General features: G+C 38.2%; 2 protein-coding genes across 10 annotated transcripts in view; one reads left to right on the top strand and one right to left on the bottom strand.

Moving 5' to 3' along the window:
• LOC101021065 (selection and upkeep of intraepithelial T-cells protein 1) overlaps positions 1–37774 on the top strand; it is a 90446-nt gene extending 52672 nt beyond the window's left edge. For 5 of the 6 annotated variants that reach the window (XM_021941374.2, XM_021941372.2, XM_021941367.2 and 2 more), the window contains 6 exons: positions 1228–1575; positions 3183–3464; positions 6418–6528; positions 8660–8767; positions 32465–32587; positions 35848–37774. In XM_021941374.2, coding sequence (XP_021797066.1) covers positions 1228–1575; positions 3183–3464; positions 6418–6528; positions 8660–8767; positions 32465–32587; positions 35848–35864 — 989 coding nt within the window. In that variant the 3' untranslated portion in view covers positions 35865–37774. The remainder of the gene's footprint in view (positions 1–1227; positions 1576–3182; positions 3465–6417; positions 6529–8659; positions 8768–32464; positions 32588–35847) is intronic. The other variant, XM_021941380.2, reaches the window with a different exon arrangement.
• A 31445-nt stretch (positions 37775–69219) lies between these two features.
• Positions 69220–132532, bottom strand: LOC101020381 (putative selection and upkeep of intraepithelial T-cells protein 1 homolog). Of its 4 annotated transcripts, XM_031668414.1 has the most exons (10): positions 126837–132532; positions 125816–125869; positions 125581–125647; positions 109303–109383; positions 107345–107692; positions 102320–102601; positions 98888–98992; positions 95865–95963; positions 84028–84150; positions 69220–69672 (listed from the first exon to the last, which is right to left on the bottom strand). In XM_031668414.1, exons 4-10 carry the CDS (start codon positions 109376–109378, stop codon positions 69635–69637), a joined length of 1071 nt encoding a protein of 356 aa, XP_031524274.1. In that variant the 5' UTR covers positions 109379–109383; positions 125581–125647; positions 125816–125869; positions 126837–132532; the 3' UTR covers positions 69220–69634. The 4 variants fall into 4 exon arrangements, with proteins under 4 accessions (XP_031524274.1, XP_031524273.1, XP_031524284.1 ...); XM_031668413.1 differs by having other exon boundaries at positions 125816–132532; XM_031668431.1 differs by lacking the exon at positions 69220–69672 and adding an exon at positions 78584–81143 and having other exon boundaries at positions 125581–132532.
• Between the last annotated feature and the right edge of the window lie 11647 nt (positions 132533–144179).

Here is a 144179-nt window from a genome sequence, read left to right as displayed (position 1 = left end):
CTCAGCCTACGTCCAGGAATAAACAAGAACAACTTGGGGGTTAGAAGAAAGATGGAGGCAGTTATGTTAGATGTCTTTCACTGACTCAGGCATAATTCTGCAAAAACAGTTTCACTTTCCTCAATGAGTGGGGCAAGGGACCAAAATGGAGAGTCTGAAATGTCCCCTCTTCCCACACCTTATTGTAGTCAGGGACTAAATATCAACTTTGAGAGTTTCTGAGCCTCAAAGAACATCCGTTACAGCCAAGTGGCATCACAAGCAGAAAACAACAAATGAAACATCCTAACCTGTGGACATTTGCAGGGGCAGGTGGTGATAGTTTAAAACATCTTGCTGGTAAAATCCAAGAAAATAGAGAGATGCAATGTGTTAAGCACAGTACTTCCATAATAAGAGATTGCGAAGAATAAGAGAGGTCAAATTAAACATAGAATGTGTGAGAATTTTCCAGAATTTAAGAAAGACAAGAATCATCCAATTCAAGAAGCAGTATGAAAGAGCCAGAAAAAGACAAATGCATCCATACATGGATTCATTATAGTTAAAATGGAGTAAATTTTAAGAACTGCCTGAAAGTATGTTTAGAGTAAATGAAATAATAGAATGAAGAGGAGCAATTATTATATTGGTGGTAGTAATTTTTTTTTATTTTAAAAGAAATGAAAACCATACAGCAACAATGGATACCATTTTCCATATTTTTTTTTTCTTTTTTTTTTGGAGACAGAGTCTCACTCTGTCACCCAGGCTGGAGTGCCATGGCGAGATCTCGGCTCACTGCAACTTCTGCCTCCTGAGTTCAAGCGATTCTCCTGCCTCAGCCTCCTGAGTAGCTGGGATTAAAGGCCTGTGCCACCAAGCCTGGCTAATTTTTGTATTTTTTAGTAGAGATGGGTTTCACCATGTTGGTCATGCTGGTCTTGAACTCCTGACCTCTTGATCCGCCTGCCTCGGCCTCCCAAAGTGCTGGGATTACAGGCATGAGCCACTGCCTCTGGCCAATATTCCTTAAAGGAAATAATTTCATGAATTTCCATTCAAACAAAGTGCAAAGTAAAGGTGTTTTCAAGGAAAAGGGAAAACAAAAGAATTTACTCTCAGTAAGATGTGTGTGTGTGGGGGTGTGTGTGTGGGTGTGTCTATATGTGTGTGTGATATAATAATTCAAATGAAAATTTTGTCTCAGTCCATGTCTCACCCTTTGGTTGCTGTCTGCCTTCCCAGAGCAATTCACAGTGAATAGCTTAGAGAGGCCAGTCTTGGCTGCACTGGGTGGGAATGTTGAGCTCAGTTGCCAGCTGTCTCCACCACAAAGCGCAGAACACATGGAGATACGCTGGTTCCGGAGTCACTACACACGACCTGTTTACCTGTATAAGGAGGGTAAAGACCTGTATGGAGAAACTATCTCCAAGTATGTGGAGCGGACAAAGCTCCTGAAAGAAGCCATTGGAGAAGGTAAAGTGACCCTCAGGATCCTTAATGTCAGTGCTGATGATGACGGGCAGTACCACTGCTTCTTCAAAGATGGAGATGTCTATGAAGAGGCCATTGCAGAAGTGAAGGTCACAGGTAAGGATGGATCCCTGTGAGTTTTCTATGCATCCAAGATTCTCAACCTGTATGAGGCTGAGTATTAGGAAAATTCTCACTATTTCTATTTTTCTCTTATATGGTCTGGTTAACAAGGTCAAATTCATGAGTTTAGTGTTTGAATTAGAAGGAGTGGAGGATCAAGAATGAGAATTATGCCTGTGCAGACATCAAAACTATCAGTAAATACTGTCTGCTTTTTTACGTCTACATATATTGTTAGATTGCTAAAAAATTAACAGAATCCTTTTAAAATTCGTTATAATCCTTCTAGCTATTTCTGGCAACACTTTAGTAAAACCCGACTTTTGAAAGTACCTGAATCTTTACAATAGACTCCTTAATGGTAATTCTTATTCTGATTTCTCCCTGAATCAATTCACTGATTACCTAGTTACAGATTCACTTTTCTAAATGTGTTTCAAAAAGGCTTCACCCACTATCTTCAAAGTTCTACAATATATATACTATATAGATGTTATTTGCAAATACAAAGCATTTAAGCAAATCACCTCACACTTGAAGTATTCTGAATGACAGAGAAATGGAGAGGAGATGGAGGACTTGAAGCAAACCAAGGGCTTCACAAATGTAAGGACACATGTGGAGGGATACAGGGCAGTCACATTTAACATCTTTACTGGATATTATGTGACACTCAATTCTATAGTCTACAGTTGAGCTATCCAATATGATATATATTAGCCACATGTGGCCATTTACATTCATATGAAAATTAAATAAAATTAAGCATTCAGTTTTTCAGTCTCAATGGCCACATTTCAGGTGTTTAGTCATCTCATGTGGCAAGCAGCTACTGTATTAGAGGGCACACATATTTCCATCATTGCAGAAAATTTTATTAGACAGAGCTACTCTAGAGTCACAGTTTAAATCTCTGTTCATTCTTTCTTTGCCCACATATTAGGCAAGACTTATGTCCCAGGTAAATCCTGAAAATTTCTTTTTTCTTATCTATTTTCTCTAAAGCCTTATCTATTTTCTCTAAAGTGGTATGTATCATATTTTGAAAACACTAATGTATTACGTATTTTTAAGTAAAACATATTGCATGTAAAAATATCTATTGTATGTAAAATACGTGAAAGTTAAAGTTTTAATTAAAGTTGCAAATATGCATTTATAATGTTGTTTATTATTTGTAATTTGTTATGGTGGCTCAGAAGTGGCTAATGGTGAAGATAAAAGAAAAAACATTAAGCCATAAATCCTATGAGGACTGAGATCTTGATTTTTTTGTATATCATAATCCAAGGATCTAGTCGAGTTGTGTGAATTTAGTTAATAGCCCACATTTTGAGTGAAAGAATAAATGAAAAAACAGGCATTTTCTCACCTCACTTACTTTGGACTATGTTGTTAATAGGTTTATCACAACACTTCAGTATGGCTTATCCCTGTTCCTTTTTGAATGGCTTGTCATGACAATCAGCCCCATAGAGTTTAGCTATCAATATCTAAGGACACACGGATGAAAGGGGGCAGGAAGTCTTTTCCCCTATGTTCTCTGTTTTCTTCTCTTCCCCTAAATATATATAGTTTCTCCCTTTTTGTTTTCCAACCAGCTACAAGTTTAGAAATACAAATTCTTATTCATCCTCCGAATACCAAAGGTCTTTTAGTGGAGTGTAATTCAGAAGGTTGGTTCCCACAGCCTCAAATGGAATGGAGAGACAGCAGAGGAAAGATCATTCCACCTTCATCAAAATCCCATTCACAGGATGGAAACAAATTGTTCAACATGAAGATGAGCCTTCTCCTTAGAGATAGCTCCCATGGCAACATCACTTGCTACCTTCGAAATCCTGTAACTGGTCAAGAGGAAAGGACAAGCATTGTCTTATCAGGTGCGATCTGAGTGTTTGTTCTTCAAATGATGGCCATTGCCATAAAATGTGTAAGTTAAAGAGGAAAAAATCATATGCATACTTTCTTCCCTTGGTTTCCAAGACATTACTTTCTCTTGGTTTTATTAATTGTCTTCTTGCTTGTTTTCTTTCTTATTCTTTTTGTTATAGTCTTTTTCTTTTCACTCTGTCTTCTTGCTATTCAGGTTCCCAGGACATAGTTTTTGTTTTGTTTTTTAACTTCTATTTTAAGTTTAGGGGTACATGTTGAGGTTTGTTATATAGGTACACTTATGCCATGGAGGTTTGTCATACAGATTATTTTGTCACCCAAGTATTAAGCCTAGTGCCCATTAATTATTTTTCTTGTTCTCTCGCTCTTCCGACCCTCCACTCTCCAACAGGCCCCAGTGTGTGTTGTTCCCCTCTACGTGTCCCTGTGTTCTTATCATTTAGCTCCCACTCATAAGTGAGAACAAGTAATATTTGGTTTTCTGTTTCCAAGATTTAGTTTTTTGAGCCTTTCCTCTGATGTGAGTTCATTCTGTCTCAAGACTTTGAATACCATCAATGTGACTGTGGCTCCTCCAATAGTATCTCCTGCCCAGACCTCTCTCCAAACCCTGTTTTCATCTTCGAACTCAACATCTCAACATAGAAGTCTAATAAATATCCTGAACCAAACACATCATAAAATTAACTCCTGATTACCTGCCAATTTGCTTAATTAATGTCTTTCCAGTCACACTTTTTGTTTTTTTGAGACAGAGTCTCGCTCTGTCACCCAGGCTGGAGTGCAATGGCACGATCTCGGCTCACTGCAACCTCAACTTCCTGGGTTCAAGCGATTCTCCTGCCTCAGCATCCTGACTAGCTGGGATTACAGGTGTGTGCCACCACGCCTGGCTCATTTTTGTATTTTTATTAGAGATGGGGTTTCACCATTTTGATCAGGCTGGTCTCCAACTCCTGACCTCGTGATCAGCCCCCCTCAGCCTCCCAAAGTGCAGGGATTACAGGTATGAGCCACCATGCCTGACCAGACCAATCACACCTTATATTTTCAGTTTCTCAGAACAAAATTATTGAATTCATCCTTGACACTAATTTTTCTCTCATATTCTGCATCACATCTAATAAGAAATATTGTTAGCTCTACCTTTAAAATATACCCAGCATATCATCACTTCTCACCAACTTACTACTGCTATCCAAGTCTGAGACACCATCACCCATGGTCTGAACTTTGGTAATAGCATCCTAAATGTCCTCTTATTTCTACTCTTGTCTACTATGGTACATCCTCATCATATAAATAGGAACCCTCTGTTCAAGACCCTGCAATTTCTCCCCTTCGTTTTTCACAGTAAAATGCCCTTCAATGTCCTGCATTATCTCTGCACCCATTACCTATCTGACCTCATATCCTAACACCCTCCTTTGTCCATTCTACTCTAGTCACATAGACCTCCTTTCTGTTCCCAAACCTGCCAGACATGCTCCTGCCTTGGAGGCTTAGCTCTAGTTGGTCCCTCTTCCTAGAATGCTTTAACTTCCCTTCTGTCCTTCCAGTCTCTGCTCAACTCAACTTCCCTAATAAAGAGTAATTTGACAAACCAGCTTGAAAAAAAATGCCACCTGCCCCCAAATTACTTGATTCTTTCTCTCCTTACCTTACTTAATTTTTCTTTTTTCCATATTATTTTCACCATTTAGCCCAGCATACAACTAATTTATTATGTTTATTGTCACTTATCTGTCTCCCTCTAAAACCTGAAAATAGAAATCTTTGTTGGTTTTATACACTGATACACTCCAAGTGCTTCAAATATTGCACAGCACATAGCAGGAATGCAATAAATAATTGATACTTAAATGACTGAAATACAGTGTCTTGTAAACTGTCAAGTAAATATGAATGTGCTAGTGTTTGTGTATGTCTATGAAATTAATGTGAGAGCCATATGCTGAGAGGGATATTATCACTTACAGGAATGACTCCCCTAACAATTTTAGCAATTTACTACATTCAAACATTTTTGCATTTATTTTCTCATTTGATTTTCCAGAAAAAAAGCTTCATATTATGGTTGTGTCAGAAACAGCAATACAAACAGTTACAGGGGATAAAGGAGGACTAAACTACATACCTTCCTTCCCCCCAGTTCATAGCAGGATATATATGAATAAAACAAAGAAAGGAAAAGTAAGGGCCAGGGGAGGTCCTGCTGATTTATTTACAACTTTAGTGAAAAATGTTTTTTAAAAGTATATGCACTTAAAAAATGATGATTTAAAATAATTATAATGAGCACAAACTTTGAACATGAGTTACAGTCCTGGGAATAGAGACATCTCAGGGAGATTTTATCTCTATTCGCTAAATGTCAGAAAGCACGGAAGAGGCCAGGCGCCATGACTCGTGCCTGTAATCCCAGCACTTTGAAAGGTCTAGCGGGTAGAATACCTTGAGCTCAGGAGTTTGAAACCAGCCTAGGCAATGTAGCAAGACTTTGTCTCTACGAGAAATTAAAAAGTAAAAAAATTAGTTGGGCATGATTGCATGTGCCTGTAGTCTCAGATACTCAGGAGGCTGATGTGAGAGGATCATTTGAGCCAGGGAGGTTGAGGATGCAATGAGCAGTGATTGCAACACTGCGATCCAGCTTTGGCGATATAGTGAGATTCTGTCACAAACAAACAAAAAACATGGACAGCAGCCTTCACTCACCTTTGCTCCATCTTCAAACTAACTCACATTCAGCTCTGCCCTACTCCAGATCCTATCCCATTTTTCACGTGTTCAATTATAATTCCCAAATTGGACTTTGTTTATATTCAAAGGTGATAGGTATTAAATAGAAACATGCTTTGGATGAGTCATCATTTCTAGTTTGGTGGGTTTAATCATCATTTCTAGTTTGGTGGTAAGATTTGTGACTCCCTATTTCAGATAAACTATTTTCATGGGATTCTGTCTGGATACTGATTCTGGTTGCAATCTTGGCTGTTCTGCTATTCTTCATTATGATGCCCAGTGTTGAGCTACAGCAAAGAGAGCAACGTAAGTTGGCTTAAAGGATGAGAGATGCTAATGGGGGTGGGGAAGCTAAAGCTGCATGACCCATAATTCTCAGGTCTGTCTGTCTCAGGAAGTTCTGAACTCTGGGGTGTATGTTATAAATATGCTCTCCACCCATTCCTTGATCCTATGTACTGTTCTCTTTTGCTGCTGGAGCTGTTGACAATGCTGTTGTCTGAAAGTGTGACATTTTTGTATCTCAACCAAGTTGAAACCCATTTTCCTTATGGTGACAGATTTTCAAATGGCCTAGGAAAGCTTTTTAGCATTTAACACGTAACAAAATTTACACACATTTCTCACTTGAATTCTTAAGGAGGCCAATGACCCTTCAGGGCATAAAATAAAGTTTTAACTGCACAGCATCAGGAAAATATACCACATAGGGAGAGTTACACTAGCTGCAACACCAGGTGGTTTACTTTTCCTGAAACAAGATGTTTTCATTCATTGTCAACTACAGTGTTGGGGGCAGGGATTGGGGGAACTTGCACGATAAGCAAGAAAATTTAAGAGACAAAAAAATAACTGTTCATGATTTGGGGTTATGCTCAATTTAAGAAGCTTCAGACTCACAGATCTCTTCTGGCAGAGCTCTGTGTTTGGAGAGTAGTCTCCTGTGGTCTCCTCCTGCTTTTCACCAGGTCCCCAGTCCTCCTCCCACCATGGGTAGTTCTGCTGTCAGTGAAGGATTTGGGTCTTGGTCCTGCTGCACGTCTCTCCACTTCTTGGATTTTCCCTTTACATTTCCAGCTGCTCTTCTGGCCTGAACTCTGTTATCTGACCCTCAGAACTGCCATTTTCCACGACTGTGGTTGGGGAAGACACCACTCCACCAGAAAGCCACCAGTCCCCAACATTCACCCCTGCTAGCTGCTGTTCTGCAAAATAAACTGTATTGTAGCTTCTATCGGCTTATTTACACTATCCAAGGTTTAAGAGATTTGTGTTTTCTAATGTTCCTACTTCAATACATCTTTTAATGCTTGTCCTTATTTAATACTGACCTGCTTCTGTGTATCTTACAGTTTGTTGAACATTCTAAGGTCACATGTGTAACAACTGACATTTCCCAGATAGCTCTTCAGAGATTAGTAGTCAGGAGCATCTCTAAATTGACCTTTGCCAAACGGAGTGTGCCCAGTTATTCAACTGTTTCTCATGGGCATAATTTGAGTTTCTGAAAATCTCTTCAACTTTATTTAAAAGGTGTTGGTGAATCAGTTGGAATAAATCATTTTTAAGGATGCAGAATTAGTTTTATAATAGCAATTATTACATCATCATTAGAGGCTAACATTTGTTGTATTTTTACTACTGAAAAACTCCACACCAACAGATACACAGAAATTAGTGCATTTAACTTCCATAATACACTTTGAATTAAATTTTATTATGCCTCCAATTTCTACATTATGAAAATAAACACACCAAAGTTAACTATTGCACCTAAAATCACACAGCTTGTAATTGTAGGAAACAAGATCGATTATAAGCCACATGGACACTTGTATTCCATATTTTAACCACTAAGTTCCAGTGTGCCTGTAACACTCCAGTGGTGGAATGGCATCACCTGTGGTAGTAAGCACCACATCATAGACTATTTTATGGACAGACTAGATAGCCAAGTGATGTTGCTGTTACATGTGCTAAAGAAGATTTTTAATATTATTTTGTTGAAAACACTTTTACTCATGAGATTCATATATCCAAAGCTCATATGATCTTTTAGGCAGTTCACAGGTCTCCAGAACTATTGGACTCCCAGCCTCTTTCAAGCCCAGGTAAAATGATAACAATCGGAGCGTAACTCTATCTAGTGCTCTAATGAAGCCCATTGATTGACGTTCTAGATGGAGAGAAAGAAGGATTTGTGTTCCTCCAGACCTGTTTAGCCTCAACCCAAACCCGTCCCATCCTAGAAACAGCCATTCTTCTTGTCTCTGTCACCCACAGCTCTCTGATCTTTAGACCTAAGCCTTATCCCAAATCTAAATGAATTCAGGGGGGTGGCATCAAAACATACCTCTTGATTTCTTGACACATTGTGCCCCAATATAAAGTGCCTCCACACCAATAACTAATAATTACAATATCTCTTCTTCTTCAGGTAGGTGCTGTGACTGGAATTCTCCCTGCCTGATAGGCATTGGGATAGTCTTCTCTTCAATGTGTGTAATCATTGGACTCACTATCACTTTGCATCACAGAAACAGAGGTACGTGGATTAAAAGGATGGGAACTTGCTGAAAGTGTCTCCTTTTCTAAATGCCCATTCTCTGGCAAGATATTTAGCCAAAGAGCAATGATACTTGTTTGAACTACTGGAACACTACGTACTTGGACCTCATGTCCTGGGATTTGGAATCCAGCCCCCTAAAGTTTGTGAGCTTAATGCTACAAACTTCTGATACTTCTGCCCCTAGGAAAAGAAAATATTTCTTTTAGTTGATAGCTTTATTTTTGTCAAATATCGGACATCACAGGATCAAATAAATTATGCTGATTTTTACCATACTTTTAGTCCAGAAGGGATAATAATTCAGTATATCGTAAACGTTTTAGGTCATAGGTATTTTTTTCAGATATCCAATGTAAATCAAAAGACACTCTTCTCAAAATTATTCACATGTTGACACACAGTTTGCTAAATTTCATGGTCTGCATCGACACCTGAAACTGATTCTTTTCCTTTTTGGTAAAATGGAAACGGTAGTTTTGAAAATGTTGTGATAGCTGAACTCAACATCGTTGACATGTGCCCTCAGCTTTATCTTTGAAGTCCCTATGGAAATGACATATGCAAGGCAATAATCAGTCAGTCATTCTTCATAAGCTGGAGCTATAGCCAAAAATCACAAGTTATAAAGTAGGGCTGGACTCTTCAGAGGATTTTTTTCAATAATTTTCTCCTGTGAAATGAAGACACAAATGACCTTAAACCAAATTAAAGTTAAAGTGTTTTTTGTATTTTACTCCAAAAATGTCCATACCTCAGTCAGTGAATAATAACTGTAGACTAAATAGCACATCCACTTTTACCAGAAGAAAAGGAGCAAAGTGATTTGATGTTAGTTAATATATATTACATGCTTATTACGTGTGCTAAGAATTTTATACAGATTAGTATATTCAATCTTTAGTGAAAGAGATGTTACAGGTGACAAATTCTGGTACAGAAGGAAGCTAAATATCTTATCCAAGATGACTTAGCTAAATAATGGCAGAGCCAGGATCCCAACTCAGGCACTTACATGCCTTCACCGTGTGTTTCAAAAATATTAGTATACTGTTTTAAGGGAAAACAGAAAGGAAAAAATATTGTAAATGCATCATGAAATTGAGAGGTAATGTATTCTAGATTCAAGTCATTGTCAATATATGTTTTAAAGATATTTTCTTCCACTCTGTGGGATACATTCTCCCACAAAGTATTTTCAAAAACAGAAAACTTTATTATTTATTTTGGTAAAATCTACATAACATAAAATGTACTGTTTTAACCATTTTTAAGTGTACAGTTTGGACGCATTGAGTACATTCACGTTGTGCACCCGTCACCACAATTCATCTGAGCTTTTTCATCTTCCCAAACTGAAATTCTGTACACATCAAACAATAATTCCCTATTTGCCCCTCTGTCAAAGCCCTGGTAACCCACATTCTACTTTTGGTCTCTATGATTTTCAGTACTCAAAGTTCCTCATGTAAGTGGAATTATAGAAATATTTGTCTTTTTATAACAGACTTGTTTCACTTAGCATAATGTCCTCAATGCTCATCCATACTATAGCACATTGAAGAATTCCATTCCTTTTTAGGCTAATATTCCATTTTATGAATATAGCATATTTTGCTTCTCCTTTCTTCCATCAATTGGCATTTGTGTTGCTTCCATATCTTAGCTATTGTGTATAATCCTACTATAAATAGGAGTGTACAAATATCTCCTCAAGCCCTTCCTTTTAATTCCTTTTGGGTATATACCCAAAGTGGAACAGATGGATCATATGGTAATCCTATTTTTATTTTTTTGAGGAACCACTATATGGTTTTCCCCAGTGACTGTACCCTTTTACATTCCTACTAAAAGTGCATGAGGGTTTTAATTTCGTTACATATTTGCCAGCACTTGCATGTATGTGTATATATATTATATTGTATAGAGATAATCTATTTATGATATATATATACACACATACATTATCCAAATAATTCCATTTGTATATATACTATACATATATACACACACACACGTACACACACACATTATATTGTATATGTACATTGTGTATATATAAACATACACTACATTGTTATTAATCCTACTCTGCAGTTGAGCACTAGAACTTACACCTTTTGTTTAATGGTATGCATGCCCATTAAGCTATCTCTCTTAATTCCCCCTCAAATCCCCTCATCCCAGCTTCTAGTATCTATCATTCTTCTTTCTATGTTTATGAGTAAGCTTTTTCAGCTCCCACGTATGAGGGAGAACATGCAATATTTGTCTTTCTCTGCCTGAGTTATTTCACTTAACATAATAACCTCCCGTTCCATATAACTTTCTGCAAATGACATGATTTTCTTCTTAATTGGCAAATACTATTCCATTGTATGTATGTACCACATTTTCTTTATCCATTCATCCACTGATGAACACTTAGGTTGATTGTATATCTTTGCTATTGTGAATTGTGATGCAATAAATATACAAGTGTAGGTATTCCTGTGATAAACTGATTTCTATGCTTTTGTATAGATACCAAGTAGCGAGGTTGATGAATTTATTTTTAGGTTTTTGAAAAATCTCCATACTGTTTTCTACAATGGTTCTACTACTTTACATTCCCACCAACAGAGTATGAGTTCTGTTTTCTCCACATCCTTATCATCAACTGTTATTTATTTTATTTTACTTTTTAATAGTAGTCATTTTAAATTGTGTAAGATGATATCTTATTGTGGTTTTTATTTGCATTTTCTTGATGATTAGTGATGTTGAGCATTACTGATGAATGACAAATAAATGGAAAGACATCTCATTCTCATGGACTAGAAGAATTAATCTTGTTAAAATGACCATACTGCCCAAAGCAATGTATGAATTCGGTGCAATTCCTATCAAAATACCATTAACGTTTTTCACAAAAATGAAAGAAATAAATCTAAAATTTGCATGAAACTAAAAAAGAGCCAGCATAGCTCAAGCAATTGTGAGCAAAACAAACAAAACTGGAGGTATCACACTGCCTGACTTGAAAATATATTACAAGAGTATAATAATCAAAACAGCATGGTATTGGAATAAAAATATGCACTGACCAATAGAACAGAATAGAAAACTCAGAAGTGAGTCTACTTATGTACAGACAACTGATTTTTGACAAAAGCACTAAGAATATACACTGGCAAAAGGACACTCTCTTAAAAACCAAATAGCAATATGCAGAAGAATGAAACTGGACCATTATCTCTTAACATGTACACAAATCAACTGAAGATGAAATTAAAGACATAAATGTAAGACCTTAAATTATAAAAATTCTGAAAGAAAACACAGGGGAAACACTTGACAACAATAGTCTAAGCAAATATTTTATGACTTTGACCTCAAAAGCACAGACAACTAAAATAGAAATAGGCAAATGGGAATATATTAAACTAAAAATCTCCCATACCACAAAATAAATAATCACCAGAAGAAAGAAAGAACCCGTTAAGTGGGAGAAAATATTTGCCAACTATTCATCCAACAAGAGACTAATCTAGGATATACAAGAAACTGAACCAACACATCAATTTTATTATTATTTCACTAAATAATTATTATTATTATTTCACTAAAATGTGGGAAAAGTCATGGCTAGACAATTCTATAAATGAAACAATTTATAAATGAAAACATGTGGTATTTGATTTTCTGTTCCTCCGTTAGTTTACTAAGGATAATGGCCTCAAGCTCAATTCATGTTCCTGCAAAGGTCATAATCTCATTCATTTTTATGGCTGCACAGTATTCCATGATGTATATGTATGACATTCTTTATCCAATCTGTCATTGATGAACATTTAGGTTAATTCCATGTTTTTCCTATTGTGAATGTGCAGAGACACGTTCCTCTGCATGTGTCTTTATGGTAGAGTGATTTATATTCCTCTGGGTATACACCCAGTAATGGGATTTCTGAGTCTAACAGTAGTTCTTTTTTTTAGCTCTTTGAGGAATCACCATACTGCTTTCCACAATGCTTGAACTAATTTACATTCCTGTCACTCCCACCAACAGTGTGTAAATGTTCCCTTTTCTCCACAACCTTGCCAGCATCTATTATTTTTTGGCTTTTTTATTATAGCCATTCTCTGGCTGGTGTGAGATGATATCTCATTGTGATTTTGACTTGCATTTCTCTAAAAACTTAGTGATATCGAGCCTTTTTTTCATATGCTTGTTAGCTACATGTATGCTTCTTTTGAGAAGTAATGTCCTTTCCCACTTTTTAATCGAGCTGTTTGTTTTTCTCTTGTAAATTTGTTTAAGTTCCTTACAGATACTGGATAGTAGACCTTTGTCAGATGCATGGCTTGCAAATATTTTCTTTCATTCTGTAAGCTGTCTTTTCACTCTGTTGATAGTTTCTTTTGCTGTGCGGGAGCTCCTAAGTTTAATTAAATCCTACTTGTCAGTTATTGCTTTTGTTGCAATTGCTTTTGGTGTCTTTGTCATGAAATCTTTGCCTTCTCCAGTGTCCAGGATGGTAGTGCCTAGGTTGTCTTCTGTGGTTTTTATAATTTTTAGTTTTACATTTAAGTCTTTAATCTATCTTAAGTTGATGTTTGTATATGATATAAAGAAGGGGTCCAGCTTCAATCTTCTGCATATGGCTAGCCAGTTATTCTAGCACCATTTATTGAATAGGATTCTTTTCCTCATTGCTTGTTTTTATCAGTTTTGTTGAAGATCGGATGATCATAGATGTGTAGCATTATTTCTGGGCTATATTTCTGTTCTATTGGTCTATGTACCTGTTTTTATAGCAGTACTATGTTGTTTTGATTACTGTAGCCTTATAGTATAGTTTGATGTCAGGTAATGTAATGCCTCCAGTTTTGTTCTTGCTACTTAGGATTACCTGTGCCAATTGGGCTTTTTTCTGTTCCATATGGATTTAAAAATATTTTTTTTCTTGCTCTGTGAAGAATAATGATGGTGTTTTGATGGAAATTGCATTGAATCTATAAATTGCATTGGGCAGTATAGCTATTTTAATGTTATTGATTCTTCCTATCCATGAGCATGGGATTTTAAAAATTTGTGTCTTCTCTGATTTCTCTGAGCAGTTTTTTTTGTTTGTTTGTTTGTTTTTTTTGTATTTCTCATTGTAGAAATCTTTCACCCCCCTGGTTAGCTGTATTTCTAAGTACTTTATTCTTTTTGTGGCAATTGTGAATGGGATTGCTTTTCTGATTTGGCTCTTGGTTTGGCTGTTGTTGGTGTAGAGGAATGCTAGTGATTCTTGTACATTGATTTCATATCCTGTAACTTTGTTGAAGTTGTTTTTCAGCTGAAAAAGCTTTTGGGCCAAGATTGTGGGGTTTTCTAGATATAGAATCATGTCATCTGCAAACTTCCTCTCTTTCTATATGGATGTGCTTTAGTTATTTCTCTTGCCTGATTGCTCTGGCTGGGACTTCCAATACCATGCTGAACAGAAATAGTGAGAGAAAGCATCCTTACTTGTGCCAGTTTTCAAAGGGAATGTTTCTAGCTTTTGCTTATTCAGTATAATGTTGGCTGTGGGTTTGTCATAGATGGCTCTTATTATTTTGAGGTATACTTCTTCAATACCTAGTTTATTGAGAGTTTTTAAAATGATGTGTTGAATTTTACTGAAAGCCTTTTCTATATCTGTTGAGATAATCATGTGGTTTTTGTCTTTAGTTCTGTTTATGTGATAAATCACATTTATTGATTTGTGTATGTTGAAACAATATTACATTCCAGGAGAAAAGCCTACTTGATCATGGTGGATAAGCTTTTTGATGTGCTGCTGTATCTGATTTGAAGTATTTTCTTGAGGATTTTTGACTCAATGTTAAGGAAGGATATTGGCCTGATCTGTTTTGTTGTTGTTGTGTCTCTGTCACATTTTAGAATCAAGATGATGCTGTCATTATAAAATGAGTTGGGGAGAGATCCCTCCTCCTCAAGTTTTGGAATTGTTTCTGTAGGAATGCTGCCAAGTCGTTTTTGTACAGATGGTAGAATTTGTTTGTGAATCCATCAGGCCCTGAGCTGTTTTGGTTGGTAGGCTATTTATTACTGATTCAATTCTGGAGTTTGTTATTGGTCTGTTCAGGGAATCAGTTTCTTTCTGGCTAAGTCTTGGGTGGGTGTATATGTCCAGAAATTTATTCATCTCTTCTAGGTTTTCTAGTTTGTAAAGGTGTTCATAGTAATTTCTGATGGTTGTTTTTATTTCTGTGGGGTCGGTAGTAACATTCCCTTAATCATTTTTAATTGTATTTATTTGGATCTTCTCTATTTTCTTTATTACTCTAGATGGTTGTGGCCTACTTTGTTACTTTTAAAAAAAACCTTCTAATTTATTGATATTTAGAATGTTTTTTGGGTTTCAATTTGCTTCAGTTCAGCTCTGATTTTTGTGATTTCTCATCTTCTGCTGGCTTTGGGATTGATTTGCTCTCGCTTCTCTAATCCTTTCAGTTGTAAAGTTAAGTCATCAATTTTATATCCTTCTAACTTTTTGATGTGGGCATTTAGTGCTACGAATTTCCCTCTGAACACTGCCTTAGCTGTGTCCCAGAGATTCTGGTATGTTATATCTCTTTTCTCATTCTTTCTGCTTGATTTCTTAATTTCATTATTTAACCAAAAGTTATTCAGGAGCATTTTATTTAATTTCTATGTAATTGCATCATTTTGAGCAATTTTCATTATCCTGACTTCTATTTCTATTGTGTTGTAGTCTGAGACTGTTTTTGGTATAATTTTTTTTTCTACATTTGTTGAGGACTGTTTTATGTCCAATTATTGGTGAGTTTTAGAGCATGTGCCATTTGGTGATGAGAAAAATATATATTCTGCTGTTTTTGAAGGGAGAATTTTGTAAAGGTCCATCAGATCCATTTGGTTCAATGTTGAGTTTAGGTCCTGAATATCCCTGTTAATTTTCTGCCTTGATGATCTAATACTTCAGTGAACTATTGGAGTCTCCCACTATTATTGTGTGGCAGCCTATGTCTTTTTTTTAAGTCTGTTAGAACTTTTAAGTCTATTAGAATTCTATTTCTGCCATCCCAGCCAGTTCAGCCTGGTGGAGGACTCTTGATGGAGACCTGGTGTGGTCATTTGGAGGGCATAAAACACTCTGGACATTTGAGTTACTGGAGTTCTTGTGTTGGTTCTTTCTCACTCTGTGTGTGGGTGTTCCTTTGACTGCAATGTAGATTGAGTAGAGTCAACAGACTTCTTTTCTGGATGTTTTCCCTTGACCAGGGCTTTATGCAGGGTTTTTATTTGAAGCTGACTTATTACCCCTTGTTTCAGAGCAGGAGAATGTTAGTCAAGTATTTTTGATGTTGAAACTTTAGGGTGTGATCCAACAGGTGGCACTTGGGTTTACTGGTCAGCTGGTAGACTCTTTCTTGGCTGTGTGGCTCCCCCATGTTTATTCACAGTTGTAGCCATGTTTTCTGTCAATGCTCTGAAAATACGGTTTCCTCTCATCACTGATGGCTGGCTGTAGATCATAACTTGCAACTCCTGGACTGCCCACTGCAACTCTGGGGGTGATCTCAGTGTGTATGTTCCTTCCCCAACTTGGAGGCAGCAGAGGAAGGATTCTTAGTGGTTGCAGCCAAGAGTTGTTTGCTTGTCTCCTGGGGGCTCCACCACAGAGAAATCCAGGTTAGCAAGTGTTCAGTGCAATCAGCCCAGGATGGAGGGTCTGTGCTGTGAACCCAAGCCAGGGGTTCCCTGTCTGGTGACAAGCAGTGGGGAGTGTGTGGAACCCATGAGAGACTGACTGGCCTCTCCTTGGGTCGACTGCTGCTTGTTGGTAGTGTGGATAAGCACTTAAGTTCTTTGATCCTTTGTTAGTGTAATGGTAGCAAGGGCAGTTTCTCTGCAGCAGCAATGGCAGAGACACTTCCAGTTGCCCTTGGAGGCTCTGTCTAGGGAGTTGTCAAGTTGTTACTGGCTTAATATCTCGGTGGCGAGTGGCTGGCGGTTCAGGCCTGGAGGACCTGCCCAGTGCGCAGATATGGGAGCAGGCACTCATGTAACATTCTGGCCACTTTTTCATAGGGCTACTGCAGTATGCTTGTGGCCCATTCCAGTGTCTTGTAACCTCAGATTTTCCAGTGCCTGGAGGTATCACCAGTAAAGGCTGGTGACCTCTCCCTCTTGCTGGGAGCTCCTTCTTAGGGAGGTGCAATGCCACTACCAGTCGCTGGTTGGAATTCCAAGCCAGTGGGTCTTATCTTGTGAGGTGCCATGGAAATGGGGCCTGCAGTCTTCATTTCTGAGTCCCCTGGATTCAGCCTCTTTCCTAGGGTTGTGTTCAGGGATCTAACCTCCCACTTTACTGGAGCTACAACTACTTGTGTGGGAATGTCCATATATCTAAGGTTCCAGGGTTTCCACACATGCCTGCGTGGTTGCTCTGCCAAAATTCCATATGATGCTGTCTGTCAGACAGAAAGCCTTGGTGGAGTGGATTCACCAGATCTCCTGAACTGAGGGTTGCAGAGACACATGGGAGAAGCATGGTTTCCCAGGGTCACACACTCACAGCTTCTCTAGGCAGGGGAGGTTCCCATGGCTCTGTGTTGCTCCTGGGTGGGCTGTTTTCCTGTCTTGTTTTTCTTCATTCTTTGTGGGTCATGTTGTTTCCTTGATTAGTCCCAGTGTGTGTGCCTGGATGTTTCAGTTAAAGGTGTTGTATTTAACGATTCCTTCATTCCTCTCCATGAGAACCATGCACACTAGCTACTTCTAGTCAGCCATCTTGGCCACTCATTTGGATGATTCACAAAAGAAGACACACTAATATGTTTTTTCATTGTAATTTTGGCTATTGAGGGTCTCTTAAAATTTCATCTGAATTTTAGAATGGGTTTGTTTATTTTGGCGAAAAAGTTCCATTGCATTTTGATAGGGATTGCGTTAAATCTGTAGATCAAAGAAATAGAGAAAATAAAAGGGGTACAGAGCTCTGGCCTTTTAAATTGCCTGAATGTCACCTCAGGTAGAACAGGTCTGCTCAGGTCTTGCAACAGCAGAGGAGATGCAACAACAATGGTTCCCCTTTCTGTATCTGCACCTTTTTGATCAGAAGCAGCAATGAGTGGTCAGACAACACATAGCCAATATTTAGAGGAAAAAGTTATTTTTGTCCCGCATGGCTGTTGCAATCTTTGGGCAGGCTGCTCCAGGAGCACATGCACAACTGTCTGCTATGGGGCTAGGGGTAGGGAATGTGTGGTTGCTACTGTGCTAAAAGCTGAAATTGACTGCAGTTAACTACAGTTTAGGATCCAACCCTTCCCCCCAGTAGTTGCAAACTTTCAATAGACTCCAGAGATTCAAAAGTTACATCAGACAGATTCTGCTGGTGTAATTGTTATTTACATGAGAAGGCAGATTGTCAGTTCCTTCTACTCTATCATCTTTCCAGAATGCCCTATATTGCCTATTAAAATGTTCTTTACACTACATTCAGAATAAGCCTCTGTGTGTCTATAGGATCTTGACAATTTGTTCAAAATACTTCAATGAACTTCTATTTATCACTTCTTAAGCTGGTTTTCAAATCCCTAAATGGTCTGATCCTGATTATTTCTTACTTATACATTGGATAAATAGTTCTGGCCATAAATTTTTTGAAAATAAAAACCTTAGACAAATTAAACAGAGTTTAATTGAGTAAAGAATATTTAATCAGACAGCCTTCTAAACCGTAATAGGTTCAGAGATATTCCAGTGCTGCTGTTACTGGTGGATGGTATTGACTGTGGTCATTCAGGTTCTTGACGTGTTGAACAAGGAATTGGACAAAACATAGAAACAAAGCAATGAAAGAACAATGTCATGCATGCACAGATTTACTGAAGCAAAAGTACACGCCATGGAATGGAGTGGGAGCAGACTTGAGCAAGAGGCTCAAGAGCCCCACTTGCAATGTTCCTTGGTTTTTTGTTTTTGTTTTTGTTTTTGTTTTTTTTTTTTGAGACAGAGTCTGGCTCTGTTGCCCAGGCTAGAGTGCAGTGGCATGAACTTTGCTCACTGCAAGCTTCGCTTCCCGGGTTCACGCTATTCTCCTGCCTCAGCCTCCTGAGTAGCTGGGACTACAGGCGCCCACCACCTCGCCTGGCTAATTTTTTCTATTTTTTAGTAGAGACGGGGTTTCACCGTGTGAGCCAGGATGGGTTTGATCTCCTGACCTCATGATCCACTCACCTCAGCCTCCCAAAGTTCTGGGATTACAGGCGTGAGCCACTGCACCTGGCTGGGTCTTTATTAAGCTAGAAGAATTTGGTAACACCTCTAGGTACCTTTTAGAGGCTTCTATTGATTACACCTTATGCAAATGAAGGATTGGTCTATAGCCAATCAGAGGCTGAAATGGGGGCTTAGCCCATGGTCAGTAAAAGGCTGAAATTTTTCTTCTGATTTAATTCAAGGAAGTCAGCCATGGGTTTGCCTTAGGCTCCCTGTCTCCAGACCCTATTCTATCACATTTCCCCCTAAGAGATGTGAGCTCCGTACATCTTTATGGGAGGCAGAGTTAACCCCACATCAAGTGGGGGTTATTTTCTGCCTCCCTTGTTGCTTCATAAAGTGGTTTTGCTATGAGCCCCAGATTTTGAACCTATATCATAGTCTTTATATATCAAAGAGAAAGTTCTAAAACCAATTCAAACTACTGATTCAATTGACTCACCATGGAAGCAAACAATGCTCAAACATTTCCCCTCTCATCCACCTCTCCAAAAAAAAATCTACAATGTACTGTTTCTGTTTAGATCTTATAAAAATAAGTCTTGGGCAACCCCCTTTGGGTCCCCTCCCTTTGTGTGGGAGCTCTGTTTTCACTCTATTAAATCTTGCAACTGCACTCTTCTGGTCCGTGTCTGTTACAGCTCGAGCTGAGCTTTCACTCGCCATCCACCACTGCTGTTTGCTGGCATCGCAGACCCGCTGCTGACTTCCATTCCTCCAGATCTGGCAAGGTGTCCGCTGTGCTCCTGATCCAGCAAGGCGCCCATTGCCACTCCCCATCAGGCTAAAGGCTTGCCGTTGTTCCTGCATGGCTAAGTGTCCAGGTTCATCCTAATGGAGCTGAACAGTAGTCACTGGGTTCCATGGTTCTCTTCCATGACCCACGGCTTCTAATAGAGCTATAACATTCACTGCATGGCCCAAGATTCCATTCCTTGGAATCCGTGAGGCCAAGAACCCTAGGTCAGAGAACACGAGGCTTGCCACCACCTGAAAGTGGCCCGCCACCATCTTGGAAGTGGCCTGCCACCATCTTGGGAGCTCTTGGAGCAAGGACCCCCCGGTAACATTTTTGGCAACCATGAAGGGGTCTCCAAAGTGGTCAGTAATATTGGACCACTTTCACTTGCTATTCTGTCCTATCCTTCCTTAGAATTGGAGGAAAATACCAGGCACCTGTCAGCCAGTTAAAAATGATTAGCATGGCCGCCGAACTTAAGACTCAAGTGTGAGGTTATCTGGGGAAGGGCTTTCTAACAACCCCCAACCCTTCTGGGTTGGGGAAGTTGGTCTGCCTGGAGCCAGTTCCCACTTTCAATTTTCTTGGGGAAGCCGAGGGCCAACTAGAAGCAACAAGCTGTCCCCCTGAACTCTCAGCATTAGCTGGTTGAGATCATGGCGCAGCCAGGAGTCTCTACTCAACAGTCGCCTATGCGTGCTCCCCTACCTTTCCTTCTGACCCATACCTCCTGGGTCCTGACCACGACCTTCTTAAAAGTGTAGCCACAAAATTCTCCTTACCTCTGAATCTACTTCCTCTGATCCCTGCCTCCTAGGTACTAATGGTTCAGATTTTCATTTCCTCTAGCAAGTTGTATCTCCAAAGGGATCTAAGGAAACTCTATGCTGCATCCTTAGGCATCTAGGCTATAAACCCAGGGAGTCTTACCTCTGGTGTGCCTCCCGATTTAGGTATACAGCTCTCGACATGGGCAGTTATATGGGACCAGTTCCCCACCATCCTTGCCAGGGCCTCATTTGTAATGGCTAAGAGAAGGGGAGAGAGAGAGAGGGAGAGAAAGGGGAGAGAGAGAGAGAGAGACAGAGGTGAGAGAGAGAGAGATGGAGGAGAGAGAGACACAGATGGAGGAGAGAGAGAGAGGACAGAAAGAGAGAGGAGAGGGAGGAGAGAGAGAGAGACGGACGAGAGAGAGAAAGAGGGAGTCAAAGAGAAAAAGAAAGTGAAAGATAGAAATAGTAAAAAAACAAAACAAAACAAACAAACAAAAAAACCATTGTGTCCTATTCATTTAAAAGCCAGGGTAAATTTAAAACCTATAATTGATAATTGAAGATCTTCTCCGTGACCCTATAACACTCCAATACTACCTTGTCGGTGTAAACAAGGGCGTAGCCCGAAAACATTGAGACCACTGACAACCCATAGCTTTCCTATCAAAAATCCTTAACCCAGTAACCCGTGGATGCATTCAATCTGTAGCGGAAACTGCTTTGCTAACAAAAGAAAGTAGAAAAGCAACTTTTAGAGGAAACCTCATTGTGAGCACACCTCATCAGTTCAGAATTATTGTAAGTCAAAAAAACAAAAAGATAGCTTACTAACTCAAAAATCTTAAAGTATGGGGCTATTGTTAGAAAAAGGTAATTAACACTAATCACTGATAATTCCCTAGGGGATTTAAATCTTAGTTACCATACAAAGGTCCGACCAGACCTAGAAGGAACTCCCTTCAAGACAGGACAATAGATGGTTCCTTCCAGGTGATTGAGGACAAAACCACAAGGGGTATTCAGTAATTGATAGAGAGACTCTTGTGGAAGCAGAGTTAGAAAAATTGCCTAATAATTGATCTCCTCAAATGTGAAAGCTGTTTGCACTCAGCTAAGCCTTAAAGTACTTACAGAATCAAAAAAGACTATCTCAATCTTGACTGAAAATGTTACCTATACCCTCTCTGAAATGAATTTGCATAAGAACTGTGGTTTATGGGAATGCATCTTGATGGAGCAGCTGGGTTGTTATGAAATACTCAGGAACCCAGCCCAGCTCTAGGACTCACCCCTGAGCATAAATGCAATGTCAGATGTGCTGGTAAAAGACCACTAGAATCCAGCAGCCCAGACCTCTTTCTTTGTGGTCAAGAAGGGCGAGAAAACAGTGAGCATAACTAATCCAATAAGCAGAGGTCCATGGGTGGTTACACACCCTGGAAAGGAATAAGCATTAGGATCATAGAGGACGCCCTGTGACTAATGCTCATCAGAAAATAACTGGGGGTGCTGGCATCCCTACATTCCTTTTTCAGATGGGAAACGTTCCCCCCAAGGCAAAAATGCCCCTAAGATGTATTCTGGAGAATTGGGACCAATTTGACCCTCAGACACTAAGAAAGAAACGACTTATATTCTTCTGCAGTACCACCTGGCCACAATATCTTCTTCAAGGGTCTCCCCCTTGAAGAGGGAGTTTTGAAAATTACTGGACCAAATTATTATTTACTGGACCAGGCCTTTTCAAAACTGTCAAGCAGATAGTCAGGGGCTGTGAAGTGTGCCAAAGAAATAATGCCCTGTGCTGCAGGCCATACATTTCAGTCCCTGTATCTTTAATCTTGTTAAGTCTGGCTCTTCCAAAATCGAAGGAGTAAAAGTACAAATGGTTCTTCAAATGGAGCCCCAGATGCAGTTCATGACTAAGATCTACTGCGGACCTTGGACCAGACTGCTAGCCCACGCTCTGATGTTAATGACATCAAAGGTACCCCTCCTGAGGAAATGTCAACTGCACAACCCCTACTACACCCCAGTTCAGCAGGAAACAGAGCGGTCATTGGTCAGCCTCCCCAACAGCACTTGGGTTTTCCTGTTGAGGGGGGGGTCCGAGAGACAGGACTAGCTGAATTTCCTAGGTCAACTAAAAATCCCTAAGCTTAGCTGGCAAGGTGACCGCATCCACCTTTAAACACGGGGCTTGCAACTTAGCTCACACCTGACCAATCAGATCACTCATTAAAGTGCTAATTTGGCAAAAACAGGAGGTAAAGAAATAACCAATCATCTATCACCTGAGAGCGCAGTGGGAGGGACAATGATCAGCATATTAACCCAGGCATTCAAGCCAGCAACAGCAACCCCTTTGGGTCCCCTCCCTTTGTATGGGAGCTCTGTTTTCACTCTATTAAATCTTACAATTGCCAAAAAAAAAAAAGTCTTTAATATTTTAGCCCTCTAGATCATCAGAGGCAAGCCAAACCAACCAAATTCCAAATGGCTGGTGGGCTCCATCAATTCTTGCACACCCAACAAAGGTAGCCTAGGAATTCCAGGTAAATAGAACAAATAATGACTTGCTAGAAATGTACAGGAAATGAAATAACTATTCAGAGAACCAAATAAAAGCCTTCCATCAGAAACTAATATAAATATATAAAATATATATATATGCATACACAAGGAAAACTCAAAAGAGAACAAACAGCAAGCAAATGAAAATTAGGAGCAAAAATAAATAAACAGGAAACCAATCTTCAACCTTTTTCCTACTCTTTCTACTCTGGAGGCTACAGTGTTACTCAGAGCCCCCAAAAATCACATGAGTATTTTATTCCTGATATATAGTTCAGTATTATTAACTGATATTATCATACATCCTGTGCAATCAAGAAATTTACTCTAGGCACATGACCAGTAAGTACTCCAGTGCCATCACTATCCATGCAAAACAGCAAACATAGTGTGAAGCAATGCAAGCACGTACATTAAATCTGGCTTCATGATTAACTATATTAAAAAAGACTTGTCAAACTGTCAATGCATTTCTTTACAATATTTCTTATTTTACTTTACTCAAGACTCAGAGCTTTAACTATGAAAATGTTAATTAGTCATATTTCTCCAATTCTCTGTCAGATTTTAAAGAATATTTTGTTATCTAAAATGTTTCAACTTTTTAGTTTCTTGGTATGTGCATGAAGATAAACACACGGAGAAACAGAAGAAAACTATATATGACTTACACAGATCATCCACAACGTGACTGAGCTTTCCATTAAGCCCCAGATTTCTTCTCCTCCTTCTCCCACTCTACCTTCTCCTCTCCCTTTTACCCCTTCCTCCTCCTTCTTCTCTTCCTCTTTTCTTTTTCTTCTTCCCAGTCATTTTACTCCAGAACAAAGAAAATCCACCATGCAAGATCCTTTCTCATACAAAATTATTATCTTTATAACTTTCCTTACCAAAAATACATCTTCATATACATAAGTTCCTTCACATCTCTCTCCCCTCCTTACTGGCTCCTTACTACTTTGTTTCCTAACTTTTAAAGCCCATAATTTGAATTAATTTTTAGATAACTTCTGAGCTACACAATTTTTTTTCACTAATAACATATATTGGCACATTTTATATACAGAATTATTTGTTAACTATAATTTTTATCCTTAGTAACATTAAATTTTAGTGAAACCCTAAAAAGTAGGAAATCCTGAACTATCAGATATGAGCATTTTTATAGACGAGAACAATTCCACAATGTTTAAAAACATTTCCCCATGTCAAAACCCTATTGAAATTAGAAATAACCCAGATATCCAATGAGCATAAAACATAATTTTATGATTTCAATTTACACAAAAGTTCACCAAAAACATTTATCCCATTTACACGTAATCTTTTTTTTTTTCATTTTTAACAGTTTGTCTAGATTACTTCTGAAAACTGACCTATTAGACACCATCATTTAAGGGTAATTATTTTCTTGTTAACCACTTTTTAATATAGTCAGTGAACGTCACATGCTCACCTAAATAAAAGCCCCAAAGTTAAATATATAGGTGTTTTTGCTGATAACTCAAAAAATTTAGCTAACAACATTAAACTATTCTCATTTGTCAAAGAAGGCACACAAATCAAGACCTTTTTGTTTTGACTGAGTTAATACTTTTTAACCTTCTATGCCAAACACTGAGAACTCAAAATATCTAGCAAAAAAATATAAAACCAAAGCAAAAATGTATGTTTACAATTCTAGAGACATTTCTATTTTTATTTTACTGGTAATTTTAAAACCAGCTTGTTTAGTAAAGATTTACTTCAGTTGTATGAACTTGAAAATTGCTTGGAATTATTTACTTAGTTTATGAGTGCTCTTCTACTTAAAAGTCAATTTGGTAGCCACAACATGTAACAATAAGTGTACATACAAATAAGCAAATCTACACATATGTACACACACAAATGAAGATCCAATAGCTTTTACCTTGGAACTTTAGCCATAAGATAGCAATACAAGCTCACCCGTTGTACATGGTTACACTTTGTTTGCCCCAATAGGTAATCCAACAAAGGCTGTGAACCAAAATTTTAGATAAAGCAGTTTCTATGAAAATTTTATTTTTAAAGTGCAAACCTCCCCAGACTCCAAAGAACACTGAGGACCAACAGCAGCAAAAGAGAACATCACAGTCACATAGGGTGTAACTCTATGTACAGCCCAACCCTGCTTAGAACAGCAGCACAAAAGTCTAGATACATGCAACTCCATCTCACCCCATGACAGGCCCTGGTGTGTGATGTTCCCTGCCCTGTGTCCAAGTGTTCTCATTGTTCAATTCCCACCTATGGGTGAGAACATGCAGTGTTTGGTTTTCTGTCCTTGTGATAGTTGCTGAGAATGATGGTTTCCAGCTTCATCCATGTCCATGCAAAGGACATGAAGTCAACATTTTTTATGGCCGCATAGTATTCCATGGTGTATATGTGCTACATTTTCTCAATCCAGTCTATCATTGATGGACATGTGGGTTGGTTCCAAGTCTTTGCTATTGTTAATAATGCCACAATAAATATATGTGTGAATGTGTCTTTATAGTAGCATGATTTATAATTCTTTGGGTATATACCCAGTAATGGGATCGCTGAGTCAAATGGTATTTCTAGTTCTAGATCCTTGAGGAACTGCCACACTGTCTTCCACAATGATTGAACTAATTTACACTCCCACCAACAGTGTAAAAGTATTCCTATTTCTCCACATCCTCTCCAGCATCTGTTGTTTCCTGAAATTTTGATGATCACCATTCTAACTGGCAAGAGATGGTGTCTCATTGTGGTTTTGATTTGCATTTCTCTGATGATCAGTGATGATGAGCATGTATTCATGTGTCTGTTGACTGCATAAATGTCTACTTTTGAGAAGTGTCTGTTCATAGCCTTTGCCCACTTTTTGATGGGATTGTTTGTTTTTTTGGCTGTAAATTTGTTTAAGTTCTGTGTAGATTCTGTATATTAGCCCTTTGTCAGATGAGTAGATTGCAAAAATTTTCTCCCATTCTGTAGGTTGCCTGTTCACTCTGATGGTAGTTTCTTTTGCTGTGCAGAAGCTCTTTAATTAGGTTCCATCTGTCTATCTTGGCTTTTGTTGCCATTGCTTTTGGTGTTTTAGTCATGAAGTCTTGCCCATGCCTCTGCCCTGAATGGTATTGCCTAGGTTTTCTTCTAGAGTTTTTATTGTTTTAGGTCTAACATTTAAGTCTTTAATCCATCTTGAATTAATTTTTGTATAAGGTGTAAGGAAGGGATCCAGTTTTAGGTTTCTACATATGGCTAGCCAGTTTTCTCAGCACCATTTATTAAATAGGAAATCTTTCCCCATTGCTTGTTTTCATCAGGTTTGTCAAAGATCAGATGGTTGTAGGTGTGTGGTGTTATTTCTGAGACCCCTGTTCTGTTCAATTGGCCTATATCTCTGTTTTGGTACCAGTACCATGCTGTTTTGGTTACTGTAGCCTTGTAGTATAGTTTGAAGTCAGGTAGCGTGATGCCTCCAGTTTTGTTCTTGGTGCTTAGGATTGTCTTGGCAATGTGGGCTCTTTTTTGGTTCCATATGAATTTTAAAGTATCTTTTTCCAATTCTCTGAAGAAAGTCATTGGTCACTTGATGGGATGGCATTGAATCTATAAGTTACCTTGGGCAGTATGGCCATTTTCATGACATTGATTCTTCCTATCCATGAGCATGGAATGTTCTTCCATTTGTTTGTATCCTCTTTTATTTCACTGAGCAGTGGTTTGCAGTTCTCCTTGAGGAGGTCCCTCAGATCCCTCATAAGATGGATTCCTAGGTATTTTATTCTCTTTGTAGAAATTGTGAATGTGAGTTCACTCATTTGAACTCTGCCTGTCTGTTATTGGTATATAGGATTGCTTGTTATTTTTGCACATTGATTTTGTATCCTGAGACTTTGCTGAAGTTGCTTATCAGCTTAAGGAGATTTTGGGCTGAGGCAATGGGTTTTCTAAATATATGATCATGTCGTCTGCAAACAGGGAAAATTTGACTTTCTCTTTTCCTAATTGAATGTCCTTTATTTCTTTCTCTTGCCTGATTGCCCTGGCCAGAACTTCCAACACTATGTTGAATAGGAGTGGTGAGAGAGGGCATCCTTGTCTTGTGCCAGTTTTCAAAGGGAATGCTTCCAGTTTTTGCCCATTCAGTATGATATTGGCTGTGGGTTTGTCATAAATAGCTCCTATTATTTTGAGTTATGTTCCATCAATACCTAGTTTATAGCATGAAGAGTTTTTAGCATGAAGGGCTGTTGAATTTTGTTGAAGGCCTTTTCAGAATCTATTGAGATAATCATGTGGTATTTGTCACTGGTTCTGTTTATGTGATGGATTACATTTATTGATTTGCGTATGTTGAACCAGCCTTGCATCCCAGGGATGAAGCCAACTTGATCGTGATGAATAAGCTTTTTGATGTGCTGCTGGATTCGGTTTACCAGTGTTTTATTGAGGATTTTTGCATTGATGTTCATCAGGTATATTGGTCTAAAATTCTCTTTTTGTGTGTTTCTGCCAGACTTTGATATCAGGATGATGCTGACTTCATCGAATGAGTTAGGGAGGATTCCCTCTTTTTCTACTGATTGGAATAGTTTCAGAAGGAATGATACCAGCTCCTCTTTGTACCTCTGGTGTAATTTGGCTGTGAATCCTTCTGGTCCTGGACTTTTTTTAATTGGTAGGCTATTAATTATTGCTGCAATTTCAGAGCCTGTTATAAGTCTGTTCAGAGATTCAACTCCTTCCTGATTCATTCCTGGGATGGTGTATATGTCCATGAATTTATCCATTTCTTCTAGATTTTGTTGTTTATTTGAGTAGAAGTGTTTGTAATATTCTCTGATGGTAGTTTGTATTTCTATGGGATCAGTGGTGATATCTCCTTTATCATTTTTTATTGCATCTATTTTATTCTTCTCTCTTTTCTTCTTTATTAGTCTTGCTAGTGGTCTATCTATTTTGTTGATCTTTTCAAAATATCAGCTCCTGGCTTCATTGATTTTTTGGAGGGTTTTTTATGGCTCTATCTCCTTTAGTTCTGCTCAAATCTTAGTTATTTCTTGCCTTCTGCTTGCTTTTGAATTTGTTTGCTCTTGCTTCTCTAGTTCTTTAAATTTTGATGTTAGAGTGTCAATTTTAGACCTTTCCTGCTTTGTCTTGTGCGCACTTAATGCTATAAAATTTCCTTTCCACATTGCTTTAAATGTGTCTCTGAGACTGGTATGTTGTGTCTTGGTTTTCATTGGTTTCAAAGAACATCTTTATTTCTGCCTTCTTTTTGTTATTTACCTAGTAGTCATTCAGGAGCGTGTTGTTCAGTTTCCATGTAGTTTTGTGGTTTTGAGTGAGTTTCTGAATCCTGAGTTCTAATTTGATTGCACTGTTGTCTGATAGACAGTTTGCAGTGATTTCTGTTTTTCTGGGGTTTTTTGTTTTTGTTTTTGTTTTTTTTTCACATTTGCTTAGGAGTGCTTTACTTCCAATTATATGGTCAATATTAGAATAAGTGCAATGTAATGCTGAGAAGAATGCATATTCTGTTGATTTGGGGTGGAAAGTTCTGTAGATGTCTAGTAGATCTGCTTGATGCAAAGCTGAGTTCAACACCTGGATATTCTTGTTAACCTCCTGTTTCATAGATCTGTCTAATATTGACAGTGGGGTGTTAAAGCCTCCCATTATTTTTGTTTGGGAGTCTAAGTCTCTTTGTAGTTCTCTAAGGACTTACTTTATGAATCCGGATGTTCCTGTGTGGGGAGCATATATATTTAGGATAGTTAGCTCTTCCTGTTGAATTGATCCCTTTACCACTATGTAATTGCCTTCTTTGTCTCTTTTGATCTTTGATGGTTTAAAGTCTGTTTTATCAGAGACTAGGATTGCAACTCCTGCTTTTTTTGCTTTCTGTTTGCTTGGTAGATCTTTCCTCCATCCCTTTATTTTGATTCTATGTGTGTCTCTGGACATGAGATGGGTTTCCTGAATACAGCACACTGATGGGTCTTGACTCTTTGTCCAATTTGCCAGTCTGTGTCTTTTAACTGGGGCATTTTAGCCCATTTATATTTAAGGTTAATATTTTCATGAGTGAATTTGATCCCATCATTATGATGATGTTAATTGGTTATTTTGCCCATTAGTTGATGTAGTCTCTTCCTAGCATGGATGGTCTTTACAATTTGGCATGTTTTTGCAGTGGCTAGTACCAGTTGTTCCTTTCCATATTTAGTGCTTTCTTTAGTAGCTTTTGCAAGGCAGGCCTGGTGGTGACAAAATCTCTTAGTATGTACTTGTCTTTATAGGATTTTATTTCTCCTTCACTTATGAAGTTTAGTTTGGCTGGATATCAGATTCTGGGTTGAAAATTCTTTTCTTTAAGAATGTTGAATATTGGCCCCCAATCTCCTCTGGCTTGTAGCGTTTCTGTCGACAGATTCACTGTTAGTCTGATGGGCTTCCCTTTGTGGGTAAACTGATCTTTCTGGCTGCCTTAACATTTTTTCCTTCATTTCAACTTTGGCAAATCTGACAATTATTTGTCTTGGAGTTGTTCTTCTCGAGGAGTATCTTTGTGGTGGTCTCTGTGTTTCCTGAATTTGAATGTTGGCCTGCCTTGCTAGGTTGGGGAAGTTCTCCTGGATAATACCCTGAAGAGTGTTTTCCAACTTGGTTCCATTTTCCCCACTTTTAGGTGCACCTATCCAACATTGATTTGGTCTTTTCACATAATCCCATATTTCTCGGAGGTTTGTTTCTTTCTTTTTATTCTTTTTTTCCTCTAAACTTGTCTTTTTGCTTTATTTCATTAATTTGATCTTCAATCACTGATATCCTTTCTTCCTCTTGATTTTATCAACTATTGAAGCTTGTGAATGCATCACGAAGTTCTCGTGTCATGGTTTCAGTTCCATCAGGTTATTTAACATCTTCTTTACACTGTTTATTCTTGTTAGGCTTTCATCTAACATTTTTCAAGGTTTTTAGCTTCCTTGCAATGGGTTAGAACATGCTCCTTTAGCTCGAAGAAGTTTGTTATTACCAACCTTCTGAAGTCTACTTTTGTCAACTCGTCAAACTCATTCTCTGTCCAGCTTTGTTCTGTTGCTGGTGAGGAGCTGCAATCCTTTGAAAGAGAAGAGGCACTCTGGTTTTTAGAATTTTCTGCTTTTCTGCTCTGGTTTCTCCCCATCTTTGTGGTTTTATCTACCTTTGGTCTTTGATGATGGTGACCTACATATGGGGTTTTGGTGTGGATGTCCTTTTTGTTGATACTGATGCTATTCCTTTCTGTTTGTTAGTTTTCCTTCTAACAGTTAGGTTTCTCCTGCACTTATGAAACTTAGTTTGGCTGGATATGAAATTCTGGGTTTAAAATTCTTTTCTTTAAGAATGTTGAATATTGGCCCCCACTCTCTTCTGGCTTGGAGAGTTTCTGCCGAGAGATCTGCTGTGAGTCTGATGGGCTTCCCTTTGTGGGTAACCCGACCTTTCTCTCTGGCTGCCCTTAAGATTTTTTCCTTCATTTCAACTTTGGTGAATCTGGCAATTATGTGTCTTGGAGTTGCTCTTCTCGAGGAGTATCTTTGTGGCGTTCTCTGTATTTCCTGGATTTGAATGTTGGCCTGCCCTACTAGGTTGGGGAAGTTCTCCTGGATGATATCCTGAAGAGTGTTTTCCAACTTGGTTCCATTTTCCCCCTCACTTTCAGGCACCCCAATCAGACATAGATTTGGTCTTTTTACATAATCCCATACTTCTTGCAGGCTTTGTTCATTTCTTTTTCTTCTTTTTTCTTTTGGTTTCTCTTCTCGCTTCATTTCATTCATTTGATCCTCAATCGCTGATACTCTTTCTTCCAGTTGATCGAGTCGGTTACTGAAGCTTGTGCATTTGTCACGTATTTCTCGTGTCATGCTTTTCATCTCTTTCATTTCGTTTATGACCTTCTCTGCATTAATTAGTCTAGCCGTCAATTCTTCCACTTTTTTTTCAAGATTTTTAGTTTCTTTGCGCTGGGTACGTAATTCCTCCTTTAGCTCTGAGAAATTTGATGGACTGAAGCCTTCTTCTCTCATCTCGTCAAAGTCATTCTCCATCCAGCTTTGATCCGTTGCTGGCAATGAGCTGCGCTCCTTTGCCGGGGGAGATGCACTCTTATTTTTTGAATTTCCAGCTTTTCTGCCCTGCTTTTTCCCCATCTTTGTGGTTTTATCTGCCTCTGGTCTTTGATGATGGTGATGTACTGATGGGGTTTTGGTGTAGGTGTCCTTCCTGTTTGATAGTTTTCCTTCTAACAGTCAGGACCCTCAGCTGTAGGTCTGTTGGAGATTGCTTGAGGTCCACTCCAGACCCTGTTTGCCTGGGTATCAGCAGCAGAGGCTGCAGAAGATAGAATATTTCTGAACAGCGAGTGTACCTGTCTGATTCTTGCTTTGGAAGCTTCCTCTCAGGGGTATACTCCACCCTGTGAGGTGTGGGGTGTCAGACTGCCCCTAGTGGGGGATGTCTCCCAGTTAGGCTACTCAGGGGTCAGGGACCCACTTGAGCAGGCAGTCTGTCCCTTCTCAGATCTCAACCTCCGTGTTGGGAGATCCACTGCTCTCTTCAAAGCTGTCAGACAGAGTCGTTTGCGTCTGCAGAGGCTTCTGCTGCGTTTATTTTTTACTGTGCCCTGTCCCCAGAGGTGGAGTCTACAGAGACAGGCAGGTTTCCTTGAGCTGCTGTGAGCTCCACCCAGTTCGAGCTTCCCAGCAGCTTTGTTTACCTACTTAAGCCTCAGCAATGGCGGGCGCCCCTCCCCCAGCCTCGCTGCTGCCTTGCCGGTAGATCACAGACTGCTGTGCTAGCAATGAGGGAGGCTCCGTGGGTGTGGGACCCTCCCGGCCAGGTGTGGGATATGATCTCCTGGTGTGCCTGTTTGCTTAAAGCGCAGTATTGGGGTGGGAGTTACCCAATTTTCCAGGTGTTGTGTGTCTCAGTTCCCCTGGCTAGGAAAAGGGATTCCCTTCCCCCTTGCGCTTCCCAGGTGAGGCGATGCCTCGCCCTGCTTCAGCTCTCGCTGGTCGGGCTGCAGCAGCTGACCAGCACCGATCGTCCGGCACTCCCCAGTGAGATGAACCCAGTACCTCAGTTGAAAATGCCGAAATCACCGGTCTTCTGTGTCGCTTGCACTGGGAGTTGGAGACTGGAGCTGTTCCTATTCGGCCATCTTGCTCCCCCCGAGAGTAAACTTATTATAAATCTCTGAACAAGCCCTCCTCTCTCTGCTGCAACAATCCTAAATGTTCCATCTCTCCCTAGTTCCTGTTTCAGATCGAAAATTCCAGTTGGTTTCTATGTATTTGGAAGATATGACTGTGATGGTGTGGGTACTGATGGTCTTCATCACCATGCTTATTTCCTTGGTTTACTTCAGACTGAGAGGTAAATGTGAAAGGAAGGGTGGTAACTCAGAGGGAATCATTCCTTTGATGGATCTCCATATGTCCAGAAGAGTGACCATTCTTATTCTTGTGCCTTAGTAACTGGAAGAAAAAACAAAGACCTGTGTGTTATACAAGAATTTCCTGATTGTAGCCTTTTCAAGGTTCCTGGGGTTCTACCAGTGCCCATGTTGTTGTCTCAAATGGCAATAACTTTCTCAACATTGTTTGAATAATTGGACAACTCTCCCAGATAAATATGGAAGGTTTAGCTATATTTCATCCAGAAGGCATTCACCAAACTTTCTGTATATTGAGCTCTTTGAAAAATTTGCAGGATTTCCTCTCTTCTTATCTCAAGGACCAACTTGAAAATTAATACCATACTCTTTTTTTTAGAAACGTGTAAGTGTCCACAGGGCTGAAACCATTAACATTTCTGAACCTATGTTGATAAGAGTACATATATCTTTGTTATATGTTATGGGACATATATCCCATAACTCATGCCCAAAGACAGAAGTCCTGGATTTACTGTGCAAATATAATTTCCTTATGAAAATGGAAGGGAATGTAGAACTAGTAAGCTAGGAAGGAAAATGTTAATATTTCCTTCTTTTGCTCTACCCAAAATCTACAGTCCCAAAATGTTCCATTAAAAATGTGTGCAAGGTTACACAAAGGTATATCCTGTTTACTTGTAGGCTTCAGGCTTTTCCCTCAAACATGATGCAAGTCTAGTGAGTAATTATAAACAATATAGAGAAATTATTTTTGCTTAACCAAAAAAATCCATAACCTGGAACTAAGTGGAATAGTCTACTTTGTTTTCATCTTTACATCCAGTGACTGTTGGCATTCTTTAGACCTTCTGTTGAGAGCTACCAGGTGTACATTTGATTAGTTAGGAGAAGTCAAATTGAAAGAAACTCTATTCACTTACTGTAGTTGTGTATAAGAAAGAGGCCAAAAAGGAATGTAGTGCTTCCTCCTCCTGTTCCATTTTTCCCCATAGAACAGCACTGGGTGAGGGTCAGAGGATATCAGCAGAGGTGGGGAAAATTGTCTCTTTACAAAGGTCTCCTGTCATTTTATGAACTAGGGGAAAGGTTGTAGGATACAGGGAAGTGCTAGAGATGCAATAGTACTGAGTCAGAGAAAAGAGATTTTTAGTAAATAATTGCCCCAGAAAAGAAGGCATTAGCAGAGTGAATGAAAAGCATCTCAGCTGAGGCCCCCAAGGAGGAGGCCTCCAAAAGGAGGTTCCTGGGCTGAGAGAGCAGATATGCATATAAGCACAGTTGCCTTAGGGTGAGGTTGAGCCCTGGAATGCAACTTTCTCCAGAAACTGCAAGTCACTTGCCTTCTTGAAGAACAGCTTTCTTCTGTGAGGCCTGTTAAGTAAAGCCTTTGTAATTTCCAATTACTTCACAGCAATATCCTATGTGTGATCCTGTATGTCCAAACGTTAGCTTGCCAACATACCACCTGCTGAAATGAAACAAATACAAGGGACAGGTGTGTGCTTGTTACCATACAGATTTATACTTCTCATGCCTAGTTTCTGCCACCATGAAAAACAACCCAGTTATTATCTTGCCTTGATAGGCATGAGTTAATGATGGAGAAAAGTAGTATGGAACCTGTAGCCAATATTCTGCAGCTCATCTCACATTTACCTATTGACCCAATGGAATTCAATGCAGGATTATAGTCATGGAGAAGTTTTACTGTCTCACACTGGAGGAGGCCAGAAGAGCTAAGACAAAATTAAAAAGTCCTGTTTTCATGTATATGGTGATACAAGGCTTCTTCTGATGCTACTTCTCTATATTTCATCGAGATCAATGAATGAGTTGCTTTATCCAAACATTTTATCAATTTGTCATTTTTTTCCTTTAGAATTACATGGGAAAAAGTCCAGACAACATATTCATTGATTTAAACTAGAAATTACACAATGCAATGGACTATAAAGGCTAAATCATTCTATTTATCACCATGAATAGGGCTCTACTAATGTGCCTCCCATTGCTAATATTATAGAGTTATATAGCAACAATCTCATGATAGCCTAGCCAAAATAGAAAATAGTTGAAATTGACTACTTGTTGAAATGCTGAAAATCAGCCATTTAATTTTTAAATTAAAAAAATCGACCCTATGCAGTGGCTCATACCTGTAATCCCAGCACTTTGGGAGGCTAAGGTGGGTGGATCACGAGGTCAAGAGATTGAGATGATCCTTGCTAACACGGGGAAACCGCATCTCTACTAAAAAATAAAAATAAAAATAAAAATTACCCAGGCTTGGTGGTGGGTGCCTGTAGTCCCAGCTACTTGGGAGGCTGAGGCAGGAGAATGGTGTGAACTTGGGAGGCAGTGCTTGCAGTGAGCCGAGACAGTGTCACTGCACTCCAGCCTGGGCGACAGAGCAAGACTCCATCTCAAAAAAAAAAAAAACACCTTCCATAATACCAATTTATCTTACAAAGACAAATAATTTCCTTAAATAGGTGTATGTTCCCTATTTTTCTAAATGTTTTCTTCAGTTTTGTCATTTGTATTGAGATCCTGGAATGAATTCCACTGCTCCTTAGTAGGTGAATTCCATCTACCCTTTTACCTTTGTTCCCTATGAAAGACTTTAGCTCTTTTCATATATTTAAAAGTTGTTTACAATTCCATGTGTCTCATGTGAGACAATTTTTCTAGTTTCAGAAGGTCAAAAGGATGCATAAGAATATTTAGAACAATTTAAAATGCAAACACAAACCACTGCAACTTCTGATGATGTCTTGAGATATGAACACCAATATTATTGTGCAATAGATATTCCAAGCAAACAAACACATAAAATACTAGTGATTTACTTTTATTTGAGTTATTAGGGTACAGGATGAGAAAGGAAGAAAAAGAAAGAAGAGAGAATCTACTTGATTACTGTTTCACCAGGGTATCCATTTATTGTCTTTGCAAAGTGTAAATGTAAAGTATATGTAAAGTAAATCAAGCTCCTTTTGATAATAGAATGCCTTTATTCCTTGCAAACTCTCTGCAAATATTTTTCTCTCATTGATTTAAGCTATTAATAGATAAGTCAAATTAATAAATTTATAAATAAACATTTCTCATGATTTTTCCAAAAATGTCTTTGGCACCTCAGATGAAACCAATATGTTCTGAAATACATTTTCATCTCAACTTTTGCCTGTATTAAGATGTGAATTTACAATGACTTGAGGAAATTTTTTCTTAACAGGCTTTTTCCAAATATAAGGGATTCAGCAGCAACAAACTTCTCATCTGGAACTTTGGATAGAGAGACTACAGTGGCACAATATTCTAAGAACTCAGAAGAAAATAATTGTAAACTCACAATTTTATGAATGGCCATAATTGCTATGTGGAGGAAAAATTAAATGTATTTGAATATTTAAATTTGTATTACATTTATAGTTTTTGTACAAATGATGGTAACTAAAAAAAGATAATAATTTAATCAGAAGATAACAAGCTAAGGAAGTAAGTGGATTAAAACCAATAATTTACATGATAAAATGGAAATAACTCTCTGGAAGTAAAAATCAATCTATGTCAGTAATTAAATGTCACTTTATCAATAATTAAACATGGGATATATAATAATGTTTTGTGATACTAAATGTCTTGAAATGGAGTCATTTGTCTTGGCTTACAGTGAAAGTGCTGACGCTCTGAGTAATAAGCACATGTATGGAGGAGTGAGGTGATAACACCTCCTGTGACCAGGCACTCCAGGCACCTGACAGAAAAGTGCAACCAAAAGGCAGCTGAAGATGATGACTATGGACAGAGGCCCTCTTCAGAGGGCCATAAAAACCACAAAGAAACTGAAGATGATCATGATGCCTGCAGAGGCTTTGCCACTGACAACTGTGAGGAGAATTCTGGCTCTGAAGCCTCTTCTCTATGACAGCAGCCACTGGAAGCCCTGCTATGGTGTTCACAGGGAAAACAGATCTGCCAACGGGTCAGTCAGCATGCTGGTCTCCAGAAGGACTCCCTGCTCTTTGTACTCCTTTTCTCTTATCTCTGCCTGTGTGTGTTGGGTATATTTCTATGATTTTGTGTGTGTGAAAGCCATGCAATAAAGCAACAAACCTTGAATTTCAAGCATTTAATTGGCTATTGAGTCATTATGAAACCACCAACACTCTTGCTTCCCCATTTTGAAGTTAGCACAACTAGGCTAATTAGAACCTGACACCAGAACATCGCAGTAAAAAGAAAATGACTGTCAATCAATGATGCTTATAAAAGACTAAACTAAAGCATAATGACAGAGAAATTTGAAAATACAGGAATGCAAGGACAAAAACTATGCAAATTCTACCAGAAGGAATATGAAAATATATAAATATTAAGAAAACATAATTAAAAAGGAACATTAGGCATAAAAAATTTGGCCCCAAAATAAATATACAAACCATACACATAGTTTCCTAAAAATTAAGATATTGTACATATATATCAATACTGCACTCTTAATCTATAAAGGAAGCATTTAAAGAAATGCAAGTAAGGTGTACAATTTTATAAACATTGAGTAAGATTTTAATATGCCTCTTTGGGGAATTGGCAGATTGAACAATAGTTCCTACTGTTTAGGTTCTCAGTGATGATGACCTAATTTAATGTTAGTCTAGCATTATCACAGATCCTGGTAGGAAAGCAATTTTATTTACAATATAAAGACAAAATAAAGTTATATGTGTAAAAATATTATTGAAAATCACATTTCAGGGTATATTAAATGCAAATCAATGAGATGACTTCATTTTACTACTGTTACTAATTAACATTTAATACCATCAAGTTTTGATGACTTGGAGGAAATGAGAGCTCATACATTGCTGATATAAAAATAAATTACCGGCTCCCCGGAGCAAGATGGCCGAATAGGAATAGCTCCAGCCTTCAGCTCCCAGCGCAAGCAACACAGAAGATGGGTGATTTCTGCATTTTCAACTGAGGTACTGGATTCATCTCACTGGGGAGTGCCGGACAATCAGTGCTGGTCAGCTGATGCAGCTCGACCAGTGAGAGCTCAAGCAGGGTGAAGCATTGCCTCACCTGGGAAGCACAAGGGGGGAGGGAATCCCTTTTCCTAGGCAAGGGAAACTGAGACACACAACACCTGGAAAATCAGGTAACTCCCACCCTAATACTGTGCTTTACCAAGGGTCTTAGCAAACGGCACACCAGGAGATTATATCCCACACCTGGCCGGGAGGGTCCCACGCCCACGGAGCCTCCCTCATTGCTAGCACAGCAGTCTGAAATCTAACTGCAATGCAGCAGCGAGGCTGGGGGAGGGGCGCCCACCATTGCTGAGGCTTAAGTAGGTAAACAAAGCCTCTGGGAAGCTCGAACTGGGTGGAGCCCACCACAGCTCAAGGAGGCCTGCCTGTCTCTGTAGACTCCACCTCTGGGGACAGGGCATAGCTAAACAAAAAGCAGCAGAAACCTCTGCAGATGTAAATGGCCCTGTCTGACAGCTTTGAAGAGAGCAGTGGCTCTCCCAGCACGGAAGTTGAGATCTGAGAACGGACAGACTGCATGCTCAAGTGGGTCCCTGACCCTTGAGTAATCTGAGAGACATCCGCCACTAGGTGCAGACTGACACCTCACACCCCGCACTGCTGGGCACACCTCTGAGATGAAGTTTCCAGATCAAGAATCAGACAGCAACACTCGCTGATCAGCAATATTCTATCTTCTGCAGCCTCTGCGGCTGATACCCAGGCAAACAGGGTCTGGAGTGGACCTCAAGCAATCTCCAACAGGCCTACAGCTGAGGGTTCTGACCTATAGACGGAAAACTAACAAGTAGAAAGGACACCCACACCAAAACTCTATCAGTATGTCACCATCATCAAAGACCAAAGGCAGATAAAACCACAAAGATGGGGAAAAAGCAGGGCAGAAAAGCTGGAAATTCAAACCACAGTGTGACGATTCCTCAAGGATCTAGAACTAGAAATACCATTTGACCCAGCCATCCCATTACTGGGTATATACCCAAAGGATTAAAAACCATGCTGCTATAAAGACACATGCACATGTATGTTTATTGCAGCATTATTCACAATAGCAAAGACTTGGAATAACCCAAATGTCCGTCAGTGACAGACTGGATTAAGAAAATGTGGCACATATACACCATGGAATACTATGCAGCCATAAAAAAGGATGAGTTTGTGTCCTTTGTAGGGACATGGATGCAGCTGGAAACCATCATTCTCAGCAAACTATCGCAAGAACAGAAAACCAAACACTGCATGTTCTCACTCATAGGTGGGAATTGAACAATGAGATCACTTGGACACAGGAAGGGGAACATCACATACCAGGGCCTATTGTGGGGTCGGTGGAGGGGGGAGGGATAGCATTAGGAGATATACCTAATGTAAATGATGAGTTAATGGGTACAGCACACAAACATGGCACATGTATACATATGTAACAAACCTGCATGTTGTGAACATGTACCCTAGAACTTAAAGTATAATAATAATTTTAAAAAATTAAAAAAAAAAAAACAAACCTGACAAGGAAATTTGGTTATTTCTGTGGTCTACAATATCTTAAAATAGTAACCATAGTTACGATTGATAGCATATACACAGACATATTAGAATTTTAGAAATTCCATAAAATTTTGGAACACATATTAATATCATTCACTAAAATATAACAAGAAGAAGATTAAACATCTTTTTTTTTATTTTGACAATGCTTCCAATGTAATTAAATCTGTCAAATAATTCTGTTTACCTCTTTTTTGGATGCTTCAGTGGGGCCTCTCTAGCATCTCAAAGTTAAAGGTCAGAAAAGAATTTTGAAGCTGAAATTTGATTTTAAAGTAGCCTATTCAATATGTTAAAGGTTTACAAAACTTTACATTCCCATGCTTTGTTATAACATTTTACCAAAAACATATTTCACTCTCCTCACACATCTTTCATGTAAAACTATCTTTCAGTAGTCTCAATTACTTGTCATAATGTTAACTCTTAGAAATTTTAAATTTTGGTTGAAAACCTGATATGTTATTTTAATTATGTACTAGGTGCAGATAATATTTGACTTTTTCCAGTATAGCTACAGGTTTGGCATACTCCACATGTCTTCAGGCCTTACCTAGCTGTAAAGCAGACAAGTTGAACAATTTTCAAGAGCCAAAGAAGCAGTTTATGACCTTAAAGTATTTAGCAAACCTAATATCTGACCTGCCTAATTTAGACAAAATGTCTTTATTTTACCAATTATCTTCAAAGCTGTTTTTATTTCCCAGAGATTACTAAAGTCATGTGAACTAAAAGGCATGACAGTTTTTATTATTTCAAAACATTTGTTTGAAGCACTTATTTTTCTTTAAGCCAATTAATTAGAACTCTTTTATATAAACATCACACAAACAACACATAATTACAGACATACAGAAGACAATTCAGTAGTTGTGAGATTTTTTCATTTGCCAGTTTCTTATTTGGACCACTGGCCTCAGCATGGAGCCCTTCAAGAAACAGGACTAGAAAAACATAACAGGGCCTAATAAGCAGGCACAGCTGGAAGACAAAAACAGATCCCCAAAATTAAGGGTCCTGCTTTTATACCAGATCCTGGATCCCCAAAAGAGGGAATCGGCCCATCTCACATGACAGTCTTATCTCTCAGTGGGGAGTGGAGGCAGTTCCATACTTCTAGGTGGCCAACAGCATGCTTCTCTAATCCAAATGTGCAAAGAGCTGAGTATCTTCCCCCACCGATAACTGCCATTAGCTGTCCCCAAAAGTGTATTTCCTACATAGTTATTTCACACCAAAGCTCTCTGATAGTGAGAAGTAATTTCTGATACCCCCAAAACACATTATTCAAAACTTTATAGAAGAAATAAACATAGATTTTTAACATTCATTAAACAGATTTGCACAGAGAGAGACAGTCCAGCAGTTTAACTGGTAAGAAATTCTTACCCCTTTGCCAGCATGCAGGGTCTGAGTTTTCTCTCCCTGAAAGAAGAGAAGAGAGAAAACCCAGAAAGTCTGACTGGTAGAAAATGTTTACCCTTTTGCTGGCATGTTAGGTTTCTGAGTTCTCTCTCCCGAAATAAAAAAAAGAGAGAGGAGAACCCAGAAATTCTGACTGGTAAAAAATTATTACCCTTTGCCATCATGTCGAGTTTCTGGATTCTCTCTCCCTGAAAGAAGGGTTCTCCCTGAAACTGGACATGCTGGCAAAAGGGTAAGAATTGCTTACAAGTCAGACTTTCTGGTCTCTCTCTTTGTGCAAACCAGTTGAATGAGTGGTAAAATTTACTGTTTATCTCCTCTCTAAAGTTTTGATTAATGTGAAAAATAATTCTGAGACTAGTATTAAGCTGTAGTAAATCTTGTGTGCCTTGTGTGTCTTTCTGTAAGGTTTTGTCATAAAGAGTACCTTAGGATAGAATATGGGCTTAGGACCCCATAAATTTGCTGCTCACGATGGTCCAGCAAGCTGGTCAGTAACAAACTTTGCTTTGGTTTCCTGAAACAAACAAACAAACAAACAAAAACAGCTAGATGAGGTTTCCATCTTATTTTATGTCTCTGCGAGTTTGACCTTGTAACCACATGGTGGTACTTTCTCTTAGTCTCTACCATCCAGAACAAAAATTTTGAGGTTCATGTTATAGTTAACTCTAAAAATTATCTTGAGTATTTAAAAGCCTTTGCAAGCTTAAAATTAACTAATATTAGATATGAGCATTTATAGATAAGAACAATTCCACAATTTTTAGAAACATATTTCCCCATATCACAACCCTTTCTTAATTGGAAATTACTCAGATATTCAATGAACATCAAAAATAGTTTTAATATTTTAATTTACACAAAAAGTTTACCTGAAAATTTTATCCCATTTAACATACTCAATTCTTTTATTTTTAACAATTTATCTAGACTACTTCTGTAAGCTGAGATATTAGACACCATCATTTAAAGTTAGTTATTTCTTTGTTAACCATATTTTTAATAGCCAGTGAACATCAGGTGCTCACCTAAACCTAAGTAAGAGCCTCAATGTTAAATACATAGGTATTGTTGCCAATAACTCAGATTTAGCTAACATTAAATTACTCTCATTTATCCAAAAAAAAAAAAAGGCATGCAAACCAACATCATTTTGTTTTGGCTGGGTTTATAGTTTTATAACCTTCTATGCCAAGCCCTGACATCTCAAAATATCTAATAGAGACAAATATAAAGTCCAGACAAAAATGTATGCTGGTAATTCTGAAATCATTTCTATTTTTATTTTACCAATAATTTTAAAATCAGCTTGTTTAGGAAAGTTATACTTAAATCATGTGAACTTGAAAATTGCTTAGATTTATTTACTAATTTATGAGCACTCTTTTACTTATAAGCTAATTTGGTAGACACAACATAAAGCAATAAATGTACATACAAATAAACACATCTAGACACATATACACACACACAAAGATCCAATAGATTTTACCTTGTAACCCTAGCCATGAGATAGCAATACAAGCTCACCGGTTTTACTATGTTTACTCCAATAGGTAATCCAATGAAGTCTGTGAACCAAAATTTTGGGTAAAGCAGTTTCCATGGCAGTTTGATTTTTCAAGGTCAAACCTTCCCTGACTCACCAGTTTTACTTTGTTTACTCCAATAGGTAATCCAATGAAGTCTGTAAACCAAAATTTTGGGTAAAGCAGTTTCCATGGCAGTTTGATTTTTAAAGGTCAAACCTTCCCTGATTCCAAAGAAGAGTAGAGCCCAACAGCACCAAAGGGGAACATCACATGCTAGCCAGGCCTGACTCTGCTAAGAACAGCAACAGAAAAGCCTGGATGCCTGCAAATCCATTCCACTTTCCCATTCAACAGAAAACACCAGATTCCAACCAATATTGGGGCCAAGCAGTATTGGAACTGCAAGAGAAAATTCTAAGGAGGGCTTAATACCGGGCCTTAGAACCTCTGCCATGGGTGGCCCCTTTGAAGAGGTTGAGGTCTGGAGTTGGATCCCCCAGTGTGTTCTCTTTTGGGATCCAGTCTTAGAGTGTCAGACATCTCTGACCTTAGTTGGGCATCAGTGCTGCTTTGTATGTTTTCCCTCCAGAGGCAATGGCCTACTGTGAGCTTTCCTTTCATCCCTGGATGAAGGCCTTGAGGTCAGGTGAATATGGCAGATGAGGCAAAACTTTATAGCTCAATTCATTCAACATTTGAAGAGTTGGTTGTGCAATGTGCAGTTGGGCACTGTCATAGAGAAGAACTGGGCCCTTTCTGTTGACCGATGCTGGCTGCAGGTGTTGCAATTTTTGGTACAACTCATCAATTTGCTGAGTTACTTCTCCGATGTAATAGTTTCACCAGGATTCAGAAAGCGGTAGTGGATCGAACTGGCAGCAGACCACCAAATACTGCCCATAGCCTTCTTTTGGTGCAAGTTTGGCTTTGAGACATGCTTTGGAGCTGTTCTCAGTTCAACCACTGAGCTGGTCATCGCCGGTTATTACATAAAATCCACTTTTCATCGCATGTCACAATCTGATTGAGAAATGGTTTGTTGTTGTTGCATATAATAAAATAACCCAACACTTCAAAATGACAATTTTTTTTATTTTCACTCAGCTCATAAGGCACCCACTTATCGAACTTTTTCACCTTTCCAATTTGCTTCAAATACTGAATGATCATAGAATGGTCAAATGCCGAATGACAGTAGAATTGTTGACATTGAGTTCTTCAGCAACTTCTCATGTAGTTGCAAGAGGATCAGCTTCCATGATTGCTCTCAATTGGTCGTTGTCAGTTTCCACTGGCTGACCACTATGCTCCTCATCTTCAAGGCTCTCACTTCCTTTGCAAAACTTCTTGAACCACCACTGCACTCCACATTCATTAGCAGTTCCTGGAACAAATGAATTGTTGATAATGTGAGTTGTCTCTGCTGCTTTACAACCCATTTTGAACTCGAATAAGAAAACTGCTTGAATTTGCTTTTTTTCTAACATCTTTTCCATAGTCTTAAATAAATATAAAACAAACAGCAAGTATTAAGTCATTAGCAAAACAAATCATAAAGTGAGAAATGCACATTAAAACAATGTATAATATAATTACATTCATTTAAGAATGTATCCCAATATCAAATGACAAATTTCAACAATGCAAAAACTGAAATTACATTTGCACCAATCTCAGTTCTTTTTTTTCCATTTTCAATTTTCCCAACAATAAAACAACCTTCATTGTTTTTTGGGTTTTTTGGTTTATTTTTTGAGTCAAGGTCTTTCTCTGTCATCCAGGCTGGAGAGCATGGCATAATCATGGCTGACTCCAGCCTCAACATCCTGGGCACCAATGATCCTCCCAAGTAATTAGGACCACAGGCGTATGCCACCACATCCTGCTAAATATTTGTTTTTAGAGACAAGGGTTTCACTATGGTACACCGGCTGGTCCCAAAAGTCTGAATGTGTGATGAAACATAGATTCACACATTTTTGAGGGGGTGGGATTCCTGAGAGACTAGTTTCTGCCTTACCTGTTTTGAACCACTAACAGAACCTGACATATTCTAGATGCCTGGGGCCACATAGAAAAACAACAACAACAAAAGTGTTGGGAAACGTGCTAGTCTCCAGAGGTCACACAGTACAGCAGAAAGAAACCATGGGGAGTAGAAGATTGTGGGTTTTTAAAAACAGAACTTGGAAAATGCACCTAATTGGGAATTTACACACACTAGTTACAAAATAATCTGTCTACCTAGGCTGATTGATGAAAGTCTTCCCCTGTATGAAGACAGTATGTAAATACTAGGAGAGATGAATATTTTTTCAAATGTGCAAATACCAACACAAAATGTCAGTGAACAGAAGAAATGGGAAAATATGGTCCAAACAAAGATTAAAATAAACCTTTAGGAACTAACGTTATAGAAATGGAGGTATATGGATTATGTGACAAATAATTCAAAATAGAGTGACATTGGCAAGATGACTGACTAGAGGTGCCTATCACCCCCCGGCACATGCACAAAGACCAAAACAATAAATAAACAACCACATTTTGACTAGAGTATCTGAAGGAGAACACTAGAATACAGTAGGGATTGGTAAAAGTTGTGTAGAACACGGACGTTTGGGGCTGCTGCATAGAAGAGGGAACAATATATCCAACCTTTGCCATTCTATCTCTCAGGTGGGATGAGAAACAAGAGAGACTCTTATTGGGGGAAAAGATAAGTAGGAGGCCCACAAGAAACCCCATGGAAGCTGCAGGCACCTATAGTCATTGCTACTGGAGAACACTTTAGTCCTCAGAGGCCTTGGGCCTAGTCTAATAAGCTTCCAAGAGTTCTTTGGCTGCATTACTCCAGAGAAAGCACCCACATTGTGCCTCCTCCCCCATGGGATCCCAGCTGCTGCTATATGACTCCATCTTGCAATGAAAGCCACTGCTAGAGTGTGTACTTTCCTGTGGACCAGTAGCCACTGCATCGCCCAATTGCTGAGCTCTGCTGTGACTATACTACACTCATATAGTTTCATCCCATCTCCCACCAAGCAGCTACAGTTCTTTACCCGTGGGAATAAACTGACTAGGAAGCACTCTCTTTCCCATCCCAACAACTGCAGTGCCACAACACTGGCTACTCAGACATTAGGCCCAGTAGACCAGCAATGACCACAGCATCTCAGCCCATATAGTGTCCTGCCTCCCAAGGAACAGACAGTGCTGCCTAGCCAGGAGGTCATGCCCAACCCAAGAACACAGCCCCTGTGCACCTGCCTCCAGCAGGGTGGCTGTGCCTGACTTGGAAGAGTAGCCGGCACACACCCTTGGCATATGGAACAACCTGGTGCTCCTAGCTCCAGTGGGGAGGCCATGCCTGACCCAGCAGAAAAGCTACACTAAAACCTACAGTCTTGGTCACTAAGGCACTCACAGACATTGCTGACATTTACTGCAAATTAACGTACTACAGAGGGATTACACTACTGTGTCCACCCAGAACCAAAGCCAATGACCCTACTCAATTAACATATCTGTGTTCTGTAATATATTTGTTTACCCAGAAAATTTATCCTTCGGAACTGAAGAAGAAATAAAGTCATCTTTGCCAGACAAGCAAAAGCTGAAAGACTTCAGCACCACTGGATCAGCCTTGCAAGAAATGCTTAAAAAAGTGCTTCAGTCAGAACCATAAAGATGTTAATTACTGCAATACAACCAGATTATCAGCATAGAACTCCCTGGTAGAGCTAAACTCATAATTAAGTTCAGAATATTCCATTACAGTAATGGTGGTATATAATCTTTCAAATCATTAGTATGAAGGTTGAAAGTCAAAATATCCAATAATAGCTATTTCAGTTTTCATCTATTCTTGTGTAAATTTCAGGCTACTTCATTCCCTGAAAACTCTACAGGTATTAATAAAAGTTATAATTTTGTTTATTACCCAGCTTTTTTGTGTTCTTGCTTTTGGAGTGACACTTCAAACTTTCTGGAAGAAACAAGAAGCCCTTAACATTGTATTGAGATGAATGGTAATTTTAAGTTTTGGTGATGTTCTATTCATCATTTTTTCCTTTTATTTATTATTTATTTTTTAGAGACAGGCACTCACTATGTTGCCTAAGCTGGTTTCAAACTCCTGGCTGGGCTCAAGCAATCCTCCACCTTGGTCTCCCAAAGTGCTGGGATTATAAGCATGAACCACTGCATCTGGCTTCTTCATAATTATATCCTTATGTAATTGATCTATAAAATTTTTGAAGATTATGTAAACTTTCCTCCTTTAATTAAAGCAAGATTTCCCATCTCTGACTTCGCAAGAGTAAAAAGAAATGTTCTAATTGCCTTATGCAAGTGAAGATAATAACAGCCTGTCACTTATCATTTGCAAGATTCAGACAGCCAAGTATAAAGGAGTCCCTGGAGAACCCCCAACCAGCCGGAGAACTGGCAGTAGTGTACACTGGGGTGGAGCCTCAGGAAGTTATCCCCATTTGCAGGTGGGAGGAGCCTGGCCTCTCCTGTTCCAGGATGGTAACCTGAGATTTAATCTGTGAGGCAGGAAGCCTACTAGGAGGGCTCTCACTTTGCTGGGAGTCCCTGATTCCCTTTTCTTCCTTTTCACACAATAAACCCTGCTTTTCTCACCCTTCAAAGTGTCTGCAAGACTAATCTTTCATGGTCATATGACAAGAACCTGGCTTTTAGCTGAACCAAGAAGAAAGTCCTACTACAAGATGCAGCATGTTCTTTTACAACACAATAGTTGGCAGTACCACATTCATAAGTAGAGATTAAGAACAGTCACAGAATATCAGCGTGAATAAGATGTTCTATTAGGATTCAGAATTCGTTTCCAATAAGCCAATTGAGAAAACTTCATTCCTTGCCTCCCAGATTCTTGTCACTAAGGGAGGAAACTACCCCTCATATTGTCTTATGCCCAATTTCTGCCTCCAAAGAAAGAAGAAGTAAAAACTAAAAGGCAGAAATGAAATCCACAGGCAGACAGCCCAGCACCACACCCTGGGCCTGGTAGTTAACAATCAACCCCTGACCTAATCACTTATGTTATCTATAGATTGCTGCCATTGCATGGAAAAACACTGTGAAAATCCCTGTCCTGTTCTGTTCCATTGTAATTACCAGTGCATGCAGCTCCCAGTCATGTACCTTCTGCTTGCTCAATTGATCATGACCTTCTCATGTGGAACCCCTTAGAGTTGTAAGCCCTTAAGAGGGATGGGAATTGCTCACTCGGGAAGCTCAGTTTTTGAGACTGAGTCTTGCTGATGCTCCCGGCTGAATAAAGCCCTTCTTTCTTTAACTTGGTGTCTGAGAGGTTTTGTTTGCAGCTCATGCTACTACATTGCTTGGTTCCCTGACCAGGGAGTGAAGTGATTAATGGGCGGTTGAGGTAGCCCCTTAGGTGGCTTAGGCCTGCCCTGTGGAGCAGGAGACTCTGGCCAGCTTGAGTGGCATGGATCCTGAGAGTGCTCCAGGGTAGGCAATTGTTCGGGTGGAATGCCTTGCCAGAGCAGCACATGGCAGGCCCCTGTGGAGGATCAGCACAATGGCTGAACCCCAGGAAGGAACTGGCACTTGGAGTCTGGACGTCTGAAACTTGTTAAGACTGGTCTTTGGAACTTGACCACTCCATTTCAGTGGAAGCATGGCCTGATCATCCATGACGTGCCTGTACTGGCCCTTTGGTCTTTGTTTTTGACTTGACTTGGATTGCTTGATAAGTTGGTTTTGGTTTTGACCTGGCTTGGATTTCTTGATACTATGATTTTGGCTTTGATTCTGGTTTGGTATAAACTGTAAAACACTGTGTGTGTGCCCTTTTTACCTGTTCTTTGTTTTGTGGTGCACATGTGGTGTGAGTGTGGTGTTTTGTCTTGAAGAAGCATGGGCCAGACACAAAGTAAGCCCACCCTACTAGGAACTATGTTGAAAAATTTCAAGAAAGGATTTAAGGGAGATTACAGTGTTACTATGACATCAGGAAAACTTAGAACTTTGTGTGAAATAGGCTGGCCAGCATTAGAGGTGGGTTGGCCATCAGAAGGAAGCCTGGACGGGTCCCTTGTTTCAAAGGTATGGCACAAGGTAACCTGTAAGCCAGGGCACCCAGACCAGTTCCCGTACATAGACACTTGGTTACAGCTGGTTTTAGACCCCTCCCCCCACAGTGGTTGAGAGAACAGCAGCATAAGTGGCTGGCAGAGGCAAGGAAAGACCAGCAGAGATGGAAAGAGGAAAGAGACAGAGAGGAAAAGAGGCAAAGAGAGAGAGGAAGAGACAGAGAGACAAAGAGGAAGTTGAGGAGAAAAAGAGAGAGAAAGAGAGGAAGAGACAGAAACAAAAAGAAAGTCAAAAAGAAAGACAGAAAGTCAAAGAAAGAAAGAAAGAAACAGAGAAATATACATGTAGTTAATAAAAAACAGTGTACCCTATTCCTTTAAAAGCCAGGGTAAATCCCAGCACTTTGGGAGGCCGAGACGGGCGGATCACGAGGTCAGGAGATCGAGACCATCCTGGCTGACACAGTGAAACCCCGTCTCTACTAAAAAATACAAAAAACTAGCCGGGCGAGGTGGCGGGTGCCTGTAGTCCCAGCTACTCGGGAGGCTGAGGCAGGAGAATGGCGTGAACCCGGGAGGCGGAGCTTGCAGTGAGCTGAGATCTGGCCACTGCACTCCAGCCTGGGCGGCAGAGCGAGACTCTATCCCAAAAAAAAAAAAAAAAAAAGTAGGGTAAATTTAAAACCTATAATTGATCATCGAAGGTATTCTCCATAACCCTATAACACCACTTTGTTGTCAGTGTAAACAAGGGCATATCCCGAAAGAACTGAAGCCACTGATAACCAGTAGCCTTCCTATCAAAAAATCCTTAACCTAGTAACCCATGGATGGCCCAGATGTATTCAACCTGTAGTGGCAACTGCTTTGCTAACATAAGAAAATAAAAAAATAACTTTTAGAGGAAATCTCATTGTTAGCACACTTCACCAGTTCAGAATTATCCTAAGGGAAAAAAAAGAAAAAAAAAAGGATGATTTAACATTAACCACTGAAAATTCTCTTAACCCAGAACTTTTCCTAACAGGGCATCTAAATCTTAATTACCATACAAAGGTCCGACCAGACCTAGGAGGAACTCCCTTCAGGACAGGATGATCGATGGTTCCTCCCCGGTAATTGAAGGAAAAAAAAAAGCCATCTATAGCAATTCTAAGTTAATTTGGACAAAACAAGGTCTTATTAATAGCAAAGGATAATTAAAATCCTAAACTCACAAGGTTTTAAACAAAAGTAAAGTCTGCTAAAAGTTAACAGTGTAACATGTATTATAGTAATTTCTAATCTTGTGACCTTAGACAGTCTAGGCCACAGACATAAAGGAAGTTCGCTTTGGAAAAGAATGGCTATCATCTTCAAAAAAAGGGGGGGGGAAACGGCGGGGGGGCCGAATTTATGTAAAAAGAGTGTTATATGGTAAATTCTTGTCCTGAAATAAATTAACTGGTTGTTTAAATAAAGAAATGTTTGTAATAACTCAGAAAGTTGAGGCATGTCGAAGAATTGTCTGCAAAGGTCGTGAAAGAGAAAAATGTTATAAAAAAAAGAATTTATGCAAGAAATGTATAATTTAAAAGCAACTAGGCTTCCTGAATGTAAAACTACTGAAAAAAAACAGTTTATGCTCAAGGTGTATAAGGAAAGTAAAATATACCTTTGGTAAAAGGATTATAAGAAGGCATAAGAATATAAATTTTTACCTACATTACAGGTTAAAAAAATTATTGTTTTGAAGGTTTAAGCAAGTTTTAAAACATTAATTGTAAAGAAAATTCTGTGTGTAAACATGTTAGTTAAAGTTAAAGGGGTATCATCCAATTTTTCTGTGAACTGGACATTAAAGTAAAAATGCAATGGGTTTATCTTAAAGCACTAACCTGCTCTTGAACAAAGATTATAAAAGGTTAAAAAGAGTCTACAAAAATCTTACCTTATGGTCGGACATTAAAAATTGAATAAATATGTACACTAAGTTTTATTAAAACTAAGTTTAACATTAATAACACACTAATATAAAGGTGAAATTTAGCTTATCTCATATAAAAATCATACAGGAAGCATTGTCAAATATAAAATGGTGTTTGGCTTCTTTGGTCCAAAAACTAATAAAAATAGATGCTAAAGGAAATCTCTCAGTAGAAAGGCACCAAGGACTGTAAAGTCCACTGCTGATGTCCCCACATTTAAAACAAAAGGTCAATTTGTTAGAAATTATATACTTGGTTTATCTTCCACTTTCCTTTCCCTCAAAACTCAAAGTCTTTTAGCACATGTACCACCCCTAGACTTTCCAGTAAACCAGCACCAGTCTGAAGATCATGTTCTCATCAAAGGGTGGAAAGAAAGGAAACTCAAGCCAGCCTAGGAAGGACCCTACCTTGTGCTGCTAACCACCGAGACTGCTGTTCGTACAGGAAAAAAAGGATGGACTCATCACAACCAAGTCAAGAAAGCACCACCCCCTCCAGAGTCGTAGGCCATAGTCCCAGGGGAAAACCCTATAAAACTAAAGCTAAGAAAAATTTAACTCTTTCATCTATTATAAACTCTTCTTCTTTCCTTGCTCTATTGCTGATCATTCAGTTATTAACATAACCAAGTCAATTTTGCTTCAAACTATTGCATTTAATGCTTGCCTTGTTATACCCTGTGGGGCCTTGCCAAGTCAAAGACGGCTCTCTACTTCAGAAAAGTACGTCTGTCCCTCCTGACTCTCCTCAGACTGGGCATTAGTAAATTAGGACCATTTAATCTGGGGACATTTCAATAAAGACTCCAGTGTCAACCAGGAGTCTTGCTCCCCAATGTAGAGCTTTTATGCCTTAGTTGGTCCAACATTCTGTGGACCACTAAAGAGCAAGGATGGACTGCCCCAACCAGTTTTTGTAATTTCCTAAAATCATACATTCATTTCACTAGAGGATCATAGAAGTTAAAGACTTAAAACAAACTTTGGTAATTAAGACAGGATACCAAGATGCAAATGCCTGGTTGGAATGGATCAAATATTCCACTGCACGTTAAACAAAAGCAATTGTTATGCTTGTGCACATGGCAGGCCAGAGGCCCAAATTGTCCCCTTTCCACTAACGTGGTCCTGCAGTCAACCAGGTATGGGCTGCATGGTAGCTCTTTTCCAGGATTCTACAGCCTGGAGTGATAAGTCATGCCAAGCTCTCTCTGCTATATCCCAAAGTCTGGCACCCTGCGGGTCCATCTCCCAACACTAAGTTCACTTTGCGTCTCTCACAACAGGGAGGAAACTTAGTATTCCTTGGAAACCTGAAGGGATGCAGTGAGCTTAAGAATCTTTAGGAGCTTATCAATCAATCAGCCCTTGTTCATCCCCAAGTGGATGTGTGGTGGTATTGCCGTAGACCTTTACTGGGCACTCTGCCAAATAACTGGAGTGGCACTTGTACTTTTGTCCAATTGGCTATCCCTTTCCCTCTTGCATTTCATCAACAAAAGGGAGGAAAAATAAGACATCAAAAAGCAAAAGAAGCCCCTTATGGGTCTTTTAACTCTTGCATCTATTGAGACACAACTGGAGTCCCACGGGGAATACCAGATCAATTTAAAGCTTGAAATCAAATGGCTGCAGGATTTGACTCAATATTTTGGTGGGTGACAGTTAATAAAAATGTAAATTGGACAAACTACATCTATTACAACCAACAGTAATGAGCTTTTCATGAGTTAAAAGAAAATCTCATGTCAGCCTCAGCCCTGGGGCTACCTGACCTGACAAAACTCTTTATGCTCTATGTGTCAGAAAGAGAAAAAATGGCAATTGGAGTTTTAACCCAGACTGTGGTGCCCTGGCCAAAGCCAGTGGCCTATCACTCAAAACAACTAGACAGGGTTTCCAAAGCCTGGCCCCCATGTCTAAGGGCCCTGGCAGCAATGGCCCTGTTAGCACAAGAAGCAGATAAAATAACCCTTGGGCAAAACCTGAATATAAAGGCCTCCTATGCTGTGGTAACTTTGATGACTACCAAAGGACATCATTGGCTAACAAATGCTAGATTAACCAAGTACCAAAGCTTACTATATGAAAATCCCCACATAACCATTGAAGTTTGCAACATGCTAAACCCCGCCACCTTGCTCCTGGTATCAGAGAGCCCAGTTGAACATAACTGTGTAGAGGTATCAGACTCAGTTTATTCTAGTGGGCCCAACCTCTGAGACCGTCCTTGAACATCAGTAGACTGTGAGCTGTACATGGGCAGGAGCAGCTTCGCCAACCCTTGCAAAGTGACTCTGAAGAAGATGACAAGCCCTGCTCCAGTCACACCTGGACTGGTCCACACATGGCTGAAACTTGAGAAAACTGATTGCGGGACCCATTTTTCTTAAAATTTGGACGTGTACAATAAGGACTTCAACTGATCTTCCTCAGACTGAGGACTGTTCCCAGTGTATACATCAAGTCACTGAGGTAGGACAAAAAGTTGCTACAATCCTATTATTTTATGGTCATTATAAGTGTACCAGGACTCTAAAAAGAACTTGTTTGTATAATGCTATTCTACACAAGTTATGTAGCCCAGGAAATGACCAACTTGATGTGTCTTATGACCCATCTGAGCCCCCCATGACCACAGTTCTTGAAATAAGATTAAGGACTGAGGACTGGCAAGGGCTCATAAATGATATGAGTAAAGTGTTAGCCAAAACAAAAGAAAAAGGAGTGCCCAAACAAGTCACCTTGAAGTTTGATGCCTGTGCTGTCATTAATAGTAATGTTAGGAATAGGATGTGGTTCTCTTATTTAGGAAAGAGGCTATATGACAGAAAATATGTACATTTGTCATGAACTAGGACTGTGTGGAAATGAATGTAGATACTGGTCTTGTGACATTTAGGCTACTTGGATAAAAAATGAAAAGGATCTTGTCCACCTTCAGAAAGGGAAAAGTGGCCCTTCCTGTACCAGTGGTCAATGTAACCCCTTAGAACTAGCAATAACCAACCCCCTTGATCCTCACTGGAAAAATGGGGAGGGTGTAACCATAGGAATTGATGGGGCTGGACTGGATCCTTGAGTAAATATCGTGGTTTGAGGAGTTTGTAAATGCTCTCCTGAGCCAGTGTTTCAAATCGTCTATGATGAACTGAATGTGCCAGTACCAGAAATTCCAGGAAAAACAATAAATGTGTTTTTTCAATTAGCCAAGCATGTAGCACAGTCTCTCAATGTCACTTCATGTTATGTATGTGGAGGAACTGTAATGGGAAATCAATGGCCATGGGAAGCACAAGAATTAGTACGTACATACCCAGTTCCTAATGAATTCCCGGCTCAAAAGAATCACCTTGATAACTTCTGGGTCCTAAAAGCCTCAGTCATTAGACAATACTGTATAGCAAGAGTGGGGAAGGACTTCACCCTTCTTGTGGGAAGACTCAGCTGCCTTGGGCAAAAACTATATTAGTACTACAAAAACAGCTACCTAGTGGAGTTCAAACCACACTAAGAAAATTCAATTTAGTAAATTCCCAAAGTTGCAAACCATGTGGACCCACCTGGAGTACCACCAGGACTAGACAGCCCCCACTAGATTATACTGGATATGTGGACATAGAGCTTACACCAGATTACCCAACCAGTGGGCAGATAGTTGTGTTATCGGCACTATTAAACCATCTTTCTTCCTACTGCCCATAAAGACAGACGAACTCCTGGGCTTCCCTGTCTATGCTTCCCACAAAAAGAGAAGCATAGCCATAGGAAATTGGAAAGATGATGAATGGCTCCCTTAGAGAATCATACAATGTTATGAGCCTGGTACTTGGGCACAAGACAGCTCATGGGGATACCAGACCCCTATTTACATGCTCAACCGAATCATACGGTTACAAACTGTGTTAGAAATAATCACTAATAAGACTGGCAAAGCCTTGACTATTCTGGACTAGCAAGAAACTCAGATGAGAAACGCTATCTATCAAAATGGATTGGCTCTCGACTACTTGCTAGCAGCTGAAGGCGGGGTCTGTAAGACATTCAACCTTACTAATTGCTGTCTACATATATTTGATCAAGGGCAAGTAGTTGAAGACATAGAGATATGACAAAACTGGCGCATGTCCCCGTGCAAGTGTGGCATGGATTTGATCCTGGGGCCATGTTTGGAAAATGGTTCCCAGTACTAGGAGTATTTAAAACTCTTATTATAGGAGTCATAATAGTAATGGGAACTTGCTTACTGCTCCCTTGTTTGATACCTGTACTTCTTCAAATGATAAAAAGCTTCATCGCTACCTTAGTTCACCAAAATGCTTCAGCACAAGTGTACTATATGAATCACTATCAGTCTGTCTTGCAAGAAGACATGGGTAGTAAAAATGAAAGTGAGAACTCCCACCAGTGAGTGAAGTTCTCAACATTGGGGAATAAGGGATATCACTCCTCATATTCTCTTATGCCCAATTTCTGCCTCCAAAGAAAGAAGAAGTAAAAACTAAAAGGCAGAAATGAAATCCACAGGCAGACAGCCCAGTGAAACACCCTGGGCCTGGTAGTTAAAGATCGACCCCAACCTAATCGGTTATGTTAGCTATAGATTACAGACATTGCACGGAAAAGCACTATGAAAATCCTTGTCCTGTTCTGTTCTGTTCTAATTACCAGTGCGTGCAGCTCCCAGTCACGTACCCGCTGCTTGCTCAATTGATCACGACCCTCTCATGTGGACCCTCTTAGAGTTGTAAGCCCTTAAGAGGGACAGGAATTGCTCACGTGGGGAGCTCAGTTTTTGAGACGTGAGTCTTGCTGATGCTGTCGGCTGAATAAAACCCTTCCTTCTTCAACTCGGTGTCTGAGGGGTTTTTGTCTTCAGCTCGTCCTGCTGCATCACAATCCCTGAAAACCATTATGTATAGAGGGATACTTTTCAACCTGGGTTGCATAATGCAATCATCTGGGAAAACTTTTTTAAAAATCTAGTGGCATTCTCTCCTTCAAAGTAGTTCTGAAATATTCCACAGATTAGTTTGGTTGTTTTTTGTTTCCTTGCTTTGTTTTGCTTTTGGTTTATTTTTTCAGACAGAGTTCTTTCTCTGTCATCCAGGCTGGAGCACACTGGCACGATCATGACTCACTGCAGCCTCAATCTCCTGGGCTCAAGCAATCCTCCCACCTCAGCCTCCCAAGTAATTAGGACCACAGGTGCATGCCACCACTTTCTGCTATTATTATTATTATTATTATTATTTATTATTCTTTTTTTTTGTAGAGACAAGAGTCTTACTATATTGCCCAGGCTGGTCTCAAACTCCTGGGCTCAAGTGATCCTCCTGCCTTGGCCTCAGTAAGTTTTGGGATTACAGGCTTGAGCCACTACACCTAGTCCTGATGACTTTCAAATATGTAGGCTGGGTGGAGAATGTGATATAGAGGCATTCAAAAAGTACAGAGTGGATGTGTTGAGGAGATAGAAAAAGAGTTATAGGTAATAACAATTTCAGAGTAAAAGTAATCATACTGTGTTAAAAACATTTTAATTGGGGTTACCTACACTCCAATAATTTATCTGGATTAATTCCTCTTGAGCTACAGAGACACTTCTAGTTCTGTTTTGGGATATCTTACTGAAATATGTTTTAATCACAGTAAACATGACTCTGACAGTGGATATTCTTTGTAATCTCTCTCCAGAGTCTCTTCACTTGTCTTGGCACCCATTTTGCTTGGCTGTATGTATTGGACACTAAGTTAGATTCACTCACAAGCTCCTAAGCCCAATTAGGGCTTCACTGGAAATAATTGAAGAAAAGAAGGATACTAGACTCAGGAACTCAGATGAGTAGTTAGATTTAGGGATTTTGACTGCACTGAAACTTCATTCTGTTGACATGGTCAGATCTCAAGTGTGTCATTTTGGGGGCGTTTTCTCAAGATTTCTCAGTATTCATTCTCATATTTGGGAGACCAGGTCCTCCTACGAAGTTCTCAGACTGACTTCTAGAGGCTTCACCTAAGGATACAATCCCCAACATCATTTCTGCTTTGCATATAAAGGATAATTATAGACAAAGGAATCTGTTAAAGGAAGTTTAATGACATTCTTTCCATAACATAAGCAATTAGAAGAAATGGCAGAGATTTATCATAGACTCCAGAGACTCGTCTAAGAGCATATCAGGGTGTATAGACCAGGGATCAGTTCTCTAAGCGCTTTTTAATATTATAGAATAATTCACTTCTCTACCTAAGTTACTTGGTTAACCTGCCTGTTTTCTTAAAGGGAATGGCAGCAAAAAGCTTAAAAGCAAGAGGTCAGCTTCTTTGTTCTAAGTGCATCAAAGAAAGAAAGAAGGAAGCTGAGATACTGTGTTGTACACCCTGAGGGTTGTGACTTCAGTGTGTAGCGTGTATTGGGACAACCAAAGGGAAGAGGGGGTCAAAGATAATACATAAGCTTCAGACATATCAAACAAAGTACCTCTTAAATATAACCTACACAGGATTCCATAGGTACCTTCAAATCAGCCTCAACAAACAAACAAACAAACAAAAAACAAACTTACACATTTATAGTCACCACATTATTTTGCCCTTATTTATTTATTTACTTTGAGACATAGTCTTGCCCTGTCGCCCAGGCTAGAGTGCAGTGGCATGATCTCGGCTCACTGCAACCTCTGTCTCCCAGGTTCAAGCGATTCTACTGCTTCAGATTCCTGAGAAGCTGGGATTACAGGTGCGTGCTACCACGCCCAGCTAATTTTTGTATTTTTGGTAGAGACGGGGTTTCACCATGTTGGTCAGGCTGGTCTAGAACTCCTGACCTCATGATCCGCCCACCTCGGCCTCCCAAAGTTCTGGGATTACAGGTGTGAGCCACTGTGCCTGGCCTATTTCCCTCACTTTTAAAAAGTTGCTCTTCTCTGAAGCCGTAGCTCAAATAATATTCTCTCCCTTTGCCTGGTCAGTCAAATGCCGAAATCTGGGAGACATCCTGCAACTCTTCATTTCCTTCTACTCCATCATTCTATCAGTTCTACTTCCTAAATAGATGCCAAATCAGTTGTACATCATCTGCTTTGCTACTATTTTAGTTTAAGCTCTCATTGTACTCTTTGCAGGTTATACAGACACACACACAAACATATGAGAATATTTCATATATATGGGAATTGTTCAGCTATTGTGGAAAGCAGTGTGGTGACCTCTCAAAGAGTTTAAAGCAAAATTACCATTCAACCCAGCAATACCATTATTAGGTATACACACCCAAAGGAGCATAAATCATTCTACCATAAAGAAACATGTACGTGGATGTTCATCGCAACACTATTCACAATAGCAAATACATGGAATCAACCTAAATGCCCATTAATGGTTGACTAGATAAAGAAAATGTAGTACATATACACCATGGAATGCTACGCAGCCATAAAGAACAAGATCATGCCCTTTGCAACAACATGGATGGAGCTGGAGGCCTTTATCCTAAGTGAACTAATACAGGAACAGAAAAACAAATACTGCATGTTCTCACTTATGAGTGGGAGCTAAACAATGAGAACACATGAGAGAGAAGGGACCAACAATGGAGCCTACTTGAGGGTAGTCGTTGGGAGGAGGGAGAGGACTGAAAACTTTCTGTTGAGTACTATGCTTATTAGCTGGGTGACAAAATAATCTATAAACCAAACCCCCATGATATGTTTATAAGTTTAAGTTTATGTTATAAGTTTACCCTTATAACAAACCTGCACATGTACTGTTGAACCTAAAAGTTAAAACAATTCAAAAAATAAAAATAACAATATAACAAAAATAATATAAATAAAATTAATAAAGTATAGCAACTATTTACATAACATTTTACATTTTTTGGGTACTATGAGTAATTTAGAGATGATTTATCATGTACGGGAAGATGTGCAAAGGTTCTACGCAAATATTATGCTACTTTATAGAAGGGATTTGAGTGTCCTCAAATTTTGACAACCTTATGGATCCTGGAACAATTCACCTGAGCATACTAAGGGATGACTGTACATATATAGGTGGATTATCATTTGTACATATACATGTATTGTATATATATACACACAGGAATATGCACATAAACCTAAGCATGTGAACATATAATTCTATAAACATAGATCCATAAACATGTGTAATCATTTGTAAATATATGAGACATGTTCATGGTTATATATGTACTTAAGTATATTGCTATATGTTATATATATTTATGCATTTATATTACATTACCTATATTATCTATAAATAGATACTTTCATATGTGAGACTTAAGTAATAATATATACACTTAAGTATATGTCATATATAGTTCTTAAAATTATACTCTTCATAATTTAATCTTTGTTTCTTTCTTCAACTCACCTCTTACCCTTCCTTTCCATCCTAACTCCCATTCCAGCTACAATAAACTTCTTGAAAGTTTCTGAGTTCCCCATCTTCTTTCCTGTGTCTTTCAAGGTGTTGCTTCCTCAACTTGGAAAGACTACTTGAATCCTTTTCTTAACTGGGCTAACGGGTAATTTTATTTCATGACCCCTCTCAGCCATTATCAGCTCCTTAAAGCCTTCCTTGAATGCTTCATTTAGTGTCTTTTATTTATTTCCACAGCTCCCATTCTTTCCTCTCCAGGTACAGGTATAACATTCAAAATAAATTTATTATAGCTCTTTTGTTCAGTGCCAATTACATGAAATATATACATCAGATTATGTCTTGCTTTACTTCAGTGTGGCATGTCATGTCAGTAGGTGCAAACTGCCAGGTGTAATCTGAAGTCGACAAAGAGTTCTGCCCACAGGTTGAAGCAGCCAGTCCCCTGGGAATTTCCCTTGGACTGGAACATAAGAATCAGGCTGGCATAATCAAATGCCCACAGTTTGATGGCAGAGGAAGGGTGTTTGGTAGGTAGTTTGCTTGATCCCCATCTGACTCTGGCATATCTTGCCCTGGCTACAGGAAAACTGCTGAAGCATGGTTGAAATTCATGGTTGACTCGACTGGAACTCATTCTATAGGGACAACAGAGAGTGGACTCTGGATCACCTGACTCAAGTAACTGAGGAGATTTAGTAAGATTTAGGGACACAGTTCTCTCTTCATTGATGGTCTTCATTTCTATTCATCCCTCTCCTTTGTGCCTTCTGGGAGGAGCCCCATTCTACATTTCCAGGGACTTGACGGACCTGTATTTGGAGACTAATGAGATTTGAGATTTCCAAAGAATGAGATGCATTGAGAACTCTTAGTCACCTTCATGGAAAAACCTTCTCAATGTTTCTTTGTGGATTAGTGGAAACTCACTCTGTACCATTATGTTCTAGCAAATGTTGGGCTCATAGGGCTTATTCCTCAGTCACATAGTAGTAAGACTAGTCCCCATTGCATAGTATTCTTTGTGACCAGAATATCTCTTATCTAATGTAGCTAGCTGAGATTAACAAAATTAAAGAGAAAGAGAAATACCTCATTACAAGAGAGTTAAGATGAGTTTAAAAGTCATAAATCTATGAAACTGTTGGCTTTCGAAAGATGACATAAAGACTCATGGCAAGTATTTTAGTCAGCTATCCTCAAATGATAAAGTAGTTATCTCAGAAACACTTTGATTTTGTTTCAAATACAAACACAGTAGAAAAGGGGTGGATTGGACGCTCCGTAATTTCAGAAAAATTGGTGTGATCATACCGGGTTAAAGACACGCTTATCTTCTTTTGTGATCTGATTCACTTTTCTGACAAGCTGAATATGTCAGGAATTCAACTGACACATTAACTTTCATAATCCTTTGATAGCATATTTGCCTTTTTGTTTAACATTTGAAAATTTTTGTGGTAAAATACACAGAACATAAAAGTTACAGTTTTTAACATTTTGAATATACTATTCTGTAGCATTCACATTGCTGTGCAGCCATTACTACCATTCATCTCCAAACTTTTTCATCATCCCGCTCTGAAATTCTGTGCCTCTCAAACACTAACTTATCATTATTTGAATAGCTTCTAAAACCCACATATGGAATGAGAAACATGTACTCAATCAGATCAAGAGTCTCATTTGAGAGACTAAAATCTGTGAGTTCTCTATAGCAATATTTCAAGACTGCATTTTCTATAACAACCTCACTCCTACCAACATCCATATTGGGCTTTCATTCCAATTTTGCTACAAATTACCTTGGAGTAATTTGTGTACAGGCAAAGAAGATATCCAGCACAGTCCACCACCTTTGCCTCTTAGCAAGAGTCTTGCCCACACTCTAGTCTTGTCCTTCAGTGAAAAGTTTGCATTCTTACCAAATGGGAGCCCCAGTCCTGTAAGCTACCATATCCTGATGGTTAATATTAATTTTGTCATATTTTACACCTGAAACCTAGACTGTCACCACCAGTGTTATTCATGTTATCTCTGGTAAAATGAATAAAAAGCCATAGTTAATAAACATAAAGCATAGCTGTTATCAACGCAATTGGTCACAAAACACTAAATGGGCTAATTGTAGCTGCCTTTTTCTACCACTCATACTGTGTTCTGCATGTCTTCAATCAGCAACTCAGTTAGATGAGGTTCTTAACCTGATGGAGTTCTTTAAATTTTTATTTCTGTGGACCTCAGCCTTTGACTGTCCTGACTGATTGGATTGCTTCAGTTGTCTATAAGCCAGGACTATTGGTCAAGGTACTATTTGACTTCTGGATCGATCTCCCCAGCTCTCCAGTTGCCCATATTTCTGGCTCTTGGTTCAGTGATGTGAGAAGTTCAAAATGGCTAGAGGGCAGTCTCAGCTTCTAACTCATCAGATTATTAACTGTGTTCCATGGTGGAAACATTTCACTGTGAGATCCTGGAACCTCCAACCACACTGAGGTTGAAGATATAAGAAGGGAAGCAAAATTTTTCAAGTAAGTAATAAAGCCACATAGTGAGAGTATTACCTCCCAGGTGACATTTTCCAGCCCTGTGCATTCTACCACAGGAGAAATGGCACAATTTTTTAACCATTAATTTAAGGCATATTCGACATGTCATAGGGCTAGTGTCCTACCTAAGCATATATGAGTCTATCAAGTCAGGTGTATCTGGGTCACAAGCGTGTAGTAAGACTAGAGATTTTCCTGATCTTGAGCCCATTGCTGTGCTTCCTTTGCTGTAAAATGATTCTCTTGGTGAGAGGCAATGTCATATGGGATACCATGGGGTGAAAAGGGCATTGAGTATGTACATGGTTGGTTGTACATTAAAAAGCACTGCTGGCAGATCCAATGATAGAGTAAGTATCAATCCCTTCAAGAATAATTAACATCTCTTTTATTATGGACTTGACCATCTAACCTGCTAGTTCTCTGAAAATTAAAAGCTGAATACTCAGCAGAGGTGATAGCCAAATCATCCCAATTGCAAGAAAATCTACACTTTTGATCCCATGTGTGGCTTCTCCATGTGTGTCCGTATGTTCTTGCCCAATATCTTCAAGTCCCAGACTGTCCTCCAATTCCTTTTTTTTTTTTTGAGACGGAGTCTCGCTCTGTCACCCAGGCTGGAGTACAGTGGCCGGATCTCAGCTCACTGCAAGCTCTGTCTCCCAGGTTTATGCCATTCTCCTGCCTCAGCCTCCCGAGTAGCTGGGACTACAGGCGCCCGTAACTTAGCTTAAGAAACTTTGTGAGGGGCAGCATTTAGCTGTTGCTCCAACTCTGCCATCTTTAAAACCAGACACTGGACTCAGTCCTCTGCTGCATGTCTTATGGCTAGGGAGAAGATGAAGGACTCCTCTAAAGCTGCAGTGGAGACCTCTGGGTTCTCCAAACATGTTCTCAATTGTATATTCATAGCTTTTAATTTCCCCTTTTCTTTAAGTCCATCTTTAGGGAAGTCTGAAGAAAGTAGAGGACTCCACGGTCTTTACAATTACTACTTTTGCTGTAACAATCAAGTCACTTTCTTTTCTTCTCTGTGCCTTCCTCCTTACTTGCAGTTAGTTAATCCTGTACCACAAATATTGACAAATTGAGTACATTTGGCACCATGGTATGCTACACATTGCCCTTGCTCATTTCCCTCCAGCAAAAAGGTTAGCTGTGCCCTTCTCAAATACATGAGGCTATCATGCATTCATGAATATCAGAATCATATTTTAAGGCTTTCTTTCTAGGACACACTTTCAATACTGATTCCTGTATCAGCCATGGCTCTAGTAAAGAAACAGACGTCATGCTTAAATTTTTAAAACATTCTAATAAAAGATTGTTTACAAATGTGTGAGCAAGGTGTAGGGAAACCCTGAGGAGTAGTGCATATCCTGAAGCTAAAATAAAATCCTGAGGAGAGCGCATATCCTGGCTGTCACCACCCACAAATCTATAGGAGCAGCGGCAGGAAGTAGTAACTAAAACCTGAAGAAGGTGAGGCTTTTTTGTTTTAATGGAAATTATGACTTTTGGGTGGGCATACAGCTCACCATAGCAATCCGGCAAGAGGGAGCTAAGAAAATAAATACTCCCACCTTGCTTTCTTTCATTCCTGCAATCTCCTGCTTAATATTCATGCTTGCAAATTTTACCAGAAGCCAGAGGGAGGGGTACTGATTACTGTAATCCTTAGAGCACAGCTTTCTGGTAAACAGATTGGGGCAGAGAATAATCGAGATTAGATCTGGTGGAGTAAGCATGAGCTATATAGCACATATCTAGACACACGGCAGGATATCATAACATATTCTGAGATTAGGAAATATAGTTCCTATACTTGATGACTTAAAAATCTAATGGTGCAGTCACGTACCTCAACAATTACAAATGAGTTTGTGTGTACAAAATTCAATATGATAAAGAAAAACAATTGCATAGAAACCTAAAATTTGACCCATCCAAAGCTCAAACACATTTCTTCCCAAGATTCTTGTCATGACTAATGACACACCCAGTTACACATACCAGAAACCCAGGAGTCATGTGAAAATACATCTCCACCATATCTTACATTCTTTCGTGGTGGCGGTTGCACAATTGTTGTATCTCATAGCATGATCTTGCATTCCTTCTCTAACATCACCCATGTGAGCTGGAATATTTATGGCAGCTTGCCAGCGGCATTTCTGTCTCTGTCCTCTGTCTAGCTTACAGAATGACACTTCAAATGTGTACATCTGGATAGAGTTGGCCATGATTTTACATTTTTTATTAATTGCCAAAGATAACATTTATTGAGAATTTGTTATGATTTACTTTTTTATCTAAACATTTTATATTAATTTAATACTATGGCATATATACTCTTACTAACTGCTTTTCTGATAGTTAACAGAGGCAGAGTGGTTACATAGATAATCAAGGTCACACAACTCTTAAGTAGTAGAGCAATGATTGAGTCTGGTTTCAAAGCCTTGGCTTTTTATCACTCTTAAGCACTAAACTACAATATACTAAAACTGTTGAGAAAATTAATACTTTATAGTTCTTAAGTTATTTATAGTAAACTTCTTATTATAGTACTTATTGGGCACCATTATGACCACTTTACATATAACATCTTCATCAACTCCAATAATAAACAGAATGAGGAAGAAATTAGTATCCCTTATTTACAGCTGAAAAAATAGTCACAGAGTTTTAGTAACATGCCTCAGTTCATACAACTAAATAGTAAAGACAAAATTTAAACTTAGCAGGATCTTGCTTTTAACCACTATGCATACTGCCTCCGATCATAGAGGAAAAACACTAAATTCATTACCCTAGCACATGAAGCCCTTCTCTGCCTCACTCCTTAATCTTACTAGACACACACATTCCTCAATTCTCCTTGTCCAGTAAGGTTTCTGCATATTGAATCTGGTGTATGTTTTTATTCCCTTTACACTGTATGAAATGACCACCTCATCCTTCAAAATGTAGACACCATCTCACTAGTAAAGCCTCATTTTGTGGACTTTCTCCCTGCCATGATACTGCAAAGTGCATTGCTCTCCAGGGTTACAAGACCTGCCCACGTGCATAGTGTGGCATTTTCACATTATTGTTACCATCCGAGTGTCTGTCCACTTCTCTATAACCCTGATATCTATCAAATCTCTTTTTTGAAGAATAAATAGATAATGATCACACTTGTCTGCTAAATTAAAAGCCAAAGCATTATAGAACCGATGAAAAATCTTCATGTTAGAGTGAAATATACAATTCTATTTCTCCCTTTGTTCTAAATGGCCAAATAGAGCCATACATCTATCTCTAATTGTGAGTTCTTCAGAAGAAGAAAATTCAGTGGAATTGCAATAACTAAAGAAAAGAAAGGCATAGTCTCTTGTAAAGTGCCCACTTGATCCATCCCACCAAAATAATAAAGTTAAATCTGTCTTCAAACTTTTCTTTGAACCTAAATGTAACTAAAAGTGGCAGGTGTGTAGGCTCCTAAGGCTTTGGAGAACAGGGCCTATTCCCTAGACCTGCTGCCACTTTCTCTGAAGAAGCAGGTCATCTGATGAAGTTTACAATACCAGAAGACAAATGACGTCTAGCTTGTGAGGAAGAAATCCTTCAATGGGAAAGAAGCCTCTGGCTGGACGTGGTAATTTTTATCATATTTTATTATGACATTCATTATATGAATATTCTTACAAGTAGGGTTGCCAGATTTAGAAAATAAAAATTATATGATGCTAAATAGTGTACAAGAAATATTGACACTAAAATATTATGCATTGCTTATCTGAAATTCAGCTGGAGGTTCTACATTTTATCTGGCATCTCTCTCTGACAGTTACTCACTGCAGAGAGATGTGGAGATACATGATATCTGTGACATATTACTTCTGTTCTCACTGTTTCTGAACTTGCCTCTTTTCTTATCACAGGTGTAATGGAAACTGCAGGACTATCTTCTTTCAGATATTTAATTGTTACGAATCTCCTTCAGCTGATAGCACCAAGTTCAGGTATGACTCTTACCCATATGGGCCTTTGCAATTTCAAGTGTGCCAGAAAAAGCAAGGATCAAACAAAAGGGACCAGCTCTTTTGAGCATAGTTCCTTAGGTTTAATTCATAGTTATGTAATGAGGACATGTACTGTAGGACTCATCTTACGGTTATGCATAAAGAAAGAGTAATATTCTCTCTGGCCATGAAAATAAATATTTCTAATATGCCTTCTTTTTCAGAGTTAATATTTCTGGTGTTAAACAGACATTTTATTTCTGGTTAACTTTTGAATTAGAAATGGATTTGAAATGTATGTAATAACTTTAACAGTGTCAATTGGGTTTATTATCATTGTGTTTCTCATTGGAACTATTGCTGCATCTTGTTATGCTAATACATTTTATAATATTAAAGTACCATTTTGTTCTACGTGATTGGGCTAGAAGCAAATTTTTACGTGATTTTAAATTCTACTTACTAATATGAAGAATTCTTACATAAATTTCAAAGTTGTATTTTTTGTGCTCTATTTGACAGGTCTGCATGTTAATGTATACCAACTTTGTCAAATAATTTAGGAAGCTTACTCTTTTTCTATTCTCTTCAAAAATGTATATAACTGAAAATCTGTTATGATTTTATTTTTAAAAGTTGTTTTAAATGAACTAGTCTGTAATCTACTTAAGAGACAATTCTGTATGTTTTTTTGAGAAACTTGAAGTAACAGAAACGTATTCACTATAATTATACTTCAGAATACAGTTACTAATATTTCATACCCGCTCTACCCCAAATCCCAAATATACAACTTTGGCAACAATTTGTGTCACCTGCTTTTTAAAGGTTACCTGATTATTGATGTAGTGTAATTTCCAATATTTTAAGTCAATTCTATTCATTTATCTTTGTCCATAAAACAGACTCCCTCATCAGGATAATAGTTTTGAATAGTTGTCTATTATTAACTGTTCCCTTATATTTCATTATCTTTTGTGTTATTTACCCCATTTCTTTTTAACATTGTTTGTAGGTATTTTTTACATTTTATTTTAATTTGGAAACCAGGGCTGTCATCTAGAGGTCTTTATTAAATGGATGGTATCAATTTCTAGTTTATTTCTGTTCCAAAATTTCTGAATTAATGTCCTCCTCTGAGTTTCTAATGTGATACTCCAATCCCACATTTTTGAGAAGTACTTTTTTTCTTCAACTTTTAAGCTCAGGGGTACGTGTGTAGTATGTACAGGTTTGTTACATAGATTAAACATATGCCAGCCGGGTGCGGTGACTCACGCCTGTTATCCCAGCACTTTGGGAGGCCACGGTGGGCAGATCAGGAGGTCGAGAGATTGAGACCATCCTGGCCAACATGGTGAAACCCATCTCTACTAAAAATACAAAAATTAGCTGGATGTGGCGGCCGTGCCTGTAGTCCCAGCTATTTGGGAGGCCGAGGCAGGAGAATCGCTTTAACCCAGGAGGCGGAGGTTGCAGTAAGCCAAGATCGCACCACTGCACTCCAGCCTGGTGAGAGTGCAAGACTCCATCTCAAAAACAAACAACAACAACAACAACAACAACAAAATGTGCCATTGTGGTTTGCTACACAGATCATCCCACCACCTAGAAGTTAAGCCCAGCATCCATTAGCTATTGTTCCTGATGTTCGCCCTCCTCCCATCCCCCACCCTCTGACAGGCCCCATTGTGTGTTGTTCCCCTCCACGTGTTCTCATCATTCAGCTCTCACTTATACATGAGAACATGTGGTGGTTCGTTTTGTGTTCCTGCATTAGTCTCCTGAGGATAATTGCTTCCAACTTTATCCATATCCCTGCAAAGGATATGCAAACTTCTTCCTTTTTATGGCTGCATAGTATTTCATGGTAACACATTATCTTTATCTAGCCTGTCATTGATTAACATTTGGGTTGATTCCATGCTTTTCCTATTGTGAACAGTGCTGCAATGAATATACACATGGATGCATCTTCATAATATAATTATTTATAGTCTTTTGGGTTTATACCAAGTAATGAGATTGCTGGGTTAAATGGTATTTTTGGCTCTGGGTCTTCGAGGAATTACCACACTATCTTCCACAATGGCTGAATTAATTTACACTCCCACAAACAGTGTAAGGCTCCCCAGAAGGCTTAAATAGCAGGACTTTCCAGCACAAGTTGCTGCAATTCTGGCAAAGTGGGAGGTTAGATCACTTTATATACCCCTAGGAAAGGGACTGAATCCAGGGGCTGAGCAGCAATGATCTGCGGGTTCAGCTTCCATCACACCTCACAGGGTAAGACTCATTGGCTTGGAACTCCAGCCAGCTACTAGTAGCAATGTTACATCTCCCTGAGGTAGAATTCCCAATATCATTAAAATGGCAATACTGCCGAAAGTAATTTACAGATTCAGTGCTATTCCTATTAAACTACCATTGACATTCTTCACAGAACTAGCAAAAACAATTTTAAAATTCATATGACTCAAAAAAGAGCCTGAATAGCCAAGGCAACTCTAAGCAAAAAGAACAATGCTAGAGGCATCATGCTGCCCAATATCAAAATATACTATAGCACTACAATAACCAAAAAAGCATGGTACTGGTACAAAAACAGAGAACTCAGAAATGAGGCCATCTAATCTTCAACAAAGCTGAAAAAAACAAACAATGGATTTCCTCTTCAATAAATGGTGCTGCGATAACTGGGTAGCCATTTACAGAAGACTGAAACTGGGACTCTTTTTTTACACCACATACAAAAATTACTCAAGATGGATTAAAGACTTAAATGTAAAATCCAAAACTGAAAATCCTGGAAGACAATCCAAGCAATACCAATCTGGACACAGGAATAGACAAAGGTTATATGATAAAGAGGCAAAGGACAATTTCAACAAAAGCAAAAATTGGGATATAATTAAACTAAAGAGCTTCTGCACAGTAAAGGAAACTGTCAACAGAGTGAAGAGATAACCTACAAAATGGGAGAAAATTTTTGCAAACTATGCATCTGACAAAGGTCTAATATCCATTATCTATATGGGACTTAAACAAGTTTAAAAGAAAAAAAATTATTACACAGTGGGCAAAGGACTCTAACAGATGCTTTGCAAAAAAAGACATACATGTGGCCAACAATCATATGAAAAATGCTCAACATCACTTATCATTAGAGAAATTCAAACCACAATGAGATATCATCTTACATTAGTCAGAATACAATTATTAAAAAGTCAAAAAATAACAGGTGCTGGCAAAGTTGCAAAGAAAAAGAAACACTTATATACTGTTGGCGGGAGTGTAAATTATTTCAACCATTGTGGAAAGCAGTGTAGTAATTTCTCAAAGAGCTAAAATAAGAACTACCATTTGATCCAGCATTTCCATTACTGGATATATACCCAGAGGAATATAAATTATTCTACCAAGAAGACACATGTATGCAAATGTTCACTGCAGCACCATTCACAATAGCAAAGAGATATAATCAACCTAAATGCTCATCAATGACAGATGGGATAATAAAAATGTGGTATGCATACACCATGGAATACTATGCAGTCATTAAAAAATCATGTCTTTTGTAGGTACATTGATGGAGCTGAAGTCTATTATCTTTAGCAAACAAATGCAGGAGCTAAATTATGAAAACTCATGAAACACATACTGGGGCTTACTTAAGGATGGAGGGTGGAAGGAGGGAGAGGAACAGAACAATAAGTCTTGGGTACTAGGCTTAGTACCTGGGTGATGAAATAGTCTGTCCAACAAACCCCCATGACATGAGTTTGCCTATGTAGCAAACCTGCACATGTACCCCTGAATGTAAAATAAAAGTTGAAAAAAAACATACATAGGAATAAAATTATGTAAGGAGATGAAAAATCTGTACACTGAAAACTATAACACATTGATGAAACAAGTTATAGAAGACACAAATAAATGGAAGGATATCACATGTTCATGAATTGGAAGATTTAATGTTGTGAAAATATCCATACTACCCAAAGTGATTTACAGATTTAGTTAAATCCTTATCAAAATTCCAATGGTGTTTTTTACAAAAATAAAAAAAAAAACCTAAAATTTGTATGGAACCACAAAAGACACTGAACAGCTAAAGCAAGCTTGAGCAAGAAGTACAAAGCTGGTATCATTAAACTTTCTGATTTCAAACTATGTTACAAAGCTATAGTAATCAAAACAGCATCATGCTGTCATAAAAGCAGACATGCAGACCAATAGAACAAAATACAAAGTCCCAAAATAAATCCATACATATATTGTGAAATAAGTTTTGATACAGACATCAAGAACACACAATAGAGGAAAGATAGACTCTTCAGTAAATGGTCCTGGGAAAACTGAATATCCATATATGAAAAATGAAGTTGGACACTTCTCTTCTTACATCATCCACAAAAGTCAATTCAAAGTGGATTAAACACTTAAAGGTAAGACCTGAAACTGTGGCATTCCTAAAAGAAAACATAAAGAAAAAGCTTCTTGACAGTGGTCTTAACAATGATTTTTTTTTGGATTTGGCACCAAAAGTACAGGTAACAATAACAAACAAGTAGGTCTACATCAAAGTAAAAATCTGCACAGCAAAAGAAACAATCAATAAAATAACAATCAATCAACCTATAAAATGGGATTAAATATTTGTAAAACATATTGCTTAAGTGCTTTTGAATATTTTTCTTACCTTAATACATTATTTATTATTCTCAAAATATATGTATAACAGCTATTATATCAGTCTTATATATTATATACATAAAATCAATATGTTAATTAGTTTATGGACTATAATTGTTTCAAGCTTATAAAATAAATGAATAATTTGTATACCTTTATAATCTTATAAAAATCCTTTTCAATTACTCTTTTTAATTTAATGAAACATTCTTATAATAAAATTAGTCCTATATGAAAGCGAAGCATTTCCAGAGATAATACACCAATAAGTGAACATTTCTGTGACTTCCAAAAACCATGGGAATCTGCTGAACTCAGCACTTTAGTCTCCACAATTTATTTAACTTTGTCATTCAGAGAATTTCATTAGTGTGTTCTTAGTTCTGATTCAATCATGCAGATCTCACATAGGAACTTTTCAAATTACCAAGAAGTTAAAAGAGAAGCAAGATTGCTTAAAAACAAGCCATATTTGCGATAACTCTATTCCTTAGAATCACCATATGTCCCTCCTAGTTTATTCTCTCTTATATTTTAAACCCAAAGGATTAACTCTCAAAATTCCAATTCAAATCTAACCTTCTCTGGAAATCTTTCCCCAAGGTGTTAGTTTCACACCAAACTTATTCTTCCCTGAAGTTTTGATTAAATTCTAATATCTTATTATATTAAAGTCTCATGTAGACATTTATACATTGCCTTGGATTAACTTTGCACTGAGTTAGAAAAGTACATTATGCCTAAATATATTGCTTTTCTCTATGTTTTATACTAGACTATATATATAGTGATCACAAAATTACAAATTAAGACACAAGTATTAAGACAGCACTACATAATTACCATAATGGTTAAATTGAAAACATTGACTTCCATTACAATAATATAATAATCTTTTTTATATCAATGGTAATTATGATTTCTATATAATTTCAAATATTAACAAAATATACAGCTGCTATTTTCCAGGTGTTTGTTTTTCCATTCTTTTAAACAAAAACTGCTTTTAATCATTATGTTTTTTATATATTCTTAAGTTTTGTGGGTACATAGTAGATGTATATATTTATGGGTTACATGAAATGTTTTTATACAGGCATACTATCAATAATAATCACATTTGGGTAAATGAGGTATCCATTGCCCCAAATATTTATAATTTCTTTGTGTTACAATAAAATTATACCTAATTATACTCCTTTGATTACTTTTAAATGTGCAATAAATTATTGTTGACCAGCTACCCAGCTGTGCTATCAAATACTAGATCTTATTCATCCTGACTATATTTTCATAACCATTAGCCATCCTCATGTTATCTCCCCTTCCTGGCTAATCTCCCTAGACTCCAGTAATTGCCATTCTACTCTCTATCGCCATGAGTTCAATTGTTTTGCTATTTTTAGCTCCTACAGATAAGTGAGAACATTGGAAATTTGTCTTTCTGTGCCTGGCTTATTTCACTTAACATAATGACCTCCAATTCTACCAGCGTTGTTTCAAATGACAGAATCTCTTTGTTTTTATGGCTGAATAGTGCTCCCTTGTGTATATGTGCCACATTTTCATTATCCATTTCTCTGTTGATGGTCACTTAGGTTGCTTCCAAGTTTATCTACTATTGTGAACAGCACTGCAATAGAAATGAGAGTCCAGATATGTTTTCCATATAATGATATCTTTTCTTTGAGGTATATACCTAGCAGTGGAATTCCTGGATCATACAGTAGTAATTCTATTTTCACTTAATTGAGGAACCTCCACACTGTTCTCCATAGTGATTGTACTCATTTACATTTCCACCAACAGTGTATGAGAATTTCTTTTTCTCCACATCCTTGCCAATGGTCTTTTGGATAAAGGCCATTTTAACTGGAGTGAGATTACATCTCATTGTAGTTTTCATTTGCATTTCTGTGATGAGCTGATGCTGAGCTTTTTGCCATTTGGATGTCTTTTTATATACCTTTTTGCCATTTGGATGTCTTCTTTTGAGAAATAGATATTTAGATTTTTTTTCATTTTTTAATCAGATTATTAGATTTTTTCTTATTGAGTTGTTAGAATTTTGCAGAGTTTCTCCAATGTTTCTTGTAGTAATTTCATAGTTTGAAGTAAGTCTTCAGACCATTTTATTTTATTTTTGTATATTTTGAGAGATAGGAGTCTAATTTCATTCTTCTCCATATGGATATCCAGTTTTCTCAGCACCATTTATTAAGGATACTGTCCTTTCCCCAATGTATCATCTTGGCAACTTCAACAAAAATGAGTTTGCTGTAGATGTATGGATTTCTTTCTGGGTTCTCTATTCTGTTTTCTCTGTCTATGTGTCTGTCTCTATGCCAGTATCATGCTGTTTTGGTTACTATAGCTTTGTAGTATAATTTGAAGTCAGGTAATGTGATGCCTCCAGTTTTTTACCTCTTTGCTCAGGATGGCTTTGGTTATTCTGGGTGTTTTGTAGTTTCATATAAATTTTGGGATTGCTTCTTCTACTTCTGTGAAAAAAATGTCATTGGTATTTTGATAGAAATTATATTCAATCTGCAGATTGTATTGGGTAGTATGGACATTATAACAATATTCACTCTTCCAAACCATAAACATGAAATATCTTTCCATTTTTTGGTGTCCTCTTCTATTTCTTGCATCAGTGTTTTATAGTGTTTATTGTAGAGATCTTTCACTTTTATGGCTAAGGCTTCTTTTTAGTTTTTAAATTTTAAATATTGTGGGTACATAGTAGGTATATATAGTTATGAATTACATAAGACATATTGATACAGGCATAAAATGTGTAATATTCATGTCAGGGTATATAGTATATCCATTACTTTAAGCATTTATTCTTTATGTTTTAAACAAATCAATTATGCTATGCTAGTTATTTTTAAATATACAATTAAGTTTTGTGGGTTTTTAAATTTGTTTTTACTAAGGTTAACCAGATGTGCTAGTAAATACCAGGTCTTATTTATTCTTTCTAACTATTACTTTGCACTCATTAACCATCCCTCCTTCTCCACTCCACCTGCAACTACTATTTCCAGCCTTTAGTAACCATCTTTCTACTTTCTATCTCACTGATTTCAATTTTTTAAATATTTTTAGCTCCCACAGATAAGTGAGAACACGTTGAGAGAGGAGGTAGAAAGAAACTAGCTAGGCAGACAAGGCAAAGAGTCCTTGGCAGAACTTCTCTTCTAAAAAAGAGCAGTCTGGAAGATCAGGCTGCAAACATAGATAAGGAAGCTGGAATCTTGTTCAGGGGGATGCCTGCAGTTGCACCAGTAGAAAGGATTACCTGGGGCCAAGCATGTGAAACATGAGGGCACCACCTCCCCTTTTCTAGCACATGCACAGTAGGAAAGAGAGAAGCTACATGAAGTAGCTCAGGCCAAGGACCTGCCGGGGTAATAAAAGGTCAGGACAGGGGCTGCCAGATATTCACACTCTATGCAGATGGCACACCTAATCCTAAATGGTTTTTCTTGTCCTATATAGCTAAGATACCCCCTCCCACTAGCTCATTTATAAAAACCCTTGCATTTCACTGTGGAATGGCAACCCTTTAAGGGACCCCTCTCTGCAGCAAGAGGCTGTTATCTTTCTTTCACCTATTAAATTTCTGCTCTAACCTCACCTTTCATGTGTCCACATCCTTGATTTATTCAGTCAGGAGACCAAAAACTTCGGATGCCACCCCAGGCAACGAGGCCATTAAATGTGAAGTTGTCTTTCTGCACCTGGTTTATTTCACTTAGCATAATAACCTCCAATACCATCTATGTTGTTGCAAATGACAGAATCTCTTTCTTTTTATAGCTAAATAGTATTCTTTTTTGTGTATGTGTCACATTTTCATTATCCATTTGTCTGTTGATGGCCATGTAAGTTGCTTCCAAATCTTAGCTATTGTGAACAGTGCTGAAATAAACCTGGCAGTGCATATTTCTTCAATATACTGATTTCCTTTCTTTTGGGTATATACCTAGCAGGAGAATTGCTGGATCCTATGGTAGCTCTATTTTTTATACATACACTTTAAGTTCTGGGGTACATGTGCAGAACTTGCAGCTTTGTTACATAGGTATACACATGCCATGGTGACTTGCTGCACCCATCAACCCATCACTTACATTAGGTATTTCTCCTAATGCTATCACTCCCCTAACCCCCCACCTCCCAACAGGCCCCAGTATGTGATGTTCCCCTCCCTGTGTCCATGTGTTCTCATTGTTCAATTCCCACTTATGAGCAAGAACATGCAGTGTTTGGTTTTCTGTTCCTGTGTTAGTTTGCTGAGAATGATGTTTTCCAGCTTCATCCATGTCCCTGCAAAGGACACAAATGCATCCTTGTTAATGGCTGCCTAGTATTCCTTGGTGTATATGTGCCGCATTCTCTTTATCCAATCTATCACTGATGGACATTTGGGTTAGTTACAAGTTTTTGCTATTGTGAATAGTGCCGCAGGAAACATACACATGCATGTGTCTTTAGAGTAGAATGATTTATAATCCTTTGGGTATATACCCAGTAATGGGATGGCTGGGTCAAATTGTATTTCTAGTTCTAGATCCTTGAGGAATCGCCACACTGTCTTCCACAATGGTTGAACTAATTTATACTCCCACCAACAGTGTAAAAGCGTTCCTATTTCTCCACATCCTCTCCAGCATCTGTTGTTTCCTGACTTTTTAATGATCATCATTTCAACTGGTGTGAGATGGTATCTCATTGTGGTTTTAATTTGCATTACTCTGATGACCAGTGATGATGAGCTTTTTTTCATATGTTTGTGGCTGTATAAGTGTCTTCTTTTGAGAAGTGTCTGTTCATATCCTTTGGCAACTTTTTGAGGAGGTTGTTTGTTTTCTTGTAAATTTGTTTAAGTTCCTTGTAAATTCTGGATATTAGCCCTTTGTCAGATGGATAGACTGCAAAAATTTTCCCCCATTCTGTAGGTTGCCTGTTCACTCTGATGATATTTTCTTTTGCTGTACAGAAGCTCTTTAGTTTAATTAGATACCATTTGTCAATTTTGGCTTTTGTTGCCATTGCTGTTGGTGTTTTAGACATGAAGTCTTTGCCCATGCCTATGTCTTGAATGGTATTGCCTAGGTTTTCTTCTAGGGTTTTGTGGTTTTAGGTCTTAGGTTTAAGTCTGTAATCCATCTTGAGTTAGTTTTTGCATAAGGTGTATTCAGTTTTCTGCATATGGCTAGCCAGTTTTCTCAACACCATTTATTAAATAGGGAATCCTTTCCCCATTTCTTGTTTTTGTCAGGTTTGTCAAAGATCAGATGGTTTTATATGTGTGAGGTTAATTCTGAAGCCTCCATTCTGTTGCATTGGTCTATATATCTGTTTTGATACCAGCACCATGCTGTTTTGGTTACTGTGGCCTTGTAGTATAGTTTGAAGTCAGGTAATGTGATGCCTCCAGCTTTGTTCTTTTTGCTTATGATTGTCTTGGCAATGAGGGCTCTTTTTTGGTTCCATATGAATTTTAAAGTAGTTTTTTCCAATTCTGTGAAGAAAGTCATTGGTAGCTTGATGGGTATCGCATCGAATCTATAAATTACTTTGCGCAGTATGGCCATTTTCACAATATTGGCTCTTCCTATCCTTGAGCATGGAATGTTTTTCCATTTGTTTGTGTCCTCTCTTATTTCATTGAGCAGTGGTTTGTAGTTCTCCTTGAAGAGGTCCTTCACATCCCTTGTAAGTTGGATTTCTAGGTATTTTATTCTTTCTGTAGCAATTGTGAATAGGAGTTCACTCATGATTTGGCTATTTGTCTATTATTGGTGTATAGGAATGCTTATGATTTTTGCAGATTGATTTTGTATCCTGAGACTTTGCTGAAGTTGCTTATCAATTTAGGAGATTTTAGGCTGAGATGATGGGGTTTTCCAAATATACAATCATGTCATCTGCAAACAGAGACAATTTGACTTCCTACTTTTAACATTTTGAAGAACCTTCAAACTGTTCTCCATAGTGGTTGTACTAATTTACATTCCCACCAACGGTGTATGAGGTTTTCCAATTTTCCACATCCTCTCCAGCATCTGGAGTGACATGATATTTCATTGTAGTTCTGATTTGCTTTTCTCTGATGGTCAATTATGTTGATCATCTTTTCACATACCTATTTACCATTCTTATATCTTCTTTTGGAAATGTCTATTGAGGTCTTTTTCCAGTTTTTTTAAATCAGATTATTAAAATTCTTTTTATAGAGTTGTCTTTTAATATATATATTCTGGTTATTAATCCCTTGTCAAATGAATAGTTTGCAGATATTTTCTCCCATTCTGGGGGTTGTGTCTTCACTATTTTGATTGTTTCCCTTGCTGTGCAGAAGCTTTTTAACTTGATGTAATCCCATTTGTTCACTTTTGCTTTGGTTGCTTATACCTGTGGGGTATTACTCAAGAAGTTTTTGCTCACTCCAATGTAATGGAGAGATTCCTTGATGTTTTAATTTAGTAATTTTATAGGTTGAGGTCTTAGATGTAAGTCTTTAATCCATTTTAATTGGATTTTTGTATATTGAGAGAAATAGGGATCTAGTTTCATTCTTCTGCATATGTATATCCAGTATTCTTGGCACCATTTATTGAACAAGCTTGTCTTTTCTCCAGTGTGTGTTCTGCACACCTTTGTCAAAAATGAGCTCACTGTAGATGCATGGTTATTTAACTGGGTTCTCTATTCTGTTCCATTAGTTTATGGACCTGTGTTTATACTAGTACCATGTCATTTTGGTTACTATAGTTCTGTAGCACAATTTGAAATAAGGTATTGTGATTCCTCCAGTTTTGTTCTTTTTGCTTAGGATAGCTTTGGCTATTCTGGGTCTTTGTGGTTCCATATAAATATTAGCATTGTTTTTACTATTTCTGTGAAGAATGTCATTGGTTTTTACATTTGTCCCCTGGGTTCAAGTGATTCTCCTGCCTCAGCCTCCTGAGTAGCTGAGATTACAGATACCTGCCACCATGCCCAGCTGATTTTTGTATTTTTAGTAGAGATAGGGTTTCACTGTATTGGCCAAGCTGGTCTCAAACTCCTAACCGCAAGTGATCCACCCACCTTGGCCTCCCAAAGTGCTGGGAGTACAGGCATGAGCCACCACATCTGGCCTTTGTTATTGGTGTTTAAATAACAATTGCATTAAATATGTAGATTGCTTTGGATAGCATAAACACTTTAACAATATTCATTATTCCAAACCATGAACATGAAATACCTTTCCTTTTTATTTTTTAACAGTGTCCTTTCCAATTACTTGAATCAACAATTTATGCTTTTCATCAGAGAGATCTTTCACTTCTTTGGTTAATTTATTTCTAGCTATTTTATTTTATGTGTAGCTATTGTTAATGGGATTACTTTCTTGATTTTGTTTTCAGATTGTTCACTGTTTGGCATATAGCAATGCTATTGATTTGTATATATTGATTTTGTATCCTGCAACTTTACTGAATTTATTGGTTCTAATAGGTTTGTGGTAGAGTCTTTAGGTTTTTCCAAACATTAGATTGTATCATCTGCAAACTAGGATAATTTGGCTTCGTCCTTTCCTGTTTGGATGCCCTTTGTCTTCTTCCTGTGTTTGATTGTTCTAGATAGAATTTCCAGTACTATCTTAAATAACAGTGGTGACAGTGGGCATCCTGGTTGTGTTCCGGATCTTAGAGAAAAGGCTTTCAGTTATTCCCCATTCAGTATGATACTAGCTATGGGTCTGTTGTATATGGCTTTTATTACGTTGATGTATGTTCTTTCTATATTTAGTTTTTTTATCAAATGCTTTTTCCCTTTATTCTATTGATATGATGTATTACATTGATTGATTTATGTATGTTAAATGATTCTTTCATCCCTGAATATATCTCACTTGGTCATGATGAATAACCATTTTAATGTGTTGTTGAATTTGATTTGCTAATATTTTGTTAAGTATTTTTTCATCAATATTCATCAGAGACATTGACCTGTAATTCTTTTTTATTTGTCATTGTCTGGTTTTGGTATCAGCATAATACTGGTCTTGAGTTTAGAAGTTTTTCGGAATACTTTGAGTATAATTAGTATTAGTTCTTTAAATGTTTGGTAGAATTCAGCAGTCTTCAAGTTAACTAATTTTTTCTTCTGCTTGATCAATTCTGCTATTAATAGACTCTGATTCTTTAGTATGACAACTGCATTTTTCAGCTTCAGAATTTCTGCTCCATTTTTTAAAATTATTTTAATCTCCTTGTTACATTTATCTGATAGAATTCTGAATTTTTTTTTCTGTGTTACGTTAAATTTCTTTGAGTTTCTTCCAAACAGCTATTTTGAGTTCTCTGTCTGAAAAGTCACATATCTCTGTTTCTCCATGAAGGAAAAGTCATGTTCTTCTGTGATATGGTTTAGCTCTGTTTCCCCCACCCAAATATCACCTTGAGTTTTAACAATCCTCACATATCATGAGAGGAACCCAGTGGGATATAATTGAATCCTAGGGGTGGGTTTTTCCTGTGCTGTTCTCATAATAGTAAATCTTACAAGATCTGATTGTTTTATAAAGGGGAATTTCCCTACACAAGCTCTCTTGTATGCCATCAAGATGTGTCTTGCTTCCCCTTTGCCTTCCACCATGATTGTGAGGCCTCCCCAGCCATGTGAAACTGAGTCAATTAAACCTCTTTCCTTTATAAATTACCCAGTCTTGGGTATGTCTTTATTAACAGTATGGGAAAAACTAATACTTTGTGGATTGTCTTGATGCTTGTAGATGTTTGTCAGTGTCTGGGCATTGGAAAGGTAGGTATCTTCTGTAATCTTCACAGTCTGGGCTTGTGTGTACCAGCTCTTTTTGAGAAAGCTTTCCATGTATTCAGAGGAATTTGGATAATGTTATCTAAGTCTTTGTTCACTGTAGCATATCTATTTTAAGGTGTACACAAGCCCATTAATGCTGTGGCTCTTGCAAACTCGTAGATGTGCCACCTTGGTGGTCTTTGGTAAGATCTGGGAGAATTTCCTGAATTAGCAAGCAAAGATTCTTGTTCTCTCCCCTTACTTTCCCCCAAACAGTCTATCTCCTTGTTGAGCTGCCTGTTGCTGAGGGAGGAGTGACACAAGCACCACTGTGGCTACCACTACTGGGGCTATGCTGCATCAGGCCTGAATCCAGCACAGTACTGGCTGTCACCCAAGGCCTGCAGTGACCACTGGCTGGCTACTGGCTATGTTTACCGAAGGTCCAAGTACTCTATAATCAGCAATTGGCAAATTCATCCATGCTTGCATTCTTCCCTTCGGGGCAGCAAGTTTCCCTTATTCCCATGTGGGTCCAGAGATGCTATCTGGGAGCCGGGGCCTGGAGTCAGAAACCTTAGGAATCGACCTGGTGCTCTATGCTGTTGCAGCTGAGCTGGCACTTATGCCACAAGACAAAATCCTTCCCACTTTTCCCTCACCTTTTCTCAAGCAGAGGAGTCTCTCCCCATGGCGACCACCACCCCAGGTCTGTGGCAAGTACTGTCTGGCTACTGTCAGTGCTCACTCAAGACCCAAGGGCTTTTCAGTCAGCTTGTGTCAATTGCTGCAAGTCTTGAGTGTCTCCCTTAAGGGGAGTGGGCCCCCCTTTGGCCCAGGGCAGGTGCAGAAACGCCATCCAAAAGCCAAGTCCTGGAATTGGAGACCCCCAAAGCCCAGCTAGTACCCAAGCTGCAAGACAAAGTCCCCTCAACTCTTTCCTTTTCTCAAACAAAAGGGGTCTCTCCCTGTAGCCACCACAGTTGGGAATGTTCTGGGTCACACCTGAAGCCAGTATGGCTCTAAGTCTTTACCAAGGCCTGTGACAAGTACTCTCTGGCTGCCACTACAAATTACTCAGGGACCAAAGGCTCTTTAGTTAGCAGGTGGTGAATCCTCCTAGGATGGGGTTCTTCCCTTTAAGGTAGGAAGTGCCCTTCCAGCCCAGAGTGTTTATAAAGATCGTTCAAGGGATACAGGATGAAAGGGGGACCTCAGAACCCTGCCTGATGCCCTGTTCTACTGTGACTAAGCTGGTATCTAAGTTGTAACACAAAGTTCTCTTTACTCCTCCACCTCCTCTCCTTAAGTAGAAGGAAAGAGTGTCTCCTGGAATTATCAGCTTCACTGCTTGTCTTTGGAGGAGAAGTCACACATGCACTCCCTTGGCCATCCGGCTGGTGTCTCACTAAGTCACTTATACCCCAAGTCCACTGGCTCCAAGCCCTGCACAGCACGAGGACTTTTCCAGGAACTGCAGCCCTTGTAACTGAGATAGCCTTTCAAGGGCTCTTAAGCCCATGGTATTAGGACTTGCCAGAACTCAGGTTCCAGCTACTGAGATGGATAATTTGCCTCTGGCTGGGACTGGTCTAAATGTTCCCTCCATTGGTTCTGGGCACCAGCTGAATTCTGCCCTGTGTTGCTTTCCACTCTGTCAGGAAAGCACTGAGTTCCAATACAAAATAGCACAGTCACTGTGCTCTCCCTCCTTTAAGCACAGAGATTCTCTCTCAATGCCACATGACCTTTGCTAGGCAATGGGGGAAGGATGTGTAGGCAGTTCAAGACTGTCTTTTCTACACTCTTCAGTGCCTCTTTCCTGAATATGATGTTAAAACCAGTTACTCTGATCAGTCACTTGATTTTTGGTTCTTATGAAAGTACTTTTCTGAGTAGATAGTTCTTCAATTTGGTGTTCCTGCAGGGGATACAATTGCTGAAGGCTTCTATTCAACCACCTTGCTCTCTCATTAAGTTTTAAGCATATGTCCTGAAAACCAAACATATTTTATTTTGTTATTTTATCCCATTTTAGTCTCAATTTAAAAACCAGAGATTTTAGTCATTTACATTTCTGATTTTCATATATTTACTTTATTTCAAGGAAATATTTAGATTTTATGACACATTTGTTTATTGCTATTACTTTTCTACATATTAGATATTTCTTTAGATTGAGATCCTAATTTTGATGCAATTACATTTGAATTAGGTAATTCTCATGTAAACTTGCAATGAAGATATATTGAGAATCTTTAAATTTCTATTTTCTTCCTATACATTGGTAATTATTTGACTTCACTCAAAAGTACAGACTTTTGGTCCAAATGCTTTTTCTTCAATGTTTTACATCACTGGTTCTACTGTCTTCAAGCCTCCTCTGTTTCAGATGAGAACCCTGATGTTCATAGTTGTACAAAATCTGTTAAGGAAGCAATCAGTGTTATTGATGGCATATTGATTTTAAATCTATTTAATTAAGATGGAGAAGGAGTGCACACAGAGGCCACAGCTATACTCACTGGCGTCTGCAACACAACAAAAATCAAGATCAAAATCTACATTTTCCAGACAGAACACAGTTGGATTAAGAAAATAATTTCTTTAATTGTAATGCAAGTAGCAAGAAGTTTAGATGTGGTCTCCATTTTTTCTCATTGTATAGCCCCCAGATCCCTAAAGAGATTACATTCATTTATTAGTCCCAGAAAGTACAAAGTAAAATGACTGCATAACTAATTCAGGTTTTGGAGCCATGACAAGAAGGGTGTAAAATAAAACTGCGTTGGTGTGAGCACAGACTTGCTGTTCCCTCAACTTTTTCTTGTAGTTGGCTGACATGTAGCTCTTACATGGGAATTGCTCACAGTTTGAATGGTGGGCTGCCCCTTCCTGCACACGTACCTTCTTTACCATGTCACAGCTTTAGTTGAAGGAAGAGTTCAGTGGAGATGTCAAGGAGAACCTTTTCTGTGGATCTACAGTAAACGTTCAACAATCAATTGATCAACAGCAAGGTGTGACTGAACTGGGGTCTTTTTCTGGTGCCACTGATTTTATTATTATCATTATTATACTTTAAGTTCTAGGGTACATGTGCACAACGTGCAGGTTTGTTACATATGTATACTTGTGCCATGTTGGCGTGCTGCACCCATCAACTCGTCAGCACCCATCAACTCGTCATTTACATCAGGTATAACTCCCAATGCCATCCCTCCCCCCACCCTTCCCATAATAGGCCCTGGTGTGTGATGTTCTCCTACCAGAGTCCAAGTGATCTCATTGTTCAATTCCCACCTATGAGTGAGAACATGCAGTGTTTGGTTTTCTGTTCTTGTGACAGTTTGCTGAGAATGATGGTTTCCAGCTGCATCCATGTCCCTACAAAGGACACAAACTCATCCTTTTTTATGGCTGCATAGTATTCCATGGTGTATATGTGCCACATTTTCTTAATCCAGTCTGTCACTGATGGACATTTGGGTTGATTCCAAGTCTTTGCTATTGTGAATAGTGCCGCAATAAACATACGTGTGCATGTGTCTTTATAGCAGCATGATTTATAATCCTTTGGGTATATACCCAGTAATGGGATGGCTGGGTCATATGGTACATCTAGTTCTAGATCCTTGAGGAATCGCCATACTCTTTTCCACAATGGTTGAACCAGTTTACCATCCCATCAACAGTGTAAAAGTGTTCCTATTTCTCCACATCCTCTCCAGCACCTGTTGTTTCCTGACTTTTTAATGATTGCCATTCTAACTGGTGTGAGATGGTATCTCATCGTGGTTTTGATTTGCATTTCTCTGATGGCCAGTGATGACGAGCATTTTTTCATGTATCTATTGGCTGTATGCATGTCTTCTTTTGAGAAATGTCTGTTAATATCTTTTGCCCACTTTTTGATGGGGTTGTTTTTTTCTCATAAATTTGTTTGAGTTCTTTGTAGGTTCTGGATATTAGCCCTTTGTCAGATGAGTAGATTGCAAAAATTTTCTCCCATTCTGTAGGTTGCCTATTCACTCTGATGGTAGTTTCTTTTGCTGTGCAGAAGCTGTTTAGTTTAATTAGATCCCATTTGTCAATTTTGGCTTTTGTTGCCATTGCTTTTGGTGTTTTAGACATGAAATCCTTGCCCATGCCAATGTCCTGAATGGTATTACCTAGGTTTTCTTCTAGGATTTTTATGGTTTTAGGTCTAACATTTAAGTCTCTAATCCATTTTGAATTTATTTTTGTATAAGGAGTAAGCAAAGGATCCAGTTTCAGCTTTCTACTTATGGCTAGCCAATTTTCCCAACACCATTTATTGAATAGGGAATCCTTTCCCCATTTCTTGTTTTTGTCAAGTTTGTCAAAGATCAGATAGCTGTAGATGTGTGGTATTATTTCTGAGGGCTCTGTTCTGTTCCATTGGTCTATATATCTGTTTTGGTACCAGTACCATGCTGTTTTGGTTACTGTAGCCTTGTAGTATAGTTTGAAGTCAGGTAGCGTGATGCCTCCAGCTTTGTTCTTGGTGCTTAGGATTGTCTTGGCAATGCGGGCTCTTTTTTGGTTCCATATGAACTTTAAAGCAGTTTTTTCCAATTCTGTGAAGAAACTCATTGGTAGCTTGATGGGGATGGCATTGAATCTATCAATTACCTTGGGCAGTATGGCCATTTTCACGATATTGATTCTTCCTATCCATGAGCATGATATGTTCTTCCATTTATTTGTGTCCTCTTATTTCACTGAGCAGTGGTTTGTAGTTCTCCTTGAAGAGGTCCTTTACATCCCTTATAAGTTGGATTCCTAAGTATTTTATTCTCTTTGAAGCAATTGTGAATGGAAGTTCATTCATGATTTGGCTCTCTGTTTGTCTGTTACTGGTGTATAAGAATGCTTGTGATTTTTGCACATTAATTTTGTATCCTGAGACTTTGCTGAAGTTTCTTACCAGCTTAAGGAGATTTTGGGCTGAGATGATGGGGTTTTCTAAACACACAATCATGTCATCTGGTGCCACTGATTCTTAAAAGTAGTTGGTGAAAGCCTATTCTCACACATGTTCTTTATAAGTAAAGGGAGATTTGCAGTATAGTGAAATGAGCAATTAGCAAGGCATAGGTAAGTCATAAAATGCTCCTGTCAGTTTGCTGAAATAAGGGAAAACGTGAATAACCCAAGCCACCAGTTTTTCAGAGTTATTTGAGCCTTTAACAGATATTTCAGAGTGAAAGCTAATCCTTCAAGAGATTCAGATAAAAGTACAGGATATACTTCCTTGGAGCTCTCACCCTTGCTGCTTCACTTACCTTTCAGAGTATAAAGTAGAACAAAAATGAGTAGGGTGAAGAACAACATTAGAATACCCAAGATTATGCATAAATCTTCTGTCCAAATACTATACAATAAGAACAGGTCATCTGAAACAGAGACTGAAAAAAGAGAAAGAAAAAATGCAAACAATTCATTATAAAGAAATAAAGACTTGAAAATATTCACAAATTAAGAATCCAGACATATAGAAGCCCACTTAATAAAGGAAAGAGGAGGTTGCGTAGGTTCATTTACTTGTTTTTTTCTGGGCCTATCTGAGGTTTTATGATGTCATAGAATATGTAGGTTGGTCGAGCCTGTGTGTGCAATTTGGATTGAACCATGAATACAATCTGTGAGAAGTCATCTCTACTCATTAATACACAGGAAACTGAAAATACGCTTTCATTTATTTTTACACTTTTGTTGAAGAAATGTAGAGGCAAAGTTTCTGAAAATGTCATAAGGACTCTGAGCAGTTGGATAAAACAAATTATTTTTAATTGCAGCTCAGTGGCAGAAGAGGAAATTTTAATATACAAAGTACACAGGATCATCATAATATTGGAGGAGGTCAAAGTCAATCAATTTAAGGAACAAATGGACAAAAGATGATAAAGAAGGTGCCATGATTACTAAACTCAAATCTTTAAAGGTTGTCATAGGGCTCAAACTCTAGAAGGACCAATAATAAAGTTACAGATGATACTTTTGATTTCATTAATGCAGAACATTGTGATGTTCACTGTTGAATCCCCAGTGTTTAGAAATGTGTTTGGTATATAGTAATCTCTTATTAAACATCTGTTAAGTGATTTAGAGCTACAAAGACAACATCCAGAGGAAATCAGAAAACAGTTACAAAACAATTTTAGATATTTCAAAGATGAAACAGGGTCCAAAAAATACCACCTGTACATATTATATTTAAAAATTGGATGAGACAAGCTAAGAAATATCTGCAGAACAAAAATTCTGGGTTTTTTTGTTTTTTTTTAAAATTTATTTATTATTATAATACTGTAAGTTGTAGGGTACATGTGCATAACGTGCAGGTTTGTTACATATGTATACTTGTGCCTTGTTGGTGTGCTGCACCCATCAACTCGTCATTTACATCAGGTATAACTCCCAATGCAATCCCTCCCCCCTCCCCCCTCCCCATGATAGGCCCCGGTGTGTGATGTTCCCCTTCCTGAGTCCAAGTGATCTCATTAGAACAAAAATTCTTAAAGGTAACTTTAGAAGAGGTACTTTGAAAAAGTAGTAAATAAAATTGATGATATCGAAACATAATGTCTGAACTTAAGAATTCAGAGCGGGTACCACAAAAATCACTCATATTTAGGAATTGATTACTAAACTTGATAATAAACTGGAAGGCATAAACATGGAGAGAAAAAGTCAAAAATAAAGAAGAGAAGTTAAGAGACATAGAGAATGGAGTAGAAAGTTCTGATTGACAGAATCTAAAGTTAAAAAGAAGACAAATTAAATAAAGGAGAAAAGGAAATACAGTTATGTGCCATATAATGACGTTTTGGTTAACAGTGAACCATATATATCACAGTGGTCTCATAAGATTATAATGGAGCTGAAAATTTTCTTTCATCTAGTAATGTCATCCTGAGGAATTAATTAATGAGCTGTTGGAACTGTAACAAGAATGCATAGCTGAGGAACAAGCAAGAGACAAGGAAACGGCAGGAGAAGAAAAAGAAGAACTTCTCAGGAAATCCAGAGTGAATGGTTTAGCAGAAGCTTTTGCAGACATCAACAAGCTCCTTAAAATATTTGAAAATATGAACCCCAATACTGAAAGAATTGCATTAATGAACAGGAATGTCTGTGGTACATTATCTGCTTACAAGCAAATCTACGATGAAAAAAAGAAAAAAATCAAGCAAACCACAATGGATGCTTCTGCAGAGACACCTCCTTTAAGAAGAGCCTCCAGCAGGTCCTTCAGGAATTATCACAGAAGAGAAAACATCCTTATCATAGGAGGTGACAGGTCCATATGTGCTATTGCCCTTGAAGATCTTCCAGGGGGACAAAATATGGAAGTAGAAAATGGTGATAGTGATGATCCTGACCCTGTGTAGGCCTAGGTTAAGGTATGTATTTGTATCTTAGTTTTTAACAAAAAAATGTTTTTAATTGTTTTATTTGAAAAAACTTCTAGAATAATGACATAAAGAAAGAAAACATTTTTGTACAACTGTACAATATATTTGTGTTTTAAGCTGTTATTACAAAACAGTCAAAAAGTTAAGAAATTTTTAAGTTTACAAGTAAATAAGTCACAATAAGCTAAGGTTAATTTATTACCAAATAAAGTAAATTTAGTGTAGGCTAAGTGTACAGTGTTTATAAAGCCTACAAGAGTGTACAGAAATGTCCTAAGCCTTCTCATTCACTCACTACTCATTCAGTTACTCACCCAAAGCAACTTCCAGTCCTGCAAGCTCTATTCATAATAAGTGCCCTGTACAGATGTACCATATTTTATCCTTTATACCATATATTCACTGTCCCTTTTCTATGTTTAGATATGTTTAGATACATAAATACTTACCATTGTGTTACAATTGCTTATAGCATTCAGTACAGTAGCATGCTGGTCTGGTTTTTAGCCTAGGATAATAGGCTATACCTTATAGCTTAGATGTGTAGTATGCAATACCATTTAGGTTTGTGTAAATATGCTACATGGTATTCACATAATGATGCAATTGCCTACATAAATATTTCTCAGAATGTATCCCATTGTTAAGCAACACATGGCTGTATTTAAAACATTGGTGGCTGAGATTTTTTGAGACCTCACAAAAAACACTAATGTAGAAAATCAGGGAGCCCAATTAATCCTTATTATTAAAAAATAAAAAGAATTCCACAAAGGCATGTACATGTGCATGTGCGCGTACACACACACACACACACACATAATAAAAACTCTTTTGAGCAGCCAGAGAAAAAGAAAGTTCACATTCAGAAGCGCCAATTAGACTAAAAGCAGACTTCTCAATAGAATAGAAACAGTGGAAGTCACAATAGTGAAATAATATGTTAAATGCACTGGAAAAAATCTTCAAAGTAAAATTCTGTAGCCATTGAAATAAATGTGAGACAAACACTATCAGATAGTGTGATAGTATTTGTTAAGTCTGACATGCAAGAAAAAATAAAAGTCAAAAAAGTTGTGAACTATAGATAAGTATAAATAAGCAATGCTATATAAAACAATAATTAAAATAATGTTCTATGAGGTTTAAATAACATAGAATTAAAATCTTCAGCGATCATAGTATATGTCCTGATGGAACTACGTGTTACTAAACTATTGCAACTATTCCAAGATCTTTTTATCTTCTGAGAGTGTTTAAGATATTGATATGGTTAGGCTTTTTGTTCTCACCCAAATCTTATCTTGAATCATAATCCCCATGTGTAGAAGAGAGGGAAGTGATTGGATTATGGGGATGCTTTCCCCCATGCTGTTCTCATGATAGTGAGTGAATTCTCACGAGTTTTAGAAATGGTAGTTTTTCCTGCTCTCTCACGTGCGCTCTCTCACCTGCTGTCATTTAAGACATGCCTGCTTCCCCTTCTGCCATGATTGGAAGTTTCCTGAGGTCTCCCCAGCCATGCAGAACTACCAGTCGATTGAACCTCCTTTGCTTATAAATTACTCAGACTCTAGTAGTATCTTTATAGCAGTGTGAGAACAGACTAATTCAGGTATTAATTAAATTTAGACTTGATAGTAAGTATACACGCTGAAATTTCTAAATGAGCCACTTAAATAGTGGGAAAAAAGACACTGTATAAATTATATGTCATTATAAGTAAAAACAGATGGAATAATTAAAATTACAAACAGAAAATGAAATGTTTAAAACACAATACAATGAAAATGAAGAAAACTAGAAATATGTATATAAAACAGGAAGGTCAGATAAGCACAAAATGATGTTAGAAATTTGAAACATCAATAAGCTAAAAGTATAAATGATCCATTTAATTGGCAATAATTCTAAAATAGAAAAGATTAAAAATTAAAATCTAATTATATCCTTTTCCAAGAGATGCACAAAATCATAAATATGCAGAAAAATTTAAATATAAAATATTTTAAGCTAAATAAAAAGAAAAATATGTACAATACAAATATAAATCAAAAGATCGTAGCCATTAACTTGGTGAAAATTGGTAAAATTTGAATATATTTTGAAGATAAAGGAAACTGTTGATAGTGAGGTGCAAGAAAACAAAAAGTAGCCATACTACTACTGGGAAAATAGATGGTAAGACAAGAAAGCATTACTAGATACACATAATAATTAATGTTTTCTTTTGCCAGTAAAGCTTAGCCACTTCAGTGGTATATCAACTTAATATCATGACTTCAAACTGTAAAGGAATAATTGACAAAACTAGAGAATTTATATTTAAGTAATTATTACCATTTTATTACTTAATTTCTCTATTTTTCCTGTTTGTCATACCTGTTTACTCTTTCCTGCATTTTAGAGGAACTTTTTTAAAATCACATTTGAATTTATTTATCTTTTTTGGTTTTGACTCTATCAATTTGTATCATTTTGATTACACTAGGAATTAAATTATACATGCTTAACTTTTCACAATCTACTGAGAAACACCATTTTATCACTACAATAGACCTCTTTATCATTTCTACTTATGTTGTAGTTGTTTTATATATTACAACTATATATACATAAATTAAAAATCCACTCAATGTTTTTTTTTTTTTTGCTTTTCATCATCAAACATATTAAAGAACTCAAGAGAAAAGGAATATTGTAATAGATTTACTTCAATAGTTACAATTTGTCTTCCTTAACTCCTAATGACCACGTTTCCTTCTGCTGTTATCTCCCTTCTGAAGAACTGCAGTGCTTTGAAGCAGTTCTGCTGGTAAAGAATTATCCAAGATTTTCTTTCTCCTTAAAATGTTTTTACTAACTTTCATTATTTAAGTATATTTTCACTGGACATAAAATTATGGTTTGGCAGTTCTTTACTTTCAGCATAGAAAAAGTCACTTCCTTCTGACACCATGGATGGATTTGGGTTAGAATTCCACAGTTGTTTGTATTATTGTTTTCCCTCATAAGTAACGTGTCCATTTTCTCTGGATGTTTTTAATAATTTTTTTATGGCTTTACCTTTGGAATCATTTGATTGTTATGGTATGGCCATGGATTTCCCTAGATTTCTATTTGGGGGTTCATTGTACTTTTTGAATGTGTAGGTTATGTCTTCTGCCAAATTTGTGAAGTTTTCGATTTCTTCAAATATCTTTACTGTGCTTCACTTTTTATGTTTTGTACTGGAACTCCCAGGACACAAGTTTCACTCTTTTGCTATTGCCCTACAGGTCCCTGAAACTCTGTTTTTTTTTTTTAATTCTTTTTTCTCATTGGTCTTCACGTTGAATAAGTTCTATGCATCTATCTCTCAAGTGCATTGAATATTTTCTCTGTCATCTCAATTCTGCTATTGAGCCTATATTGTGATAATTAAAAAAAAAATACTATTGCAACTTTTAGCTCTAGGATTTCTAGGTGGTTCCTCTGTATATTTTCTATTTCTTTTGCTGAAGCTTCATTTCCCATTTGTTTCAGAGTGTTTGCCATTACTTCTTGGATATTTTTATAGTAGCAGTTTTAAATTCTTTGATAATTTTAACATCTATGTAATCTCAGTGTTGCTCCCTATTGTTCTTACCCATGCATGCTGAGATTTTCCTGATTCTTCACATGCTGAGTAATTTTGGATTGTCTTCTGGATATTTTGAATATGATGTTATAAATCTCAGATTCTTGTTAAATCTTATGCGGCATGTTAATATTTTTGTTTTCATGGACACCTGACCCAGTTGGGTTTGGGTTATAAGTCCTATGAACACTGACCTTTCATATATTTTTCAATTCCTCTTTGAAAGCAATTATTTAAAAATTATTGCTAAATTATTTTTAAAAGTATTTTTCATATTTGTCTTGTGTGTGTGCTATAGGCAATGATATTTCCCTTAGCTTAGTCCTCAATATCTTCTATGTGCTGGGATTTTTTTGATCAGATACATACATTTAAAGTTCTGGGATGAACCCTGGAGTTCATAAACAACTTTATGGAATCAATTTCCAAAGGTTCTTTCCTCTCTGCTCTCTCTCTTGTAATTTCTAGTTCCCTAGGGCTTGTCTATTTGGTATTTCAGGCCAGAAATCTTGGGTTTTTATATACCTCCACTATGCTGTACACTTCCTGCAACTATACCTGTGTCCATGACTGAGCAGCACTAGGACATGCAGAGACAAAGTCAGGGTTTCTCTACCCTCTTTTTGCCATAGATCTTCTGAGAAAAGTGGAAAGTCTATTTCTAGGAGTCACAAACACTTCTAGTTTCATGCTACCACTACCACCACAAACCAGAGATTCCTTTCTCATTTCTGAAATCTTAACTAGAAGATTTTTCCTGGAGCTTTTGCTGTTTGCATTGATGACACCTTCTGGGATTCATGGTGCTTTGAGTCCAGGCTTAGTGTATTAGTCTGTTTTCATGCTGCTGATAAAGATATATCTGAGCTGGCAAGAAAAAGAAGTTTAACGGGACTAACAGTTCCACATGGCTGGGGAGGCCTCAGAATCATGGCGGAATGTGAAAGGCACTTCTTACATGGGGGCATCAAGAGAAAATGAAGTAGAAGCAAAAGCAGAAACCCCGGATAAAACATCAGCTCTAGTGAGACTTATTCACTATCACGAGAATAGCATGGGAAAGGCCAGCCCCCATGATTCAATTACCTCCCCCTGGATTCCTTCCACAACGTGTGGCAATTCTGGGAGATAAAATCCAAGTTGAGATTTGGGTGGGGACACCGATAAACCATATCATTCCTCCCCGGCCTCTCCAAATCTCATGTCTTCACACTTCTAAAGCAATCATGCCTTGTCAACAGTCCTCCAAAGCTTTAACTCATTTCAGCATTAACCCAGAAGTCCACAGTCCAAAGTCTCATTTCAGGCATGGCAAGTCCTTTCTGCCTATGAGCCTGTTAAATCAAAAGCAAGCTAGTTACTTCCTAGATACAATGAGAGTACAGGTATTTGGTAAATATGGCCATTCCAAATGGGAGAAATTGACCAGACCAAAGAAGTACAGAGCCCATGCAGGGCAGTCAAAATTTAAAGCTCTGAATTTACCTCCTTTGACTTCATATCTCACATCCAGGTCATGGTGATGCAAACAGTGGGTTCCCATGGTCTTGGGAAGCTCTGTCTCTTTGGCTTTGCAGGATACAGCCCCACTCCTGGCTGCTTTTATGGGCTAGCACTGAATGTCTGCAGTTTTTCCAGGAGTATGGTACAAGCTGTCAGTGGATCTACCATTCTGGGGTCTGAAGGACGGTGGCCCTCTTCTCACAGTTCCACCAGTCAGTGCCCCAGTAGGGACTCTTTGTGGGGCCTCTGATCCCACATTTCCCTTCTGCACTGCTGTAAGAGAGATTCTCCATGAAAGCCCCACCCCTGCAGCGAAAGTTTGTCTGGGCATCCAGGCATTTCCATACATCTTCTGAAATCTAGGTGGAGGTTCCCAAACCTCAAATTTTTACTTCTGTGAACCTGCAGGCTCAACACCACATGGAAATAGCCAAGGCTGGGGGATTCTACCCTCTGAAGCCACAGCCTAAGCTTTATGTTGGCCACTTTCAGCCATGGCTGGAGCAGCTGGGACACAGAACACCAAGTCCCTAGGCTTCAAACAGCACAGGGACCCTGGGTCTGGCCCACAAAACCACTTTTTCCTCCTGGGCCTCCAGGCCTGTGATGGGAGAGGCTACCATAAAGATCTCTGACATGCCCTGAAGACATTTCCCCTGTCTTGGGGATTAACATTAGGCCCCTTGCTACTTATGCAAATTTGTGCAGCTGGTTTGAATTTCTCCCCAGAAAATGGGTTTTTCTTTTCTATTGCATAGTCAGGCTGCAAATTTTCTGAACTTTTATCCACTGTTTCCCTTTTAAAACTGAATGCCTGGCCAGGCGCAGTGGCTCAAGCCTGTGATCCCAACACTTTGGGAGGCCACGGCAGGTGGATCACCTGAGATCAGGAGTTTGAGACCAGCCTGCTCAACATGGTGGAACCCTGCCTCTAGTAAAAATATTTTAAAAAATTAGCCGGACATGGTGGCAGACACCTGTAATCCCAGCTATTGAGTAAGCTGAGGCATGAGAATTGCTTGAACCCAGGAGGTGGAGGTTGCAGTGAGCCAAGATTGTGCCACTCCGCTACAACCTGGGCAACAAGAGTGAAACTCAATCTCCAAAAAAAAAAAAAAAAGAAAAGAAAAAGGAAAATCCTGAATACCTTTAACGTTACTCAAGTCACCTCTTGAATGGTTTGCTGCTTAGAAATTTCTTCTGCCAGATATCCTAAATCATCTTTCTCAAGTTCAAATTCCACAAATCTCTTGGGCAGGGGCAAAACGCCACCAGTCTCTTTGCTGAAACATAACAAGAGTAACCCTTGTGCCAGTTCCCAACAAGTTCCTCTTATTCACCTGAGACCATCTCAGCCTGGATCTTATTGTCCATATCACTATCAGCATTTTAGGCAAAGCTGTTCAACAATTCTCTAGGGAGTTCCAAACTTTCCCACATTTTCCTGTCTTCCTCTGAGTCCTTCAAATTGTTCCAACCTCTGCCCATTACACAGTTCCAAAGTCGCTTCCACATTTTGGGGTATCTTTTCAGCAATGCCCCACTCTACTGATACCCATTTACTGTATTAGCCTGTTTTCATGCTGCTGATAAAGACATACCCGAGACTGGGAAGAAAAATAGGTTTAATTGGACTTACAGTTCCACATGGCTGGGGAGGCCTCAGAATCATGGCAGGAGGTGAAAGGAATGTCTTACATGGTGGCAGCAAGAGAAAATGGGGAAGAAGGAAAAGTGGAAACCCCTGATAAACCCATCAGACCTCATGAGACTTATTCAATATCACAAGAATAGCATGGGAAAGACTGGCCCCTGTGATTAAATTACCTCCTCCTGGTTCCCTCCCACAATATGTGGGAATTCTGGGAGATACAATTCAAGTTGAGATTTGGGTGGGGACACAGCCAAACCATATCACTTGGGTATACCAGAGGGAAAAAATGACAAACTCATTGCTGGTTTGGTATTTCCTTGGTTTCTGGTCTTCCTGAATCTGATTGCTACTGTTTGTTTTACAATATCCTCAAATACCTGCTTGATGCATTCTGTCCAGTTTTAAAGCGATATTCAATTAAAGAGACAGGGCAGGATGTACTCACTCTATCTTATCTAGTGCCAACAGTCCAGTTCTCTTTTAATTGTGCCTGGTCACCTGTTTTACTTATCCACCTTGTGTTTAAATCTTAATTATTATATATTTAATTCCTAGACATTCTAGTTGATCTCTTTCAACTATTCTTGATCTTTTTATTAGTTTCATCTTTGATTCTTATTTTGAAGTCATCCTTTTATTTTTTAAATATATTAAAAATATTTATATTGTGTATCTAATAAACAGCAACTCTATTTCATAGTTGCTATTTCTGAAAAACCTAAAATCATCTTTGACACTTTTTGTTTTCTTGCACCTCAATATCTAATAGGACATTAATCAGTTGCCTTTATCTTCAAAATATATTCAAATTTCACCAATCTTCACCAAGTTAATGGCTACAATCTCATTAAGGGAGGGTTTATGTATATGAATGATTAAGGCAGAATTACTTTCAAATTCTACTATTTGGTACTGATGGAGAAAAAGTATTTTTCTTATTATTCTACTCTATGAGATGTATTTTTAGTGAATTTTTACACAGACTATTTTGATGTTCACTCCTTTGGGGTCCCAGATACATGTGGTTATTTTTATTAAACTCTTCCTTTATGAGGGCTCTGGTAATCATCCTTTGTCCACTTGACTCCAATGTGGACTTCAAAACAAAATAAGCAACCTGGATTTAGAAGATGCCCATGGAGAGAGAGAGAGAGAGAGAGAGACAGAGAGAGAGAGAGAGACAGAGAGAGAGAGACAGAAAAGAAGAAGAAGAAGAAGAAGAAGAAGAAGAAGAAGAAGAAGAAGAAGAAGAAGAAGAGGAAGAGGAAGAGGAAGAGGAAGAGGAAGAGGAAGAGGAAGAAGAAGAAGAAGAAGAAGAAGGAGGAGGAGGAGGAGGAGGAGAAAGAGGAGAAAGAGGAGGAAGAGGAGGAGGAGGAGAGGAAGAAAAGAAGAAGAGGAGGAGGAGGAGGGAGGAAGAAGGAGGAGGAGGAGAGCAGGAGAAAGAGGAAGAGGAGGGGGAGGCAGGGAGGGAGGGAGGGAGAAAGAAAAAAGTCAAAATAAGGTTTTGATTGCATCTTTTGATTTCTTCCAGTACACAAAATATTTTCTTAGTTTTCTCAATTGCTTAAAAATAACTTGAAAATAATATTTGGTGGATATAGACAGACAGATAGACAGATATTGCAGTATATATACTGTAGTCAGAAAGAGTAGTTTAGGAAATTACATACTGATTGAAATAGAATTCTATTTTATACATTCTTAAACATTCTCGCCAGCTTTTGTTGATCCTGGTGGGCTTGTCCTTTGGGCTCATTTGTTTGTTAAGATTTGAGGCTTGGGTTTATACTTTGAGGTGCAAATAGATGGAATGGGTTATGCTGGGGAAAATTCAAAATATATAAAAGGTTTGAAAAGACTATCTATGACATCTGGACCAGTTATGTCTTAGGAGTGAATGCAAAGCTCTTGCAAATAATAAAGTGATTCTTTTGTTTAGTGTTTACTTTGATCGTCATTGTTTTACGTAAATAACTCCCAGTAACCGCAAACAAATAAAAAGTATTGCTAAATTCTCAGATGCTATCATAACAAAGTATATAAATATAGTTGCACTTCTAGTAACATCTAAATATATAGGCAAGATGTATTAGTTCGTTCTCAAACTACTATGAAGAAATACCTGAGACTGAGTAATGTATAAAGAAAGGAGGTTTAATTGATGCACAGTTCCAATTAAGGCTGAGGAAGCCTCAGGAAACTTACAATTATGGTGAAAGGCACCTCTTCACAAGGTGTCAGGAAAGAGAATGAATGCCAAGCGAAGGGGGAAGCCCCTTATAAAACTATCAGATCTCATGAGAACTCATTCACCATCATGAGAACAGCATGGGGGAAACTCCCCCATGATTCAATTATCTCTACCTGGTGTCACCTTCACATGTGAAGATTATCACAACTCAAGGTGATATTTGAGTTCGGACACAGAGCCAAACCATATCACAAGATGATCAAATAATGGCTTTCAATAGTCTTGAAACTGAATAGGAAATAAAACATGTAATATTGGCCTTTTGAACTCATTAATTTTTCAAATGGGATCTCTGATGCAAAAATGGTTATTAATCACTGTCTTGGAGCCAACATTTGGTGACACAAATAATTGTGTTTTGTAAATGAGCTTCTGGACCCCATAATCTTGGATGAAATGGTTGCCAGACCTCAAGGAATATATCTGTTCCCCTGATATGCAAGCAATTGTGACCACAAGTGATGCTGGAAATACAGGCAGTCATCAGAGAAGCCTAAGACTCTGCAACTTGCACAGTTCAGAGGGCAGCATCTAAAGTTTCTAAGGTGTCCCCAAATCCTGACTCCTTCTGTTGTTGCTAGGAAAGTTGCCCAGCTTTATCTAAATACATCCAGTAAAGAGGGTACCAGGCTAAGAAGAGATGAACTGAGAAATTCTATTTTTCTAGTACCACTTACCTCTTTTCCTGAATTGAAAATAGATAGGCAAAATGCCAATATACATCAGGAAAGGTAGACACTGAAACACAAGGTGAACACACCTTATATTCTGTGCAACTGAAAAAGGATCAAGGAGAAGGAGAATTAGGAAGCTAGCTCTTTTGGAATACATTGGAACAGCAACAAACATGCTAGATTAAGGAAATTATTTTAAGATCTCAATGTAATGTCTATTTAGGTCTATTCAACCTAAGTCACAGCTCAGGCATGAACAGCAGGATTGTGAATGAGGTAGAGCCAGGAATCAGGAATGAGGGGAGGACTTGTTTGGGCTTAGGATAGATGAGGGTACTGGAGAACAGTATTTTCCTACTTTCCCACACTCTGTGCAGTATGTTTGTTGATCATAACATGAAAATAAGATGTAGAGAGAATGGGACCCTGGTCACTATAACATATATGAGTCTGATGTTTGTAGGACAAACAAAATGGTAGTTTGGGGAAACTCTGAGTTAGCTAAGAGGACAAAAGTGCTTTGGAACCCAATAATTTCACAGTTGTAATGCCCTGAAGGTATAACTGAAGGATCTTCTTTATAGCATTCCTGCTATTTAGCCACTCAAACTTTGCTTGAAAACTTACATTCTAGAGAGCTTACTATGGTGTGAGAAAGATTATTTCAAGTCTGGGCAATTCTCCTTATTAAACCATGCTTTCCCATATCAAACTAGATATTTATTTATTTATTTAGAGATGGAGTCTCACTCTGTCACCCAGGCTGGAGTAAAGTGGCACGAACTTGGCTCACTGCAACCTCCGCCTCCTCTGTTCAAGCCATTCTCGTGCCTCAGCCTCCCAACTAGCTAGGAACTACAGGCATGCATCACCACACCCAGATAACTTTTTGTATTTCTATTAGAGACGGGGTTTCACTATGTTGGCCAGGTTGGTCTCGAGCTCCTGAACTCAAGCAATCTGCTCCTTTTAGACTACAAAAGTGCTAGGATTACAGGCATAAGCCTCAAACTAGATTTTTAAAAGATTCATTTGCTTATTTATAACATTTCTAGAAGAAAATGACAAGACTTGTGTAATTCTGAGACACATTATGCAAAGAACCAATAACTATAAATACTTGGCTTAGGGTGAAGAAGATCCAGAAAAGAACATGATGCTTTCTGTTTGAGTTTTTCTTTTGTTTTGGTTCTGTGTTTGTGTGTGTGTGAGTTTTTAAAATCACAAATACCAGAAACTATTAACAGGAAAGTCCTAAAAGGAAGAGTTTCCTTACATCACACTAGAAGTAACCTCTACAAGGACAAAGACTTTAAGCTGTTTTTTCCTTTTGCTTTACTGTTAATATCTAGAACAGTACGTAATCCCTGAGATGCTCAGCATACATTTGTTGAGCAGATAAGTCAAATTGCCTAATGAGTGAGTTAGTGACCTCCCCATCACTGAAACTACGCAAAGATGATGTTGATACCTCACATCTTAGTGGAGAAGAGCATCACTACATTTGGAGCAAAGTGTTCGCATTTGAAACGTCTAAGTTTCAGCCCTGGCTCTACATGTTTGAGCTTGAACAATTTAACTGAAAACTCTGATGACTAATTTTTTCATCCAAAAAATGGTGATAATAAATGGAACCTACCTCATAGGGTATTTGGATGACATTAACTATAAATTGTTTATCACATTTCCTGGCACATGATAAATACTCATTCAAAGTTATACAGGTCTTTATGAATTATATAGGACTAGCCAAGATGAACTCTATTTTCATTTTTAGGCTTATGTTTTCTGAACTATAGAAGAGTTTCATTTTCATGATAACTCTCAAAAGGCACCTTGTCTTATCAATTATATTTATGTCACTGTGGATGAAATTATTTCCCAAAGTCTCCTAGTCCATCTCCTTCTCTATACAAAGCAGCCTGGAATGTATCACAGTTTCTTTCTCTCAGGAAATCTAGAATACTTGATGGCAAAACATGTCATTTCTGTTACTCATCTTGCATGGTCTGAAGTTCTAAGATCCAGTACTGTGAGGGGCCATTCTCAAACGTATCCAATGCCTTCTCTGCCTTCTGTTTTCAACTCCCTGAAATTAAGGCTGCATTTTCCACCCTTAGTGATGCAAGGGGTGTATGTTTAGGTTAATTTCATAGGAAGAACAAAAGGGAGTTGAGAGAAGATTCAGGAGAACCAAGAATTGGATTATTGGTTCATGTGTTTTTCTTTTTCTTATAATCAAGGTAAAATATTCTGGAGAATTTGAGGAATAAGTCTGAAAATCCATAGATGCCTGTGGAAGAGAAAACTATTCCAGCCTGGGCTACAGAGCAAGATTCTGTCTCAAAAAAACAAAAACAAAAACAAATATATATATATATTCAAAACTATTATTATTTTTGTTGTTGTTGTTGTTGTTGTTGTTGAGACAGAGTCTCGCTCAGCTGCCCAGGCTGGAGTACAGTGGCATGATCTCAGCTCACTGCAACCACCATCTCCCAGGTTCAAGTGATTCTCCCGTCTCATCCTCCTGAGTACCTGGGATTATAGGCACCCACCATCATGCCTGGCTAATTTCTGTATTTTAGTAGAGACGGGGTTTCACCATGTTGTCCAGGCTGGTCTTGAACTCCTGATCTCAGGTGATCCACCTGCCTTGGCCTCCCAAAGTGCTAGTGATTACAGGCGTGAGTCACTGTGCCTAGCCTCAAAACTATTATTATTTAAATTCCAGAAAATGGCCCAAGTGAGAAGAAATAAGTAATGATGGCTCCACAAGGATCAGGAGATTTTGGAGGTGACAGCTACTATGGCAGCAGCAGTACTTTCGCTCTGGAGAACCACATAAACATGGAGAACACTAGCTCATCCTGAGATATAACTCAAGATATTAAGACCTTCTTTGGCAAGTGCAGCAGTGAGATGCTTTGAGGTTGACACTGTTTTGTGTGAACCTCCTCCAAACACTTGGTATCAAGTAAAGAAGGAATGGCTTCAGAACTCATTACCTTTCCTAAATTAAATACCTTTTATTCTGAGAAACAGAAGAGCAACCACAATGCTCAAATATATCCAAGGATATGAAATTTTATGTGACATCAATGACATATATTCTGATTTGAACAGGATATCTGAAAGAAAGAGTAGAAAGACTTGGTAAGTACAGCAACAGAATTATAAGATTACATTGTGCATGGAAGGTTACTGCTGAAGAAGTAGGAGCCACACTTAAGGTCCCCATTGCACTCCATGCTATAAACTCTGAGCTCAGATGAGGGTTGTCAGTCAGTGAAGCTGAACTAGGGGAAAGAACAGAGTTTGGGAGTTATTGTGTCAAGAATAGAACAGTATTGGATGAAAGGATGAATTCCTACTTCTGTTCCTACATTCTAGTGGACAATCCACGAAAGGAGGGAAATTATAGAACAGAGCCTTGGATGCCACAGTAAATGCTGAATTTGGAAAACTCCATAGTTGTGAGACTGGATCAGAAGTGCCACTGGTGAAATTTTAGAAAGTTTAAAGAAAAGGTAAGAGCTCTAAAGTCACAGAAATAAAACTAAGAAAGACATCTGACATTCAGTGTTTAAATTCCCTGTAGGGAGTTCCTGTGAGACCAATTTAACAGAAAAATTCTCCCAGAAGAGAATATCTAATATCCTGATCAAAATGTAGAAGGAAGGAAGGAAAGAAGGAAGGAAGGAAGGAAGGAAGGAAGGAAGGAAGGAAGGAAGGAAGGAAGGACGGAAGGAAGGAAGGGATAGGGTCCAGCCCTACTGGGCCTGTGGGTTTTTCCCTTCATGTGCGGAGATGAGAGAGCGTAGAAATAAAGACACAAGACAAAGAGATAGAAGAAAAGACAGCTGGGCCCGGGGGACCACTACCACCAAGACGCAGAGACCGGTAGTGGCCCCAAATACCTGGCTGCGCTGTTATTTATTGTATACAAGGCAAGGGGGCAGGGTAAGGAGTGTGAATCACCTCCAATGATAGGTAACGTCATGCGAGTCACGTGTCCATCAGACAGGGGGCCCTTCCCTATTTGGTAGCCGAGGCAAAGAGACAAAGGGAACAGCTTACATCATTATTTCTTCTATGCATTTTTCAGAAAGCTCAACGGCTTTAATACTTTCACTAATTCTGCTACTGCTATCTAGAAGGTGGAGCCAGGTGTACAGGGTGGAACATGAAAGTGCACCAGGAACGTGACTGCTGAAGCACAGCATCACAGGGAGACTTTTAGGCCTCTGGATGGCTACGGACAGGCTTGATTGATATCAGGCCTTCCACAGGAGATGGTAGAGCAGAGTCTTCCCTAAGTCCCCCGGGGAAAGGGAGACGCCCTTTCCCAGTCTGCTAAGTAGTGGGTGCCTTCCCAGGCACTGGCACTACTGCTAGACCAAAGTCTGCTATGTAACAGGTGCCTTCCCAGGCACTGGTGTTATCGCTAGACCAAGGAGCCCTCTAGTGGCCCTGTCCGGGTGTAACAGAGGGCTCACACTCTTGTCTTCTGATCACTTCTCACCATGTCCCTTCAGCTCCTGTCTCTGTATGGCCTGGTTTTTCCTATGTTATAATTGTAGAACAAAGATTATTATAATATTGGAATAAAACGTAATGCTATAAACTAATGATTAATAATATTCACATATAATCATATCTATAATCTATTTCTAATATAACTATTCTTATTCTATATATTTTCTTTATTATACTGGAACAGCTTGTGCCCTCAGTCTCTTGCCTTGGCACCTGGGTGGCTTGCCACCCACAGGAAGGAAGGAAGGAAGGAAGGAAGGGAGGAAGGAAGGGAGGGAGGGAACGAGGGAGGGAGGGAACAAGGGAGGGAGGGAAGGAAGGAAGGAAGGAAGGAAGGAAAGGAATTGCTGAGTGTTGACAAAGCAGGTAATTCCTCAAATTTCTCAAAGTTTAGAAAATCAGGAAAGTTGAAAGTCAACGTTTGCCCATCATTTTCTGCCAATTACTAGGGATTTGGAGAGTGGAGTTTTAAGATCCTTGTATATAAGATATAAAAAGAGACAAACATGGGTTCCCAAATAATGAAGGAGAGATTGGGAACAGAAAAACCACAGAATTATACAGGCAATACCTCCGTAGACTGGGATTTTCAGATACAGAACATAAAATAAATATCTTAGTGTATTTCAATTTAAGATGATGTGAAGTATAGCAGGCTAACCTACTAAATTACACCAGACTATTAGAACCTGAGGCACACATGGATTCTAGAAACAACAACAACAAAAATAACATGTAAAAATAGCACAAATCCATTGTCAAGGCATCCCCCCTACTTGGCTATCACCATGACTCAATTTGCTTTCTTCATTTTTGAAAGGCTTCTATTTGAAATTTTAAAAATAAACAGGAAAGGAGCATTAGATCTGAGGTTCTAGATTCCCACCTTACCTTCAACAATGCTGATTACTGTTGGTCAGTCCAGGAAACCTAAATGGCTCAGAAGGGAAACGTGGGATTAAAAGGGAAACCAGAAGTAATACTCCCATGAAGTGGCGCAGAAAACTGAAATGGTGAGTTGATTAAAGGAGTCTATTTTGGGTCACAAAGGGACCTAAGCACCTGAAATAGATGGGTTTCTGCTGAACAGAAAGAAAAAAAAAAAAGGACTTACAGTATTTATTTTATCAGCTTTCTAATTTTTCACTCATGGCTGTTAAGAGACAGGATATTTCCTTGATATTAAGCCTCTGTGAACTGGATCCAGTTAAATGCTTACCTTCTTCTATTCAGAGTAATCTAACAACAGAGGTAAAATTGATCTGAAATCACATCCAAAGACCCTCTGGTAGACACCAATGATGTCTCTCAGGGAACATTCTCCTCCTTCTTCTTTTTTGGGAAAGCATCTCTTGAGAAATGAAACTAAAATAATTCCCTGTCTCTGTGTTAAGCAATACTAAGACCAAACCAGTTTCTGTAATAAAGTACACTTGTGACATCATAATTTTTAAATCAATATTAATTTTGCATATTGCTTTGTTTTGTAAAACTATTGCACTGGCAATATTTCATTTCAAGCTCAAAATAACATATACTTTATCATTTCCAAATGAGATAAATCAATGGTCTTGAAGGTTAAGTGATACCCAAGGTCACAAAGCCCAAAAAAGGTGAATCTAGCACTCAAAGGACATAAAAACTTTGGAAACCTTAACATGCTATACAGAACAAGGCTTTTCCTTTAATGATTCTAATATCTTCCATTGTTTAAAATAACCCCTTAGCACCTGGTATTTTCCTTGTCCCAGCAACTTAATACATTTTCAATAGTGCATGTCTACGGCAGTTCATAGTTTATAAAACAACCTCACATTTATTATTCCACTTAATTTTCTCTTTAGTTGGCCACATTGAAGAAGGACGTGAAATTTTATGTGACAATTCTTCCTTGATAAAACCAAGCCACAAGCACTCACCTGATATGACAATACCTGCCCTTTTCTCTTGACCAGTGACTGGGTTGTAAAAGCAGCAAGTTACAGGACCATGGGTGCTATTTTTTAGAAGAATAGTCATCTTCAAACGTAATAATCCAGCTCCATCCTGAGAGTAAGATTTTGATAAATGTGGAATTACATTCCCACTGCTGTCTCTCCATGCCATCTGGGCTTGTGGGAACCACCCTTCTGAGGTACACTCCACCACAAACCCCTCTGTGTCGAGAACCTGAACATTAATCTGTACATCCAAGCCTACAGCTGGAAAGAAGAGAGAGAAATTACATTATAGTTATTGGTGTGGACTCAAGAATTGAGAAGTAAATCAGCCTTTTCATTCTCTGTGCCCTATATATACCATAAGTGTAATGGGGGTGGCCACAATTAGAACAAGAATAATACTTCCATCCAAATCCAAGCTAGCAAGACATCAAAAATATTATCTATAAAAGAAAAGACTGTTAATTGGGACTTAACTGTTGTTCTTCAAAAGACCACATGTAAAAAGTGAAAAAAAAAGTCACAGCTAGGAGCAGGCACTTGCAATACATCTGGAAAGTAGCATCCAAAATATATTAAGTACTATAAATCAATAAGACAGATAAACTTTCTGTTTTCAATGGGAAAAATATTTGAAAAACCATCTCATTTAAAAAAATATCCAGGTTACCAATAATTATATGCAAAGATGTTCAACATCACCAGCCATCAGGGAAATACAAAGTAAAACTTTAATGATATTCCACTTCACCCCACCAAAATGTTTTAATGAACAGCACTGGCACTGACATTACCAAAGACTGGAGAGGCTGTAGAGCAACTAGAGCTCTCCTATATGGCTGGCTCCAGGACTGTGAATTGGTTTAACCTCTCTGGGAAATTGTTAGTATCTACTGAAACTCAGCATACGCCTATGCTCATGACCCAACACGTTCACTCCTACTTATAATACATAACAGAAATGAGTACTGATGTATACAAAACAAAATGTTCAAAAATATTCATGGCAGTATTAGTCATAGTAGCCCAAAACTGAAAGTAACCCAAAAGTTCATTCACAGCATAGAATACAAGGAAAAACAAAAGAAGAAATTTCTGCCACTTACAACATAAACAAATAATGGTAAGCAACTGCACACATATATGTGTGATTCCATTTATATAAGTTTTAGAACAGGCAAAACTAATCTATGGAAATAGAAGTTAGAATCTCAGCAAGAGAAGAGCGGTATTGACTAGAAAGAGGTAAGATGGAACATTTGGATATATTTAATATCTTGATCTGAGGGGTGAATTTGTGGGTGTCCCTATATGTAAAAATTTATTGAGCTGTGCACTTGAGATTTGTGCACTCCATGTATATAAAGTACACTGGAATACAAAAATAAAAATAATTTAATCAATCCAAGCCAGAGCCAGATTCAGCTGGGTGCCCCCATCTCTCAACTGGCTATTTTGAAATTTGCATCGTCATTTCTTAAGCATATAAATTGAATCAAGTTATTTTGGGGGCATAGAATTGTATAAGTGAAAACAATTTGATAAAAATATAAATTACGTGTTTCAATTTTGGGCTTCCATTAATGGCAAGGTAATTGTGACCATCTTTCCTGTTGGAGACAACCCAAAACGTAGATAAAATACAAAAAGCACCTCATAAAATCGGATTAAAAATACAACAAGAGAAAGAATCATTACAGGACTTGAATGGGGAAGTGATTGGAATTCAAGAAGGTTCTAGCTATTTCTGCCCCTGTAGCATTTACTTGTCAGGAAAGGCAGCAAATATTCTAAATTTCCTCTACAGAACTTCAGGTAGTAAAAGAAGATCAGAATCCTAAAGCTCAAAAGGATAAAGATCCTAATGGATCGACACCACTCCATATCCAAGGGGACAAAAGCCCATTCCTGGCCTTTCCCCATGGATACCTTTGCTGACTTCATACAGGTAAATAGAAAAAATGAGCAAATAACAGACATGTAGGATAAACAAATTTAGAGATCCAATATACCATCTGAGGACTAAAGGCAATAAAATTGTACTGTATTAGAGATTTCTACCAAATTAGTAGATTTTAGCTGCTTTTGCCACAAAAAGAGTTACTATGTGAGATAATGAATATATAAATCTGCTTCACTATAGTAACCATTTTACTGTTTATGTATCCTACAATATCATGTTGTATACTTTAAATACAGACAATGAAATTTATTTTTAAAAAATAGAAAATAATGAGCAGTTTGGAGGCCTCTAGAGGCTGAGCGAAGTGCAGCAAAAATCTCCCCATAGAAAGTGAAGCTATGGATTAGGATCCCATATAGTGCCATCTGAAGTAGCAGAGTAAACAGTACTCAGTGCAGAAAGAAATGTCAGTTATCTCCAAATTGCTGAATCAATTCAATAAAGCCTAATTAAATGTCCAAAGGCTTTGAGTGTATGTGTGTGTGTGTGTGATTTGATAAACCAATGGCATAATTTTTATACACATACAAAGAGACGTACAATTGCACATGTGTGAAATTACACATCTAGTAATTTATTTACATTATTAATTTAGAGGACTGCTTGTACACCCACAGCTTGAAGTAACTTACATGTTCTTTAAAAGTATATGGCTAAAATAATTTCTGAATTATCCACACCATGGAATACTTTGCCATTATAGAAAGAATAGAAAGATTCATATACTGATACAAAATTACTTTCGGGGCCAGGTGTGGTGGCTTACACCGGTAATCCCAGCACTTTGGGAGGCTGAGGTGGGCAGATCACGAGGTCAGGAGATCAAGACCATCCTGGCTAACACGGTGAAAACTTGTCTCTACTAACAATACAAAAAATTAGCTGGGCGTGGTGGCACACGCTTGTAGTCCCAGCTACTCGGGAGGCTGAGGCAGAAGAATTGCTGGAACCCAGGAGGTGGAGCTTGCAGTGAGCCAAGATCGTGCCACTGCACTCCAGTCTGGGCTACACAGCTTGATTCCATTAAAAAAAAAAAACCTTCAACTCATGTTATTAAGTTTAAAAAAAAGCAAGTTGCAAAAGTATATACATAGTATATTAGCAATTATTTTAAAAGTATCTATTGTACATCTGTATGTTTGTATACACATGTACATATATGTTGATGTACAGTATGTTTATGCAGTATATTTGTGTATACACACACATTTATATGTTAAAAAAATCTCAGGAAGTGGTATCTAAGAAACACATCACATTAGCCGCCCATGAGAGGTGAAATTTATGGTTTCATGGTTATGGAAAAGAAGACTTTTTATCATGGATTTTTAAAATTACTAAACTTTGAATCTTGAGGAAGTTTTTATTCAAAAATAACTATGTAAAGAAAACAAAAAATAAAAAAATCAATTACACTCCTATATCAAAACCATAATCATTAAAACTTTTAACAATAACATCTCATTCGTAATTTTACAAACTAACTATTGAAATTTGACAAAAGATGTGCAAGAATTTTATGGGTAAACATATGAAATTTAACTGAAATAAAATTGAAGTAAAACTGAAAAGCTTAAGTAAGTGTTCATTGACAGGATGAACATTGCTATATATAAAATTCATTGCTATATATAAAAATACATAGCAAATCTCTTAAAATTAGTCTATAAATTCAATTTTATTTCAATCATAATTCCTAACAGAATATAACTTTATAATTACAATTTATATAGTAAAGGGCCAAGGTACTTTTGAAGATGAATAGTGAAGTTGTAAGACATGCTCTATTGTATATTAAGGCACATAACTTGTAGTCATTTAAACAAAGCAGTACGGTCATAGGTCCAGAAGTTATGTCATGACGATTCAACAGAAAATTAAATTAAAAACTCATGAAAATACCCATGCACAGATAAGGACTTGAGCAATGACAGAAGTGCCTGACAATTTTTGGGAATATTCAATAAATATATAATTTAATAAGGAGAGACATTGTTACCCAGCGTAATGCCTATGTGACACAGCTGAATTTCTACCCTGCCCTAGCTCTACTTATATTCAAGAAACATGGCACCTGCAATAAAAAGTTCCATTGTAACCACACCAGCTGAGACTGGTTAGAACCAAGATGGCAGACAAAACAGCTTCAAAACGACAGCAGGCTTCATTATAATCTCATTTCCATGCAAAATGACACCCCCCCAGAACCATGACAGTTGACAATCATCAACTGGAAGAAGCCATATAAGGACAAAAGGGAAGGCAGCACTCTTACCAGAAATTCACTCCCCAGTTCCAGAAAATACATTAATATTCCTCCCGTTAGTTTTAATGTCCAACTTCTTTATTAGAAAAACCCTATATTTTAATTTCCTCACCCATCACTAATCAAGAAACTGATTTGTGAGCCATGCTCCCACTTCTCAATTCCGTGACCATCTAAGTTTACACTGCTTGAAACTGACTTTCAGTTTTATGTACTGGCTTTGTGACACTAAACAAGGAAAGACTCCATCTTTGGCGAGACTAGCTTTGTCAATAACAACATCATTCCCTCATAAATACACAAGAGTAAATCCATATGGGTTAAGAACTAAATTTGAAAAAAGAATTTTAAGAAAGTCAAGTGTCTAAGAGCAATCAGTGTCCTTCCCAGTCTTTGTAAACCAGTTGGGAGTGGTGATCCCAAAACCAGTCCACCTCCATATGTTGTGCACTCTGGGATGAAGACAGCTGGCAGCTGATGTTCTTAAAATTTGAAGAAAAAACAAAAAAGAACCATAAGAAGTATAATGGCTACTTCTTGGAAAGTAGAAAAGTAAATAGCGCTATTGAGGGGTACAAAGGCGACTTTAACTTAATCTAAAGAAACTATGACAAATTGCTAAGAGTATCTGTGCCACTATATTACTCTCTGTATTTTTTCAAAAAATTCTATTATTATTTTATTATATTTGAAAGTTGTAAATTTTAAAAACTATTCATGAATTCGGGGTCATGGAATTGCCAAGGAAATCTGAAGAGGACTCTCCTGTCCTTACCTGCCACCCTCAGATCCATGATGCCTTCTTCATAGGTGTGGCCATCTTTAAAGAAGCAGTGATACTGCCCACCATCAAAAACAGTGACGTTGTAAATTTGTAGGGTAATTTTGCCTTCTTCTAGTGCATCCTTCAGGAACACTGTGCGATTCATGTAGTTCTGAATGCCTTCTCCAGAGTGTTCTTCCCCATCTTCATACAGGTAAATCATTTGGGAATGGCGATCCCGAAACCAGCCCACCTGCATGAGCTGTGCATTCTGTGGTGGGGACAGTTGGCAGCTGAGCTCAGCCTGGCTGCCGACCATGACCACATGGTGACTCCTAGAGCTACTCACAGTGAACTGCTCTGTGGAGAGTTGAAGACCAAAGATTTAGTCTGAAGACTACAATAGAATGTTCTCCTAGATCCTCTTTTTTGGGATGCTCTGACCTTTCTTCTGATTCTTGATGTTGTTCTGACTTCAGAACTTTGATCTCAGATATATCTTTACTCTGATGGCAGTGTTTTTCCCCTAGACGCTCATAGCTGCCTCCTTCTCATCACTCAGGTTCCATCTTAAAAAACTACTCCTTAAAGAAATGTTTTATGATCGCTCATTCAACATTTCCCGAAATCACATTTCCCCAGCACATATCACTATCTGATATTTTATTTCTAATTCTTTTCTTCATTTTCTCTCATGACCTATTAATATGTAGGTAATGAAACAAAAGAGTCTCTTTTTTCATTCTTTTTTATATCCTCAGTGCATAAAGCATTACCTGAACATAATAGGCACTTCATAAATATTTAAAGAATGAATGGAGGATGCTCCAATTGTCAAGAGGTGGGATGTGGAACCTGATTACTTTACAATCTTTACTTAAAAAATATACCAGCTACTTTTTCTAATATCAGTTTTTAGTGGGCTAAAAGTGGCCACAACAATTTTTATGCCCCTTCCATGAAGCAAAAAGTATGACTGTTCCTCTTGAATTAGTGTGTTCTGTGATTTCTTTGTTCAGTAGAATGCAGCAGAAGACATGCTGCAATAGTTTCTGGGCCTGTTTTGATAAAAGAGCAGCAGCCATTCTTTCCTGTTGTAACAATATTTCTTGAAGCCCTGAGCTGCCTTATACGAAGTCTGACTACCTTGTGACCACAATAGTAGAAAATCCACATGTGGATATATCAGTTGACAATCTCAGCTAATCCCAACCTTCCAGCCTACTCCACCAAAACGCCAGACACCTAAGTGAAGCCACCTTGAGCCCTTCAGATCATTTCCTCCACCAGCAGATACACCAAGTGACCTGAGTCTATGTCACATGGAGCAGAAGAATCACCCGGGTGAGCCCTGGCCGAAGTTTCTGACCCACAAAATTGTGGATAGAATAAACTGATTGTTATTTTACATCATTAATGTTTAGGCTAATTTGTTCCAAAACTATAGATAACTATCACATGGGTCCTTCCATACCTTTAGCTTTTGCTTCTCTATACTATGTCGAATTCATTTCTGTCTCTGCTAAGAATGTTTACGCCTCTCATCATAAGTAATCTGAATTATAAAACCTAATAGTCCTCTGCTCTAAGAAAAATTTGTGGACAGCTCCCACTCACACTAACTTCTTTATGTGAAGTCCTGCTAATCCTATAAACTTATAATTCATATGGTTACATAAATGATTGTGGTGTGTTCTTAAATATAAGACATATTTATTATGATTTGCCAGTGAGAATTTAAGCTTCTTAAGGAGACATGTTAAACATTTATCTGCGTTGTCTCATAGGCACATCATCGCAACTCTGTGGCATAACAATTGAAATAACATTTCTTAATCTTAAGCTGTTTTAATACTCATTTCTACCATCGAAACTGGAATATAAGGGTAAAATCTGTGAAATAACAGTGAGAAGCTTGCTCATTTTTTTCAGTGTAATTTGCACCATGAAAAAGAAATAGATATCCCTACCTGAGGTGAGTACTGTTATCTGTAAGAGAAGAACAGCCACAAAGTATCCAGATAAAGAGGAAAATGCAGGCTCCATCACACCTGGAAAACAAAACCATAATTACGGTATCAGGAAGCAAGAACCATGGTAACACAGGGAAAGAAAAGAAATAAATAATTTTCAAATCTTGTCTTTTGAGAGAATTTCATTTGATGTGCAACCAAATGAGCTCATCAAACCTTAGGTGTCAGGTCCACTGAAATGATCTCTTCTCCCCTTTCCTTCGTGTGTGTTGACTTGGCTTACTACCTTTATCAGGTTAACTGTTCTGAAAGGAACTGTGGTAGACAAGAGCATAAAAAATGTCCAGAAACCAAGCTATGCACATTCCCACACTCACTTGGCCCCACCTGCCCCTTGACCTATGCTACTTGCTTGGCAGAAAGCCCTGGCTGCTGCTCCCAAAATTGCCTCATTTCCTGATGCAAACGATGATTTGCCTTCTTTTGTTGGGGAAGGGCCAGTTTCAGCAAAACATGTTATGGGCATGGTCTGACCTAATTGGATCCATGGAACTTCTGGTTCTACCCACCACTCCCTCATTCAAAGGAAGGTGAGACCTAGATTCCCCAGTAGTTTCCCAGAGTGCCTGGTTAAAATAACTCATTTGTAAAGGGGTGTTAAATGCCTATGAGATAAAGCTGGATGAATCCAATACAAGAAATAGGAGGAAGCGAGCAGATAAATGCTTCTTCTTTCTTGTTTCATATACTAATTTTCCCCCTCACTTTTGCTACCGATTATTATACCACCACCCCACCCCTCACCAATAGAGTGTTAGTAATAAGTTTAGGCACAAGATGTTTTTCTAGGAGCCAGATAGAGGGGGAAAAAAGACACTGCTAAGATATGGAGGTACACATTTGCATGCTGGATTGCGGGGTATATATTTGTTTTCATACACTCAGTAGCTATGCAAAGTTTGGTTCATGAAGGACCTCAAATACGTCAATGAATAAAATGTTAGATTTATCCTCTAGAAAATGGTGTGCATACATGCAAAATATAAATGATGTAATTCCATGGTGAGATTTATGTTTTATAATACAAGAATATAAAATAATGTACCAAAGGAGAGAAAACCTACAGGTTAGATGGCTCTTGCAATTGTCTAATCTATTCATTAAAAAGCAAATGAGATTGAAAAGAATAGAATAAATGAAAACAGTGTTAAATGACTAAAAGAGTGGAAGGACAAGTCACAGAGTTGGAGAAGATATTCACAAATATTCAAATGATAAAGAGTGCATATCCTGAATATTTATTTTTTAAAGTTTAATTATACAAATTATTTTTAAGGGAGCTAAACCAGTAGAAAAACAAGTAAGACACCTGAACAGTTAAGTATAGAAAATAACCAAATAGCAGTAAACATAAGATAAGGTGTAGAACCTCGTTAAGAATCAGGAAAATGCATATTAAAACCATAACCAACTTTGAAGTGAACATATTTGGGAAAAAATAACAATACAACAATAAAAATAATAAAAATTATAAAATGGAGCATAATATTTATATACATTTATGTTGTACTAGGTATCATGAGTAATTTAAAGATGATTTAAAGCATATGGGAGGTTGTACATAGGTTTTATGCAAATACTACATTTTATATAAGGAACTTGAGCAACCACAGATTTTGGTATTCGCAGAGATCCTGAAACAAATCCCTTATGGATACCAAATGCTGACTGTATAAACTTAGAACTTCCATCCAGAATATCCATAAAGAATTCTTATAATTTTATAAAGACAGAAAAATTGACAAAATTGCTTGAGTCGGCACTTCATAAAAGAAGATATATGAATGGCAAATAAGACATATAAACATGATCATCATTTGTCACCAGGAAATACAAATTAAAGCCACAATAAGGCACCTCTGCACATTTGAATAGTTGAAATTAAAATGACTGACAATATCAAATGTTGATGATAATAAGGAGCAAGCAAAACTGTTGGGTATTTTTGGTGGAAGGATAATATAATACAATTGATACAATGCATTTAGTTCAGTAAGGTCAGCGGAGCAGCACTGTAGCCAGTACACCAAACCGACAAGGACAAAAAAACAGAAGAGGAGGAAAATTGATCAGTAAGCAATCAGTTATTGACCAGAGACCAAAACAGTAAGGGTTTGAGGAGGAAAATTGATTAATAGGCAATCAGTTATTGACCAGAGACCACAACAGTAAGGGTCTAAACCAGCATTTGTTTACATACATGAGGACTAGGCAAATAAGCAAATATTTTTAAGGATAATGACAGCCAGGTGTCTTACAATGTGAGAAAGGAACTACAAATATAGAAAGGAAGTTAGAATACATTCTATGATATTGAGTTGAAATTGGAGCAATTCATATAAAGTCATGGATTTCAATAGCTACAGGTAGATAGAAAATTAAGTATTAAATACATATGTGTGAATAGTTAGATACATAGATATTCTGAGTTCTGTCCACTGGCAGCACCCAGGAGCAATAGCTAGCAGCCAGATCTTGGTCTCTAAATACCACTCCATTCTCAACACAACCAGGTTCTTCCGACAAATAATTGATTCCAGGGTGTGTTAGTCTATTTTGGCATCACTAAAAGAAATACCTAAGGCTGGGTAATTTATAGAGAAAAGGGGTTTAACTGGCTCATGGTATTGCAGGCTGTACTGGAAGTGTGACTTAAATAGAGTCTCTGAGCCTATTTGAGCTCTTTTACTATTCTTGCAATGTTCATAAAAATTTGAAATTGTTTCAAAGTTTAAGTAATAAAAAACTGTTACTTCTACACAAATAAGAATGTTGGTAAGCTACAGAATTACAGCTTTTTAAAAAGCCATGAGAGAGCTAAGAACACAAAGAAACCTAATAAACCAAATTCCAGAAAGTGAGGACACCTTCCTAGGTGAGAAGAAACCTACAGCTGATTTCACCTCTAGTAAAATTATGAGAGAAAATAGAATCTATCATGAATAGGAGTAGTGCACAATAAGCTAAATTGTTAAGAGTCATATGTGGTCTGGGGGAAGAGCCCCTGCCACAGAGAAAATCTGTATGTTCCACCAATTCTTTATCATGGAAACTCAATTATTACATGGGAATAGTATAACAAAGGATGCAGACAGAGCACAAAAGGTGAGAGAGATTTTGAGGCATGCAGGGCCTTCCCCAAATGACTGCTGAAGATTCAGGGAAAGACAGATAAAGTGTGGTAAATCTTCCTAGAGACACCCTCATCAGTCACACTACACTGGTCTTCTAATAGCTGAGGGCTGGAAAAGAGAATGGAGAAAGATTGTCTAAGACACAAAAGAGCTAAAGTATGATAGGAGAGCAAAAAGAATTCCTTGGTGAACCAGAAAGCTGGCAATTGAACTGTAAAGCAGAGAGAAAGAGAGAGTTCAAAGTTCAGGAAGATGGCAAGTGGATTGAAGACATCTTTTGCAACTTGCTGGTCCTTGAGTCTTTGACCCTTTTAAGGGGAAGTCCTAATTCCACACTGAAAGACTTTGAAGTAAGTGGTGAAACTGAATCCAACTAAAGCTTAAACTGCCCAAATGCAACTCAAATACAAGTTACATTGGCACAGTTCCCCATATTAGCAACCTGACAAAAGAAGGACATATCCTTTTATAAGTAGAATTAGCATTAGTATTTACTCTTCATTGTCATGTCAATGTCTGACACACAAGCAAAGTTTATAAGACAATAAAAAGTAATAAAATATGACACATTACTAAGCGAGGAAAGAATCAATAGAAGCAAATCCAGAGATGGCCTAAATGTTTAGTTCACCACTTATAAACGTTTTAATAAAACTATAATAAATACAATAACAGATCTATTTAGAAAAGCGACAACTTGCATGAGCAGATGGAAAATTTCTTCAGATAGGTATTATTTTACAAAAAAGAATGAAATGAAAGTGCTAGACATAAAAAGTATGATATTAGATATAAAGAGATAATTTGAGGGCTTAACAGACAGGACACAACTGAGAAAGGAGCAGTGAACTTAAAGAGAGATCAAAAAAATTATTTAAACTGAAATTAAAATAGAAGGAAAAGCAAAAAAGATAGAAGAAAGCATTTATGACATTAACAGAAAGGAAAAAATTATATGTATGATCATCTCAGCAGAAGTAGAAAATAATCATTTGACAAGATTCAACTCTTACAATAAAACTTTCAAAATCTGAATAAAAGAAAACCCATCCCCTTTAAAATATACAATTTATGATAAAATCAAAAATTAAATACATTTGAATAAATTGAATAAGTAGAATATTTTTATAATGAAAACTGAAAAACATTATTTAGAGATATTAAAGATGACCCACATTAATGGATAGATATATAATGTTCATAGATTTAAAGACTCAATATTATTTATAAATCTGCTTTTAATCTATGGATTAAACTTACTCTCCAAATTCAAGTCGTCTTTCTGAGGAAATTGACATAATTTATATAAAATTTTATAGAAAAGGTCAAGATATAGAATATCTAAACATTTTTTTAAATAACAGATTTGGAAACCTAGCATTAATCAATACAATAATCAAAATAGTGTTGTATTGTCAGAGGGATAGTGTTGTACTGACAATGAATTCTTGACAAAGATGCAAAGTACAGAAAGTTCAGATCTATTTCTAGACTCTCTTTTGTTTCACTGATCTATTTGTGGGCTTTTACATCAATAGCACAGTCTTGATTAGTGCAATTTTATAGTGAGCTTCAAAATCAGATTCTCCAACTGAATTCTTTTTCAAGAGCCACCATGCAACTATCTATGGAATTGGAGAAAAGGCAAATCTTCTAAAAACAACTATTCTCCTGTGGAGAATCAACTTCTGGCTTACTACTAGAGTCTGGTAGAGATCGAATGCCTAATAATGAGACACTAAGTGATCATAATGATCTACACTGGCTAATGAACTGATTGGCCAGCAGGTCAGAATCTTGGAATAAACCAAGTTGGAAGATTAGTGACAGGCAGTCTTGGGTCATGAGTGAATGTGCTTCTCAAAATGAGCACAAAATCTTGACATATTTGTGAATTATTTACATAGTTATGCAAGGCTGTCTATTGGAGAGGAAGTCTTCAATAATCAAGTGGAGAAGGTATCTCATGTTGTGAATATCAATCAGGCCTCTTTTCTGAGAAACTCCAGTGCTTGTTTAACGGACTTATGTACAAAACGGCCATGGTGGTGGGATGAAAGTTATGCATAAGATCAACAAAATGGACTTTCCCTCCCCATGATTCTTCTGTCTACTGAAACCACTGATTGCCCAACTGTCTATGGTAGAGCTTAAACATGAAGTCTCAGATTTGCAACCATTCTCTACTGACAGATTATATTGGACTTCTTCCACTATAGAGAGAAGATCAATTTTTCTCCACTGGATTAGACAATTATCCTGTATATGTGTTTGTCTTTCTTGACTGCAGTGCTTCTGCCAGCATCATCAAGCACAGACTTATGACATTTTGTTGTCATTATGGTATTCAGTTGAAAATAGCTTCTGACCAAGGAACTAATTTTATCATAAAACAAGAATATCAATGAGTTCCTACTTATAGAACTGGCCAATCTTACCACATATATTCCTTTACATGGAAGCAGCTGCTTTTCCAGACCATTGGAATGGTCTATTGAAGACTCAGTTATGGTGCTAGCTGGAAACACCACCTGCAAGGCTGCAACACTCCCCCATAAGATGCAGTCCTTTCTTCAAATAAATAAAGTATATGTGGTGTTTTTTAATTATATTGACATAATGCATAGCTTCAAGACTAGAGAGACAAAAGCAGAAGAGGTTTCTCTGTCATACCCAATAATCCATTCATTATACTCTCACTTCCCATTCCCACAGTTTTCAGTTCTGTCAGTCTAAAACGCTTCCCAAGGGAGGAGTAAATTCACATGAGTGCCAACATCTGTCCTGGTGATATGGAAGTTGAGACTGCCACCTGTCGAAATTGGGCTCCCATTGCCACTGAATTAACAGGCGAATAAAAAGGGAATGATTTTCAGCTATCAAGGGAAAATAGACACCATCAAGGCAGAAAGAACCATGCCTGGAGTCGGAGGAGTTTTTAGATACATGTAATAACTTCAATTCAGTAGTAAATGTTAATTAAAGACCTCAGTAATGCAATAAAAACAGGGTCATTTAGGGGCTTTAGAAATAAATATTTGGGACTTCCCACCAGATAAAGAGGCCCAATATGCAGAGGAATGGCTGAGGGAAAAGGAAATCTGAATCAGATAGTGGTAAACATTATAAATATTATTTATAACTAGTTCCTGAAGAGGACTGTAGCAGCTATGCCCATTTTCTCTCTTGTTGGGGAAGTATTACAGGCATACTCCACAAAATCTTTTCTTGTAAGACTGGGTAAGAAAAAAATATGTACTTGAAACCCTGGTGATCAGAGTTGATCAAAAAGCTTGCTATTCTAAGAAACATGCTTCCCTTTATAATACAGACATATGTCCACTAACAGAGTATGAATGTGCCCTTTCAATGATCGGCCTCCAGATCATCACACTGTGGTCCACTGACACTCAGTCTCTGAAGTTTCTGAAGAATGCCACACTATAAATCTGAGGGAGACCAGTTTAAATGATGCTAGTCGTAAAGAAAAATCAGGATGAATCATTGTCTTAAAGAAAAATGAGTATCCCTTGCTCTCATTCTGAATCTGGACATATTTTTTTCTAAATTCCGTTTCTATTAATGTCTACAACCAATCTGACCAAAGAGAAGGCAAACTTGTTTTTGGTAGCTGCCCTTCTCAGCATCTATTTGCCTCTGCATTAATTGTGAGACTCAAAGTATTTATCTTTGTAAAGGTTCCAAAACAGGTCAATAGCAAACTTCCCTTCTTGAAGCAGAGCAGCATAGTAGCTCATATACTAGAAAAGTTAGATTTTTCTTAAAAATTACAGAATAAAATCTGAGACTCGTTGCTGCCTGACTGGAAGAGAAGCATTAGCCTACTCACCTGTGTATGATTTGATCTATCCAAATTTTCAGCACGTCCTTACTCCCTCTGTGTTCCCAGAAACATCACCTTGGTAACTAATGCTGCTACATGGTGAGAAAAGAGCAGGGAGTACTGAAATAGCAACTAGCTCAATCACAGTGAGTGATTCAAATCAGCATTAAGTTAAGCCAAGGCAAGTCACTGCAGCACCAAACATAGCATAAACACCAAAGTATCAGCGAAACTCCTGAGTGAAGAAAATCCCCTCTCAAAGATAACCACACAAAATTCAATTTGGTACTTTTTTCAGCTTTAATGAGGTATAATTGACAAATAAAACCTATGTATATTTAAGGTGTGCAACTTGATATTTTCGTATACATATACACTGTGAAATAATCACCACAATCAAATTAATTAATACATAAATCATCTCAATCACCTGACATAGTTAACTTTCTATTTTGGGGTGCTAAGGACACGAAAGAACCACCCTCTCAGCAAATTTAAACTATATAATACAGTATTGTTAACTCTAGTCCTGTTGCTGTACATTAGCACTCTAAAACTTATACATCTTGCATAACAGAAACTTTGTACTCTTTGAACATCACCTCATTTTTCCTCCTCTTCCCGGCCCATGGTAATCACCATTCTACTCTCTGCTTCTGTAAGTTTGAATATTGGAAATTCCATGTGTAAGTGTAATTATGCAATATTTGTCTTCCTGTGACTGGCTTATTTCATGTAGCCTAATGTACTCCAGATTCATTTATGTTGTCACAAACAGAAGGATTTCTTCCTTTCTTAAGGCTGAGTAATATTTTACTCTCTCTCTCTCTCTCTCTATATATATATATATATATCACATTTTTTTATTATTTCATTCATTGGTAGACATTGAGGTCTTTTCCATATCTTGGCTACAGAGAATAATGCTGCAATGAACATGGAGGTGCAGATATTTCTTCCAAATACTGATTTTATTTCCTTTGGATTGATAGCTGGAAGTGGGATTGTTGTATCATGCAGTATTTGTAATTTTAACTTCTGGAGAACCTTTCATACGGTTTTTCCATAATGGCTGGACCAATTTACATTCCTATCAACAGTACAAGCATTTCCTTTACTCCACATAGTCTCCAATACTTACTAGTTCTTTTTGATAAGAGCCATTCCAGTAGCTGTGTGGAGATATGTTGTTGTGGTTTTGATTTGCAATGCCCTGATGATTAGTGATGTTGAGGACCTTTTCATATGCCTTTTGGCCATTTTTATATCTTCTTCTGAGAAATGTATATTCAGGTTCTTTGCCCATTTTTGGGGGGTTATTTGTTATTGTGTGATTAAGTTGAATGAGTTTCTTGTAAAATATGGATATTACCCACTTATCAGGTGTATAGTTTGCAACTATTTTCTTACATTCTTTTTTTTGAAATTTTGTGGGTACATGGTACATATATATGTATGGGGGTACGTGTGATTTATTTTTATTATACTTTAAGTTCTGGAATACATGTGCAGAATCTGCAGGTTTGTTACACAGGTATACACGGGCCACGTGGGTTTGCTGCATCTATCAACCCATTACCTGCATTAGGTATTTCTCCTAATACTATCCCTCCCCTACCCCCTTCACCCACCGACTGGCCCCAGTGTGTGATGTTCTCCTCCCTGTGTCCATGTGTTCTCATTGTTCAACTCCACTTACGAGTGAGAACATGTGGTGTTTGGTTTTCTGTCCTTGTGTTAGTTTGCTGAGAATAATAGTTTCAAGCTTCATCCATGTCCCTGCAAAGGACATGAATTCATCCTTTTTTATGGCCGCAAAGTATTCAATGGTGTATATGTGCCACATTTTTCTTTATCCAGTCTATCACTGATATGCATTTGGGTTGGTTCCAAGTCTTTGCTATTGTGAACAGTGCTGCAATAAACATACCTGTGCATGTGTCTTTATAGTAGAATGATTTATAATCCTTTGGGTATATACCCAGTAATGGGATTGCTGGGTCAAATGGTATTTCTGGTTCTAGATCCTTGAGGAATCGTCCCACTGTCTTCCACAATGGTTAGACTAATTCACACTCCCACCAACAGTGTAAAAGTGTTCCTATTTCTCCATATCCTCTCCAGCATCTGTTGTTTCCTGACTTTTTAATGATCATCATTCTAATTGGTGTGAGATGGTATCTCATTGTGGTTTTGATTTGCATTTCTCTAATTTCCTCTTTAATCCTCATGATCTCAGTGATGATGAGCTTTTTTTCATATGTTTGATGGCTGCACAAATTTATTCTTTTGATAAGTGTCTGTTCAGATCCTTCACCCACTTTTTGAGGGGTTGTTTTTTTCTTGTAAATTTGTTTAAGTTCCTTGTAAATTCTGGATATTAGCCCTTTGTCAGATGGATAGATTGCAAAAATTTTCTCTCATTCTGTAGGTTGCCTGTTCTCTCTGATGATAGTTTCTTTTGCTGTACAGAAGCTCTTTAGTTTAACTAGATACCATTTGTCAGTTTTGGCTTTTGTTGTCATTACTTTTGGTGTTTTAGTGATAAAGTCTTTGCCCATGCCTATGTCCTGAATGGTATTGCCTAGGTTTTCTTCTAGGGTTGTTGTGGTTTTAGGTCTTACATTTAAGTCTTTAATCCATCTTGTGTTAATTTTTGTATAAGGTGTAAGGAAGGACCCAGTTTCAGTGTTCTGCATATGGCTAGCCAGTTTTCCCAACACCGTTTATTAAATAGGGAATCTTTTGCCCACTGCTTGTTTTTGTCAGGTTTGTTGAAGATCAGATTGTTGTAGATATGTGGCGTTCTTTCTGAGGTCTCTGTTTTTTTCCATTGGTCTATATTTGTTTTGGTCCATGCTGTTTTGGTTACTGTAGCCTTGTAGTACAGTTTGAAGTCAGGTAGCGTGATGCCTCCAGCTTTGTTCTTTTTGCATAGGATTGTCTTGGGTATGCAGGCTCTTTTTTGGTTTCATGTAAAATTTAAAGTAGTTTTTTCCAATTCTGTGAAGGAAGTCAATGGTAGCTTGATGGGGATGGCATTGAATCTATAAATTACTGTGGCAATATTGCCATTTTCATGATATTGATTCTTCCTATCCATGTGCATGGAATGTTTTTCCATTTGTCTGTGTCCTCTCTTATTTCCTTGAGTAGTGGTTTGTCGTTCTCCTTGAAGAGGTCCTTCACATCCCTTGTAAGTTGGATTCCTAAGTATTTAATTCTCTTTGTAGCAAATGTGAATGGGAGTTCACTCATGATTTGGCTCTCTGTCTATTCTTGGTGTATAGCAATGCTTGTGATTTTTGCACATTGATTTCGTATCCTGAGACTTTGCTGAAGTTGCTTACCAACTTAAGGAGATTTGGGGCTGAGATGATGGGGTTTTCTAAATAAACAATCATGTCATCTGCAAACAGAGACAATTTGACTTCCTCTCTTCCTATTTGAATGTGCTTTATTTCTTTCTCTTGCCTGATTGCCCTGGCCACAACTTCTAGTACTATGCTTAGTAGGAATGGTGAGAGAGGGCATCCTTGTCTTATGCCAGTTTTCAAAGGGAACGCTTCCAGCTTTTGCCCATTCAGTATTGTATTGGCTGTGTGTTTGTCATAAATAGCTCTTATTATTTTGAGATATATTCCATCAATATTTAGTTTATTAAGAGTTTTTAGCATGCAGGGTGTTGAATTTTATTGAAGGCCTTTTCTGCATCTATTGAAATCATAATGTGATTTTTGTCGTTGGTTCTGTTTAAGTGATGGGTTACATTTATTGATTTGTGTATGTTGATCCAGCCTTGCATCCAGGGATGAAGCCAACTTGATCATGGTGGATAAGGTTTTTGGTTGCTTTTTAACTCTGTTGATGGTTTTTTTTCATTGTGATGCAGAACTTTCTTGGTTTGATATAGCCTAACGTGTTTTGTATGTTTTTATTGCCTTTGCATTCAGTGTCATATCAAAAAATTCATTGAGAAAACCAATCTCAAAATGCTTTTTCCTATGCTTTCTTCTAGGAGTTGTAATGTTTTAGGTCTTATGTTTAAGTCTTTAATCAATTTTGAGCTGATTTTTTTATATGGTGAGACATAAATGTCCAATTTACTTCTGCTACATGTAGATATGCAGTTTACCCAATATCATTTGTTGAGAAGACACCCCTTCCCCCATTGTTTTTCTTGGCACCAATGATCAGTTGACAGTAAATGCATAAATTTGTTTCTGAGGTCTCTATTCTGTTCTTTTGGTCTGCATGTCTATTTTTATGGCATTACCATATTGTCATGTTATTTTGGCTTCATAATATAGTTTGAAATCAGGAATATTGACATGTCCAGCTTTGTTCTTTTTTATTTAACTATTGATAACAATTGTTTTAATGGTATACTGCAAAATTTAGAAGGGCAGTCATGCATCAAAAACACACAAAACAAAAAAAATGCTAATTTATATAATAAGAAGGGAAGAGAAAATGGTATTATACTAAATTTAGTCTACCATCCTACTGCAGGGAAACATTACAAACGTATTGTCATCTATATTGAGTCATAATAATAGGCCTTTTAAATGTTAATAAGAAAGACTGAGAGGCATATAAACAATATACAACATTTGAGTGTGGTAATTCAGATTGTATTCCTTTTGAAAAGGCTTTATGATGCAGTTATTGATTCATCAAGACGAAACTGTTTTCTGTGTCTTAACAAGCCTGGCTTCATGTTACACAGACTTCTGTGGGGTTGACTCTTATTTGGAACCATTTCAAACTAATTAGCAAAAAGAGAAATGGTGGTGTTCGTAAGTACCACAGCTCTGGGCCTGTTTGAACAGCTCTTCTCCAAAATTAATTTGGTTGTAGCCCTGCATGAATAATAACTTTGTGGCAACAGTTTAGATAAATATATTGTTAATCAATGCCATCTTTCTGAACAAAATGCTGGAGCAAATACTACATAACAACACAAGACAACATAGAAAAGTTGAGTTTGAGAAGCTTTGAAAGACACAGTTTGCAGTTCAATTTTGTTTCTTTTTTGCAAATGATAAGTATTTATTCAGTTTTCAATTAATTTATTTACTTTTGTTTATGGTGTTTTATGATCCTGAATTATTATTACACAGTTGAATAGTAATTTCCAACCAGCCCAAGGTTCTGGGCTGGGGGACCATTGCATACTCGGCTTAGTAGATTTATAAGGATTGACAATGGCTGGGAACTGACTGGACAATGCAGAGTTTTAAATATTGACATGTTTTTTTTAATGGTTAACAGTCTTGTCCTTTTATTTTCAACTTTTATTTTAGATTCAGGTGGTGAATGTGCAAGTATGTTACATGCATAAATCGTAAAGGCATAAATTTGCATATGTTTACCCAGCCTTGCATCCCAGGGATGAAGCCCAGGTATATTGTGTGATGCTGAGTTTTGGAATATGAATAGTCCCATCACCCAGGTATTGAACACAGTACTCAACAATTAGTTTTTCAACCTTGGCCCCTACCCTTTCCCTTTCTAGCAGTCCCTAATTTATATTGTTGCCATCTTTATGTCCATGAGTACTCAATAATTTAGCTCCTACTTATACATGAGAACATGTGGTATTTGGTTTTCTGTTCCTTCATTAAGTCTCTCAGGATAATGGCCTCCAGCTGCATCCATGTTGTTGCAAAGAACATGATTTCATTCTTTTTCATGGATACATAGTATTCCATGACATATATGTACTAGATTTTTTTTTATCCAATCCACCATTGATGGGCACATAGTTTAAATCCATGTCTTTGCTATTGTAAGTGATTTCCTCTTTAATCTTCTTTCTAAAGTTTGCTTTGGCTATTTTGGGTCTTTCATGACTCCATACAAATTTTAGAACTTTCTATTCCTGTTGAGAATGTCAGATTGACATTTTAATAAAGATATATTGAATCTGTAGATCATTTTGCATAGTATGGATTATTTTTAGAAGCAGGTTCTCACTGTGTCATCCAGGGTAGTCTCAAACTCCTGGCTTCAAATGATTCTCCTGCCTCAGGCTCCCAAAGCACTGGAACTGAAGGCATGAGCCACTGTGCCTGGCCTACATTTTAACAATACAAATTATTCTAATTTATAAATATTGTATGTCTTTTTATTTATCCATATCTTCTTTAATTTTCTTCATCTATATTTTATACTTTATAATGTATAAGTTTTTTACCTCCTTGGTTACATTTATTCCCAAGTATTTTATTCATTTTGATTTTTTGTAGCTAAATTTGTATTTTGCAATTTCACTAATTTTTTATTAGTTCTAAAAGTTTTTATTGAGTCTTTAGGATTTTCTACATGTAGATCATATCACCTGCAAACAGAAATAACTTTACTTCTTTCTAATTTAGATGTCTTTTATTTATTTCTTTTTTTTTTTTTTTTTTTGCCTAATTGCTCTAGCTAGAACTTTTAGTAGTATGTTGAACAGAAGTGGTAATAGGGAGCCTCCTTGCCATGTACCAGATCTTACAGGAAAAGCTTTCAGTTTTTCCACATTGATTATGATATTATCTGTGAAGTTTTCATATATTGTCTTTATTGTGTTGAGATAAAATGGATAGAACACTCAGGACAAAAAAGTTATAAAGAAACAGCTAACTTGAACATTGCTGCATACTAAGTAGACCTAATAAACATATACAGAACTTTCCACCTAACAACAGAATAATATACATTTTTCTCAAGTGTACATAGAATGTTCTCCAAAATAGATTACATTTTAGATCACAAAACAAGTTATAGCAAATTTAATAAGATTGAAATCATTCCAAATATCTTTTCTGGCCACAATGGAATGAAACTAGAAATCAATAACAGTAAATAAATGAGAAATCTTACAAATACATAGTGACTAAAAACACACTCTTGAACAACCATCGGGTAAAAAGAAAATCAAAAGAGGATTTTAAAAATATCTGAAAACAAAATTATGAAAACAACATACCAAAACTTAAGGTACACAGCAAAAGCAATACTAAAGAGGAAATTTATGGTAATGAACACCTACATTAAAAAGAATAAATATCTCACATTTAAAAACCTAACTTTACACCCCAAGAAACTAGAAAAAGTAGAACAAACTAAGCCCAAAGTTAGCAGAAGAAAGGAAATAATAAAGATTAAAGCAGAAATAAATCAAATAGTGAATAGAAAAAAAAAAGTAGGAAAAATCAACAAAACTATTTTTTAATTAATTTTTTTAAATTTTTAATTAATTTTTAATTAATACAGCAAACTCTTAGCTAGGCTAACTAAAGGGGAAGAGAGCGAAGACTCAAATAAATAAAATAAGAAATGAAAGATGAGACTTTACAATGGATGCCTCAGAAATAAAAAGGATCACAAGGGACTATAATGAACAATGATACACCAACAAATTGGACAACTTAGAGGAAATTGATAAATTCCTAGCATCATATAACCTACCAAAACTGAACCAAGATGAAATAGAAAGCCTGAGCAGACCAATAAAATTTAAAAAGGTGATTTATCAAGAATCAAATACTTTCCAACAAAGAAAAGCCTAGACCAGACACCTTCACAGGTGAATTCTACCAAACATTCAGAGAAAAATTAGAACCAATTCTTCTCAAAACATAGAGGTAGATGAACTACTTCCAAACATTTCATGAGGCCAGCATCAATCTACTAGCAAAGCCAGACGAAGATACCACAAGAAAAGAAAACTACATGCCAATTTTTGAGATTGAGTTCAGCCCATTCGGCTGGGAGCGCAGCATGGATCCTCAGTTTTCACTGCAAGCTCCTGGTGCTCCTGGCCTCCCTGCCTCAGCCCTCCCAGAAGTTGACTCAGGTTTCACGCCTTCCCGGCTAGTTTTTTTGTATTTTTTAGTAGACGTTTACCAGAGCCTGCCAGGGATTTGCCTCGGGATCTCCTGACCGTGATCTCGGCCTGCCTCGGGCCTCCAGTATGGGATTATGGCTGAGCTACTCATACCTGCCCATGCCAATTTTTCTAATGAACATAGATGCAAAAATTTTCAACAAAATACTAGCAAACCAAATTCAACAGCATGTTAAAAGAATTACACACCATAACCAAGTGGATTTCCCCTGGGATGCAGGTGTGGTTCAACATATGCAAATCAATGAATGTGATGCACCATATTAACAAAATAAAGGATAAGAAAATATTATCCTGATAGATGCAGAAAAAGCATTTGACAAAATTCAACCTCCACTCATGATAAAAACTCTCAACAAAATATGTATAGAAAAAACTTATCTAAACACAATAAATGCCACATGTGAAAATTTGTATTTTATTTTGTCTCTGATAATTCTCTTCCTTTTGGATTAAGAATTTTGTACCATCAATTACCATTATTTTCTAAATACTTATGGGATTAAAACAACCCTAATATTTTGGTATAAACGAGAGAAACTATAGGATTCTGATCCCCTGACAATTACAATCAAGGGCACAGAAAATATAAAGTATTTCAAAGTTATAGAGTCCAGAGCAAGGAGCCACTATCTCATCAGCAATTAAGAGTGGGTACCATACTTTCCCACCAGAGACGCCTGTGACTCATGCTTTAGAATATTGCAGTGTATAACATTGATATGCCCAAACTGGAGGACTTATTTATTTTCCCCCTTTGGAGCTGGGACCCATATCCTGCTCACATCCATCAGGGACCTTCCAGTCTAACAATGACTTATTAAAGAGCTCTAATGTATAAGCTGATTAGACTCTAGACAACAGTCACCACCAACCCCTCTCCCAAATAACCAGAAACCTGTTGGATCTGAAATCAGCTCAGCATTCATTAGTATCATGACAAAGCAAAGAAAGAGTTTAGGCCAAGGTCTTAATGAGATACAAGAGTAGTTACATAGAAAAAAATGTGTGAGAGAACCCGAAGGTATAAAGTTACAGAGATTGATATTTTATAGCTTATATACAGACCCGTACTAAATGGAAACATAATACTTACTAATTACTCTTATGTACTGAGTGCCTACTAATGGACTCACAGTGTTAAACACTTTAGACACACTGGCCCTAATTCTGACAATTTTCCTTCAAGAAAGATATTACTGTCTCAGGTATATAGGCTAAAGTCAGACATTGTCATCAAATGATAAGAAGGTTGGTGGTTGACAAAAGCAAAAAATTTAAAAGTAGTGCATACTGTATTAGTTAGATAGTGTTAATAATAAAGAAAGATGGGATTTTACCTGACAAGAAAAGAAGTGGGAAGTATATGGGAGCTTCAGAATGCTGACAGATTCCTGGCTCTTTGGTCTAGTGTGGGAGAGCAAAAACAGTAACAATTAGTGACACCCACAAGGTAGGTGATTTCCATGGGGCAGAGTCAAGGTTTTTTAAGGGATTGTATAAGTAAATGTTTTTCAGAGAAACAAAACCAATAAGACATTTATGCATAGAAAGAGATTTATTTGAAAGGATTACCTCCCATGATTGTGGGAGTTGGCAAGTTTGAAATCTTCAGGGCAGGCCAGCGATCTGCAAAGCCAAGGAAGAGGTGCTGATGTAGCCTTGAGTCCAAAGGCCATGTGGAGGCTGAACTCCTTCTTTCTTGGGGGACCTCAGTTGTTTTTTCTGGAGGCCTTCAACTCACTGGGTGAGTCTCACCCACATTATTGAAGGTAATGTGCTTGACTCAAAGTCTACCGATTTAAATGTTTATCATATCTAAAACGCATCTTCACAAAAGCACCTTTATCTGACAGCTGTTCGACAAGCAACTGGATACCATAGCCTAGCCAAATCAACAAATGAGATTACTCATCACAGGAAAAAAAAAAAAGATAATTATTTAAATATAGTGAAAACATGGAGTAGAGTAAATGTATATAGAATGAGCATCCTGAGTCAATAGATAGAATATGAGAAAAAAGAAATGAAAGAGAAAAGGCATGAAAGGATCCAAGAGAAGAAGGACTAAAGGAGTTTGCATTACGGAATGGCCTACAACGATAAAGATAAGAAGCATGGTGGATTTGACATTTCTCAAAGGGAAGGCCAGAGCCAATGAGGTGGTCCTCACCTGTTGGAGGCCTAAGCAGGTTAGTAGAGTGAATATTTCTCATTATTGAAATGGAACATTGTGGAGGCAACATTAAAATTTTTTGGTAAAGATCTTTTAGGAACAGAAAAGGATCAATTGCCCTAACAACGACTAAGTCGGTATCAGTCCCTCTCTTGTGGTCAGAAAGCCCTAAACTCTGTAAGTGAACCTGGGAAAGACTAGAGTTTTTCCACACTGCTTGAGTGAAATCTAGCAGCTAACCCAGACTTTTGTCAATCATCCACCCACACCTTTAAATCTAATTTGAGATGTTTACAAGATATTTCAGTGGGCATGTCACTCCACGTCTCTACTTTACATTATTGAGGCTTGCCTAGCCTGCTTCTCCAGAACTGGTTTATGAAGTCCTACTGGAATTTGGTCTGCTTGTGATCTGTGCACCTTTCTGGTGTCCCATGTGTGGCCACTGCTTCTGCTGTGTTCTCTCCTCCTAAATTCCTGAGAATGACTCTCCAGCACTGTTCCTTGTCTTGAGCCAGTCCGACTTTGTTCCAGACACCGTTTCACGTAGCACCACAGTCGAGCATATTCTAAGCCCTTTCTGAAAATATTGCTGACAACAGGTTTAGGCATCAAGGCTCATACATAACAAAATAAAACAAACAAACAAAAATGAACAATAACAAAGCTTTGTGTTCAGTCTGCTCTGTGGGACTATTTTAGCTGATTCTGAACTGCTAGGTCCTAAACCCTGCAAGTCTGCTGAGTCATAGTAACTGCCTGCCCAACTTGTTTAATCTTAACTACATCCTAGAATCTACTCTTATTGACTTCCAGAATCCCGTACTAGAAAGGCTCGAAATTTGATACCCTCATGATCCATGTGATAACTCACAGACACCTTGAGAAAGTAGTGTAATGGATTGAGTCAGACTGACCTCTGTTATAATCCTGCATGCTATTTGCTAACTGTGTGACGCTCAAGGCATTATAAAAGAGAAATATTAATTCTCAAAATGTTACTGTATATATTAAATGGAACTAGTCTCATGTTTGTGAAACCAAACTACCACACTGCGCAACATGTTAAGCCTGTTAAATATGAATATGAATGAACAAAAATATGACTTTGACATCCCACTTGCATTTCTCTGGGATAAGAAAAACATAAAGACCTTAGTCTTGCTGATAAATAAACCAAAAATACTGAATATAATAGTCTTTATAGTAGTCAAACATGATAATTTGGGATGTATAAAACATAGAGAGATTATACCATTCATTTTTCAAAACATTTCCTTAAACTGCAAGTTCTTTCTCTTGGAATAGTATATTATAAGATATTAAAGATCTGTTAAAACTGCTGATTGTAAAGCAAGCTGGAGAAATAGATTTTTTTCTTGTTACTCCTTTGCCCACTCCATTATCCCAGTTGATTTCTTGCTCCTCTGAGTCAGAAAAGGAAATAGTTTCTGAATATTCAAGGAGAAAAAGAGGGAAGAGCGAAAGACACATCCCTTCTCACCACTACCCAACACATTTACTTCTTAGTAGAAACCAATGATAGGCAGACAATCAATAAACTGGAAGAGCAGTAGCTATATTTTCCTAAAGCTATGGGCAGATATAATATACTTGGAATTCTGTGGGTTTCTTTCAGTAAGTCTTCTTCTATCTGAAATAGCATATAAGATGGGATTGTGAGTGGATAATTTTAAGGAATATAGAGGAAACTTTTGTACGTGCTGAAATGGTACAATGACAAAACATACAGAGAACAAATTAGAGCAAGGGAGTAGCCTAGCCCAGAGAAAATGGGATGCCACGTAACAGGTAGAAGCTTGGACTGGTTAATGAACTTTGAATTAAGAGAGGGTACAAACAGAAAGCCTAAGAGAGAACCCTGGCCATACCTGGACTAAACTCTGGTGGCTGAAGGAAAAGTAAAAGGAATGACTAACATTGGCCTCTAATTCCTTCAGTTTGTATTCCTGCTTGGCCCTGCCTGGAATCCCATTTTTTATGGACTGGTGACTGCCTGGTTCTAATTGGTTCTGATGGGAAGGTGGAGGGCAGGAAGGGGGCAGGGAATTGGCCAAAATGGAGGGAAGCCTGTGTCTTCCTACAACTCCTCATCCAAATTAAACAATTTAGCTTTTCTCAGGCAGATATAGTTTTGCATCATTTTAAGCAAGTTTTTCTTTCACCTTCTAAACCCCCACTTACTTGTAATTAATTATTCGTCAAGATGGTCCATAAAACAAGCTATGCCAGGAAGCTTTGAAACAATAAAGCAATAGACACATGGTGAGTCACTAAACAGACAAGGACATTTCTACCTTTATACAATGCAAAATTCCAGAGAGCCCCTTCATCCCAGAGATTTTTCTTTTGCTTTCCAAAATCAGTCAGAATGTTGAGGGTCTAATCACTGGCAGGCACCCAGATAATGTCATGCCTTTTTACAAAGGCAAGGATATCCACTGAAGCCTTAATTCATTTTAAAAAATTGGAAGAGACCCAATAAAAACAGGAGAAGCTATAATTTGATTTTTAAAAGTCCCAGATTTTGAATAAGCATGAAACAAAGAGAAGACATCTTGATAGAGTTCAAACAGGTTACTTGGACTGCTGAATCCCCCAGAAGACATAATAATACATGATGGGCAGTATTGTCATTAGCAAGAGGACAGAACCAAGGGGCAATAATCCTAAAAGTTACCAGTGAGGGTCCTAGATCACAAAGACTTGGGAATTTGGTAACCAATGATATATAACTACAGAATAAACAGGCAGTTCTGAGAGAACTAAAAGAATTAGTGATTCAGAATTATAAATGCAGTCTATATCAGGACTAGTTAGATCCAGACAGGGATATCATTCCAAAGAAAACAGGTTTCTAGGCAGGGCCAGGGCAGAGATTAGAACTAAAAAGTAAAGCAAAAAAGGTAATTATGTGGGATGATAAATATGATAATCTTGTTTTACTATAGTAACCATTATAGTATCTATATATACCTATGTATTTATACATAACTCATAGCATTATTTTGTAAACCTCAAATAAAATTTATTTTTTGAAAAAGCAATCAACCAGGAAATTTAAAAATCTAGAATAGAGATACAAGGAAATACAAGGAAAGGTAGTTGGCATTGTCTATCTTTCCTCTTATTGATCCAATCTTATTTTTAGAATCATGAAACCAGACAACAGATCCATATGTTCATTTTAAACTGAGTACACAAATGGTGTTCAAATGAGAATCTCCCACCCTAACCCAAGACTAGAAACTTCTACCAGTTTAGGAGCCCCTGGGAGGTCATAAGCCAGTATCTGTGGGTAATATAAAGTAGATACAAAACTCTTATTATGGAAGCTTCAGAAATAAGAGCTAGACATGATAGAATGAGACCTGAGATTGGCTGAATGTATAGGTAATTCAGATATCATTTGGAAATTTCCTCTTCCTCAGTGCCCTAGGTTGAAACGTCCTTGAATCCTTACTGATTTCATATTTGGAGAAAGTCTAAGAACCTCTCCAACATCCATAGAATCAAAATATCCATGTCACCTCTATCTCTAGCCCCTACATTCAAGCATTTCATCTCTGTTTAGTTTCCATATCAACCCAAAATCAAATATCCCAAGCATTTTATGATGGTCTTTGATTTACCAATGACTTGAGGTTCATAGAAACTGATACATGATACTATTATCATGATCTCCTTTCATGTCTCCTTTTTCCTTTCTGACTCTCTGTCTCACACAAAGGAAACAATTTCACCTTGTCTATTATGTATTATTTTTCTCATCTTTTTTAGAAGTCTTGGCACTAACTAAAACCAAAGCTTGTCAGTATTTTCCTACCTCAAGATGGCTTAGAAAGACAGTTTCCAAAAAAAGCAATATTCTCCCTAAGATGATAAAATCTCTCACCACCAGAAAAACAGAAAACTATTTTAGATTATTATTCTTTCCTGAAAATGATATTTGTAACTTATGCAAAATTTGAGCTGAAATTGGATAAGTCATATGCAAGAAAACTGAAAATTGATAAAGGGGACCAATCCCTGAGTAAGGCAGCAATGTTGACACAGACAAGGTAAATTGTGCAAGCTCAGTGAGGCAGAAATTAACCTCCAAAATACATGGCAGTGACCATTACACATTATTTCTTCAAGCAGAGGACTGCATACCCGACCATTCTCCCTGTCAATAATAGAATTCATTCATACTCTTATTTAGGTCACAGAACAGTAACAAGTGAGGTTAAGAGCTTTGTCGGGTCACAGATAGAGGCATAAAGAAAGTAAGGAAACAGAGGGCTCAGCAAAAAGGGCAGGGATGCAAAAGCCAAACTGTGGGCTACAATAAAACTTGCAAACACTTGACAATGCCTCGTGTATGAAAGATAAGAATTATAGAGAGAAGAAGCACAGAATCTCAGGCAGAAAGATATAATTTGACCTTAGCATGTGTCCTTGATACACACAAGGATAGTGAAATAGGAGTGTGAGGTATAAGATTCGTGGATATTCCTATGTGTGTTCTTGTCAGGATCCCTGGTGTGCTGCTTCACCATCTGGAAAGCTCTGTGGCCAACAGCACCTTCTGCCTGAGTGTTGCTCATGCTCACTGGGCTCATTCCACCCACTTGGCCCAGCGGGCTACACTTGGCTATGGGTCCAGATCCCACACCTACCAAGGGTGAGCCAGGTGTGGAGAGGCAAGGGTTGTGTGAGCAAGCAAACGCAGAGTCCAGCCACTGCACACAGTCAGGCATGTCAGCTGCTGGGGCAGGGTGGGCAGCTTCAGATGCCAGCACAGATGTCATCTCCATGCGAGGCTGCAACTGGACCTGATGTACTGCACATGGCTTCTACTGCAGACACGTGCATCCAGATAAGAGGAACACAATGGTGCCCAAAAGCTTGATGATACTACAAATTGCAGAGCCCCAAAGAGGGTGTCACAACACTGGCTCAGGGACCCCCTAGTTCTGGGCTTGCTGAGGGGCTGCAGCTCTTCTCTCTTTGTCACCTACAATGTGGCAAGCAGGGGGCATACTTCAGCCCTGTTTGTGTTACAGCTGTTTCAGTCCTGTGATTCAGCAGGTCTCCAGTTTTTATGTGGTGTCCAGGAAGAATGAAGTACCCAAACAACTGGAGGGTGAGTAAGGAAGAGAGGAGCTTCATTGAGTGACAGAATGGCTCTCAGGAGACCTAAAGTGAGTAGTTCTTTTCTATAGGCAGGTCGTCCCAACAAGTGTCCAACATTCAGCAGAGAGGAGACCCAGAGTGGGTAGCTCCTTTTCACAAGCTGGTCATCTGGACAAGTTGAGGAGACCCGAACTGGGTATCTCCTTCCTACAGCTGGTCATCTCAACAGCTCTGTGAGTCTGGCTGAGTTTGGAGTTTTTGTGGGCTTCAGAAGGGTGGAGGTGTACACTTATTAGTTCATCAACAGCCATGGGTGGGTCCGGAAAATGCATTATAAGTTCTCACTCCAGGCCACAAACTGTGCTTGGAAATGAAAGCCCAGCCCCCGTGCTTCAGGTCATCCTTGGCTTGAAGGTGAGGTTTCACCAGGGATGTACCCCTTTCTGCCCAGGAGCCTGTCTACCTCCTGCCACCATCAATGATGTTGTCCATGGAACCCAGGCTGTTTGTGTCATGGGGCACATGCAGGCCCATGCCAACCTGCCCTCAGCCCCCCTCAGCCTCCCTCACATGCCTGTCAGTACCAAAAGTCCAGAAGGGGCTGAGGTGTCAGGTGGCTAGCATGTTAGAGTTGCTCCAAGTGTGCACACCTAGCCAGCTTGTGACAGTACCCAGGCTCAGCCTCAACTTTTCTCCAAAATTAGAGTGGGCACCAGGAACAGGGAGAGGCCAGGGAGTGGGAGGAGAGACTTTTGAGCCTTTGGGGTCAGGGAGGACTACCTGGGCCTCCAAGAGTTCAGGGATGCCCAGGTCTGCAGCCACGGTTAGGCAGCTGCAGCTGCAACCAAGAGGGTGGGGTCCCACCCCATAAACTCATAAAGGGGCAGGGCTCCTGCCTGTTCCCAGCTCCCACTTGTTGCAGGAAGTCAGGGATCCCAAAAAGAGGGACTGGCTGGAGCCACAGTAGAGGAACTTAAATTGTGAAGATTTCTTGGACATACATCTGTTCCCCAAATTAATACCTTTATAATTTCTTATGCCTGTCTTTACTGCAATCTCTGAACATAAACTGCAAAGATTTCATTTTAATATGAACATTTATCAGTTCCCCAAATTAATACTTTTACAATTTCTTATGCCTGTCTTACTTTAATCTCTTAATCCTGTTATCTTTGTAAGTTGCGGATGTACATCACCTGAGGACCCTGTGATGATTGCATTAACTGTACAAATTGATTGTAAAACCTGAGTGTTTGAACAATATGAAATCTGATTGCAAAATATGTGTGTTTGAACGATATGAAATCAGTGCATCTTGAAAAAGAACAGAATGACAGTGATTTTAGGGAACAAGGGAAGACAACCATAAGGTCTGACTGCCTGCAGGGTTGGGGAAAAACAGTCATATTTTTCTTCTTGCAGAGAGCCTATAAATGGATGTGCAAGTAAGAGAGATATCACTAAATTCTTTTCCTAGCAAAGAATATAATATTAAGACCCTAGGAAAACAATTGTATTCCTGGAGGGAGGTCTATAAACGGCTGCCCTGGGAGTGCCTGTCCTATGGGGCTGAGATAAGGACTGAAATACACCCTGGTCTCCTGCAGTACCCTCAGGCTTATTAGGGTGGGGAAAAAATCCTGCCCTGGTAAATTTGAGGTCAGACCAGTTCTCTGCTTTCTAACCCTGTTTTCTGTTGTTTAAGATGTTTATCAAGACAATACATGCACAGCTGAACATAGACCCTCATCAGTAATTCTAATTCTGCCCTTTGCCTTGTGATCTTTGCTTTTGTCCTTGCCCAGTTTCCTCAGAAGCATGTGATCTTGGTTCTCCCTTTTGCCCTTTGAAGTATGTGATCCTTGTGACCTACTCCCTGTTCATACACCCCCTCCCCTTTTAAAATCGCTAGTGAAAACTTGCTGGTTTTGTGGCTCAGGTGGGCATCATGGACCTACCGATATGTGATGTCAACCCCTGTGGCCCAGCTGTAAAATTCCTCTCTTTGTACTCTTTCTCTTTATTTCTCAGGCCAGCTGACACTTAGGGAACAGAATATACATTGAAATATTGGAGGCAGGTTCCCCGATACCCACTGGCTTTGTGGAGCACACAGCCCTGCCCATGCCTCCCTGCTGTAGCCAGTGTCTTCACAGTGGCTGCTCCAGGTGGGCTGCCACTGCCACCAATTCCCTTCTGAAGAGGTACACCTAACTGCTGTTAGGATAGGAATGATGATCACTCTTAACTGCTTCATTCTGACAGAAGGTGCTGTTTTGGGGAAAACAGCAGTCAGATATGTCTCAGAGGCCTAAGGGTCCCTGGTAAAAAGGGAGTCATCATCCATGGCTCCAGTTGCATGACTGCTTGGAGTTGATAATCTCTAGGTGAGAAGAAACAGATTTTACAAGAAGGTTAAGTATGTGAAGGAAAAAAAATCCAGTGCCAAAGATAACAGAAATAAGAAGCAAAATAGACTAACCATTCTGAAAACAATGTTGTAGCTGGAGCTGTCTCACCCTGATGAAAGAAATTGAATCTCATTTGGTGTTAGAAGAGAAATAACTGTTTAGGGGAGTAGATAATCCCTTGGTTTTGTTTTCCCATAAATAAAAGCTCCGGGTTATGGGCACCCCATTTACCCTCATTGCCTGGTAGAATTTGCAGGATAATTGACCAGAATGAGAATATTGATCAAGACTTTTACATTACCCATTCCCTTTGTTTCTTCTGAGCTGCAGTCAGAGATCTCTGGTTGGCTCACAAAAAATAAGAATGGTTCTTAATCTAAAATGCAGACAAAAACTTAAAAACAACTAATGAGCACCTGTCAAATTCCTATAGTTCATTAAAAACTATCTTTTGAAGTGGATCAAAACACAACAATAATTGTCTGTGAATGACAAAATGTCTTACAGTTAAAATCATGATTGACAAAGAAATTTGGTTATTTCTGTGGTTTATAATAACATAATAACCCTAGTTATGATTGATAGCATACACTCAGACATTAGAATTTTAGAAATCCCATACCATTTTGGAACATATGTTAATAATGTTTACTAAAATATAATCTGAAGAATAAACCTTGTTTTTATTTCAACAATTCCTTGTAACTAAACATGCCAGATATATCTGTTTACCTCTATTCTGGATGTTCTGGTGGCCCTCGGTAGCATCACAAAGTTAGGGGTCAGAAAAGACTATTCTGAAGCTGAAATTTAATTTTGGAAAGCCTATCAAATATATATTAAAGATTTAAAACATTTCATATTTTGAAAAGAATTTCATGTTACCTTAAGTCATTTATTTACCCAAAATAATGACTCAAAACTGTAAAAAGAAGGCAAAAACCTTTTCTCATTAAGAGGGAAGACTTAGCTTTCCAAACAATCTGTCTCTTGTCCTTCCCTTCTTTTTTTGGTAGTTTATTTACAAAGCAAACAAAAATCTTTTATTATTCTTTAACACATGAAAATCTTGTTCCAGATAAACAGAGCCAAATTTCACCATTGCATTAGTCTATTATTAATGTCAACCCCAATTTTTAAATAAAAACTTATGGACAAATCTATCTAATCTTAACCAATTTGACCATGAGATGAGATTCCCATAAACCTTTTATAACCCATTACAAACTTTTGTTAAAGAGCAAATCATTGCCTTAAGAAAACTCTGTTTTGCTTTTATTCTGATGTTCAACACACAGAAAAAGCTAATAATATCCTCTTGAATAAGTAAATATGTTCACACAAAAAATTTTGTTAAAAGATTAATTTTTGCAAAACTTCCACAACTTGTTCAAACCTTTCATTTTATCTTATCTAATTTCAAACAATTCTTTAACTCTCTAAACAGACAGAAATTTACATTCCTATGCCTACATATAATCTTTTACCAAAAAAAATTTACTTTCCTTACACACCTTGAAGGTAAACCTATTTTCAATAGACTCAATTACATGTTATAGTGGTAACTCTTAGCAATTTTTAATTTTGGCATAAAATTGGTAAGTTACCTTAATTATGTAGTAGGTGCAGATAATATTTGACTCTTTCCAGCATAGTTAGGGGTGTGGTTAACTCCATATGTCCCCAGACTTTACCAAACTGTAAAGCAAGCAAGTCAAATAATTTTCAAAAGCCAAAGAAGCAGTTTATGACCTTAAAGAATTTAGCAAACCTACTTTCTGACCTGCATAATTTAGGCCATATGTCTACATTTTGAGGACATTCTTACATTACCAATAATATTTAAAGTTGTTTTTAATTCTCAAAGATTAAAGTCACATGAACTAAAAGAGATTACAAATTCATTTTTCTTTAAAAAATATTGATCCTAAGCCATTATTTTTCTTTAAGCCAATCAATTAGAGCTTTTTTTTTTTACATAAACATCACACACATAACACATATATAACTACACAGACAGGGCGAGGGGCGGGGCAAGATGGCCGAATAGGAACAGCTCCAGTCTCCAGCTCGGCCGCTGATGGCACAGAAGACAGTGTTTCCTGCATTATCAGCGCTGGTATTGGGTTCATCTCACTGGGGAGTGCGGACAATCAGTGCTGGTCAGCTGTTGCAGCCCTGACCAAGCGAGAATGAAGCAAGAGTGAGAGCGCTCGCCTCACCTGGGAAAGCATAAAGGGAAGGAATCCCTTTTTCTAGCCAGGGAACAGAGACACACAACACCTGGAAAATCGGGTAACTCCCACTTGTACTGGCGGCTTTAAGCAAGCAGGCACCTGGGAGATTATATCCACCTGGCGGAGGGTCCCACACCCGCAGGAGCCTTCCTCATTGCTAGCACAGCAGTCTGGGATCTAACATAGGGGCAGCAGCGAGAGACTGGGAGGAGCCACCATTGCTGAGGCCAAGTAGATGAAAGCCCTGGGAAGATTGAACTGGGTGGAGCTCACAGCAGCTCAAGGAGGCCTGCCAGTCTCTGTAGACTCCACCTCTGGGGACAGGGCACAGCTAAACTAACAACAACAACAACAACAAAAACAAAGCAGCAGAAACCTCTGCAGACTCCAGAAACAACTCTGTCTGACAGCTTTGAAGAGAGCAGTGGATCTTCCAACACAGAGGTTGAGATCTGAGAACGGACAGACTGCCTGCCTGCTCAAGTGGGTCCCTGACCCTGAGTAGCCCTAAGAGCCATCCCTCCACTAGGGGCAGACTGACACCCCACACCTCACGGGGTGGAGTACACCCTGAGAGGAAGCTTCCAAAGCAAGAATCGAGACAGGTACACTCACTGTTCAGCAGTATTCCTGCTAAGCCTCTGCTGCTGACACAGGCAGCAGGGTCTGATGGACCTCAAAGCAATCTCAACAGACCACCACAGCTAGAGTCCTGATGGTTAGAAGGAAAACCAACAAACAGGAAGGACACCCACACCAAAACCCCATCAGTAAGAAGTCACCATCACCAAAGACCAGAATCAGTCAGAAGCTGGAAATTAAAAATAAGAAGCATCTCCCCTCCAAAAAGAGCATGGCTCATAAGCCAGCAATGAATCAAAAGCTGGAATGAAAATAGCTTTGACAAGATGAGAAAAGCTTCAGTCATCACTTCTCCCAGAAACTAAAGGAGAATTATACTTTTAGCGCAGAAACTAAAATCTTAGAGAAAAAAGAGTGGAAAATTATTATAGAATAATTAATGCAGAAGGCCATAAACGAACAGACACAGATGAAATCATGACCACGAGAAATAAGTGACCAATGCCGCGAGCTTCAATGCCATTTCGATCAACTGGAAGAAAAAGAGTATCAGCGATTGGATCAATGAATGAAATGAAGCGAGAGAAGAAATCTAAGAAAAAAAGAAAAAAAGAAATAGAACAAAAGCCTGCAAGTATGGGATTATGTAAAAAGGCGAAATCTATGTCTGATTGGGGTGCCTGAAAGTGAGGGGAAAAATGGAACCAAGTTGGAAAACACTCTTCAGGATATCATCCAGGAGAACTTCCTGACTAATAAGACAGGCCAACATTCAAATTCAGGAAATACAGAGAATGCCACAAAGATACTCCTGAGAAGAGCAACTCAAGACACATAATTGCCAGATTCACAAAGTTGAAATGAAGGAAAAATCTTAAAAAGGGCAGCCAGAGAAAGGTCAGGGTTACCTAGAAGCCCATCAGACTAACAGCAGATCTCTGGTGAAACTCTACAAGCCAGAGAATGGGGGCCAATATTCAACATTCTTAAAGAAAAGAATTTTTAAACCAGAATTTTTTCATATCCAATGACTAAGTTTCATAAGTGCAGGAGAAATAAAATCCTTTACAGATAAGCAAATGCTAAGAGATTTACTGTTACCACCAGGCCTGCCTTACAAGAGACCTGAAGGAAGCATAAACATGGAAAGGAATAGCCGGTACCAGCCATCTCAAAAACAAGCTGCCAAAATCGCCAAAGACCATGAGGGCTAGGAAGAAACTGCATCAACTAGCAGGCAAAATAACCAGTTAATATCATAATAGCAGCAGCAAGTTCACACATAATAATATTAGCCTTAAATGTAAGTGGACTAAATGCTCAATTAAAAAGAACTGAACTACAGCAAACTGATGAGAGTCAAAGACCCATCGTACTGTATTCAGGAGACCGCTCATGCAGAGATATACATAGGCTCAAAATAAAAGGGATGGAGAGAAGATCCTACCAAGCAAATGGAGAATAAAAAGCAGGGGTTGCAATACTAGTCTCTGATAAAACAGACTTGGCCATCAAGATCGAAAAGAATACGAAGGCCATTACATAATGGTAAAAAGGGATCAATTCAGCAGAAGAGCTAACTATCCTAAATATATATGCACCCAATACAGGAGCACCCAGATTCATAAAGCAAGTCATAGAGACTTACAAAGAGACTCAGACTCCCATACAATAATAATGGGAGGCCGGCACCCTCACTGTCAACTGGGCAGAATCAATGAGACAGAAAGTTAACAGAGATAGAATTGAACTCATCTCTGCAGCAGCAGACTTAATGAACATCTACAAAACTCTCCACCCCAAATCAACAGAATATACATTCTTCTCAGCACCCATCACACTTATTCCAAAATTGAACACATAATTGGAAGTAAAAGCACTCCTCAACAAATGTACAAGAACAGAAATTATAACAAACAGTCTCTCAGACCTGGTGGAAATCAAGCGAGAACTCAGGACTAAGAAACTCAATCCATGGCTCCTTCACATGGAGAGCTGAATGACCTGTCTGAATGACTGCTGGGTGCATAGCAGAATGAAGGGGCAGAAATAAAGATGTTCTTTGAAGCCAATGAGAACAAAGATACAACATACCAGAATCTCTGGGGCACATTTAAAAACAGTGTGTAGGGAAATTTATGGCACTAAATGCCACAAGAGAGAAAGCAGGAAAGATCTAAAATTGACACCTCCTAACATCACAATTAAAAAGAACTAGAAGCAAAGCAAACACATTCAAAAGCTAGCAGAGGCAAAAGAAATAACTAAGATCAGGCAGAACTGGAAGGAGATAGGAGTCACAAAAATCCTCCAAAAATCCAATGAATCCAGGGTTGGTTTTGAAAAAAGATCAACAAAATTGATAGACCACTAGCAAGACTAATAAAGAAGAAAGAGAAAGAAATCAAATAGACACAATAAAAAATGAAAGTACAGGGGATATCACCACCGACCCCACAAAGGCCTGACTTCACCATCAGAGAGAATACTACAAAACACCTCTGTATGCAAATAAAAACTAGAAAATCTAGAAGAAATGGATAATTTCCTGGACACTTACACTCCCAAAAGACTAAACCAGGGAAGAAGCTGAATCCCTGAATATAGATAATAGCAGGCTCTAGAGTGAGGCAATAATTAATAGCCTACCAACAAAAAGTCAGGACAGATGGATTCACAGCTGAATTCTACCAGAGGAGTACAAGGGAGGAGCTGGTACCATTCTTTCTGAGACTATTCCAATCAATAGAAAAGAGGAATCCTCCTAACTCATTTTATGAGGCCATCATCCTGATTCAAAGTCTGGCAGAGACACAATAAAAGGAATTTTAGACCAATATCCTGATGGTGTATTCATAAAAAATCCTCAATAAAAATACTGGCAAACCAGATCCAGTAGCACATCAAAAGCATCACCATGATCAAGTGACTTCATCCCTGGGATGCAAGGCTGGTTCAGCATACACAAATCAATAAGCGTAATCCAGCATATAAACAGAACCAAAGACAAAACCACATGATTATCTCAATAGATGCAGAAAAGGCCTTTGACAAATTCAACAGCCCTTCATGCTAAAAGCGCTCAATAAATTAGGTATTGATGGAGGCATTATCTCAAAACAATAAGAGCTATTTATGATAGGCCCCGCGGCCATGGCAGATGGACGAGCTTTGAAGAACGCTTTGAAAACTGGCACAAGACAGGGGATGCCCTCTCTCACCACTCCTATTCAATATAGTGTTGAAAGTTCTGGCTAAGGCAATCAGGCAAAGAGAAAGAAATCAAAGGTATTCAGTTAGGAAAAGAAGTCAAATTGTCCCTCTTTGAAGATGACATGATTGTATATTTAGAAAACATTGTCTCAGCCCAAAATCTCCTTAGTGATAAGAAAATTTCAAGCAAAGAGAATCTCAAGGATACAAATTAATGTGCAAAAATCACAGCATTCTTATACACCAGTAACAGACAAACAGAGAGCCAAATCATGAATGAACTTCCATTCACGAATTGCTTCAAAGAGAATAAAATACTTAGAATCCCAACTTACAAGGGATGTAAAGGACCTCTTCAAGGAGAACTACAGAGCCACTGCTCAGTGGAGAATAAAAGGACATAAAACAAATGGAAGAACATACCATGCTCATGGACAGGAAGAATCAATATAAAGTAGAAAATGCCCATACTGCCCAAGGATGGTATAGATTCAAGTACCATCCCCATCAAATACCAATGAGTTTCTTCACAGAATTGGAAAAACTGCTTTAGTTCATATGGAATCAAAAAGAGAGCCCCACATCTCCAAGACAATCCCTAAGTCAAAAAGAGGAGAACAAAGCTGGAGGCATCCACGCTACCTGACTTCAAACTATACTACAAGGCTACAGTAACCAAAACAGCATGGTACTGGTACTTAAAACAGAATATAGACAATGGGGTGAGAACGAGAGAGTCCTCAGAGGCAATACCACACATCTACAGCCATCTGATCTTTGATAAACCTGAAAAACAAGAAATGGGGGAAAAGGATTCCCCTATTTAATAAATAGTGCTGGGATAATTGGCTATGCATAAGTAGAAAGCTGAAACTGGATCCTTTCCTTACTCCTTATATGAAAATTAATTCAAGATGGATTAGAGACTTAAATGTTAGACCTAATACCATAAAACCTAGAAGAAATCCTAAGGAATACCATTCAGGACATAGGCATGAGCAAGGACTTCATGTCTAAAACACTAAAAAGCAATGACAACAAAAGCCAAATTGACAAGTAGGATCTAATTAAACTGAAGAGCTTCTGCACAGCAAAAGAAACTACCATCAAGTGAATAGGCAACCTACAGAATGGGAGAAAATTTTTGCAGTCTCATCAGACAAAGGGCTAAATATCCAGAACCTACAAAGAACTCAAACAAATTTACAGAAAAAACAAACAACCCCATCAAAAGTGGGCAAAGGATATGAATAGACATTTCTCAAGAGGACATTCATGCAGCCAGCAGACACATGAAAAAATGCTCATCATCACTGGCCATCCCAGAGAAATGCAAATCAAAACCCACGATGAGATACCATCTCACATGTTAGAGAATGGCAATCATTAAAAGTCAGGAAACAACAGGTGCTGGAAGGATGTGGAGAAATGGGAACACTTTTACACTGTTGGTGGGATTGTAAACTAGTTCAACCATTCACGGAAAACAGTATGGCGATTCCTCAGGATCTAGAACTAGAAATACCATGTGACCCAGCCATCCCATTACTGGGTATATACAAAAGTTATAAATCATGCTGCCTATAAAGACACATGCACCACATTATGTTTACTGCAGCACTATGCAGCAGGCTTGGAATCCAACCCAAATGTCCATCAGTGACATGAACTGGATTAAGAAAATGTGGCACATATACACCATGAGACCTGTACAGCCATAAAAAGGATGAGTTTTATTGTCCTTTGTGAGACATGGATGCAGGTGGAAACCATCATTCTCAGCAAACTATCATAAGAACAGAAAACCAAACACTGCATGTTCTCACTTATAGGTTGGAACTTGAACAATGAGATCACTTGGACTGGGAAGGGGCATCACACACGGGGCCTATCACGGGGGAGGGGGCATGGGAGGGGTGCATTAGGGGTTATACCTGATGCCAATGACAGTTGATGGGTGCTGAAACAAAGTTGATGGGTACAACACACCAACTTATAGCACAAGTATACATATATAACAAACCTGCACGTTATGCACATGTACCCTAGAACTTAAAGTATAATAAAAAAAAAAAAGAAAGAAAGAAAATAACTACACAGACAGAGGAAGATACAGTAATTGTAATATTTTTAATTTGCCAGTCTCTTAACTGGATTACTGACCTCAGGGTGGATCCCTTCAAGAAACAGGGCTAGAAAAACATGTAGTTTCTAGGGCCTAATAAGCAGGCATAGCCATAAGACAAAGACATCTTTTGAGAGGGATCTATTTGCTTCTAATTCCTGGAGTTCCACGGGAAAAAACAGGGACTTTTTTTTCCCAAAATGGGGTCAGTGTTGCCTTCTCTGGCTTTCCCAAGGAGCCCCAGGCTATCTTAGGGCCTCTCAAGTGTGCAGCAAGAGATGAGAAAAATAGCTCAGTTAGCTGAGGAGAAAAAAACCTTTTCCAGAAAAACAAGATCCACAAAGAGAAAAGACATAAAGGCCTTTTAAATATACCTATAGCTTAGATATTCACTTTTAATTAAGCTGACTTTTAACCATAGTGCTCCTTTTTTAAGAAGTCCTTTTAAATCTCTCATTACCTGACCTTACCCATGCCAAATGGCCTATACTTCTGGCTCTTGAACTCATAAAAGGGCAGAGAATACAGTGATTTTTGTCATTCCAGCAATGAGTTTGCACAGAGAGGGAGAAGCCAAAAGTCTAACAGGTAATAACTTTTAGCTTTTTGCTAGAATGTCAGGTTTCTTGGTTCCCTCACCCCTGCGATGGAGCACTATCAACCCTGAGTCCTGTGAAGGGAGAACAGACAAACAAATGTTGCTCCTCAAGAGATTGCCAAGCATTTTAAGGTCTGAGGAAATTAAACCTTTCCCAGTTTAGGGGATGCATCTGAGGGAAGTATCCTGTGGTACAGAGATGTGATTATCCATCCATGAATAGAGGACAGAGGAGGAAAACTTTTTTTTTATTTCTCCACAGTCTGAGTGCCAAAGGAGTTCCAGTGATTCAGGATGCACTTGAGAGGAGTGCAGGCTGAAGATTATTGGTTACCCATCTGGAAAGAGAGGGAGAAGGCATCTATTTGTTCCTTTCTTTTCACAGCAAATACCTGGGGTACATAAGGGAGAAGAAAAAGCATCCCCTTTTTGCTTTCAACCTTATATCCCTGAGTCCCAGCAGCCTTTGCAGGTGCTACCCATTGGTGCAAGTGTGACCTTCACCCATGTAATGGGCAGGCCTAGTGGGTATAAATATTTACACTCACCTATGCACTGCCCTATCCTCTGGCTGTTGGTAAACTTTGGGTTCCCTAGACCACATCTGTGCCATGGATAAGAGCATGACCTCCTTCCATGAAGCAGGGGGGCACCCAATTGGCAGGAATTAGTCATGCTCACCTGTGCTGTGCCACTAGACTTCCACTGTCATTTGCATCTGGGTCCCTCAAATCTACTTTTCCTTTTTAAGCCTCAAATCAAAGCTTGGGACAAAAAGGTGCATCAGGAGAGTGTATGGACCCATTAAGTTAGTTCCAGGTGGCCCTCGTCAAATTGCAGCCAACAACCAGCAGGGGCAGCTCCTCTGTTGCTTCCCTATCATAAGCATGCGAAGCTGTGGGACCAAGCCCTCTTCAAAGAAGGGAGAGAAAGGGAGTCCCAGGAATTGGGGACCTGGCCTGATGAGGTGTCTCCCAAAGGAAAAATAAACTGAGCCCTCTCATAGAAAAACTCCCTGTATCTGCAGGACTATGTTGACTCCTGACATGGGGGAGGAAAAAACAACTTAAGTGCAGGGGAAGGGCTTGCAGGGCAGCCTACTTTTCAGTGGTAGGTAGGGTTTTATTCAAAAGTAACATAATGTCTTTCCAGGAGAATTTAAACACTTGGGTTAAATTCTGGAAGGCCTCTAAGTACTGCTCAGGGTCATGTGAAAACTTTCCACAATCCCCCTTAATTTGCCTGAAGTCCTGTAGAGAAAAGGGGACCTGGACCTTAATGGGGCTGAATTTACAAGACATCTGTTGTATGGGTGGGAGTGAGTCTGGGACCTGCCTAACAAGGATTTCTAGGATGGGGCAAGCTTGAGAGAAAACCTGGATAGGGAGGTGAAGAGAGTTGACTTTCCCACTGGAAGTACCTCTGGGGTTTGCTTCCCTCGTTCCCTGAAACTACCCT

The sequence above is a fragment of the Papio anubis genome, chromosome 1, assembly GCF_008728515.1.
Source record: "Papio anubis isolate 15944 chromosome 1, Panubis1.0, whole genome shotgun sequence".
Classification (NCBI taxonomy): Eukaryota; Metazoa; Chordata; class Mammalia; order Primates; family Cercopithecidae; genus Papio; species Papio anubis.
The sequence above is the reverse complement of the archived record's forward strand: the minus strand, read 5'-3'. Positions and strand labels throughout refer to the sequence as shown.

Bases quoted from the DNA above. Each gene is read 5' to 3' on its own strand.
- LOC101020381 (XM_031668413.1), bottom strand. From the start codon at position 109,378: ATGGAGCCTGCATTTTCCTCTTTATCTGGATACTTTGTGGCTGTTCTT. The intron at 102,602-107,344 runs GTAAGGACAGGA...TCTTCTTTCCAG, and splicing joins CATGGATCTGAGGGTGGCAG to CTGTAGGCTTGGATGTACAG. The intron at 84,151-95,864 runs GTAAGTGGTACT...CTCTTTTTTCAG, and splicing joins TTTTCAATTCAGGAAAAGAG to TCTCTGTTTCAGATGACCTG.